The sequence below is a fragment of the Pleurodeles waltl genome, chromosome 7 (genome assembly GCF_031143425.1).
Source record: "Pleurodeles waltl isolate 20211129_DDA chromosome 7, aPleWal1.hap1.20221129, whole genome shotgun sequence".
Taxonomy (NCBI): domain Eukaryota; kingdom Metazoa; phylum Chordata; class Amphibia; order Caudata; family Salamandridae; genus Pleurodeles; species Pleurodeles waltl.
In genome coordinates, this window is record NC_090446.1 from 1,375,183,710 (window position 1) to 1,375,327,888 (window position 144,179).

General features: G+C 45.3%; 1 protein-coding gene across 1 annotated transcript; it reads right to left on the minus strand.

The window, feature by feature from the left end:
* Positions 1-1,252: 1,252 nt before the first annotated feature.
* Positions 1,253-109,326, minus strand: NTF4 (neurotrophin 4). Its single transcript, XM_069200860.1, has 2 exons — positions 108,460-109,326; positions 1,253-3,973 (listed from the first exon to the last, which is right to left on the minus strand). Exon 2 carries the CDS (start codon positions 3,950-3,952, stop codon positions 3,239-3,241), a length of 714 nt encoding a protein of 237 aa, XP_069056961.1. The 5' UTR covers positions 3,953-3,973; positions 108,460-109,326; the 3' UTR covers positions 1,253-3,238.
* Between the last annotated feature and the right edge of the window lie 34,853 nt (positions 109,327-144,179).

Below are 144,179 nucleotides of genomic sequence, written 5' to 3' on the forward strand. Positions count from 1 at the left end.
ACATATCAGAGACAGGTTTGCGGATCTCTAACATCCTACCTTTGCAAATTAAGAGGGGAGGAGAATCACTTTAGCAATAGTGTATTATGCGTTTAAAGAACGAGGAGCAGTGTTCCATTATTGGCCGCATGATCACAGACCGTCAAGCATCTATTGTCACATTAAACCAATTATAATTGAGAAATAAAAGAGTCGACGTTCCAGTCTTACAGTCCAATCGATGCAAGGCTCATAGTTCCACTTTATGTGTGTTTGGCTGTCTGTTCTTTAAATGGAGTGTTACAACCCTTTTTACGTTTTTTCCAAAGATAGTACTTTACAAATAAACATATTTTCCACGTTGATGTTGGGATTTTTTTCATCAGTGCTGAGGTATGTCTTCTTCTCAAGTTAGGGGAACTCTTCTTGTGAACAATTTGACTAGAAGGGAAGGTACATTTTGTGACTTTTAGCTATACTAGTTGATGGGGATTTAGCAGCATCAAGTGATCCGGTTCTCTTAAAGACTACTCAATACGAGGATCTTGTTTTTAGTTTGGGGTATAGGATATTTTTCTTATCCAAAGAGAATGTTTACTATTTTAAGAGAAGTATGGGCAATATCAAAGATGACTTTTATTCAGGGTGTGATATTTTTAGGTTAATGTATGCTGAAAACAGTGTTTACTTTTGCCAACTAAAAGCAACTAAAGGCATTAGATATCTAAGGCTTCAAGTGATGACCTACCTCACCTATATTATTTATTTTCAACACTCTGATTTTGCTTTCTTCCAACTTCTGACTGTTCCATGGACTAGGTGAGCTGTGCAGTTTAGCTCTTGGGTGGCTTACAATTGCTTGCAATTCAGAGATAAAGTGGGTATCGTGCAGGGATGGCACATTTTATCAAATATCCCAAAATTTACCAAGAGTTTGCAATGAGGTGGTCCTGGAATTCGGAGTCTCTCACAGAATACTAAAATCTTCACGGCGGATGCGTTTGTTTATTTGTAACTTAATTAAAGTTGCCGCAGGGAAAGAACTTGCAAATGGGCGAGAGGTGTCACGTGAGAGTGGTGGTGGTACTGATCATTCAGAGGACAGCTGGATACGTTTATCTTACCATTTTCTTTATTTCACTCTTTTCCTGCTCTATTCACATCTCTCTCTCTCTCTCTCTCTTTCTCTCTCTCACCAGACAACTAAACACCTTCAAAACTCTTCAAAAAAAGTGACCAACACACCGGGAAGACTACAAAATAGAAACCACTTTCTTTTTCTTCATTTATTTTTCTGCCATTTCGGAAGATGCTCCATAGAGTAAAAACACAGGTATGTACCGAGGGGAGCACGACTCTGCACTTTATAACACAAAATAAGTTAATAGCATGGCTGCATCTAGTCGGGGTGGAAACGAGGGGAAATAAATACAGGACAAAGGGCGAGAGAAAGGTGGCGCTAAGGAACGCAAGAGAGGGGTAAGGGCAATCCTAAGGAGCGGTTTGAGTGTGCATGAATTTCTGAGAGACCAATAATAATTTTCTCTTCATCATCTTCCATACTATTGCAATAAACGGGCTGACTGGTATTTTTGAAAGGGTCATAGTGGCTCTTTAGCAAACTACATACTAATTAAATATGATATGAGCCATTAGGGCCTGTGGACGCCCCTGGGAACTCTTACCTGATTAACTTGAACCTGCGCAGGAGAATTAATTTGCGAGAAAACTTGGTATACATGATTATTCATCTTTTCACATATAAGACAAAAATTCAAATGCAAAATACTGAACAGCTCTCCAATGTCCTGGGCAACTACCTACAGTTACCTTTTTCCCTGTATTTAGGAGCACGGGTGAAGCTTTAGTGCATGTAGGGGCACAGTGGTGCTTTCAACCATGGATTGGAACAAGCCAATGATGGCACCCCTTCCTTAGAACCTACTTGCCAAGGTCCCAGTGGTGTTGGGGTGTGCTGTCTAGCTTTCCAACACATCAAGGATGCTGCGTGTACTAGCAACATGCTTCTTGTTATGAAAACATCCCTAATAGAGAATTAACAAAACACCTAGCATGAATAAAGGAAATTGCACTGCAATGTGGTGGCTGAATATGGCAAGGACAGGATCCTTTGAACTAAGGGATCAGGAAAAGGTAATCTGGGGTTAAGGGCCAGACAGACAATAAACTACACACCCCATCCTGCTGCCTGTGGCGATATTAGAAGTCAGGCACAATCAGGCTTAGGGAAGCAGCCCCACCTTGGGGCATTAGGACAAGCCTGCAGCGATCATGTAGCAGATGACTTCTGGCTGAATAGAAGTAATTAAATGTCGAAAGCTTCTCTGAGATAACTCCACAGGGAATTAACAGTCAGTTATTGCTCAGTCTGGCCTAGAGAGGAAATTAAAACTCACACACGCCTTTGTTCTTTGAGGTACATTTATCCCACTTTTAAACAAGTTTCTAGCTCAATCTTGTCCGATGACTATATCGGAAAAAAGGGGGGCTGATAGTCAATACTGCATGGTCCGATGACCATATAGGAAAAAAGAGTGCTGATAGTCAATTCTGCATGGTGTTTCCTTCTACATTTGTGCAGTTTAAATAAGTGACAATCTCGAACACTCCTTAGGTTGCAAGTTATTCCGTCCACATTATTTTGCTTTTCTTTTCTTTTTTTAGACAGCCTACCTTGTCATTACTGTATGATGTAATCCCCATTAATGCCTGGTGACCGCTGATCTAGGATAGGTTTTGCAACTCTGTTGTGTGCACGGCTGTGGAAGCTAAGACATCATTTTGCGTAAAAGGCACTTAGATACATATATGAGTCTAGGTAAACACTGCCCGAAAAGAGTGGCAGAGAGGGTCTTGTGCATCGTTCACAGGGGAGTCGGCCTCAGCCACTGTAAAGGGAGTCATTCACTCCCCAGGAACCAAAACTGGCCTTTTCTGTGTATGGGAGCAGGAGAACGAGGTCAAAAAGGAAATCAAAGGGTGAAAGACGCAAACTTTGGGAAGAAACCTCTGGTTTCCATGCAATCCATAAAAAACAGTTAACAATAAGTTACATTTCTCAATATACATAATATTTACAAATAGAATAACGGTGAGATTGAGTAGCTTAATGTATGAGGTTGTTTTTTGTGTTGTGTTTGTACAGTTTTGATGAGTCTGAGGTTTTGCTTTGTTTGCACCTGCCTTCGAAGGAAGGTGTGTGTCAGATGCATCCTGGTCCTGTCTGACAGGCCCCGCCCTACGTCCGTCCATTGCGGCTCAGCAGGGTGCAGACGCAGGCTGTGTTGATGCGGATCCAGCGCCAGCCCACCAGCTTCTCGCTATCCATGGTGAGGGCGCGCACATAGGACTGCTTGGGCTTGCACTCTGAGGTCCAGTGGCGTTTGTCCACTCCACGGCAGCCACTGGTGGTACTGCCCGAAGGATTGCACTTGGTCTCCCAGAAGTACTGCTTGAGTGGACCCGTCAGAGTCTGAACCTCAGAAAGAACTGTCACTGTATTGCCTCGTATGTCTACAGCAGTGCGTTTGTCCGTCACCCAGATGTTCATGCTATCGCACACAGAAAGTTCCCCCCTTCTCGAGGGACTGATGTGGTCAGAAGGCTCAGCCCGCTTCACCCGGGAAGTCCTATTGGCCAGATCTGGATGGACGGAGGGTTCATCCATCAGGAACAGAAGTGGGGGGCCGGAAGGCTCCTGGCTTGAGAGGGTGACCCGGGGAGAATAGAAGTCCCACTCTGGGTGAGTCATGTCTGGGTATTTTGGGTCAAAGTCTTGAAGGATTCCATCCAGCTGAGGCATAGCAGTTGGGTTTGTGTCCTTTTTGGTAGTAGCAGTGCTGTTGAGAAATTGCCGGGGGCCATGCTCCCGGGGTACGTCCTGAGTCTGGTGAGGGGCAGCACTGATGGCACAGAGGTACGAGATCACCATGGCATAGAGGCGGACGATCATTACTTAATCCACCTCGGACAGCTGAAGAAAAGCAGAAAACAGGCACATGGTTAAACAAGATGCAAATACCCAACAGGCACAATTCCAAATAAGGAAGGCAGGGTTAGAGCAGTCATTCTCATTCACCAAGAGTAGGCCATACCAAAGAAGCATTACACAAGGGGGAGATAGCTACATTTGCATCATAGAATTAGTTTGATTGTAAGATACAAAGTCAAATCCTTTAAAACAGATAACCTAGGGCTTTCTTTAGTCTTTCATTTTAACCAGAAATTTACAGTTTTCTCTTTAACATTTGAGTACACTATACAAGGAAGCAGGAGCAGCATCTTCTTGGTACCTTCTTGAAGTGCTGCGTGATGTACTGTCAGTGATCAGTGATGTCACCTTCGCTCTTAAACCTGCTAGAGCAGTCGTCAAAAAGCAACCTGTGTGCAGCAGCAACCAAGACAGTGAAAGTCCACAACGCAATACAAGTGCTGCTGACACCTACAGGTTTATATAAAGGAAGCCCCTGTAGGTCTCTCGAATGTAAACCAAGAAGATGACAGATTACCTATAATGCACTGAGGAGTTCCACAAGATGGCATCGCCCACAAGATTCTCCTGCTTTCTAATCTGGAGAATTGTGAAGATGAAAGCAGCACAGGAAGACCCGCTCAGGACAAAGGCTTGAGCGCTCTATTTATGTACAGAAAGGAATCTTGTTCCTCTGCTAGACAAAGCTTGCTAAGCCCGGGCAGGGCTGCTTTGTCTCCTTGTGAATAATCTGCCCAGACATAGATAATTGGCGCAATTCTGCCAAATGTTGTACTACACAGGCCTTTTTGTGCTTTGGTGGACTACAAAGGGCTTGAGAGGCAGGTTATGCGGTTCAGTTTTACACAGATAGCGATCTACCAAAGGATGAAAAGCCCCAGCTCTCCTCCCAGGAAGGCATCACCAAAGCGAAGGGACAAAGTGTGCTAAGAGCTTTGCACAATGTACCGGGACTTTAGTAGCGTAGAAGGGCGAACTGTGGAAGAGAAGGGAGCTGGGGATTATTGTGGGACACCACAAACTCGCTGGGTCCAGGACAGGCTGCCCTCGCGTAAGCATGGCCTGACTACCTACAGGCACTTTCTGGCATGATCTGCCATTGTGTGCGTGTACAGTAACCTCATCAACTCCTTAAAATATTCCCCTCTACAATTACTCCCTCACTCAGTATTATCATAAGAATTTTTAGGGGTCAGAAGTAGTTTGGGCCCCCTTTTTGGAACAACTATGAATGTTATTGCCTATTGTCCGCTAATTTAAGCCTGCAAATTTTAGATAGATAGATAGATAGATAGATAGATAGATAGATAGATAGATAGATAGATAGATAGATAGATAGATAGATACTATTTCAGGCTCAGAGCGCTGAGAACTCTGGGTAATTCCTAAGTTTAGGTGGAGAGTTAAACTTGAGAACGACCCCCCAGCGTTCTCTACTTCTTTTTTTTTGCATATATCTATCAATATCTATATATTTCTATCTTTCTCCCGCTCTCTCTCTCTCTCTCTCTCTCTCTCTCTCTCTCTCTCTCTCTCTCTCTATATATATATATATATATATATATATATATATATATATATACATATATATATAATAATAATATATATTTCTACATTTATACATATCTATGTCTATATATCTATCTTTCTTTATATATATAAATATGTATATATAGAGAGAAAGAGATAGATATAGATAGATACCCTCCTTACCACCATACCCACTAACGTATTTAACAACACCCCAACCATCCCCTGGTTACTGCTCTTTCCCAACATGTTCTTTCTACTCTCTTGTCCCAGACTCCTTGTTAGCAGAGCAATGCTCAGCTCTTGCATAGCATTCACTGTACCTTTCAGCCCTGTCTAACCCTCTTTCTTCACCCCTAACACACAGCCACCATTACCATTTGGTGTAAAAGGCAGAGACAACTGTCAAACATCACTTCATCCCCCCATATTTTCTCTTTCTCATCTCCAATGACAACCCTTGAAGGCCTATGCCTCACACACCAGCTAACCCACCTCCTCCCTAATCATTACCTCATTACTATCCAACCCACCCTAATAGCGCCGCCCGCTCCACCAACCAATCAATATCGTTACCCAACCTCCTTGAGCTGGAAGAGACCAGACGGGGGCTGTGCCCCAACTCTATTTATAATGCCCCCCTTGAGCCCCACAACCACATCTTACCACCTACATGTATTTGTCCAGGTACCTTTCACTCCAAAGCAGTATTTGTTTGAGGCAATACATGAGTCTACATGCTTGTTTATTATTTTTAAATTTGACTTTCTATGTATGGCAGTGTAGAACAAGTTATTTACCTTCGGTAATGTCTTATCTGGTGGAGACTATATCTAGCCACAGATTCATAACCTTAGATTTCTATCAGGCATCAGACTGAATCCAGAAGATTTTTTGTGAGCAGTACCGCTGCACACCAGTAAGTGGCGTCGTCAGCTCCATTTGCATTCTCTGCGCCAGAAGTGACATCTGCAGCACCCTTATAGGCATCACCCAGGTGCACTGTTTCTTTTCACGACTTTCCATGCCAGAAGCAGAGCCATGAGGAACATTGACCACTGGTGTGGAAAACTAGGGTCCTGAAAGCAGCCCTGCCCCTAGAAATCTGTTTGCAGAGCAGGGAGGATGGGTTGTGGGTAAGGAATCTGCATCTATAAAGAGTCTCTGCCAGATCCCACTGAGGCATGATAAATGGTGAAGGGGAAAAAAGATGTATAAGACCCTTTAGAAACCAATTTCCAACAGGGGACTTGAAGAGGGATGTCTGGTCAGGCAACTGCAGAAAAAAAGAGATAGCAGAAAGGTAGCCCTTAAAAAAGAAAAGGGCAGAGCCCTGCTGGGCAAGAGAAAGAACAAAAAGAGAAACCTGAAGAAGGGGAGCAGAAAGTGGATCAACTTATTTTCTGCACACCATGCCACAAATTTCTTTTCAACAGCAAGCGTATACCGTTTAGGTGGAGGGACACCTGGCTGCCAGGATGGCTTTACAGACTTCAGAAGGAAGGTTGAAAGTTCTCAACTGTTGCTACTCTGTCTGCTGCTGCTCAATCTCCATGCAAGAACGAGGAGGCTGGACAGATCGGGACCCTCCTCTGCTGCTGCGACACAAGATCCTCCCGAATGGGCAGCCTGATCGGAGGATCGATGGCCATGCTCAGTGGCTTGGGATACAGGACTCTGTGCCCAATCTGGAGCCACAAGGATGACTCCGGCCCAGTCGTTCTTGATCTTCTTGAGAGCTCTGGGAAATTGTTGGAAAGGCATGCAAGAGGCCTGAGCTCCACTGAAGATGAAAAGTGTCTCTGAGCGAGAGTCGCTTTGCAAACTCCAGCATGCAAGACTGCTGACATAGGGTGTCTCCGGCAGAGGCAAACAGATCTAACCAAGGCTCATCCCACTGCTGAAAGAGACCTTGTGCCACCTCCGAGTAGAGACACCATTCGTGATCCGGTAGGCATCTGCGGCTGAGTTGGCCCACTCTGGCGTTCAGAGAACCCATCAGGTGTTGAACCACTAGGGATATGAGTTGGCGTTCTAACTATGTCAAAAGACACAGGGCCTTTGACAAAGGCTCCACAACCCCATCCCACCCTGTTTGTTGCAGTACCACGTGGCGGGGGTGTTGTCCGTGAACATCTGCACTAGCCTTCCCTTGATAGAGGGTAGAAAGGCTTTCAATGCCAGTCGGATTGCTCGGAGCTCCAATTGGTTGATGTGGAGTCTGGATTGCGCCGAAGATCAGAGTCCTATGATTTCTATCTCTTCCAGATGGCCACCACATCAAGCTCCCTGTGGTAGGGTGTTGCATGAGGAAGTTTGGGTCCCCTGGAGTGGGGCGGTGGTGGCAGGCAAACGTCCCATTCACAAGAGACCCTGTGCTGGGTTTGGAACAAGTCCCCAGAAGTACGTCAGTGAGGGCCTTGTTTAGCAGTTCTAAAGGGGAGACTAGCGGTTGGAGCACCTACATCAAGACAACAGTCTTTACTGCCACTGAGGGCAACTGAAGGTCAAGGACCTGAGCCGCTCTTCACACCACCATTGCAAATGATGCTCCCTCCTCCATAGCTACAGTAGAGAAGAAAGCATAAAAGTATCTGGAGAAGTATCCAGTCCACTGGCTTTATCCTGTTTGTAAGACCTGACAGCCTTTTGGTTTGGGGTAACCAAAAACCCCATTTCTAACATTGGTGATCAGCGGTGAGGATAGGACTTGTATTTGTGCAGTGATATCCAGTAGCTAAGTATTTCACTACCTACCCACAGTTGAAGGTCAACTTGATTTTTATCTCTTTTTGCAAATTTGTTTTTCCTGACAATTTTCAAAAACTAAATCCTCACTCAACATGTCTCTGACTGGGTCTCAGATAGGAGACTCTGACCTAGTCCTGTTGGATACATATATGGTCAAACAACGAAAAGGATTCTGCAGGGCAATGAGGGTACCCACCCAAGGGGCCTCCAAAAAGGAGGACTTTCAAGTGGCGCTGAGGGCCTGGGCAGAAGCCCATTTAGAAGAGGATGACGAGGAAGAGGAGCCAGAAAATGGCCCCTCAGAGGATTTGTTGCTATCTGTGGATGGTGTTACCACTGCAATTGTGCCCCCTTTCTGACCAGGGAGCAGTGTTTCTGTGCAAAGCCTGACCACAGAGGAAAGGAGAGAAGAAAGGGAGTTCCAATTGCAAATGGCAAAACTGAAAATTGAGGCTCAACAGGAGGAAAGAAGGGCAGAGAGAGAAGCCAAGCAAGCTGAGGCTGAAAGAGCAGCCAAACAGATTGAAGCTGAAAGAGCTGAAGCTGCAGCTGAGAGAGCCTTGGCTGAAAAGAAACTTTTATTGGCTCATGAACTGAGTCTCAAGGAGCTGGATCTCAAGGCAAAGCAGTCGGAATCCAGCAATAATGATTGCAGCATACTGACAGGACCTGCTGGAGAAAAGAAGGTTCGTATACCCAAAAATGTGGTGCCCAGATTTGTGGTGGGAGATGACATAGATAAATGGTTAGCTGCTTATGAAGTTGCACTAAGGGCTCATGAGGTTCCTGAAGGGCAATGGGGGGTAGCTATGTGGGGTTATGTGCCGCCATTGGGGAGGGACACACTTCTCACATTGGATCAACCTGATCAAAACACATACCCACTTCAGAAAGCCACTTTACTTGCCAAGTTTGGGCTGACCCCTGAGGGATACCGTCAGAGGTTCAGGGACAGCACCAAACAAACCACACAAACATGGGTAGATTTCTTAGATTTTTCCAGTAAGGCACTGAATGGATGGGTGCAGGGCAACAAAGTAGATAATTATAAAGGGTTATATGACTTGATTCTGAGAGAGCATATGCTTAATAGTACTTTTACAGAGTTGCGCCAGCACTTAGTGGATAGTAAGCTGACTGATCCCAGGAAGCTTGCTGAGGGGGAGAACCTCTGGGTTAGCACCAGAGTGTCCAAGAAGGTACCTGGGGGGGGACACCCACAAAGGTGGTCAGGGTTCCCAAATGAAGAAAGAGGGGGGAGATAAACTTACAGATAAGGAACTCTCCAAAGGCCCCCAAAAGAATTTCCAGGGAGGGGTGGCAACCATTCCTTTTCCAGATTTGGGAAAAAGCCAGGGACATATGATAGGTCAGGGAAATCCAACCCCAAATGCATGGAGTGTTACCAGTATGGTCACTATAAAGGCGACCCCCAGTGCTCCAAGCAAGCACCGTCCACTACCGGACAGACACCTGGGTTGACTAGTGTAGCGCTCGGGGGGAGATGGACCCAGATAGTTTGGGGGAACAGGTAGAGATTTCCCTAGTGTCCCTGGGAGAAGGAGAGATGGTGCCCAAAGCCCACATGCCCCAAAATACTTCCAAGTACAGGCAGTGGGTCACCACTGATGGGCAGAAGGTGGAGGCTCTGCGTGACACAGGAGCCAGTATGACTACTATCAAGAGTCAGCTGGTGTCAACAGAGCAGATAGTCCCTAATACATTCCACCAGGTCATAGTCACTGACAATCATGAGAGTCACCTACCGGTGGCTCTGGTTCCCTTTGAGTGGGGGGGGGGGGGTCTCTGGTACTCTGAAAGTAGCTATGAGTCCTGCCATGCCTGTAAATTGTCTGTTAGGCAGTGATCTTGAGCATACTGCTTGGAAAGAAGTAGAGCTCAGATCTCACCTGGAGATGTTAGGGTTACCTGAATGGGTCTGCATGACCACACGGTTCATGGCTGACCGAGAGGGGAGTCAAGGGCGTCTGGAGCCTGGAACAATGGCCCAGAGAACTGCCAAGAGGAGGGGCAAGGGGCGCGGGAAACCGGTCCCAGAAGTTCCCGCAGTGGTTGACGGGGCTCCTGAGGAGGAGGCTCCCGAGCCAACTGGGGAAGACATTGCCACCCTAGGTGACCTACCTGAGCTTGCTGGCTTGCAAGTTGAGGGTGGACCCACCAGGGAGGAATTCTGCAAGGCGCAGAAAGAATGTCCACCTCTAGAGGGTCTGAGGAAGCAAGCCTCAGACCAGGCGTCAGGTGAAGCCTCTGGCGAATACCACATATATTGGGAGAATGATCTCCTCTACAGTGAGCCTAAGGTTCCGGCCTTTGGGGCAGCGCGTGCGCTGGTGGTCCCCCAGTGTTACCGAACCTTCCTACTGGGTCTGGCTCACGACATTCCCCTGGCAGGACATTTGGGGCAAGGCAAGACCTTTGACAGGCTTGTCACCCACTTTTATTGGCCCAGAGTGAGGACAAACTCAGATAAGTTCTGTAGATCTTGTCCTACCTGCCAGGCCAGTGGTAAAGCAGGAAAAAGGGTTAAAACCCCCCTGATTCCACTTCCTGTCGTTGGCACCCCCTTTGAAAGGGTGGGCATCGACATTGTTGGTTCATTGGACCCCAAAACTGCCCTAGGCAACAGGTTCATCCTGGTTTTGGTGGACCATGCCACCCGTTACCCAGAGGCAATCCCTCTGAGGACCGTAACTGCACCGGTGGTGACCAGAACTCTGATGGGGATATTTACCCGTGTGGGATTCCCAAAGGAGATAGTGTCTGACAGAGGCACTAACTTTCATGTCTGCATACATGAAGTCTCTGTGGGATGCGTGTGGTGTAACCTACAAGTTCACCACACCTATCACCCCCAATCTAATGGTCTTGTGGAGAGATTCAACAAGACCTTGAAAGGCATGATTGGTGGCCTCCCTGAGGCCATGAGGCGTATGTGGGACGTCCTCTTACCATGCCTTCTCTTTGCTTACAAAGAGGTCCTCCAGAGGGGGGTAGGGTTCAGTCCCTTTGAACTTCTCTATGGGTACCCTGTCAGGGGACCCTTAAGCATTGTCAAGGAGGGGTTGGAGAAAGCTCCAAAGGCGCCCCCTCAGGATGTGGTCAGCTACATGTTGGCCCTCCGCAACCAGATGACCCGCTTCTGGAAAGAGGCCCAAAGTAACCTTGAGGCCAGTCAAGAGGTAATGAAACGCTGGTATGACCAGAAGGCCACCCTGGTAGAGTTTCAACCTGGAGACAAAGTGTGGGTAATGGAGCCAATAGAGCCTAGAGCTCTCCAGGACCGCTGGTCTGGCCCATTTGAAGTAAAGGAGCAGAAAAGGGAGGCCACTTACCTAGTGGACCTCCAAACCCCTAGGAACTCCCTAAGGGTGCTCCATGTTAACCGACTAAAGGCTCATTTTGAGAGGTCTGAGGTCAACATGCTTCTGGTCACAGATGAAGGAATGGAAGAGTAGAGTGAACCTCTCCCCGACCTCCTCTCTGCCCAAGAAGGTGATGGGTCAGTGAAAGGGGTCATTCTTTCTGACTCCCTGACTCTAAACCAGAAAGGAGACTTCTATGAGCTGTTGGAGCAGTTCTCCCCCCTGTTCTCCCTTACTCCTGGACTGACCCACCTCTGTGTTCATGACATTGACACCGGTGACAGTCTCCCTGTGAAGAACAAAATTTACAGGTTATCGGATAAGGTGAAGACCAGCATCAAGGAGGAGGTCTCCAAGATGTTAGCTCTAAGGGTTATCGAGAAATCCAGCAGTCCCTGGGTCAGCCCAGTGGTGTTGGTCCCTAAGGCTACTGCCCCAGGTGCGAAGCCAGAACTCCGGTTCTGTGTGGACTACTGGGGTCTCAACTCAGTCACACGGACTGATGCTCACCCCATCCCCTGAGCTGATGAGCTAGTTGACAGGCTGGGCGCTGCCAAGTTCCTGAGTACGTTTGATCTTACTTCAGGGTACTGGCAGATCGCCCTGACTGAGGGGGCTAAAGAAAGATCTGCATTTTCAACCCCTGATAGCCATTACCAGTTCCAGGTGATGCCATTTGGATTGAAAAATGCCCCCGCTATCTTCCAACGGTTGGTTAACGGGGTCTTAGCTGGCAAGGATGCCTTCTGTGCAGCCTACCTGGATGACATAGCTGTCTACAGTTCCAGCTGGGAGGAACACCTGCTCCACCTCAAGGAGGTGCTTCAGGCCCGGCAAAAGGCAGGCCTGACCATCAAGGCTAGTAAGTGCCAGATTGGGCAGGGTTCCGTGGTATACTTGGGACACCTAGTAGGTGGTGGCAAGGTGAAGCCACTCCAGGCCAAGATTGAAACTATCAAGGCCTGGCAACCACCTAGAACTCAGACTGAGGTGAGAGCCTTTTTAGGCCTCACAGGATACTACCGCAGATTTGTCAAGGGCTATGGTACCATTGTGTCTTCCTTGACAGAACTCACTTCCAAGAAACAACCTAGGTTGGTGAATTGGACAGAGGCTTGTCAGAAAGCCTTTGACTCCCTGAAGGAAGCCATGTGCACGGCCCCCGTGCTCAAGGCCCCTGACTACTCCCAGGAATTTATCGTGCAGACAGACGCTTCAGAGCATGGCATAGGGGCGGTCCTAGCACAGCTAAATGAGGAGGGCCTAGACCAACCAGTAGTCTTTATTAGCAGAAGGCTATTACCACGGGAACAGAGGTGGAGTGCTATTGAGAGAGAGGCTGTGGTCTGGGCACTGAAGAAGCTAAGACCCTACCTGTTTAGGACTCACTTCCGGGTTCAGACAGACCACAGGCCCCTCAGATGGCTCATGCAGATGAGGGGTGAGAATCCAAAACTCTTGAGGTGGTCCATTTCCCTACAGGGGATGGACTTTACGGTGGAGCATCGCCCAGGTGTTGACCACGCCAATGCTGATGGTCTCTCCAGATACTTCTGCCTTAGCGATGAGAGCTCCCAGGAGGTCGGGTAGCTCTCCCCACTTTCAGCTGGGGGGCACACATGTTAGACCTGACAGCCTTAGGGTGGTCACCCCTAACTTTTTGCCTGCCTCCCTCCACTTTTTGGACACTGTTTTTGCTGGCTTTTTAGACTCTGTACACTTTACCACTGCTAACCAGTGCTAAAGTGCATATGCTCTCTCCCTTAAAACATGGTAACCTTGAGTCATACCTGATTGGACTATTTAATTTACTTATAAGTCCCTAGTAATGTACACTCTATGTGCCTAGGGCCTGTAGATTAAATGCTACTAGTGGGCCTGCAGCACTGGTTGTGCCACCAACTTAAGTAGCCCCTTTTCCTTGTCTCAGGCCTGCCATTGCAAGGCCTGTGTGTGCAGTTTCACTGTCACCTCGACTTGGCATTTAAAAGTACTTGCCAAGCCTAAACCTCCCCTTTCTCCACATATAAGTCACCTCTAATGTGTGCCCTAGGTAACCCCTAGAGCAGGGTGCTGTGTGGGTGAAAGGCAGGACATGTATCTGTGTAGTTTACATGTCCTGGTAGTGTAAAACTCCTAAATTCGTTTTTGCACTACTGTGAGGCCTGCTCCCTTCATAGGCTAACATTGGGGCTGCCCTCATACAGTATTGAAGTGTTAGCTGCTAATCTGAAAGGAGTAGGAAGGTCATATTTAGTATGGCCAGAATGGTAATATAAAATCCTGCTGACTGGTGAAGTTGGATTTAATATTACTATTCTAGAAATACCACTTTTAGAAAGTGAGCATTTCTTTGCACTTAAATCTTTTTGTGCCTTACAATCCACGTCTGGCTGGGCTTAGTTGACAGCTCCTTGTGCATTCACTCAGACACACCCCAAACACAGGGTACTCAGCCTCACTTGCATACATCTGCATTTTGAATGGGTCTTCCTGGGCTGGGAGGGTGGAGGGCCTGCTCTCACACAAAGGACTGCCACCCCCCCCTACTGGGACCCTGGCAGACAGGATTGAACTGAAAGGGGACCTGGTGCACTTCTTAGCCACTCTTTGAAGTCTCCCCCACTTCAAAGGCACATTTGGGTATAAAACAGGACCTCTGCCCTACCTCATCAGACACTTGCTGGAGAAGGAACCTGAACCAGAAACGACATCCTGCCAAGAAGAACTGCCTGGCTGCTCAAAGGACTCACCTGTCTGCTTTCTACAAAGGACTGCTGCCTTGCTGTTGGCCTGCTGCCTTGCTGAATTCTTGTCTGGGTGTGAAAGTGCTCTCCAAGGGCTTGGATAGAGCTTGCCTCCTGTTCCCTGAAGTCTCAGGACCAAAAAGACTTCTCTTTTTCACTTGGACGCTCCGTGCGCCAAAATGTTCGACGCACAGCTTGTTCCGCAGCAAGAAAAACGCCGCACACCGACGCTGATCGACGCAACGCCTTCGGGACGACCGGAACTTCGACGCACGGTCTCGCAAGGACAACGACGCCCGACCTCCAAAGGAGAAATCGACGCGCCACCTGCCGTGAGAGCGAAACTTCGACGCGCAGCCGGAAAACAAGCAGGAAAATCCCCGCACAGACCCGGGACATCTGGTAATCCCCGCGATCCACAGAAAGAGACTGTCCGTGCACCGGAAAACGACACACGACTTCCCCGCATGGAAAATAACGATGCAAGTCCGTGTGTGCTGGGGAGAAATCGACGCACACACCATTTTTCCACGTATCTCTTCTTCTGTGGCCCTCTGAGGAGATTTTCCACTCCAAACCAGGTACTTTGTGCTTGAAAGAGACTTTGTTTGCTTTTTTTAAAGACTTAAGACACTTTATATCACTTTTCAGTGATATCTCTACAAATTCACATTGCAACTTTATTCGTTTTGACCTACAATATTATATATTTTTCTAAACACTGTGTGGTGTATTTTTGTGGTGCTATATGGTGGTATTGTATGATTTATTGCACAAATACTTTACACATTGCCTTCTAAGTTAAGCCTGACTGCTCGTGCCAAGCTACCAGAGGGTGGGCACAGGATAATCTTGGATTGTGTGTGACTTACCCTGACTAGAGTGAGGGTTTTTGATTGGACAGGGGGTAACCTGACTGCCAACCAAAAACCCCATTTCTAACACTGTTCCTCACACCAATCCATGTTGGGGTCTTCATGGGGCTGGTATTCTTCATGGTCCAGTGACCCCCTCCCACTCCTCCTGAGTCCCAACCCACAGGAATAGGGCTCATGCTCTGACCTGGAAGGCATATCCCCAGATGGCATCGGAAACAGCATTGATCAACGCCCCTCTGGCTCCATATCAGAATTGGGGATCAGAATGAGGGCAGTGCCACTGGCAGCGCTGGGAGCATTGGCATCTGGACAAGTGTCCCACCAGTCCAGGTCCAGAAGGGGCCCCTGCTGACTCCTTGGGGTCTGAAGGCCAGGGATGTGGAATTCCTATCGCCCGATGCCCGGGACATCTTGTTTGGGGTCAAGGGCAACAAGTTTTTATGTTTACTTTGTCCTTGGGACAAGTAGGCCCAACCCTCTGCAGCACAAACCCTTTGGCTGCCTGTTTACAGAGAGTGGAACTCTCTGCAGTTGAGGTAATGTGTTTCCAAAAGATAATGCTGTTCGAACTTGTATTTATGGTTCATTATTTGAAAACCTTCATTATTAGGGTGAGTGCTGTAAATACATGTTTTAAGGTCACACTTCACTACTGACGTTAGTTCCAGTACAAAAAAAACAAAAACGTGTAAACACATGTTTGAAAAGTTTAGGCTATGAGGCTAAGTATAATGCTCCCAGAATGCTCTCTGATTAGATGCAAATGAAGTGTCATTTAGTAAAATGTTTTGATGCATGCTAGTATTTCCCAAAAATATTTTAATGGAAAATCAGTGTAACCATTTTCAACACCATTATGGGAAGCATGAAAATAAACAAACACTGACAAAGCCAACTGATCTGACATATTTTTATAAGTCTTTTAGTTTCATCAATGCGTGTCTTGTTTTGACATGGCTTTTGTAACACTTTATTGTTGTGGGAGCTACCAGGCCCTCAACATTGTAACAAACACTGGCAAAAACCCCCCAAAACGTTTTTGAACTCTAAAAGCACACGTTGCCACCAGTGGCATAACAAAGGCCCCACAGCCGCACTCCAGGGGCCCCTTCAGCACAGCACCTGCCCTGAGTGAGTCTGGAGAGGGGGCTCCTCCATGTTCTTTGCAAAGGGGCACCCTCCAGTTTCGTTACGTCACTGATTGCCACTGTAGTTCCTGACACTAAACAAAACTACTTTGTGTGCCAATATGCTCCTTGTGGAAGAGAAGAATGCGATCACTCACAGTAAAGCCAGCCGAAAGAGAGAAATAGAAGTTTAATAAAAACAATATGTCTTTGTTAACACCAGAGCTAATTAGGGACCAAGACCCACATGTAGGTAGCTTTTTGCATGTCGCAAACAGCGACTTTCGCTGTTTGCGACGTGCAAAAAGCACATTGCGATGCACAAACCCAGTTTTGCGATTTGGTAACCTGGTTACCGAATCGCAAAACGGGTTTGCGACTCGCAATTAGGAAGGGGTGTTCCCTTCCTAATTGCGACTCGCAGTGCAATGTAGGATTGTTTTGCGAACGCGGGCGCAAACCAATCGCAGTTTGCACCCATTTCAAATGGGTGCTAACACTTTCGCAAAAGGGAAGGGATCCCCATGGGACCCCTGCCCCTTTGTGAATGTCACTGTAAACATTTTTTCAGAGCAGGCAGTGGTCCTGTGGTCCACTGCCTGCTCTGAAAAAATGAAACGAAAATGTTTCATTTTTCGTTTTTGTAATGCATCTCGTTTTCCTTTAAGGAAAACGGGCTGCATTACAAAAAAAAAATAAAAAAAAATGCTTTATTGAAAAGCAGTCACAGACATGGTGGTCTGCTGTCTCCAGCAGGCCACCATCCCTGTGAGGCCGTCATTCGCAAGGGGGTCGCAAATTGCGACCCACCTCATGATTATTCATGAGGTGTGCAATTGTGAAGCCCTTTGCGAATCACAGATGGTGTCAGGGACACCATCCTACATTCGGATTTGCGACTCGCAATTTGCGGGTCGCAAATCTGAACCTACCTACATTTGGCCCCAGATTCTTAAAGAAAGTCACAAAAGTGCACCCATGGTATATGTCGTACCCCTATAAAATATTTGTGAACTGTATTTTAGCATGGGTAAATACGCATGTGTAGATTTGCTCATGTGAAAATCTATTGAGCATTTGCAAGTTAATTTTCCCTCCAGCCACTTTCTTCCCAACCCTGGAAGAAGTTCTAATTCTGCCATTGTCAGGAGTAAATGTCCAACCTTTCTTATTATGGGAAAATATTAGAGAGAAGCTGGTGAAAATCTTTAAAACATGCAGGTTAGTAGGTTTGCAGACTCCAAGGCATTCCAGCCCTGGAACTATTGCTTACTGCTTCCTCCAGCCCCAGTATGCAGATCTGCAGAAAGGTGGAAAAATAAGGAAATTGCTACAGTAGGGATTGAAACTGCAAGTATTCAAGGCCTACTATGGTAGTAGCCCTGGCATAATCAGAGAGGCTATTATCAGAGCTCTTACATAATGAGATTGCTGCCATAATTTGGCGCCACACTACATGGCACCAAAGGGACAAGTAGATCTTTTTACAGGACAAGTAGATTTGAGAAGCAACCTGTCCTGTGGACAAGTAGATATTTTAATAAATTCCACACCCCTGGGTCTGAAGGCGCACCAGAGGTGTCAGCTGGCCCAAAAATGAGGCACATGTCTCATAGAACTCTTTCAGTTGGGCGGGGGTCGCTCCAGCTCCTGGAAAATCAGGGAGGTGTAGAGCCCACCCAGGTGCACTCTACCATGGAGCCAGGCCTTGATGCACGGCACTACATAGTCTCGTCATCTGACGGATGAGGTGAAGTCGAAGTGGTCTTCGACTTCTTTTTCTTCTTATGGTGGGACTTACCCGAGTGGCCTCACGACGTGGAGTGCAATGAGGATCTCGGACTACGCAACTGTTCCCGGGAGGTTCCTCTCACCCGGGACCTCAAACAACGTTGTATCGCAGGCCAAGCTGCCAGGAGGTTGAAGTATCACAAGGCCTTTTGGGTTCATGGTGCAGCAGCTGGAGCACGACTTAGGGTTGTGGTGGCACTCGAGGCACCAAAGGTACACAAGGTGTGGGTCTGTCACTGACATCGGTCGGTGACAGGCACCACAGGGTTTGAAGTCGACCTTCTTCGATGACATCCCTGTCATTCCAGGAGGAAAACCTCCAAAAAGACTTGACAAATGTTGAAAAAGTTAAATCAGAAAGCGACTGACTGGGTAGCTCTTCTCCAGATGTGCGCTCACTGGCATGGAAAGTAAAGAACTGATGTCAGCACTCCTGGGTGGCACCCATATAGGTGCTGCGGACATCAACAACGAGTATGGAGCTGAACAACGCTACCTACCAGCGTGCAGGGGTACTGCTCACAAAAAATCTTCTGGATCCAGTCTGATGCTCAGGGAAATTCGAAGGTAAGGAATCTGTGGCTAGAAGTCTCTATCAGATTATATGTGTATTAACATATACATATGTAAAGCTATAGATCTATATTCACATCCATAGACAGATTTAAACATTTTAGGAAATCATATATATATTTATATATATATTACAGACACACAAACATGCTTTAAGATTGCCCTTTGAACGTGGCCTGATCACTTGTCTTTGTGGCCCAGTGTATGCCTCCCTTAGAAATCACTTCTTGAGACACCAGTGCATAACTGATATATGGCTCTGAAATGATGCTTCACTGGTAGGCCATGAGCCAATCCTACCAGAAAATGGAGCCCATACAGGTAATCGCCAGAGGAAGTCCGCTGGTGATTTAATGATGATTTCAAAAATATTTACAAAATACTAACACTGAAGACATTGTCTTAACAGTTTGTGAATCTCAGATCATGTACTGTACACACCCTATCTCTAGCACATCTACTGTAGATGATCCAAACTGCACTTCCAAATGTAGTACTCTTTCCATCTGGGCAGCTCCCAAAGTGACTACAGGGTTATGTAGGGTTTGGCCAATGTCCCATCTGCTCTATTTAGAGGGTATATCCTTGTCCAACATCCACCAAACTCTCAGTAACCCCAAAAGTAATTTTGAATAACTGCATACCATAGACGTCTCCTCTTCACGGATGGGTAGATATTTGCTAGCAAGCACACATCTTATTTTACACCACCTACAGCCGGCAGCAAAACAATCTGAGCATTCTTAACCACACATGCCCAAGACCAAGCCACCAGACACAGCTTCATCAATTTACTTACACATTTCCTATCCATCCTTACACTAGTATATAACATTTTTGTGTTTTATCCCTTGCTCTTTTTGCCTCCATGACAAAACAAGATATAGACACAACTCTAGTTCTCATGCACAATATTCATATAGATCACATGGCAGATACAGACTGTTCCATCTGTAGCACTCCTGCGGCGTACCATACTACCCCCTACAAAATGTGCTTAGGCGCCTTGTCAGGGGTATGAAGCACTATATAGATGCAGGAGTATTACAATAAAATATACAGGATGTCGTGTCCCAGTGTGCAGCACTTGTCTGTCTTAGAACCAATCAAATACAGTTATCTTAAACGTACCATAACCTCATGGTTACAAATCCTCATCACACCTGTACACCTGGCAAGGGTGTGTGTCTAGAACCAGACCCCACGTTGCCTAGGTGGGGTAGTTGACAACTTTAACCAACGTGCAACCATGAGCAAATTAGACATTTAGCAAATCTCTCCCAACCACCCATAACCAAACATCCACTAAAAGCCTCTAGATAGAAATCCCAAAACCGTACTTAAAGGGCACCTTGAACAAGACAGTGCTACGGTGCCATGCTAATGGTAAAAGACACTATACAAATGCTACTAACATAGTAGGTTAGGCATTTGCCTCAGCAAATAGCTAAGCCATCCTTTCAAAAGTCTAACTGTAGAGGCTATCCCAAAGCCTTCCAAAAACAGCTCGAGTTGTTGCAACAAAATGAGTCTTGCTTCAGACCAGAATGAGGCAGACCAGAAAGGTGGTGAGGTGGGGGAGGGCGGGTTTATAAGGACCAGCTGTCTGCAAGAACCCCACTCTTCCCTCCATGTCCCAGAGTTTATGCAGAACAGCTGTCGGCAGGGACCTGTTTCCCTTACAAGCATTCCAGGTAAATTAATCTCGCATGTTACTAGCTGAACCCAGCTGTGGCACTTTTAGTATTTAAAGCAAGAAAGCATTCTCTGCGCAGGCTTTCATTACTGTAGTTTGGTGGGAGAAGTGGGCTTCGTCTCAGACACACATTCCTGCTGCACATGTTTCTCCCGCCCGCTCAGGCTGTAATTACTGTTGCTTTGGTTGCGTACGGCGGCGGAAGACTTTAAAACTTCAAACACAGCCTGTGCGACGCAGAAAGTGTATTCTACCTCGAGGGGATATTCCGAAAGCGAGGGAATACTTCCAAGGCGCAAGGCATGCTGGGGCCGCCGAGAGATGTTCTGAAAGCACAAATGGCGTGCACGCCACCCATCCTCTCAACTATCCCCGCATGCACCTACGCCCCTCCCACTCCTCCCGACGCACACCAACACAGGACTCCCACACCTGCCAAGTCCCGCTCGCGCAGAGGTGGCTCAGTGGGTTAATGACGGATCTTATGCAACCTCGAAGTCAGAGCCAATGCTGCTAGGGTTGGTGCAAGGAATTTTTCCGATATTAGCAAAGTAATTATGCTTCAAAAACAACTGCAAATGCTCAGATCTTGATGTGGATAGCCACCTGCTACTTACTGTAATTTCCACCTCTTCGGAAACCCATCTAATGCCTAACTTATGAGGACTGTTTATATAACTTTCTTTCTTCTTTTAGACCCAGTGGATCTACTTGGATACCTGAATATCAGGTGTATGCACTTCTCCTTGAAAAGACTTATGCAAGTGAAAAGTTCTAAGTGTAACATGTCCTGCCTACTCATTGTAGCACTCTGTCGCCCTCTTCGATCCTGTTAAAGATGTAGAACAAGCCTTCAGAAACCCAGTCCGACTACAGATGTCTTCTAGCCTTTTGGCTTCGTCAATGCTTGTTCTTTCCCCATGGATTTTATAAAGCTTTCCTTTGGAAGCTGGCGAACCAACGTCAATATTTAAAAAAATAGATTTTTTTTTTTAAATCTCAAAAAGCACTCTTTGCCTTAGTAGTCCCTGACACTGAAGGGAACTACTTTCTATGCGGAGGTGCTCCTTGTGAACAAAATAAATGCCATCAAGTCAAGCAATGGCTGAAGTGGGCTGACTCATTGCCTCAACAATGACACTACAAACTATTAACGTAATCCATGTTGCAGTATTTTACTTCATGCTATATTGCTCAAGAGGCTTTGCTTTTCTGGGTGCTGTGTTTCTGCAATTTTTCTCATGCAACACATGACTGGTATACAGTGTGTACTGGGAACTGAGTCACCTCTAGTTGTATAGGTGAGTTCAAGTTGCTGGTAGGTGTTCAAGACGCAGCACATTTGAGAGTTTTGCTTTTTTTACTAAATCTACTCCTAACTGTCCAAGCTTTCAGACTGGACCAGACCGGACAAAGAACCCAAAGCAGCCATGGCAAAATTTGTCGGACCAGCCCCCATAGGGTGCACAGCAAGCAAGTCTGACCACTACAAAGGGCGTGGGGAGTTTTCCCCCCCCAAGAAAATTTGGGAAAGAATGGCAAAAAATGTGCATTATTCAACACATTTACCATTATATATTCAATTGTACTAGTTTTTAAAGCATAGTAAATGATGATCTTATAGTGCACTAGGCTACGGCAATCTTTAATAGGACTCTTCAATGATTCCCTCACCATCACCCTCTAACTCTCATCTCTCCATTGCCCCTCTATCACACGTATTTTGTTTTGTTTTCTAGCGCCTCTCTTACCAGCATAGGGTGTTGCAGCACTTTACATCACACGCACATACGAAGAATGAATCGTAGTGTTTAGAAAATGTTACATATGCCAAAGGGGACAACAAGTGTAGGATTCACTTGTCATCCATACTGGTAGGCATTTTGTAAGAGTGATTGGTATGGGGAATAAACTCAGCATAAGCTCAGGATTCGGGACGTAACACAGAGGTTAGGATTGACTTTATTAATAATTTCCACCCAAACCCTTTTGGCAACATTGGGATAATCAAAGACTGGGAAAAAACATAGCTTTCAAACATGTAGCATGCAGCGCTTTGATAGCAGTTCATAGCTCTCTGTGCTAGATTATGATTGTAACTTATGAGCTGCACAGTAAAAACAGCATCTCTGTGACAAAAGCAGTATCCCACTGAGCACTGTACATAAAATACTGTTCTGTGATCTGCCAAGTACACATTTTTTGCAGCAGATATTTTAACCCCATGCGCTGCCTGAAAAGGGTCAAAACTGCCACTGGGCAAAACTCGCAGGTACATTAATCAACAAAGTTATCTTGGAACTATCATTGTTTCCTGAACTGTGTGATATATAAGGAACTCTGCAGTGCTTTTAAAACTGTTTCACAGCTACAAAACCGGCCCCCCAGTAACAAAAGCAGGCCCCACCATTCCAACCTCTCGGAGAATTGCCCAATACCTGGTATAGACAGTCCGGCCTTGCTTTCAGGCTCCAGATGCATGACTCCACCCTTTGTGACTCCATTCCCTTTCTGCCTACGCGCCTTGAACCCCAGTTTATGAGATCCCGGAGTATATTTTTTCCATATCCATCATTCATATCTGGAATAAGCTGAGTAAGAAGAGAACTGTTGGGGGAACAGGGGAAGATGTTCATGTGACAGACTCAGGTTGAAGTGGACAGGAGAACGGAAGACGACGTTCCCAAGCTTTCTCAATTTTATCCAAATAGTTCCCATACCTTTTATTTAAGAAACAACCATTTTGTAAAGTGAGGGAAATGAGAGGCAGCTCAATAAGAAGCAAGCTGTCTCTCTAGGGTGCCCGCTATCTGAAAGAAACGTAAATGTGTGCAATTGGTTAATTGGCAAAAATAAAGGTTGCTTGGGAGCTGGCATGGTTTTTATTTGACAGAATCTGAAACTGATCCTTTTAAAGGAAACCTATAAAACATTTTGCACTAGCTACAATCAGCACACTACTAAACCGAACTTATAAAAGCACTGTAAATGTTTACACATAAACATTTAAAAAAATCTTGTTGCCACATTTTGTGTCAGCCTCTGTGCAACTTTAGATGGTGTGTAAGGTATTTTAAACTAAAGAATTACTTAGTTCACTGTGCTGTCACCCGCTTGACCCTGTTTGCACTATAAATATGTCAATATTTCCCCAGGGCACAGTCCAGGATTCAAATCAGTGGCCCTCCGTGTACACCCAGAGAACCCTGAAGTGATCCCATTAACCAACTGAACTGTCCTACCAGTAAAATGTATTTCCCACCGATGAATTTAAGTTACAATTATTTTTCATTTGAGGTTTGTGCATTATATTTTGTATCCAGTTACCTGTAGGTCAGAGGCAGACACAATATTTACAGAATAGTTTGTATTTTAGCAACATCTCTGACCCCACCCCAACTCTCCCTGACTGCGTCCCCACTGTGCTCAGGCTCACAGTTGCCATACTTTTCTGTATGCACTCCGACCGCTGGACAGTCATAACCTTAATAAGGAGACACACGTTGGCGAATAGCCTCATTAGCCAGAGATGCGCCCAATAGGCAGGGCTGTGGTGAGATGTCCTTATACAATTAAGTAGTTTCCCCCTTATCACTTGGTTGTGAAGCTAACACGGCCCTGGCAGGAAAGGAGAAGGTGGCCTAGGGCGTGCAGAGATCTTGGCGCAGGCTTTAAGCTCACTCGAAGCTGATGAAAGGGACATGATATCTTCCGGATGAACTGGCACCTGTGCTTGGAGGCTGTGCTGAACAGGTTTTCTGAGGCCGAATCGCTGTACTGCAGAAGTTACAGCACTATTTATCTATCAAAACAAAGAAGTGCGTGCCAAGACTAACACGGAGGCCTAGCCGCAGGCTGCAAACCGCAGACCAGCATGCCTCTCCCGCCCGCACAACCAGGTCCTCCTCTCTGCGCCTCTCTCTTCAATGCTCCTGGGCCTGTTATAAATGGCACTTACTGGGAACCACTGGACGACAGCCAAGGCGGGAAACCTCTTGCGCCTGCCACACTGAAATAACTTCAGCAAACCGGAAGTGCGCCAGAGAGGCAGAACCATCTCAGAGTACAGGAATGTTGTGTACAAAATATGAAGACGGGTCCACAGGAAATGTGAGAGATCTAGGGGCGCCCTGGGATAACCTAAGATACAGTGAAATCACGAAGCTCCCTACAATACCGTGGTGTATCCTGGTATCCTGATAGACCCTGATACGCCCTAAGGCACTAAAGCCTAAGTACATCACAACACACTGATAGTCCTTAAATGCTGAGGATCTCTTACGCTCTGGGATTATACGAGATGCAGATAAAAAATAAAAAAAACACCTACAGGCACCCTAAAATACGGAGATGCACATGGACACCCTGAAGTATTGTGAGCTAAAACCACATTTGTCTCAGAAAAATCCTGAAGTACCTTAGTAAATCCTAAAATATAGACACACTCAATGGCACACTTGGGTATAAAGTAACCCATGGATACAGAGGATCAGGGGTACCCTGATACAGGTAGACCCATGACATGCTAAAGCTGAGATACTAACATACTCCGAGCTACTGTGACTCAGGATGCCATGAGATTCTGACAGACTTCTAACTTTGTTTATTGGTATTTCTCTTTCAGTAATTACAATCTTCATAATGTTGTGCCCTTCCATGCATAGCGTCAGTTCTGCCAGGTATATTACAGTTAGAGTACATGCAAAAACATATCTGTGATATGGCTATGCCGAATATAATACAAACAGCAGAGATATATAACACAATAGGGTACGTTTGTTCGGTCATACAACCTTCGGCCAACTTTAAGCTAACATTCTGCTCTATCGTCCTATGTGTTACCTTCTAAACTGTTAACTCAACGAGTTTGAACATTGAGAGAGCGCGCTGTAGGGGGTAGTTCTCTGCTCTAGTGTGAGTGAGGCGTACACCCGCGCCTAGTTTGTTCACCTAGGGGGTCTGTATAAGAACCTTAGTCACAGTCCTCCCCTCGGTCCAGTGTGTCAATGGGGCCCACTCCGGTGGAATGCCCACTTCCACCCTAGTTTGGCCACTCTGGTTTGACGTATGCGGTGCATGTGAGGTGGGTCCCGACCTCCTTCCTCGCATGTCCGTTCCTCCAGCCCTCTTCATGTTCCATCGGGACCATCCTTCATCGTCCCTCACATCCCCTCTCCTTTTTAAGCAGTGCCGTCGTCCTCCACTGGTACGGTTCCTTCCTCTCCAAGCTCCATAGCCCCGCCTCCCCATTCCTCTGAGTCTCCCAGGCCTCCAATACCTCTGACTACAGCGGGGCTATATGATGCGTCCACACCCCTCGAGCATCTTCCCTACGCAATGCCATCAGTTCAGCCTGAGCACAGGTCGACACACGCGGTTTCCAGTCCCCCAAGGTTGGGAGCACTGCCGACTTCCAGGCCATGGCAATCCGACGTCTAAGTGGGATCAGGGCGAGGTCTAAGAATCTGCTACCAACTCTTCTAGAGGCTGGGCTCGTATGTAGACCCAACAAGCATAAAGCAGGGTCCAGGTCTAGTTGAGTACCAAGGGTTCCCCCCAACTCTTCCAGAGCACCCCTCCAATACCTCTGCAAGTCGGGGCATTCCCAGACCATATGGTCAAAATCTGGGTCCAGAGAGCTGCACCTAGGGCACCACCTGGGTCCACCTCCATTTATTACTCTTAGCCTGTGAGGAGTGAGGTATGTTCTGTGTACATAATTATATTGGATGTATCGGAAGCGTGTGTTTCGGGACACTCTATGGGGATATGCCAGGACCTTCCTCCATTCCATGTCCATCAGGTCCTTGCCTAACGTCCCCTCCCATTTCGCACATAGGGTCTGTAAGGACTCCGAGGCAGCCTCGGTATGAGCTCTATAGAGCTGGGCAATCAAGTGAGTGCCTTCCCGTTTGGTCAGCAAAAGGTGTAGTATTGTATGTGCCTCTGGCTCTGCATTGATCATGGACCATAATGTCCTCACAGCATGTATCAACGGCAGATACAGCAGGAATTGTCCCCCCAGAACCCTGTCCTCTTCCATTAACTTCATGAATGGGCGCAAAACCACCTCCCGAAAGATGTCCACCAGAGACGCCACTCTTGCCTGTTTCCAAGCCCCCATTTGGCTTCGTAACAAGGTGCAGCTCGGTGTTCCCAATGGTATCCCTGTCAATCATATCTCAGGGGAGTTGGCCACAGTCACTCCCAAACGTCTCAGACAACGTTTCCAGCAGGCCAGTGCCACCCTAAGCATGACATTCTGCTTTGACAGGGTGATCTGGGCACCCAGCATGTCAGCCAATAAAAGGCAGTACCTACAGTGCCTTCGGATATGACGAGGTCCATTTGGTTCGCCCCCGCTAGCCACCTAGTGACCCACCGAAGCTGGCATGATAAATAATATAGCTCGAAGTCAAGAACCGCCAGTCCACCCTCTCCCGTCGGGCGACGAAGGTTGGACAAAGACGTCCGGTGTCGGCCCCCATCCCAATGAAGCTCCCTAAAGGAGCGCATTCAACTCTCTGAACCAGCTCATCAGCACAATCACTGGGAGGTTGGTAAAGTAGTACAGTAAGTGGGGTACCATAATCATTTGGATAATGGCACCCGAGCCATCATGGAGAGCTTAAGAGAGCGCCAGAACACCACGGACGACCTTAAGGACTGGAGTGCTATGCCTAGATTCCCGTCACATAGATCTAGTAAATCGTGAAATACCTGTATGCTTAGGTATCTGAAAGTACAGGGGGGCCATGGAATATCCGGTGGACAGGAGGAGAGACGTTCCGTGCCCGCAGTCAGTGGGAAGACGTAAGTCTTTTTCCTGTTTACTCGGAGGCCAGATGGACCCCCAAATTCCTCCAGTAGGGTGGGCACCCCAGGAATTCCCCATGCGCCGTCGCGTAGGTAAATTAGTAGATCGTCAGCGTATTGCAATATGACATGTTCCACCTGACCCCACTCTACCCCTCTACCATGTCCCTCCGCTTGGAATCGTGCCGTAAGTGGTTCGATGGCAAGTGCAAACAACATGGGTGAAAGGGAGCATCCCTGCCTGGTGCCCTGGAAAATGGGCTAAGCGGCTGACACCACACCGCCCGCCTTCACCCGTGCCACGGGCTGACAATATAGCAGTTCAACCCATCGCATCCATTTCCCCCCAGGCCCATTCTAGCCATTACCACCCGCAAATAATCCCACCTTAAGGAGTCGAACGCTTTCTCGAGATCTACTGAGAGAAGGACAGCCCCAGGGTGCCGCTCCTCGTGTGGCATATGTAGTAGTGTAAATAGCCATCTTATGTTCAGGGAGGTGTTACGTTCAGGTACAAAACCATTCTGGTCTTCATGTATAAGGTGGGGGATATGTTGTAACAGCCTATTAGCTAGGGTTTTGCTCAGAATCTTGAAGTCACCGTTTAACATGGGCAGAGGTCTGAAATCCGTCACAGAAGCTTCACGTTCCTTAGTCTTGGGCAGGTGGACCACTAGTGCCTCCCGCAGTGTCGGAGGAAGTATTCCCTGTCAAATGCCTCAGTTTAAAGGTCAACCAGTATGGGTGCCAGAATATCTACATATGTCTTGTAGAACTTCATAGGGAGTCCGTCTGAGCCTGGCGTTTTGCCCGCTGCTAACTGTGCAATAGGGATCCCCATCCTCTTGCTTTAAAGTGCTAAGCAGGAGGGACTGTAGGCTTCCCTCAAGCAACTGCGGCAAGTGCTCCTCAGGTTGTTTATAGAGTTTCGCATAATATGATTTAAAGACTTCATTTATGTCAAGGGGGGCATACACATGTCTTCCATCCACTCCCCACACACTTCTGATCGGGGTGCTCACACCACCAGGCCGCACCAACCACGCCAGTAGTTTACCGGATTTGCCTCTGCATGTAAAGACGTTAGGTGTCTCTGGTAGTCGTGACACCTTAGCCTTTCGTTTACTTGGTTATAGGACTCCCTTGCTGGGGAGGGCCTTGTTCATTATCCCTATCATGTATATTTTTTTTCCAGCTGGTTTAGTTCAGTTTCGAGGGTGCGTCTGATCCCCACCGATTGTCCCAAGCAGTAGCCTCGCATCACCACCTTAAGAGTTTCCCATCCTCCAGGGTTATTGGCTGGAGCCTCCATACCGGGATGGGGGCCCTCATGTCCACGTCGCGCCATGCAATAAGCAACAGGCTGTGGTCCGATAATGTTTGGCCAAGATACTCAGAGTGTGCTATCTCCGGGGGGATCGTGCCTGTGCATAACACCCGGTCAATTCTGGTGTGGAGCTGGTGGAGGCCTGAATTATATGAGTAGTCCCTATCTTGGGGGTGCTGCACCCTCCAGATATCTAGATTCTGACAGACTTTCAATACTGAGACACGGAAGCACCATGAAATAATTAAAGATCCTGATGTACTGAGACTCAGCAGCACACTCAGACCCTCAAAGATCCTGGAATAGAGAAACACAAGGGGCATTAGATATGGAAAGGCCCTGAGATACTGACCCACGGAAACCATCACATATTGATAAAACATGAAAGACCCTGAGCTGCTGTATAATCTCACCAAACACTGTGGAATATCCACGAAAGGCTCACCAGTGTTGACAAGATTACCAATAGTATGACAGATCCACCAACAATGTGACAAATCTATGAGCACCAGGACTAGTCTACTAACACAGACAATCAAACAGTCTCGAGACAAGTTCACCAACACTTTGACAAGTCCATGAGTGTCACTGAAGATCTAAGTACGCCATTACTGGTCCGCCAACATCATAACAAATCCACCAACGACTGTGACATGTCGACCAGAATGCTGAAAGTTGGAAAAAACAGTATACCAGTGGTCTTAATAAAAACATGGTAAGCCCAACTTAAGCCACGACAATGTAGCCTACACGGTAACAGGACAATCAATACTAGAAGATGTTACACCAACAGGAAACATGTTATGTCATATGAGCAGTACTAACTGATCTGATATTATCCTCGTCCAAAAAAAAAGTCCACTGCCACCCTATCCCTTAGATTGCACCTCAAACCAGAACAGCATTCCGTTCCGTAACTTTCTTCATGTATGCTGCAGTCCGGAAATAATTCATACAAAGTAACTTTACCGACTGTACTAGAGCATTCCAGTTTACAACAAACCTAATCACTCTAAGCAAGATCTTGAAGAATGTCTAGGGAGGCGACACACCCACAGTTAAGCAACAGGACAAGAGTAAAACATCTCTTATCCCCTTAAACAATTCACAGCTTGGAAACTCTGAAACACACACTCTAACATAAAGTGAAGTCCACTCTCTTCAACAGGACCGGGACCTTTGCCTGAACACAGCAGAAGAAATCAGGAATCGCTGCAAAGGAATATGCTATTTTGTAACCTACATGAGTGTATTTCCAGTTAAAATTGTAGTTATAAAACATGTAAAATTATTTTATTCTGCCGTTCATGTCAGAAACTCTGATGGGTTCACAATATGGTAATAATGAACTGAGACATAAGGAAAGTACATGCTGTGACTAATATCATATAGTGTTACTTTGGGCAAGACACATTAATGTGACACTCCTGGCTCCAAAATGGATTTCTGTTCATTTAAAAACTCTACGAGAAAACGGTGCTGGGAGCATCTCACGTGCAAGGCTTCCTTTCCATTAGTAACATGGCGAGCCAAGAAATCAACAGGCAGAGCCAAGTCAGTGTCGAGCCAACAGTCAGCTCTGGCTTTAAGAGCCCATGCACGAGCCGAAGCCTTTAAAATAATTGCCATCTAATCATGCAACAAAAAAAGATCATGTGAGTAGGATAAGGTATCTTCAAAATTAAAAAATATATATTTCTTTAACACGTTGAAGCATTTCACATTGGTACATCGGAATATATAACTACATTGAGAAGTGTTTAATAAAAATCAGAGTTCTTAAACAGGAACTGAGAAACATTCCTGCGCGCACTCTGGCAACTTGTGAACTGAGAAGCAAGTCAGTTTTCATGTGTATTTTATGTGTGCCCTAGATTCTTATCATATATTGATAAATACTATAGGCTATTCAATCAAACAAGAGACGCTTTACAGTGCATATCCTGAACACATTTATTTGACTGTGCCCTTATATGTGATAATCAGCAAAAAGGAGGTTAGGGGAAGTAATGTATTTGCCTATGATCACACAAACTGGTCAATTGGGGAAGCTGGAATTGACACCAGGTTTTCCAGTTTCACACTGTGCAATTCAGCCACTATATGGGTATCTCTTTCTCAAGCCAAAGCTTAATGATTTGTCCTTAACTCTTTTAGGATGAGATTAGAGCGTGAGTGACGTTTTATTTCGTTTAAATGTTTACATAGTACAAACCTTTAGCAAGGTCTTAAGAGCGCTTCAAATCAGACACAGACTATGTTACACATATGTATTTTTTTGCACATGGATATTTGAAGGGGATTCACAGGATGCTGAGGTTAGCATGGGATTGTAACCTTGTTTCCCACGCTGCATGGTTGGAAGCATTAGCTATAAGGTGACATCGCCTTGTGCAATGGCTCAGCTCCTGATGAGCTCGAGGTTCCAAAAGGACCTTCAGCTGAGCCAGAACAAGGCACTGGGCTCGAGTCTGACTCGAGCTTTCAGTGGTCCTGCCTCTAGCCTTTTCTGAAGTGATTTGTTGCTTTCTATCGCTCTCATTTGTAGTGACGTGGTAACTTAAATGCAGAACGAGCCCTGGCAGTGATGGTTTCAGAACTTGGTGCGTTGTCAAACTGCAAGTGCAATTTCACTCCTCCCTCCCTTCAGGTCAGCTTTTGAGTTGGTGCTGTTTGCTGCCAGTCTGGAGCCTCAGACCGTACCTTTGCTAACCAAACCAAAGCATTATTGTCACACGGTCAAATAGTTTAAAGAACACATCTATAGGGAAAGAACACCACCAATAACATAAAGTAAGGAGCCAAGAGAATGGCCAAGATCAAAGCATCAGGTTGCATGTTAATACCTACAAAGCCAATACATTCACATAACTGTACATAGAAACCATTATGCTAACCTATTACTAAATCAACCATATATGTATAAAATGCACTTAGCCACCAATTCACCACCCCATCTTTTGGATATCTATGCTAACCCTAAACCTATCATTCACCTACCCCTAAATCTAACCATAATATTTACTCACTCTTGCAATAAGCTTAATTCTAAACTAAACCCTAACTTTCTTCGTATTACTTTACTTATGTTGGGACCTTATCATAAAAATAAACACTAAACCAAGCCTAACTATTCCTAATTCCAACTCTAAAAATAACCATAGCCCTAAAACAGAGTCCAATCTTGCCCCAACAATAAACCAATACCTCACTATGATTTTTACTATGACTCTCACTCTAATCTTACATTGGTAGTAAACCTAACTCTAACCCTAAAGACAACTAAAACCCTATGTCTAGCCCTACCACTAAACCTTTTACCTGACTCTAATTCGAAATCTAATCTTAATCATTACCCTTATTCTAAACGCAAGCATAGCGATAAATCTATGTCTAGACCTACTGCTTTACAATGTACCTGACATTAATCTAATCCTAAACCTACCTATAAATATAACCCTATCCTTAACAATAAACCTAACCATAATCCTATGTCTAGCTCTGCCATTTAACCACTTCCCTGTCTCTCTAATTCTAAATCTAATCCTGAACCTCACCCTAACTCTAAAGATAAACTTAACCATAACCCCAGTCATTACCCTATGACTAGACCTACTAATTAAACCTGGCATTAATTCTAAATCTAATCCATCCCTAATTTTAAATTTAACCCTAAACATAGTCACATCCATAACAATATGTGTAGCTCTAGAGCTTAATCCCTTACCCTGACACTGATTCTAGATTTTGTGCAAAGATTAACTCTAGCCTTAACTCTACATGTTATTACTACACTAACAGTGTCAATGTAGTACTGTCTCTGTCTATATGTAGAAGTGGTTGATTTGAGTTAGTGTTGAGTGCCAATGTAGGTCAAAGTGTCATTATATTGAAGTCTGAGTATTGGTACGTAGAAGTAGCTAGGCTGCACCAAGCATTATAGGTAATTCAATATACAAGTACTTTAGAAAGTAGCAATCACGTCAGTAGGTGCAAGCTCCTAGGGGGCAACCCTGCTACTACAGAGAAGTAACGTCAGCTTACCAATATACCACATCTCATTAGCGTACTAATAACATACGTATCAATCAAATGAACCCTCTAATACTGTGCACGCCTTCAGTTCATTCAACCTACAGCAACAGCTAGACACCAGAGAAGACTAGGAGAGTGAAGTCAGCATGTGCCTGTGAATCATCAACGTATGTATGGCGCAGCAGCGTCGGCAGATGTTTAATATTGCTATAGTATGGAATGCACAATTCTTGTTGGAATGAAAACTCTTCATCTAAATCTGGGGTCAATACCTAACCCCACTTTCCAGGGCATACTGACTGTGTTACTAGTCCTCATTCGGGCCAGTGGACGCCTGGCTGTTATGATAAAGAACAAAACTCTGCCCTGGGGTTTTCAAACATCTACAAGTGCTCTGTTCTAAGAACTTATATTAAACCAGGGAGTCAGCAGGCTACCATATGTCGGCACCACATTAAGGAGATTCTAATCAGTGGGCAATATGTGTGTTGGCCATCCACAAACCTGTACTTGGCAGAAGCCTCCTTTTCCAGCATTAGCGCACTGCTTCCTGCCTACACAAAGTGGCTCCGGCATACGGCACAATCCCTGTTTGAGCAGTTCATGGCACGGGTAGGCCACATTTCACCCACTACTAATAAACAACAAATCATCAGCCAATAGCAACCCACATACAGTCAAGTCCGCAAGATGACTCACAAACCAGAAGCCACAAGAAACCCACCTATTATCTGCCACTGATAACCGTATTTACCGGAGCATCATTTACAACTCTTCCAGAATAGGGGTGATATGTCTCCCAATTGGTAATTATGTTGCCCCGGAGTGGGGTATTTACGGCACGTGGTACATATCACCTATTCCAAGTTCAGCATGGCAGAATTTGTGTTTACCAGACAGATTACTGCATGTTTCGCCTTCTCCTGCCTTTTTTCAGTTATATTATGCCATGTTTTTGTAGCGAAATGTGCTGGGGGAAGATTGTGGGTGTAAGCACATGCCCATAAGCAGCATTTGCGACAAAGTAGTATTTATCCCGTGCAGCATTAACATTTATCCGCCAGCCTTGAATTCCAATTTATGTGCACACCCCTGTTTGCATACATATCCGAATTTACTTTTTAACGGTAGTGTGGCCCCAAATGCAATAATGTATACCCCCATTCAGTAGAGAGGCCTGTGAACTCAGTATCAGCTCCTAATAATATGAGCTCATATTTAACGCCAAAGTTCACTGTGGTTACTTGAGAATATTGCGGGTTGATTAACCACAGATGTTCCTTACTCATACCTCCGAACTTGCCCTCAGTCTGTGGCCAGCTAAAGTTCATGCACTGTTTTTTGGCAGTAGTAGATAGCGCGAACACGACCGGGAGGTACTGGAGCGCTTTATATGAGCGCCAGTTACATGACACAAGAGCACATTTATAATTTTTTAGGCACTGAGAGATTAAGTGATTTGCGAAGAATCACATGAAGTTGAGCCGACGCCGAGGCTCGAACCTGGCTCCCCAGCTCCAAAGTTGGCAGCTCGCCCTTTCCCCCACTTGTCATCCACCTCGCTGGTTCTCAGTGTTTTGGTTCTGGATCACCGCAGAATGTGCTTGCATACAGTCAGGGCTTTAAGTGGGCCCGGTACTGCCGCTGCTGAAAACACAAGTGATATCGGGCATTCCGTTCTTGCCCTCACCCTAGGGGTGGGAAAAAACCTTAACTCAAGCAGCAGTGGCACACTTCACTGCCTTTGATGTAACGTTAAAGAGACTTTTTACAGTTCTCTCACAGTCTCATCATTTTAGAACTGAAGCATTGTAAATATTTTATACAAAGAAGCTGTTGCTTATTTATCTTAAGCAACTAACAACCATTGACAAAGCCAATAGTTCTGGCTTATGTAGGTGTCATGTTACTTGTATTAAATATCAGGATGCAGCGACAGAAACATGCAGCAAAATACCAGTCGGGCAGCACACTATGCTACACACTGGTTTTTATTTTACGTATTTTTAAGATACACCCTTAATTACATCGGCTACGCCTCTTTGAGAGACTTCCCTCATTTTTTCCACCCCACTTAAAGCCCTGCATGCACTTGCATGCATATTGTATAGCTGTTGCCAACCCCTCTTAGACAGTGCTTAATTTGTAAATGAGAAGGTGCCAGAGCTGAAAGCTCTCCTCTTAAACATGCGGCTGCTGCAATTAAATGTGGGAACACAGAATATTGAGGTAGCATAATCCTGAAGCCATCTCGGGCCACTTCATTTCATTTAGAGCCACTCCCTGTCCCTTCAGCTCACTCTTGCAGCTTTGTCCGATTGTGACGCTTTTTCAATTTTCTCTTCCTCCGTCTTTCCCATATATACCTTTTGCTCGCAGCAAATGCTTGAGGGCGAAGAATATGCGCCGGCCCTCAACAATAAGTGCCAGTGCTCAGCACCGGAAACAACAAGCACAAATTAAGCACTGCTCTTAGACCTTTCCCTCTTGTGAACGCAAACACAGTTCAGAGTATAACATATCTCAGTACAGCAGACTAAGCTCCCAATGAGTCCGCCATCTTTCTGTATTCAGTAGATCAGCAGCCCAGAATCAGCGAATCATACACTTCAGCAAATTTGTCAACTCAAATCAACTCTCTCAGTGCCACAAGTCAGCCTGTCCGCGAGCGTTTGCAAAAGCTTCTTGGTGCTAAAGATATATCAGCATAATCGCTGCGTCAAGGAAAACTAAATAACGAAAAGACAATTAAAGTGCAAAGAGAAAGTTATTTTAAGTGTTCTAATTCTTATTACACAAGTTTCTGTCCGGATTTGAATAGTTTATCAACTGCACTCCAAAAAATGCGCTCATCACCCTCTCCAAATAGTCTCACCCACAAACGCAAATTGTATAATTTATTATACATACAACTCCGTGAACAGTCCTAAGAATTTGATCTCTTCAACTCAAAGTCTGCTAATTTAATCAGCTTCCAAAATTCTGCTAGTTTACCGATTGACATGAACGTGTCATTAAGTCCCTTAATGAGTGTTGTAACCTGTCGGACAGCAGCACCTCAGAGGCCCCAAATCAACATGCAACTGCCCCAAATGAATCCCCTGACCGTTCCAAACTTGCCATGCAGCAGTGCTTTAAATGGAAATATAGAAGTGCAGTTACTCACTATTTGGAGTACCTGTTTGCATCTGAGAACTGACAGTACTTTCCCATTAAATGCATTGGAGCAGTGCAGAGATGTGCAGGTAGTCTCCCTTTCAAGCTAAAGAAGTGTAGGTACTCAGTACTGAACAGTACCTGCCCATTTAAAGCATTGCTCTGCAGGGCATCGTGTTGTAAGCACTCCCTGTTGCAAATCAGACCCACGGGCGCGAACGAAACATTGTACTGAGCAGCTGGGACTCAAATTTGAGTATTACGCATGTGTAGGTGAAATACACCAATGGTATGCAGACGAGCATCAGTCGCTTCACAGAAGGCCTTTCGGAACTAGGCCAATTCGAGCCTCAAACGCTCACATATGTCCAAACAATAACCGATAATTACATAAAAAGACAATAGATTGCTTCCTTGAATCACTGTGTTTACATTTAGGTCTGGATGAAAGTGGCAACTTCTTAGGCACTGTAATGCCAAGTCAGTGTGAAGAGGAGTAGACGTATCCTGTTTTCATGGCACGTATTATCTGCCCGTTCTAGGATAGCTCTTGATCCACCTAAAAGCCAGGGCTTATAACTTATGAGGAAGTCAGCAGAGCACGGCAAAGAATGGCTTTTGGAAAGGGAGTACAAAAACCATAGGTTTCACCCACAAGCATCACATGTTAAGGAACATGCTGCTTTGCCACATCCCACCACAGACATCCATCAGGCAGTGTCTGTGGAAGTGTCTATCCTCCTTCCCGCCTGCACTGGAACTCCCTACTTTTTAATTTGTATTCTATACCAGTTTTCCTAAAATGCATAAATAATCTGGAAGGATGGTAGCGCGCTTTGCAGATACTTGAACAGTTGCAGTAGTAACATTTACATATGTGATCCGCAACAACTTGCATATAGGAAGAAAGGGTACCAGTATAGTGTTCATAATGTGTATTGAGAGACAGGGTGTCATATCTATGAGTACATAGGTTAAAGAGAGGCTAAGAAAGGAGAATGCTGGAAAAACAAAGGAGATTGCATACGAGTTCAAAAAGAGGAAAGTCGTAGCTCAGGAGAAACAGAGGTGAATACATAGGCATCCATAACATTAGTGTCCATCATCACAGAGCCAGGAATACAGGAGCATGTATTCAATAAGTAGCAACTTTTTCAGACGTAGATGCTTCTTTCAGGGTTTTTTAAAGGATGTGAACAAGAGGTTTTGCCAGATATCACTCGTAACCTTGTTTCAAAACTTCAATGTGAAACCAGAAAAGGGGCAAGATAATGTGGAGGTCTTTTTACAGTGCAAGGTTTCAGGCTGGCGCTTATTATGTCCGAGACCCTAGTTTGTACTTCTTCAAAACTCCTTATCTGTACGAAAATACTAAAACAAGCATTTGAAATGCAATGGGTCTCGCATTTGTTGGAGTTAGAGCTATTAGCGTTTCTGACCGGACTTTCCTTGCCACATAAGTTGAAAATGAAAAGTGAAACAGTTTCACATAAGTGAGCCAATTCACAGCGCCACGGCCACCTAGAGCATCAGCGTAAAGAGATACACAAAAGGAAAAAGAAGTTCGCTCACAGTCAAACTTATCGGCAAAATTGCAATTAGCCATGTAACAGGGGCGATGACCAAAGTGGTAACAAAACCTCCCCAAGGAGGGACAAACGTAAACCATTTACCAATGTCAGCAAAGGATTTTTGAATGGTAAGCCCACCAACGAGTGAAAGTGATAGGCGTGAGGTGGGAGTGGTTAAAAGCCTATATACATACCAACACGTCAGAAAAGCAGCGCTTGCGCGCTGCTATGCTCAACCTAAAAATGGTGAAGGCGGCCTGCTCCCTAGGGGATTCCACAGTCTGCCCCATCTGGAGTGGAATAAGTAGTCACTAGACTGGTCATCTGTCCCTCCCAGAGAAAAAAAGAAGGCACATGATCCTTTTCTCCGCCCATTATACTGAAAATAGTCCAACATTTACATTCTGTATGGGCCTGCTCCAGGCACATAATACAAACAGTGAAGTGTTTGCAGTCTACATGTGTATTTGCCTATTCTAAGAACAGCAGTATTTACAGGTGGCCTGTTTGTCTGCCGACACTAAACATGACAAGCACATTCCATTTTTTGGGCTATATTTTGTATCTGACCTCACAAAGTTCAGGGAAAATGTGACAACTAGAAATATTAGAATTAATAAGAACCACTGATATTGCTTTAGGTGTATTATGCTGCTGTTTCAACAAGTAAATTACCATTATAAAGAGGATCAACCATATGTAAATCAGCCTTGGTCCTGCAAAAGAGTACAGTTCTGTCAGCACCAGTCGTCCACCTCGCCTCTGAACATGAAGCGAAGCAAGCCCAGTAAAGCACAGCTGGCATCTTTATGGCACAGTGAGCAAGAAACCCATGTCTGGGAGGACCACTTAGACAATTTAACTTAACAAATAAAATAATGGGTGTAAATGTTTACACTAATCCTAACCAGTTGTGATTACATAGGGTGCAGGTCATTTCACCATGCTTAGCTGCCTACCCTTTGCTGTTACAGAAGTGAGGTTGCTCAGATGTGGGTCTCCAAGTCTCTCTGTCACAGAAGTCGAGCTGCACTCCGGTACTAAGGCTCATGAAGGGTAATTCATGGCTCTGGTTGTTTATGTTGTGCATAGGAGGAACGTGACACAGTAATCCAAATTGTTCATTTTGGAGAATTCAATCCATAAAACATACACAATAGCATAAACAGAGTACATGATAAAATGTACATTCTTATTAAATCCAACATAAAAAGGACTAACCTTGGTAATCTACAAGGGGCATTTCATATTAAAAATGTATTGATTATAAAATAGCAGCAACCATGCTATTTCATCATCACATTAAATTGAAGCTAAAATAACATAAATAATAGAATCCCCAAAAAATAATGAAATATCAGAAATAATTTCACAAGCCTTGTGATCCACACCTAGGATATCACAGACTGTTGTTGAGCTATGTGTAATTCACATGACAATCTTCCTGTGCTTGGCGGATACTCCAAGCTGCATGCAAGAATTTGGCCAGACTAACAACAATCACCTCACTTGTATCTGCTTTCAATATCCTAAGGGCTGATCCAAGAGTCCTTATACCCAGAAGTGTATACAGTGGAGTGATCCACTTCTTCCTTGGAAGCCTATATGCCACACAAAAATGATGTACAATTGTTTCAGAAGCACAGCCACAAGATGGACAGATAGCACTGGCCATTCTATTTTTCCCCCATCCTGATAGAAACTCTAGAGTTGGAAATGTCCCATACCTGAACTTCAGGTATAACTTCCTCGGAAGAGAGCCCTAAATGACATTTAGTACAGGTTCAAAAGCTGGGACAATCTTATGATCTAAAAAAGAATCTTATAGGCTCCCTGGTTTACAGTTCTTAATTGTTATGCCCCAAAGATAGTCCCTGCACCGGTCCTTAATCAACTGTCTCAGTATCAGATGAGAATCATCTGGATTGTCCCACAGACTATCAAGGACAAGAAGTTTAAACATTTTCTTGACATAGAGCAACCATGGGATCTTTAGATGTCCAGTGGCGCTTAAAACTTCTCTAAGAGGAGATCTTAATGGCTACAGCTCTAGGGTTATCCATAATCTATGCCAGAATAACACGGGTCTCAGCGCGATGGTGAAAGAAATCGAGTACAGGCCCATATCTTGCATCAAAGGAAGAGTCGGGGTACTAAGTGGGATATTGCTTACGAATTTAATAAACTTGTTCTCAACCATAGATATCTAATTTACAGCAGAATGCCCCAATCCGCACCATAGATAGCTGTCTTTTTCGCCTTGACCTTGTATAGCTTTAATGCTGGAGTTATGCTTGTTGATTTTAATTTTTCATCATCCTTAAGATTATCCCTGTTTCCTGCTGTAATTGAAATGCACTTCTGATCGCAGCCTTCCCACTATAATTATGAGATAAAGTCACCTCCAAATAGATAAAATTAGACAGTAGCTCAAGTAAAGCATTATGGGAACTAATTCTTGTTTGAGCTGATTTATAAGGGTTAAACACCATGTATTTGGTCTTGCTTGTGTTCAGTTCGAAGCCACGCTCTGCACAGAACAGTAAAAAGCGATCCAGAATGGCTTGCAGGCCCTTTGGAGTTTTTGAGACAAGGAGGGTTTCATCCGTGAATAGTAACATGACATAGTAATTCAGCCTGGGCTGTAGGGTCAAGAGTGATTTGCATCTGGTTGATCCCTGTAATAGGTGAAATGTGGCCAAGAATAATCACCGGTGGCTGAGACTTGTACAGGCGTTGCAGCCATCACTTTCTTCTTTTCACAATAAGCACATGATAAAATTGCATAATTATAGTGCAGCTGCAGGAAGATAATGCCAGGCTGTGAGTCTCTCCTGTATGAAATGCAGTCAGTAAAGAAGGAAAGGTAATTAAGCAAGCATTGGCAATGTCAACAGATCTAGCTTTAAACTTAAGCATGTAAGCACAGACATTTGCAAATGCTGTTGACATGCACGAATGCTCTTACTTTCAGATTCCACTATTAGCTTTGCCAATGCTGTGACACAAGTAGCAAAAAAGGATGTCTCGATTCAGAGTGCATAAATGAGATAAAGAACTGAATGTGGCAAAAGCCTATTGATTATACTTTTCTGAAGGAAATAAGTCTCTTATACATTACAATGGAAACACTTCCTGGAAGGAAGAATCATACACTGGAAAGCCAATACCGTGCGGTTGCTAGCGTTGCCATTAATGCTTTTAAACCTTCTTAGGTCAATTTCAGTCGCAAACCTTCCTGATGGTTTTGTTTCTTTCAAAATGAATCCTTGCCATACCTCTTATGCTGTTGCTTCTCTCTAAATCAGCTGAGGAGACAACTCATTATACCTGGTGCTCGGACACTTGAGACTCCTTCATATTTGGATGCCTCAGCCATTTGTTTCTCCCTTCCGCCCCTTGGGCTCTGGCAAGATGTGCAAAATGTGTTAACATTTTTAGGCAATGGCTGTCCTTGTCAGTTGTGCCTGGCTGTACAGAAGATTGAAACCAATCATAACACCCAGTTCTATCTACTAATGCACCTCTCAATCGTACAGTCCGCCTGTCTTCATTCTCATGTATGCTTTGCTCACGTGATTTGTTTTACTTGACAATCCACTGTCTGCCCCAAGCTGTGATAGTTTACAGCGCCGGACCCTATATAGAGCTCAAAACAATTTTAATAGCCAGCACTGCCATTTAATCTTCTTGGTACTGGTTGCCTAATGATACGGTAATGTCTTATGTGGACTTGTTAGTCGTTTTACTTTGTAATGTACTGTTTGCCCCAAGCAGCTGTTTGCCCCAAGCAGCAGATGTTTACTCTACCGGTTCAAATCAATTATAATAGCCAGTATTGCCAGCTAATGTTCTTGTTATTGGTTGCACCTGTTAGTCAATTTACTTGACAATGCACAGTCAGCTTATTGATATGTAACCTGCACATGCTTTCTTTGCACAACAATCTCTTATTATTTTTATTACGACACTGTTTTTGGCATACCAGATCGTATTTATTGTAATGTTTTTTATTAACTAAACAATTAAGTTTTACAATACAATACAACACCATGAGGTGAGAGAGTGAGACTCATCTTGGAACAGCCAAATCCCACTCTATGTATATTTTAAAGTATTAGTAACAATATATCTAGCTGCGCTGTCAAGCCAGACCTAAAAACCAGAGAGGGAAAAATTAAACATGCAAACGGTGAAAAACAAGAATATTTTGCAAGTACACATTTCTTTGTTATTTGCACATTAGACCAGCTTTAAGCATGTGCGCCAAATAGTGGTGAGTTAATTGTTTCCATGTGAGCCTGCCGGTGCCAACTAAATTATAATAAAATGGTGCAGTACGTACAGTCCACATATGTCTGGCTACACAATGCACGTAATGGAAATTGTGCAGAGTTAATTATATGTCTGTTGTGCCTACCCCAAGCACACAATACAAATATTGCATTGTTTACAGACTTTTTGTGGTTCTGCTAGCACTGAACACATGTTAGAAATGGTGCTGTGCTTACAGCACGTCTTTCACTCTGAACTAATGACAAGATACAACTAGTGCAGTGCTTACATTCTTATCTGGTTGGCTGTCTCCACTAACAGCATGATACAGTCTGCCTCTGTGCTGTCTGCACTCAGCAGCTAATACTAGAACTGTAGTTTTCACAATCCATACACCCTTCTAGCTGCACAAAGCATTTGATGTGCGTCTGCTGTGTTTATAGGTCAAGTGTACTTGTACCTTCATTAAAAGGGTGCTACTGGAAGGGCCATATTTAATTTCTAATGAATGCGTCTGCATACGAAAAGATACAAATAGTGCAGTATTTTCAATCTCTGTGTCTGCCCACAGTAAGTATGGCACAAACTGGACAGTGTTTACCGTACATCTGTGGGTTCCGAGTGCTGTGTCTGCTAATAATACAAATACTAAAGTGCTTACTGTATATTGATGTGTTTGGCTGCACTAAGTATATAATAGAAAATGTGTTGTATTAGAGGGTGCGCCTGCCTGCACTGTATATACACATCATGTGATGTGTACAGTGTATTTATATGTTTTATTGCAGTATACTCTCATTACAAGCTGTGCGTTATTGACTTACTATTTGTCAGTCTGTCGAAGCACATAATGCAATTAGAGCAATGTTGCAATGTCGGTATGCCTGGCTGCACTAAGCAAGTGGCTCAAACAGGGCAGTGTTTACAGTCTCTTCTGCATCTGGATGCACTATGCAATTGACGGAAAAATCGTGTTAAGAAGCACTTAAAGCGTAACCAGTCGTACGGCATCAGTTTTGTCAGTACTTGATTTCAATGTACTCTCGTTGTGAGTGCCGCAGAGCGTCTAAAACTTTTAAAGCAAAGAGGGATGCTCTGCAACATCTTGTGAAGTTTTATAGTCACTGAATCCCTTGGTTGATGTCTGCTTACGAAACGTGAGACGAGGTCTCTAGTCCAACATCAGATACAAGATGGTGCAACCACGTGGTCAGCATGTATTTCTAAAAATGACCCACATATCAAAGATTACGTCCTCTACCCTCCATAGTTCATTTGCACAGGCACCCAACAATATCTAATCTACTCAGATCGTGTGTTAACCCCACCAACCATCAGCATGACCTCACATATCCCCACTAATGATCACATCTAACATGTCATATTACTCTCCCGATCATAAACACTGCGAAGTTCAAACTCCTGGACTGAAACGTCCAGGGAGCCCCTATATCGTCCACAGTGTTCTAAGGTGTGTTGATAAATGGTGCCACTCTCAAGCTCGCCGACGTCACGTTTGGAAAATGGTGAAGGTAAAATGAACCTCAGAGAACTGCTACCAGTGGAAACAAGCGTGCCAGCCCTTTACAGGTGAACAGTCAGCTGTACTTAACGTCTTTACGTGAATGACAGTCTCTCGTAACAGTCAATGTGCCTCAAAATATATACGGCTGGCAGGGGTGCTCGCGGTCCAGGCGTGATGGATGCGACCCTTTACACCTTTAAACGTGACCCAAATAAAACTTAAACGGTGGGAGGATGCTGTGGTGTAAAAAGCTTAAGCTCATGAAACAAATAAAAAGGTCTTTCTTCGCCTGCGGATCAGCGAGCGCCCTACCCTAATCCCGGGAATGCCCTTCAGAGGCTCAGTGATGGAGCGCTCTGGAATTCCCGCCGCCAGGTGAGGAGGGGCCGTGACACCTGCTCCGCCCCGCCAGGGTCAGGGCAGCCGAGCGGGCCCGGGGCACCCAGGCGCGTGGAAGCGCCGTCGCGCGCTCACAGCAGTGACTCAGAGGCGGATCAGCCCGGCCTCTTCCCACTCAGGGCCCACACCAATCCCACCGTCAACAGGATGCTAGGCCCGGCCGAGGGAGCGTGCCGGCCACCGGCGACACAAGACGCCGGGCCTGCATCCTTCCGGGGACTGCTTACCGACCTGAGTCACGCCATCTTCTCGAGGTGAGTCAGGGAGGGGAGCACGCAGTCAGCGTGACTCTCGCCCCGGCAGGAGGGAGGCTCTCCCCATTCCAGGGAATATGTTAGAGGCGAGGAAGGCAACAGGTCTAGAGGATATAGCGCCAATTGTCGCTGCAAGATGAAGCGAAAGGAAATCGAAAAGCCACAAAAGAAAGGCCCGCTATATTTACTAACTGTTTATGAGCGGATGAGAGAGATCTTCATTATTGTCTTTCAGTCACACGATAGAGGCACCTACACCTACTTAACTACAAACAAAACTCAACCACATCTCCCGCGTCCGGGGGGGGGGGGGTAGTTGAATATGACGCAGCGGGTGCAGTGGCACCAGAGGCCCGAAGACCCCACTAAACCCTGGCTATTGTTATATTTGACTGGTAAAAGAGGAGTCAGGGGGGTATTTCGCTTGCACGCGGGAGGGCCCATTACACCGCTGCTGCTTGCATCATATGAGGCAGAATCCCCAGCACGTACCATGTCCAGCACTTATGAGCGCTGCGCCAGATGAGACAGCCCACCCGCAAACACCAGCTTATAACCGCTGCATATTGACCTCTCTTGCGTCATAAGAAACAGCCATCAGCACATACTAGCTCATAACCAGCTCCTAACAACGTCTTACAGCATAAAGACAGAGCCATTTGGATATACTAGTCTGTAATCAGTGCACAATGACATCTCTTACATCGTAAGAGACTAAGCTGCCTGTACGTATTAGGTTACAGTCAGCACATACTGCATCTGTATCATCATAAGAGCCAGTTGCCAGGGCTACTAGCCTATAACTAGATCATAAAGACATCTCTTGCAGCATAAGGACGGTGCCCTAGGGATATACTAGCCTAAAACCAGCATATAATGACATCTCTTGTATCATGAAAGGCAGAGCCCTTGGGATATACTAGTCTGTAACCAGTGCACAATGACTTCTTATACATCATAAGAAAGAGTTTCCTCCACATACTAGCTTGCATAGCTTTGGGAGGATGAGAGAGGATTTGGGCGCAATCCACTGCTCAAAGTGTTCACTTCCTTTGGCCTAGCAGGAGTAGGTGAAATCTTGACCTTTAAAGGTTGTATAGTTTCTGTTCAGGTTGCCAACCTTGATTGCTCCTCCACTTTTTCTTTGTTCATGAGGTATATTTGTACAGTTGCGGGCAGTATCACTGCCTTCTAAGGACTGTCCTACTGGTACTTGTGCCACTATCGGCCATTCTTTTCCATTACGCATCATTTAGCTCATTTGATAGCATTTCTGCCACGCACATCTTGCCTTATGAAGTACTGGACCGCCTTCGATTTCTCTTTTTGCTTTGTATGCATAGACGCAGCACCCCAATGTCCCTCAGGCTAAGTTGATGCTATGTAGCTGCGTGTATGTTTTAGCCCCCCGATCATCTGCCACCAAACTGGACTACCTTTATCAGACCATCCAGGTAGATTTGGACCTCTTTCTCCTTTCATCCTCTATTCGATGTACTCCTCACAGATCCAAAACTCTTTACAGAGTGGGTCACCCAACTTTGTAATCAGCGTACGTTATGTACTGAAAGAATACCTGAAACCATAAAATAAAAGCCAGAAGCTTGCTGAGTAACTGCAATTACAATTTGTGTGCCTATCTCCCACATCACCTCCCCCATCACACTGCAAGACACAGTCCCACGACAAAAGAGCACCTATGCCATTGCTCGTGCATGACTTCAAAATGCTTCCCACATACAAATACAACTCTTCCAAGCCCTCACTTCTCCAAGCTGTATCGTACAATCTGTCTGAGAAAGACATCTGTTACATCATAGAAGACAGAGGCTCCGGACATACTAGACATAACTGGTGCACAATGACATCACTCACATCATAAGAGAGAGCGCATCCTGCACACATGAGATTGATGACATCTCGTACATGATAAAAGAGTGAACCCTCTAGACGTTCTAGCCTATAGCTTCTGCATAATGACCTCTCAGACATCATAAGAGCAGAGCTCTCTGTACATACTAGCCTATAAGCAGCACAATATGGCAGCCACCGCAGCTGATAACCAGTGTACCATGCTGTCTCCTGCGTCATAAGAGGCACCCTATTAGCACATACTGCCCTTTAACCAGTGCTAATGATGATACATACATCTTAGGAGACAGAGCCCTATGCCCATATTAGACTCCGTGTATTGCATGCTGACATCTCCTACACCACTGACAAACCCTATACACATATAAAAAATCTACTTTTCATTGTGATATAACTCACACCATAGGAGACAGACCTTGCACATAGTAGCCTATAATAATCACACAGTGACATATCTTACTCTAGAGGAGCCGGCCCATACAAATATTAGCTCCAAATGAACAAATGATAACATCTCTTGCAACATTAGAGACAGCACCTTTTAGCCTATAACACCCTTTCTTACATCGAAAGAACCAGACTTTCTGCGCCTTCTACCTTTTAACAAACTCGCAGTGAAATCTCTTCCATAATGGCAAGGATGCCATAAACGAGACGGTACCTGCACCTTAAATGTTAACCAGCTCGCAGTGATGCAGTGGCGGCCGGTGAGCCTTCGAACAGCTAGGGTTTACATACATTGTTGGAAATGCACAAGGTCAGCGAGCCGATCCCGCATAACCCACTCCCTCACCACAGTGGTTGAGGGAGAGAATGAAGTTGAATCTGGTTCGTTTCACAATTTAATAGTGCAAAGAAACTGGCTAAAAAGCAGCACGTTTTACAGGTGGTTCTGAAGAGCAACTCATGAAATATCACAGTGTTTTCTCGCTTACAAATATAAACCTCTTTAGTGGTGTTAGGCGGTCCTTTGCAAACACACTTTTGATTAAAATGGGGATTCCCCCTGGCCCCACAGAAAACGTACGTTTTTGATTTCGAAAGCAGCAAGTCACCTCCAACAAGACACGATTGCTACACAGAAGACAGAGAATGTTAAAGTACAGTTTCAGGAATAAATTAAAGCATAAATAGAATGCAATTCGACAAAGCCGCCTGTTATTTTTCTAGATGTGCAAACCATGTTCCTTCACTTACACTTTTCTCTTCCTTTTATTGTTAGTTGCTTCAAAGTTTCACATAATTGTCGTAAAGATATAAACAGCTAATTTCAGGTTCAGGTGTGAACCTGGCTCTATCTGATCAAATTGGGGTATAGGAAACCTCATCTGCGACAGTTAGAGGCAAAAAGGATATGCAGGTTAAGATCTGTAGGTAATGGGCTTAGCTCAGAAAACAACTTACATCACCTTTTGTGAGAAATTCCTGCTCGAGTTATGTCTATGGCTAAAAGTGTCAGTATTTCTTATTTTTGGTTGTTTATTATACCTGGCATATTCATTTCTTTGTGTTGGATATTATTTTTCCCTTTCAGTGGAATCCGTTTAAAAGTGGACTATATTAAGTGTTCATTGTTACCCGATGTCAATAAAAGGTGTTGGAATTCAGGTTAGGGTTATTCATCCGCTTTCTCCGTTTTATTAACTCCCTTGAACTTTGTGGAAGAGTATGTTGAATTTTGATGTTACAAACTATGAATGACGTAGCTGGGTGGTATGTACACATATTTTTTGATCGAAATCATCAAACGACTGCGTCAAACAATGACGGACTTGCAAGCGATTATGCACTTACTTTGATCGAGGTTTTAGTTTATTGTTTATAATTTTACTTGCCTCCAGTGGTGGAACGATGCTGTTTTCTATAATGTTTTGAGTGATAATTAGAATGGCTAGTTGATACACAGTCTTTCTAACGCTCTACGTTAATGGAATGTGTTTGGAGGAGGTAGACGAGCTAACTATTCGTAATGGAGCAAATGACAGAATCACAGTCTGTGACTCGTTTGTGAATATACAGTCTTCAATGTTAAGTTGCTAATATAGCAGCATGCTATTAAATGAATGATGAACATTTGTAAATTGTTTTGATGACTGCTGTTTTTGAGTTATTGCATACTACTGTAGGTTACTGGTTCATGTTCTGATGTATAACTGAGTCTAAAGGCCAATTCTGAACTTGTTTCAGTATTTGGAAATGGCGGCTGCTGACCAAAACGAATAGGATGTCTTCGATACTTGCTCTACAACTGTGCGCTTGAAGTACACAAGGCTACTATTGGACCAAACTATGACACGTCTGCACTGCAATATAAAATTGAGTGCTATATTGGCTAGAGTGGGCGTGGCGCTTCCTTGCACACCACTTTCAAATCTAACAGGTATAGTTGTCTTCTATATTGATTGTGCGCTTGACATATTCACGCACGTCGCCTTCAGATCTAACGGTTATATATTGTCTTCTATTTTGACTGTGTGCTTGACATATGCAGGACTCCTATTGGACTACACTACGATACACTCGTACTCAGGATTGTACGGTGTAGTTTGAGTGGGCGTGGCTTTGTGGCCTTTAAGCTGTAGCAAGGCTGTTACTCTGCTTGATTAAGCTACATTTGTTGACATTGGATACAGTCACTCTTGCCGAATACGGGTATGTTGCATATTGGTATAACTATGTATTAATGCATCTTGAGATCTGAGACCTGTTCCCTTGAATAAGCTATCTGAGTACCTAAAGTACAGTACGGGTACAGTGTTGTGCTATTTAGGTTGTATTTAAGATAAGGGTTGTTGGTCACACTGGGTGTGATGGTGCAGCTATTTCAAGGCACATTTTGCACTTTTCTTAGTTTGGTCATTGTGCATTTGGTAATGATTTATGGAGTTTTGGACTTTCATATTTCCTTTTTATATTTTTTGTTTCTAACTTTTTCATTTTCCGAATTAAATAAAACCGTTTTTGCTCTTTTTCTCATTTGACAACTAATTGTCATTCATATTCATATTCTAGCATATCTTGGATAATGGATGGTGTTGGAAATGGCCTTTCTTCAGGGTCACCCTCAACCTTTTTGCCTCCCTCCTCTTTTGTCTGACCTCATTTTTGCTGGCTTTAGGACTCTGCACTCTTTACCACTGCTAATCAGTGCTAAAGTGCATATGCTCTCTCCTTAAAACATGGTGACATTGGCTCATACCCAACTGGCTTATTTACTTTACTTGTTAGTCCCTAGTCAAGTACACTACATGTGCCCAGGGCCTGTAAATTAAATGCTACTAGTGGGCTGCAGCTCTGGTTGTGCCACCCACATAAGTAGCCCCCTAGCCATGTCTTAGGCCTGCCACTGCAGGGCCTGTTTGTGCAGTTTCACTGCCACTTCGACTTGGCATTTAAAAGTAATTGCCAGGCCTTAAACTCCCCCTTTTCTATATATGTCACACCTAAGGTAGGCCCTAGGTAGCCCACTGGGCAGGGTGCTATGTAGGTAAAAGGCAGGACATGACCATGTGTGTTCTATATGTCCTGGTAGTGTAAAATGCCTAAATTCGTTTTACAGTGCTGTGAGGCCTGCTCCTTTCATAAGATAACATTAGGGCTACCCTCATATACTGTTTGAATGGTAGATTCTGATCTGAAAGGAGTAACAAGGTCATATTTAGTATGGCCAGAATGGTAATACAAAATCCTGCTGACTGGAGAAGTTGGATTTAATATTACTCTTTTAGAAATGCCACCTTTAGAAAGTGAGCATTTCTCTGCACTTAACTACTACTCCTATGCCTTACAATCCACATCTGGCAGGGTTAGTTGATAGCTCCCTTGTGCATTCCACTCAGACCAACCCCAAACACAGGATGCTGAGTCACACTTGCACACATCTTCATATTGAATGGGTCTCCCTGGGCTGGGAGGGTCTGCCACTTACATGTAAAAGGACAGTAGCCTGCCCTCACACAAAGGACTGCCACACCCCCTACTGGGACCCTGGCAGACAGGATGGAACTGAAAGGAGACCTTATGCACTTCTAAGCCACTCTTTGAAGTCTCCCCCACTTCAAAGGCACATTTGGGTATTTAAGCAGAGTCTCTGACCCTACCAACTGAGACACTTTTGGACAAGATACCACTGGTGAAGAATCCCTGAACCAGAACCTGCAACCTGACAATAAGAACTGCCTGGCTGCCCAAAGGACTCACCTGACTGCTTTCCTGCAAAGGACTGTTGTCCTGCTGCCTTGCTGTCTTCTGGCTGTGCTGAGAAGTGCTCTCCAAGGGCTTGGATAGAGCTTGCCTCCTGTTCCCTGAAGTCTCAGGACCAAAAAATACTTCATTCCTGCAAAAGAACTTCTTGTGCGGTGAAAACCGACACACAGCCTGCATCGCGGTGAGAAAATCACTGCACGCTGAACAGGATTGACACAGATTGACTTCCTGAAGAGGAGAGCGATGCAGCGTCAACGTTGCAACTGGAAATTCGACATACGGCCCACTGGATCGATGCAAAGCCGAGCTGAAATGACACAGCCCAACTTCCTGAGAGGAATCGACGCAGCGCCTGCTGTGCCACAGAAATTTCCATGCATCGCCCACCAGATCGACACAGCACCTGTGACTTCGTCCTGATCGCACAGGATTTCAATGCATTGGCCCGGGGTGTCCGAAAACCCTGCAACCCAAAGAGGATCTAAGGGCTTGGATAGAGCTTGCCTCCTGTTCCCTGAAGTCTCAAGACCAAAAAATACTTAATTCCTGCAAAAGAACTCCTTGTGTGGCAAAAATCGATGCACAGCCTGCATCGCGGTGAGAAATCACTGCATGCCGAACCGAATTGACACAGCCCGACTTCCCGAAGAGGAGAGCAACGCAGCATCAGCGTTCCAACTGGAAATTCGCCGCACGGCCCACTGGATCGATGCAAAGCCAAGGTGGAACGACGCAGCCCGACTTCCTGAGAGGAATCGATGCAGCGCCTGGCGTGCAGCAGAAATTTCCACTTGTAACCCACCAGATCGACGCAGCACCTGTGACTTCGTCCTGTTCGCCCAGGATTTCAATGCATTGTCCACGGGGCGTCCGAAAACACTGCAACCCAAAGAGGATCCGTTTACGTGCCGGAAATCGACACAAAGCCTGACCTGCGTGAAAACTCAACAATGCATCGTCTGTGTGCACCGGATAAAGCAACGCACATCTCCCCGTTTTCCACACAACTCCTCCTCTGCGGTACCTTGCAGAGAATTTTAAAGCAAAACAGGTACTTTGTGCTTGCAAGAGACACTTATTGTTTTTTTTTTTTTTTAAAGATTAAAGACACTTTATATCATTTTTACAGTGATATTTCAATGTATACTTATTGAATCCTGATCGTTTTGACCTGCATCTTACCAGATAAATATTATATATTTTTCTAAACGCTGTGTGGTGTATTTTTGTGGTGTTCTACTGTGTTGTTGCATGATTTAATGCAGAAATACTTTACACATTGCCTTCTAAGTTAAACCTGACTACTCAGTGCCAAGCTACCAGAGGGTGGGCACAGGATAATTTGGATTGTGTGTGACTTACCCTGTCTAGAGTGAGGGTCCTTGCTTGGACAGGGTGTAACCTACTGCCAATCAAAGACCCCATTTCTAACAGATGGTCTTATGGGAATTTATGATTTTACTTGGGTCTTGCTGCCGTTGACATTGGAACACGGTAAGACTATGGACATATCTTCTTAGTGTGTCTCTTTCTGCACACATTATTCTTGATTCATCTACTGGATGAGGCCACAATACATGATATGGAGCAATTTACAGCGTGTCTTTCATTCTTTTTTCCTATCCTTTCTCCATGTCTTTGTCATATAAATTCCTTACAATGTTTGTGTTACCCTTGATCATGTTTTGACCTACATACCCATTTTGGATATTTTTCAATGTAATTAATGTTTGCATTTTAATACGTATATGTAAAGGTACATTTACATGCGGGTAGTATGCACATTTGTGTGTATGTATATGCATGTATTTTAAATTCCGCCAGCCACCATCACCCACATCTATAAAGTGGGCTGTTGTGGCTTGCGCTGCTGCTGCCCACCACATTCTTTATCTAACTTCAGGCCATTTTCACTTAACTTTCGTTTAACTTAAAATTGGAAGGGTCTCAAAAATGAAAAACCTACAGTTGATTTACCACAACCACGAATTTTCCCAAAGGATAGCTATCAAGGGAGACCTGGGCAACAAGAAAAGAAATTAGTTATTGATATCTCACAGCCAAAAGGGTGTGCTAGTGAGTTAAGTGCTTGTGGATGAGTTGTGCATTGATAAGCAGATCACAGTTTGGAACCCCAGCAAGAGTGACTCAGCATTCTAATCTTTCAAAGTCAGTAAACTAAAACCATTAAATTGGGTACTGCATTCTTCTGTCACATTTGTATAACGCCTAATATTGCCTGTAATTATTTCCTATGGGCACTATGACCCCCTTGCATTATTACAAACCATCTTTCAGACTGCTCCGGGCCTTCCTACTTTTTGACACAATCTAGGGTAACGGTATGACAACTGGTGTGAGATCAGCATGGAGATATTTTGTGGTTATGCAGTTTCTTTCCTAAGATTCAGGCAAAGGAGAAAATTGGCCTGAGGGTAGTATTGAGGATATGACAAGATTCGGTGAAGAGTAAGATCCTGCATATGACAGGATTCCTCATGCACCACCGTACGTTAAGATTGAGACATAGGCGCGATTTGGACATAAGAGTGTATTTGGGTCTAGGCCAAGCTTATTCAGCTGTCTTCAGAAATGAAAAGGCCAAGACTGCAATTTGATGATCAAAAAGTTCTGTGATAGATCCCAAAGAATAATTTTCTATTATGATCCCAGAGTAGTCACTTTCTTTCAGTAGACTTGGCAGGGAAAAAAAAATCTGTCCGTAAAACTTGGAAATTTGTGAATTTCATGTTATGTGAATCTTTGCCCATGGGAGACTGGTTTGCACAGAAGATGTGTTGTGGGAAGCATAATCTGCTCAAACCATTCTTCTAGCATTTTGTGTGACTTCTCAATCCATTTTCACCGACAATACAGGCAACAGAATTTGCTACCTTTCAATGAATTTTGCAAAACTTTGCAAATTAAAAATTGTTTGTTTTGTCCTAGTGGCGGTGAACTAAGGTGGGCATTGGAAGTAATCATTACATTCTGAGGAGAGAGCGTAGAAGAGTGAATGGTGCCCAGCATTTAAAGTTATGTGGTTCAGTACAACAATGATGTTTAGAGGGAGAGGTTGGACACGTTTTCGCATTCTGCGGAGTCAATGGGGCCAGAAAAGGGAGGTTCAAAGTTTCCTCCAAGTAGCAGGGAATGGAGGAAGATGTTCAAGACATTGTCATATCCAGATGAGTCAGTGGAAGGTTGTGTGGTTTGTACCAACTACGATGACCAGTGAGGTTGAAGGTCAGCACATTCTGAGGAGTCAGCGTTGCCCACACCACAACGTTCTGTGGTTAGTGACGTTCGTCCCATCCATAATGAATAGTGGGACTGGCTGCAGTGGTTTTTTTTACAATAAAGCATCCTTTTATCAGTGGCTGTATAAAGAACAATACAGAGGCTGGAGGCTCATTACGTCTGTTGGCCTTTTCATCCTGCCCGAGGTGCAGGCTCTGTGCCATGCCAGTGAGGGAAGCTTGCACAGTCCCGCAGCCCTCGCAGTCCATTGCAATAAGCTACACACCACAGCACACGAGGATCGCCTCATGCAATCGACAGAAGCCCAAAGCTACCTAGCTTGCACACTATGGGTGAGAACCGTCAATCACCATGAACGCCGTGCCCGCCAGGACGCCCGTGTGATGTATGTCAGGGTGGATCCTAGTCTTGAATCCTAAGCTCTATACCACCTCCGCTGAGAAGGTACCCCTTGTGGCGCTTGTGGGGAGATAGGGTGCAGTACGTGCGTAACTGCACTTCGAAAGCACACTCTGCAAACCAATGTGTTTCTCTACAACTGCCAGATTCTCTGCTAGTGCCAAGAAACGTCTGTGAAAATGCGCCCAAACAAATAAACACCAAGGTAACAAACAATTCCACATATGTGTTTGTAGAACTCCCTGTTACGCCGCGAAGCGATCTCTTGATCCTACTGAGAGATAAAACACGAGTATTTTTACCCAACGCAGTGGCGACCGTAAAAGGATGAACGGCAGAGTGGACACACCAGGATTCAAACCTGTGACTATGGGTTCCCATACAGATGCCTAGAGCGTATGCATTAGTTCACTGAGGCACCACACATGGCTGATCTCAAACTAGCTACTGTCCTAACAACCAAACGCCAAAAACACAGGATACATAGTTGAACAACACAGCTCCAGATCCTCCGTAGATAGAGAAGATACCTACATATTGATTAGATGCTGTTGAACCTCTGGGCATCACTCAGTACCATTTACCATGCTGTCCTTATTGGCAGGCTAAAATATATAGGCTGTCATGAGCAGGCAGTTCAGTCATTGTCTTTTCATATAGTCTGTTCCCAGTACATATTCTTGCTTCTTTCCAATCTAATGATGGCAAGTAATCGGTCTAGCGAGTGCCCTTTTCTTTACCCTTTTCTCTTTAACATCTCTGTGGCGTTCTTAGCTTTTCTACTTCACCAGCTATAAGTTCAATTTTTCATGTGCACCGATGACATGCAACTTCTGTTAAAGCTACAGATTACCAAACCGCCTTCTGTAAAACCCCACAACACTCAGTTTTAATCTGGCACATGTGCTCAAAACTGTCCCACACCGACTGTTGAGATCTAAATGTAATTAAAGCTAAATTATCATATCAAAAGCAGAAAACCAGAACACTTACCCTGTTGTCCCCATTCCCTGCATGCCTGAGCTGGTGTCTGGAATGCTCAAACTGAAGAGCTAACAGAATGTTGATTTGTGATGTGCAGTGAAAGCTAGTGGATAGGAACAGTTGGCGGGAGGATGGAGCCTAACATGAAGTAAAGGACTTACCTCCTACCTAAGTGGCAACCAATGGCAGCTGGTAAATCAAGCACAGGGCGAGTGGGCCAAACACACACACATTCACTCATACTCATCTACATGCACACTTACTCATACTTTCCATTCACAAGCGTGCACACACATACATCCACCATTTCCAAGCGGATACACATACATACATGCACACATGCACCAAACATTAGGAACAAACTAGCTGGCTCGCAGCAATGATCTCGGATGATGGGAGAGAAGCCTAGCTGGTTCCTTGAGGAACAGGCTGCCACTTCCTCTCATTGGCTGACCTTGTTATGGGTCAACCAATGAGACGAGGTGGTAGTCGCTTACTTGTTACAGAGTGGGATGGGGTGAGTGAGACTGCTGACCCCACCCTACTCTGTGACGAGGCATCACTGATGGACACTCAACTCTGGGCACTGCAGGGATTAAAACTTAAATGCCCAGGTCCAAGTCTATCTGTTACGGGCTCCCTCTTCATGAGGAGAAGGACCTCCTACCACTTTGCAACTAGTAAATGTTAGGCCCAGCAAAGTTCAGCTCAGACAGCCAGGCGCCTGGGCATTTAACGCATTTATAGCCCTGGCTGCCTGACTTGGACATGAAGAGTATCTGTCAGGCTGACCTTTGCTCAGCCTGACAGACACTCATTTTTGCAAAAAGGTGGAGGGGGCAAGCCCCTATGACATTAAGGACGGGCCATTACTGGTGACAATAGACACTTGCATGAATATCCTGCCCTCTCACTCCAACAGACTCTTCTGAACCCGTCTAGTGACTGGGGCAGACTCAGTAGCCACATTTTAAAGAATAAAATCACTGGCCGACAGACACTGAATGACAAAAATACAATGAATATGAATAAACCAAACAAAAAAGAATATGAATAAACCAAACTCGTCCGAAAAGCTCGATAGTTCAAGCATCACTCACAAATGCAGGTCAAACTCACCCAAACTGAAATTCAGAGCAAACCTTCTAACAGGCTAGCTCTGCCTCTGCCCAATTGCCTTTCAGAAGCAAAGCCTGCCTGACTGACACAACACTTTAGAAGTTTCAGAGTTACTGGCCTGATGTGACTGACCTTTCCCCAGTCTTGACATCCTTTCCTGGCCGATCCGCTGCTCCTATTTCCTGTTCCAGCACCTCCCTCTAGACAGGCTGGCTGCACACACTGCTCTATTTGGAAAGATTCTTACTGGCACCAGAGGCTGGATTCTTGAGGTCACCAACTTTCACCACTGGAGGTCAAGCCTGGAATCCGATGCATTACACAGAGCCCTGCACGAACCCACAGGGCAAACGAAGAGGAGCTCAGGTAGCTTTGGGGCGAAGGTGTTGGGCAGAGCACAAGGACTTCGTGTTGGAGCTCAAATAGCAAGGTCTACTGAAGGACAAGAATGAACTGCATTGTCAGAGCGGCGTGTCAGTCCAAATATTGTCAGAGGAAGGAGAGCTACACGTATGGATTGTGGTGCATTGACAGTGCTGTGTGTAGGTCTCAATAGTATAGGTGCTGCACTTGTGGATTGGCAGAGCTGGATGTGGATCCCGTAGTGGAACGTCAGAGGATGACGGGGGAGGTGCCTGTCCTGCATGGAGGGTGGCACGTCTGAATTGAGGTGCATTGGCAGAGCTGCGCGTGGCCCAGGAAGGAGAGTAGTAGGGAGTGGTGCAGGTAAGGTGTATTCACATAGCGGTGTGGGCCCCTACTGGTATAGCAGGGGTGATGCACTTCTACGCTCAGGTGCATTGGCAGAGCTGTACGGAAGTCCCTGTTGTAGAATACCAGTGTGTGGAGTATATACACACCGTAAAAGCTGTGTGTGGGTCCCAGCAGTTAAACAGTAGGGATCGGTGCAGGATGTGAGTGAGGTACATTGGCAGAGCGGTATGGGGGTCCCAGTGGTTGGATACCTGTTATTGGAGCCAGAAAGGGGCACTAGCAGACCTGCACGTGGGTCTCCGTGCTTGTCTAGCTAGGCTGCATGCCTGGATTGAGGTACATAGGCAGAGCTGTGAGTAGCTCCCAGTAGTGGAATAGTTGCAGGAAAGAAATGAGGTCCCGTGGCAGAGCGCTATGTACTAAGGGGTGCGGCAGCCGAGGTTGGGACTCCTCTGCCAGAACCCTGTGTGCATGTTGGAGGAGGGGAACTGGACTTCTAACGTGTAGGTCAGGAGTGAGGTCCTCCACTGGTTTAGTGCTGGTTCTGCAGTGAAAGAGTCATTCAGAGAGCCCTGCCACATTACAGGGACAGAGAAGTAGAGGACAGCCCTGAGAAGAGGAAAGTGACCAGAGGGTGAAGGCAGGGCTCGGCAGAGGGTGAAGCTATGATGAGGAAAAAAGTAAAACACTAAAATCATATATGCACAATGGAAATCTGGACTAGAGTATTTTGTCTATGTCTGACATTGTAATACAGCGATACAGGAAAGTAGTGCTGTATTGTAATTGCGTTTATATGGGGTTTCCACCAGAGTATCATGTACACATTTACGGTGAAGTATAAATAGGTATTTGTACATAAATGTACTTTCACAATATGTGTACATCATCAATGGCGTTAAGAATAATAAATCAGTACTTATATGCTCTTTTTCAATATTCTGGCACCATGGCATATTTTCCTTGCTATTTTGATAATTCGCTTATATAGTGTAATATTAGGCACATTAGCAGGCGTTTTATACCTATAGATGCACATCCTGTACTATCCTGGACTGCTCTGGAGGACTCGGTGGGATCATATTTGAAGTATTTTAAGATTACTCAATCAATCAAGACTTGTAAAGCACGGCTAATCACCCATAGGGTCTCAAGGTGCTGAATTACTCAAATTTGAGATCATTTACAAGGATCCCGCTATAATGGGGATACATTAACTAGGATAAAGGAAGTGTACTGGCAGTATAAAAATCAAAATGTATTTGACTCAAGTAAGAATGTGACTTTGGCACAAGGATTTTTAAAGCAGAAACCGCACGCCGGTTTTGAACCCTACCTAGATGATATCTGCCCTGAGGTACGGCGTTTACTATATGTTAGGTTCCATATGGGACTCTTTCCTTAAAAAAATATATTGTCAGATGAAACAACGCTGTGGGAACGAGGACGTTTGTGACTGGGCTAGTGGGGAAAAATAAAATATCACCCATTTTATGCTGTTCTGCCCAAATGCATTGGACGTTCGCAGGAAATGGCGTACTTCATTAGGCAGATATCCGAGCCATGTGCTACAGAAGGGACCACCCAGTGATTTATCATGGAGTTCCTATGCATTTCTGGAGTGTCTGGATTACGACTGAGAAATTGAAGAACAAGGGAAATCTAAACTGTTTTTAATTTGTAGTATTCTTACTGCTATTGTTTTAGCTGTTTTATGTTTTGTAAATTATGCTATTGTTATATTAGTTAAAAGTGGGTCAGGGTTGGATTTTAAATCTTACCTCTTGTTTTATAGATGACTTGTAAAAAATTCTATTGTGGCTAGGGCTGGGACGCATTTAGGTAAATTGTTACATTTATTATTGTGTTGGAATGTCGCATGATGTGTTGTTAAGGCAGTTACCGAGAACAATAAAAACAATTCGTAAATGCAAATTAAATTTCAGTTCAAATTGCTCTGTAAAGTGATGTGTATTGTCCACAAATGCTTCTAAGAAAAAAGGGTCTAAGTAACTTCTAACTTTTACAGCACGCCCCAATCCTAATCTGAATTTTAGCTACAGCAATGCAAGTATTTATTTAGGCATAGTACCCCCTTTTATAACTTTCTGGCGTGACTTGTGTTCAATAAAATTGTAAATAAACAAAATAAAAGTCCTATTTCCAACTCCAAGCACAAAAATAACGCAGTGGGAAAACCCATCAGAAGTCAGAGCTTAAGCCTTTAGCACGCCTTGTTTTATACCAGGAGCCTAGTGTTTCGTATCATAAGCCTAGAGTAGAAAGAGTTAAAAAAAAAAAAATTTGAAAACCACTGCAAGAGTTTCCTTCCACCACCCAGCAGGGACTAGACCCTTTGCCCCACTTGAGAACCAACACCACAGGTGGTTTTTATTAGGGTTGAGCCTGCAATAGCATGTGTATTGGTTGCGAGACACTGTTGTATTTAGAAAGTGGCTTAGAGCCTGCTTGTTGCCCATCATTTGTTACATTGTGTGGCACTCTTCTTTACAGCCTCATAATTGATCATGGCTGACATATCATCATTTCCGTTCCTGTCTGTGGAGTAGGGACCAAGCACTGATTTATTCAACTTATCAGTGCCGTCCGCTGTTCCCAATGTGATTGAGGTACTATTTTCTTCATTTTACCTTCTAGTGCCCTGCAAAGAGAAGGCGAGTGACTGGCAAAAACATGCCCAGCAGGACAAACAAAATTGCAAAGTTTTGTGTGTATAGTTAATTTTTTTTATTTTGCTAAATCTTTTGCTTGACTAATATCTTGTTCTAACTATTGCAAAGTGTTAGAAATGGGGTCTTTGGTTGGCAGTCAGGTTACCCCCGTCCAAGCAAGGACCCTCACTCCAGTCAGGGTAAAGGAGAATCACCCTCAGCTAACCCCTGCCCACCTCCTTGGTAGCATGGCACAAACAGGCAGGCTTAACTTCAGAGTCTTGGTGTAAAGTATTTGTACCAACACACATAGTATCTCAGTAAAAACACTACAAAATGATACAACACAGGTTTAGAAAAATAGGTAATATTTATCTAAACAAAACAAGACCAATACGACAAAAATCCTACATACACAATCCAAGTTATGAATTTTTAAAGAATAAGAGTCTTAGGGCCATATGTACGAACACATTTTCCCATTGACACAGAATGGGAAAAACCCTTTGCTACATCTGGCCCTTAAATCCTTAGAAAAAAGTGAAAACACTGTTAGCATGAAAAAGTACCTGGGTTGCGTCAAAATAACACCGCATGGGCGAGTGTGCATCGGAAAAGGCCAGCGACGTGTCAATTTTTCACTCGCAGGCAAGTTTTTCCTCTCTGCAGGAGAGCGATGGGTCGATCCGGACAGGCACCTCGGTTCCGGGCATGCTTTGCGTTGTTTTTCCATGCCCAGCGATGTTGCGTCAAAAATCCAGTTCATCGGTATCACAAAACCGCAGTGCATGAGGTTGCGACATTATCAGCCTCCGTTAGCGGGTGTTGCGTGTCGTTTCTCCAGCCCCGTGCGTTGATCTTCCAGCAGCGATGCAAGTGGAGCATTGATTTCAGCCACCAAGACGGCGGCGCGTCGTTTCTCAGTCGCATCTCGGAAGGTGCATCGAAAATTTCCCCGCACAGCGGTCTGTGCGTGGATTTTCAGTCTTTGTGTGCCAACTTCACCTTTCAAGGGCCCAGGAACTGAATAGGGCACCACGTGGCAGGGCAGGTTTTCAGCAGAGTCCAGGTGCTGGAAGGGAAAGTCTTTGATGGCCCTGAGACTTCAACAACAGGAGGCAAGATCAAGTCAAGCCCTTGGAGATTTCTTCACAAGCAGGAATGCACAAGAAAGTCCAGTATTTGTACCATTTCACAGGCAGAAGCAGCAACTGCAGGATAGCTCCACAAAGCAGTCACAGGCAGGGCAGCTCAGCTCTTCTCCTTGGCGGAGGTTCCTCTTGATTTCCAGAAGTGGTATAATTTTCAGAGCTTTGGGTGCTCTTCTTATGCCCATTTTGGCCTTTGAAGTAAGCCTACTTCAAAGGAAAGTCTCTCGTTTGTGAGATCCTGCCTTGCCCAGGCCAGGCCCTAGACACACACCAGAGGGTTGGAGACTCCATTGTGTGAGGGCAGGCACAGCCCTTTCAGGTGTAAGTGACCACTCCTCCCCCCCTCCTATCATAGATGGCTCATCAGGATATGCAGGCTACACCCCAGCTCCCTTTGTGTCACTGTCTAGAGAGGGGTGCAAAAAGCGCAACTATCAAACTAACCCAGACAGGGAATCTACAAACAGGCAGAGTCACAGAATAGCTTAAGAAAATGCATACTTTTCAAACACACAATCTCAAAACCAACTTTACTAAAAGATGTATTTCTAAATTGTGAGTTCAGAGACCCCAAATTCCACATGTCCATCTGCTCCCATAGGGGATCTTTAATCATATCTAAAGGTAGCCCCCATGTTAACCTATGAGACAGATAGGCCTTGCACAGTGAAAACCGAATTTGGCAGTATTTCAATGTCAGGACATTTAAAACACATTAGTATATGTCCTACCTTAAACATACACTGCACCCTGCCCATGGGGCTACCCTGGGCCTACCTTAGGGGTGTCTTACATGTAAGAAAAGGGAAGGTTTAGGCCTGGCAAGTGGGTACACTTGCCAAGTCGAATTGGCAGTTCAGTGCAGTGGCAGGTCTGAGCCCTGTATACAGGGCTACTAATGTGGGTGGCACAACCAGTGCTGCAGGCCCACTAGTAGCATTTGATTTACAGGCCCTGGGCACCTCTAGTGCACTGTACTAGAGACTCACCAGTAAATCAGATATGCCAATCATGGAAATACAATTACTCATACATTTTACATATGAGAACTTTCGCTTTAGCACTGGATGGCAGTGGTAAAGTGCCCAGAGTAACAAAAACAGCAAAAACGAGGTCCAGCACACACCAACAACCTGGGAAACAGAGACACAAAGTTAGGGGAGACCATACAAAGGATGCCAAGCCTAACACAAAGTAACATTGTTTGTTTCTCATGTGTAACTTTCTAAATCATGCTTTAACACATAATCGTGTGATAGGCCCCAATCCACCCCACTGCAGTCCACACCAGTCCAGTCACTCAAATCCTATCCACCCCACTCAATCCATCTCACCCTAATGCCATTCACCCTACTCACTCCAACTCACCCCATTCCAATCCACCCCACCTCAGTGCATTCCGCCTCACTCCAATTCACCTTAGCACATCCCAACCCAACCCATCCAAACCACCCATCCAGTCCACCACCCCCCCATTTCAATCCACTCCACTGCAATCCAATCCACTTTATCCACTCCAAACCACCTAACTCTACTTCAATTCACCCCACTCTAATCCAATACTACCCACTTTACCTAAGTCCACCTTACTCTACTCCAACTCACTCTATTCCAATCCACTCCACCTAGTCTATCCCAATCCAATCCACACTACCTCAGTTCATTCTACCACACTCCAATTCATACCACTCCAGTCCAATTCACCAACCCACCATACTCCAGTCCAATCCAGCCCACCTTAATCCACCCCACTCCAAACCACCTTAATCCACCCCATACCAATCTATCCCACACCAAAGTCACCTCAATCCAATATACCCCCACTCCATTCTAATCCCCTAATCCAATCCACTCCAGCCCAACCCATCACAATCCAATCCACCACAATCCTGTCCACCCCACTCAATCCAATTCACAGATTCCATTCCACTCACTGAATTCTACTCGCTCCAGTCCAATCCACACCACTCTGGACCAATCCAATCTACTCCACCCCAATCCAGTCCAATTCACCTCACTCCAGTTAAATTCACCCCAGTGCAAACCACCCCACCGCAATTCAATCCAGTCAACCCCATTCCAATCCACCCCACTCCAACCCACTACACTTCCCTCCAGTGCACTCCACTCCAATCCACCCACTCCACTCTAATCCAATCCACCCCACTCTACCCCAACCCAGTCCACCCCACCCCAATTCAAATCACCCCACTTCAATCCGCCCAGCCCAGCCCAGCCCATTTCACTGCACCCCACTCCATTCAATTACTACACTCTGTTCCAGTCCAATCCACTCTACTCTACTCCAATCCACCCCACTACCTCAATCCACTCCAACTCACTCCACCTCAGCCCACTCCACGACACTCACTGCCACTGAACCATTGAACTCTCCTCTCCTCCACTCAGCTCTATGACACTGCTCGCCCTACACCTTCGCTCACTCTACAACACTCTGTGCTACTCATTTTTAGCCATGCTGAACAGCAGCCACACTGTTGTACAACATGGTAAAAACACATTGCCAAAGCCAAAAGTTCTTGTACGGGCGAGACCTATTGGCTTTGCCATTGCTTGTTTTACCTGTTGTACTCAGGCCCAAATACCTGTTGTACTCAGGCCTATTACTCCACTGGGCATTTAATCAGTGGACTGAAGCCCTTGGAGACCGGTTATGAAAGTCCAGGGCTGCTTCTGGTGCCTCTATCACTTCCCCCAGATTCTGGAGACTAGCTCAACCAGGCACTGGAGTGGGGCAGGGAGAGAGAGAGGGCGAGTGTAGGAAGCTGGCTCTGTGAATAATATATAAAAATGAGATACAGTATGCACATAGTCCATGGGTACCCCAGAGGCTAAAGTAGATAATACTAATGCTGTCTTTTGTGGTAGTGTGGTGGAGCAGTTAGGCTTATCAGAGGGTAGTGCAAAGCATTTGTTGTGCACACAGTCAGGAAATGAGGCACACACTCAATGACTAACTCCAGGCCAATGTATTTATATCGGAAAAATATATTTGTTACTTTATTTCTAGAACCAAAAGATTCTCGTTGCAGATAAGTACAGTTGTAAGTAAGTATCAAGCACATGTATCGAAAGTACTTTGTTTAAGTTTGGCAAGTAAAACAGTTTACAGGCAAGAAACACTATTCACTTTCAAAAGTTGGCACTACAATTTTCAGAATAGTCCTGCAGGGGGAGGGAGTGTTAGTGCAGTTTTGAGGTAAGTACTCAACTTACAGTTCCAGTCTCCGGTCTAGTGGATGTCCACTGGTCAAGGTTTAAGATGACCCCAAACATACACCAACAGCAACACAAGGCCGGCTGGGTGCAGAGGTCAAAGTTGGTGTTAGATTTAGAATGGGATCCTATGGAGACTGGGGGCACTCAGAAACATATCTGCTGGCAGATACTTGTGACTTCGGTGGGACAGACCTGGGAGGGTTAGGTGAGCACCAGGTGGGCCACAGGTCAGCACCAAACACACACCCTCAGTGACACAGGGGCAGCTGGATGCAAGGAGCAAACACAGTGTTGGGCTTCCAATGCTTTTCAAAAAGGGCAAACGGGGTGGGAGGGGGTCACAAAGATGCAGCAGGCTTGGTCCAGGGGGTCGGTTCCAGAAGACCAAAGGCTGGACAAGGAGGAAGGCTGCCTGCTGAATGTTGCTGGATGGTCAGAAGGATTCCCCAAGGCCAGGGGGCTGTGGGTGCAAGGGTATCTTGGGCTTTGGGTATCTTCGACCAGATCTCTCGAGGTCAGGGGGGTCCTCCAGATTTAGGCTGCAGGTGTTGTTGTGTTTGCAAGAAGGGGTCAACCCAGGGTGCACACAAGGTCAAAATCGCCTGAGGACCTGCTCTTGAGCAGTGGGCCACCTGGACTGGGACCGTGGGGGTCGGGTGCAGAGTGGGCAGGGCTTGCAGATCTGAGGTGGTTTTGGAGTCCTTCTTGAAGTTTCTTGTGGACAGGGCTGCTGTCCTATGGAGTTCTTTGTCCTCTTGTGGGCAGGAAGTCCTCTGGGGGTTTGTAGAGGTCGCTGGTCCTACAAGATGCGTCACCTTTTTGAAGCAGGGCTTCTGAAGATGCAGACAGGCCGCTAGGGCTGGGGCCAAGTCAGTTGGTGTCTGGAGTCTTCTCTGCTGGGGTTGGCTTAGCAGTCCTTCTGCTTGCTTCTTTCTTCTTGAGGTCGCCAGGAATCTGGTGAGCTAGGTTCAGGGGTGCCTTAAATCCTAGATTTAGGGGTATTACAGGGTTCAGAGGGACCAACGGCTACTGTCCCTGAAGGTGGCTACACCCTTCCTGTGCCTACTCCCTCTAGGGAGGGGAGCACATTCCTAATCCTATTGGTCCCTTTCCTCCAAACCAAGATCGAGGATTCTGCAGGGAGGGAGTCACTTCAGCTCTGGAAAACTTAGGAGTGGTACTAGCTGGAGTGGACACTCCTCCCTATTTTACCTAATTTTCTTGCCGGACTTGCCCCCAAAAGTGGGGCTTCGTCTGGGGGACGGGCTTCTCCGATAGCTGGAGTGCTCTGGGGCACTGTAACAGGAGGCCTGATACTTTGAGGCTTATCGCCAAGTGTTACAGTTCCTGCAAGGGGGGGAGGTGTGAAGCACCTCCACCCAGAGCAGTCTTTTTTTTCTGTCTCCAGAGGGCACAAAGGCCCTCCCCTCATGTGGTCAGAGACTTGTCTTTTAGTGGCAGGCTGGTACACACTGGTCAGCTTTACACTAAACCTACGGCTGACCCGAGCGACCTGAAAAACTTCCGCCCCATCTCTCTTCTGCCTTTCCCAGCCAAAGTAATAGAGAAGACCGTCAACAAACAGCTGACCACCTTCCTGGAAGACAACAACCTGCTCGACCCCTCACAAACCGGATTCCAAACCAACCACAGCACTGAAACCGCCCTCATCTCAGTCACAGACGACATCAGAACCCTGATGGACAACGGTGAAACAGTCGCCCTCATTCTCCTCGACCTCTCGGCTGCCTTTGACACCGTCTGTCACCGCACCCTAATCACCCGCCTCCGCTCCACCGGGATCCAAGGCCAGGCCCTGGACTGGATCGCCTCCTTCCTTGCAAACCATTCACAAAGAGTTTACCTCCCTCCGTTTCGCTCAGAACCCACCGAGATCATCTGCGGCGTACCTCAAGGCTCATCACTCAGCCTGACACTCTTCAATGTCTACATGAGCCCCCTCGCCAACATCGTACGCAAGCACGACATCATCATCACCTCCTACGCCGACGACACCCAACTTATACTCTCCCTCACCAAGGACCCCGCCAGCGCCAAGACCAACCTACAAGAGGGTATGAAGGACGTCGCAGATTGGATGAGGCTCAGCCGCCTAAAGCTGAACTCTGAAAAAACGGAAGTCCTCATCCTCGGCAACACCCCGTCCGCCTGGGATGACTCCTGGTGGCACACGGCCCTCGGCACCGCACCGACCCCCACAGACCACGCTCGCAACCTCGGCTTCATCTTGGACCCTCTTCTCACCATGACTAAGCAAGTCAACGCCATGTCCTCCGCCTGCTTCCTCACCCTCCGCATGCTCCGTAAGATCTTCCGCTGGATCCCCGCCGACACCAGAAAAACCGTGACCCACGCCCTCGTCACGAGCCGCCTGGACTACGGCAACACCCTCTACGCCGGGACCACAGCCAAACTCCAAAATCGCCTGCAACGCATTCAAAACGCCTCGGCCCGCCTCATCCTAGACGTACCCCGCAGCAGCCACATCTCCGCACACCTGAGACACCTGCATTGGCTCCCAGTCAGCAAAAGGATCACCTTCCGACTTCTCACCCACGCACACAAAGCCCTCCACGACAAGGGACCGGAATACCTCAACAGACGCCTCAGCTTCTACGTCCCCACCCGCCACCTGCGCTCCTCTGGCCTCGCACTTGCTGCTGTCCCTCGCCTCCGCCGCTCCACGGCGGGTGGGAGATCTTTCTCCTTCCTGGCGGCCAAGACCTGGAACTCCCTCCCCACCAGCCTCAGGACCACCCAGGACCACTCCGCTTTCCGGAGACTCCTAAAGACCTGGCTGTTCGAGCAGCGTTAACCCCCCCCTTTTTTCCCCTAGCGCCTTGAGACCCGCACGGGTGAGTAGCGCGCTTTATAAATGTTAATGATTTGATTTGATTAAAATACAGGAGGCATCTTTAAAATGCCCTCTGGTGCATTGTACACTAAATCCAACACCGGCATCAGTGTGGGTTTATTGTGCTGAGACGTTTGATACCAAACTTCCCACCCTTCAGTGATGTCTAAGTATTGACAGAGACACTGTAGGGGTATATTACTCATGCAGCTATGCCCTCCCTTGTGGTACAGTGCACCCAGCCTTAGAGCGGTAAGGCCTGCTAGAGAGGTGACTTACCTATGCCATAGGCAGTGTTGGTGGGCATGGAACCCTGAGAGGGATACCAGGTCGACTTTACCTTTTCCTCCCCACAAGCACACACAATCTGCAATGGCAGTGTGCACGTGCTTGGTGAGGGGTCCCTCAGGGTCGCACAATACATGCTGCACCTCTTAGGGACCCTCCCTGGTCACAGGGCCCTTGGTACCACTGGTACCTTTTACAAGGGAAGAAGCTGTGTGCCAGGGGTGTGCTAATTGTGGGAACAATTGTACAGTTTAGTAAAGGAACATTGGTGCTGAGGCTTGGTTAGCCAGAACCCAGCACATTCTCAGTCAAGTCAGCATTAATATCAGGCAAAACATGAGAGGGGTGGGGGTTAATCATGCAAAAAGGGACACTTTGCTATAGCGAGAGAGGGAGAAATCATGGACTCATGGGGATGGGGAGAGAGAGAGAGTTGAGAAGAGTTTGAGAGAGTGGATGGCTGGAAATAGAGAGAGCGCAATGAGATGAAGGGAGTGAGCTGGTTTGAGCTCTTTTTACCTGGACTGCTTTTCGTTCCCCAGTCCGACCCTGGCTGTCCCCTTTATTAGTCTCCCTCTTGATATGTCAATACATTGACCCAGTGCGTGTATTTCTAGTTCCCTTCTTAGTTGCCAAAAGAAAGGGCATCTCCTCTCAGCAGCCATAGTGTCACCCTTCAGCTCAGTTACTCATGAAAAGAGTCAAGTATGTCCTTAAGAGAGGTCTCAATTAGTAGGGAAAATTCACAAAGGACAAAACCTCCATGGCAATATTGGTATTTCTTAAATGAATATAACATATTACAGAAAAGCTGAGTAGGAAGGCTCCAAAACAACGATGCAACCTGGGTTGTCAAAGAGCCTAGCATAAGGTGTTTCAAACGTAAGAACTCAACAAGAATCCTGCTGCTGATAAAGTAAGTAAAAATCAGGCAAAAAGTGCATCAAAGTTAGCAATGAACGAAACAAAAAACAGAGGGATTCATAAATGGTGATGTATCCTTCTCTAACCAAATTGTCTTTATATCTAGATTAACCAGGAAATGGCATCACGTGAAAACAGCGTGACACACTTGAATAACTGGGAACTTAAGGCAACAAACACGAGGAAGGCTTGATAAGGACAGATTTAAGACCACTAATAGTGCACCACAAGGATGAAACCAGAATAGGTTCGGCATGGGAAAAGGAACCCCCATGTTTGACATATAACAGTCCATGCTTTGCGAGCCATTCCTTTAGCAAGGTATTATACACAACTTGCAGATCAGCCCTGTGGTTAGCTGCAGAAATGCTGACACTGGCTGTGTGAAATGAAAGAAGACTCTTCACCCCAATGTCAAATAAAAGGCCATCTTTTGAAAACAAGAAAACCCAATGTAAAATAAAAGAACATCTTTTAAAATCATTTTTCAACACAAAAGCACATCTTTTGAAATCATTTTTCAACACAAAAGCACATCTTTTGAAAGCATTTGTCACCCTTGTATTTTCATTACAGAGCATAATTCAATGACCCGGAGTGGTACCTCAATATTCGGTAAAGATGGCACATAAGTTGAAAAAAACATAACTAAGAAACTGTATGCCTGTGTTAAAAGTAGGAAACCACATTGCAAGTCCAGGAATAATACTGAAATGCGTATATAAAAAAATGTTTTGCAAAAAGACAAGGAAGAACACATGTACTTGGTCTATGCTTTAAGGAGGAGCTAACACAAGAAAAGAAGGGGAGCCTGCGGGAGCTAAGCAACAACAAGGCTGCAAATGAGTGGCAGCGAAAACAAATGGTATGCTGTGGGCGGGTTGTAGACCCACGGAGTAGTAAACAATGTCTCGCAGCACATGCACTGTGTAGGCAAGACCTAAAAAGATCAAGCACTCTCTCTCTCTAGCATAAAGTGACCTACCATGAGTCGCTCCACCCCTAAAAGTGACAGGGACCTGGCTATCTGATGAAGAGATATGTGAGGATGATTTAGCCAATAGTCAAATGTATTTGGGACCTTCTTCCCTTTTATCACATCCAATTCCAGCCAAACGTATGAAGGTCATCAGTCCTTCCCTTATTCCGTCCTGGACAAATGTGCTTCTTTGAATCAAGGAACTGTCTAGCTGCCTGGAAATTTGGATGTATATCGTAACTCAAAAAATGCAGACCCTAATAGCACGAATAATCATGCCAGTTTCCACCATCCATTTCATAGCAAAAGCTCCTGTTAGTTGTGTAGCTGTGGAGATGACACGATTTATTGATGAAAATAGCCTGTTTGGTTATTTTCACAGTGCACAGTTTGAGCCGGTGGGGGCTACCAGCACTTATTACTGGGGACTGGAACTTTTTTTCGGCATCAGACATTTACGAGAGCATGAGGGGAAAAACACACAAAACGGAAAGACAGAGGAAGATGAAGATGGATAAGACGCCACAAAGGGAGAAAGCAGGAACGCACAAAAGTGAGATGAAGAGACAGAGTGTGTCTGGTAGTGGATTAAAGCAGACAGAGGTGGAATTAGGACTATGCAGCCTTGGTGTTCGGCGCACCAACATTCGCTTGGACGGACTGTGCACTTCTGAGCAGAGCTTTGGCACCGACAGTTATTCTTTTACAAGTTAAGCACTGGGTGATCAATTGTTCTTCAGATCTAATGCAACGCACAACCTGCCGTACTGAAAACTAGATGCTTGGATAAACTTTTTAGATGAATACAGATCATGCCTCCATTTTTTCTATGCCCTGTCAGATGCATTAGACACAGATAAATATGTATCACGTTTGGATGAATAGGTGAGGTTCCATACTACCTGCGATACATACAATATTCCTCCTACACTACATTTAAAAATAATTTACAGGTTTCCTGTGCCAGTTTCCATTCCCTCAGTGTTGATCTTCAGACTGTTTTCGTATATATGATATAGTGAGAGCTTATGCTTCTGTTACTTTAATAATATCCTTTGATGATGTGCAAGTTGTGAAACCAATGTAGTAAACAATTTGCCAAAACAACAAGTGATGGACGGAATGCTGAACATTGTCAAACACTCACCCCCAGTCATAGATCTGGGTTTAATCAATCGTTCTTCTGCTCACCATGCCACCCCAGTTTGGACCCAGCCATATGCAAATCAGTCTTGACCCTGTTCCTCGTGGGAACAGTCCAGACCGAACTGCCAAGCCAGGTCCTCACTGGACCGGAAACAAGCATCCTGGGACCGGTTTCGGGGTTTCACCCCTCATCAGCCAGGCTAGCTTGAATCCAGTGGCATGGGAAGCACGGGACCCACGTCTGGGCATACCCTTCCCACTTAGGGCGACAAAGCAAAAACAACAAGTGATGGACGGAATGCTGAACATTTGCCACCCTACTGGGAATACGACAATCAAATATAATTTATGGTGCGATTTGTAATCCATTTGTCCTTCTACTCCACTGTATTTACAGTTTTCTTCTATAAAGCACGCGGAATCCCGATTGCTACACGAAACTGCAAACCACAACTAAAATTGAAGTATGTGTGGTCTTGTGCTTTAGTTGGTACAAAACACTCTGTGGTACTCTTTTTATTTTATCTGTCTGTAGGATGAGATAATCAGTGGTTCTCACTTGGATTTACACTTAGGACTCGCAGGTTATAAACTGCGATCTTCAGTAGCTGCACATACCCACTGAGCTGTCTCTCCAGCGTAGCAGCAGTGTGTAGGCCTAAAACGTCTTGGTTTCCGGTCCCTGTGTAACTCGCTCGCTTGCTACCTAACTTTCCCACGGGACCGTGGGAACGGTTCCAGTGTTTACTGTATTATAAAACATACCGAGCATTCATTGCTTCTAAATAAGTAGAGGTTTGCCAGCTGGACGTTCAGCACACACAGGAGGAGCAGGATCACCGAGTGTCATTGTCAGTAGCAGCCGAGAAGTGGGCGGGGCCACTGGCAGGTCGGAAGCTGACGTCTGAGGTGGAAAGGGACCTAGTGCATCTTGCCCTGTCCACCTGCTGCAGGTCATTATTTAAGCCAGGTGTGAAATCCCTGCCTCTCAAATGACGCAGAAATTGGGGTGAAGTTATCCAGCAGCAGAGTCTGAGCATTGCAGCTTTAAAAATACAGAAGCAACATCAATGCTGCGACTCCTGCAATGAAAAGCATCCCCAGTATATACAACGCTTCCCAGAATATACAACGCTTACTATACACCTCACAACACAAACAGGAACTCTGAGCAACCCTTTATGTGAGCCCTCAAATACAGGCAACAGAACTAGTGTACACCTCGCGGAATACACAAAAGCCCTCATTTGGCACAACCCACGACACATTTTCCTCTCCCACATAGAACAGAAACACCCCCCTACGGTGGACAACCTCCATATTCCATATTCCAGAATAAAGAGAAACCCTTTGCAGAACCTCTGCCACATATATGATTCCCAAAATTCTACCCCTCAGAAGCTATCGGTAATTCCGCATAACTGCTATAATACACAAGCCTCAACAAGAATGCACAGGACACCTCAGCGCTATACCTCCTAGGTTCACAGGAAACAGCAGCACTGCAACGCGTATCTTTAAATTCTACTACCAGAGTGCACAGGAAACTTCAGCTCCGCACTTAATAAAGTGCAGGCCAATTAAATCCACTCACAGAATGCACAACAAACCCCATTACCACACCTCGTAAAATACACGACAAGGACCATCTTTGCACTTCCCAGAAAGTCAGCAGAAGCATACCGTTCACAGCGAGCCCCACCTTTCCATCTCACAGAGGACACAGGAAAGTACAGGCAGCATGAAACCCAGGCAAGCCCGCAAAACGGAGAACTACACCACCCAGGATGCATAAGCTCACACACATCACCGGAAAGCCTGGAGACTGGGCTTGACAAACAGAACTGCCCCAACCTGTTCTGGTGACCCGGGGACATGTCGTCTCCCTTGTGCACTTCACGGAACGTGGTAGTGATTACAGGCGGGGTGCTCGTGGATAGCAGGGCCTCCCCTCGCTTGTTAAGCAGGCATGTGTCGCCTCGGCTTTGGGTGTGGGCCTGTAAGGCAACCCATCGCCTACTTTCAGCTGCCCTCTGCCTGCCTTAGCTCGTCTGTCCACCATTCTTTCCGAACTGGTTCATCTATTTCACAGCGAAGAAAACAAATGTTCATTCATGAATACCAGAGGTGTTAGGTATATCAACAGAGAGTTTAACAGAAGGTGACCCTTTCATTTTAAATTCCTTGAGTGACCGGTTTTCAGACGCACTTTGGGTTGGTATAAAGAACACACCAAGGCTCCAGAAACAGAAGCATACACTGTACTACAAGGCAGTTTCTCTCTTTCAGCAATAGATCCATATCTGTTGAGGCTACTTTGTGAGGGCCAGAGAAGATGAGTGTTGGCTGCAAATTGGCTGGTTCTCAATGGAAGCACCACAGGTGGGGGACCGCATCGATACCCACAAACAAACAGTTCACACTGGTTTCCCCTCTATGATCCACTGCTTGGAGTAACATACTTTATGTTCACAGTAAACAAAGCAGACTGAAACCTTCCTGCGATAGAGAATATAACAATTCTCAGGCCGTATTTATTCAGAACCATATAAACGCGACATAAAAAACATCATCATATGTACAGAATTTCTTTTCATCCTTAAATTTCCATCATTATTTACAATATGCATCTCAAATAGTTTATGTTCTTTAAAAAGGAGTCATGGTTGTCCACCCACCAGGCACCTGTGGCATCGTCTGTAAACTGGGGGCCGTGTTCCCCCCAAAACCAATTATGCTTCACAAGGCGAGACTCACCTGCCCCCTCAAGATAGAGGGGGCGTGGGCCAGCATGAAAACTGTCCCCCAATCCAACCATGCCAGAGCCAACCCTAAGCAAGGGATCCCCCCTGGCACCCAATGGGAATGATACTGGGCAACCGGGCCATACCTTGGTCCCCTGGCGCAGTCTCATCCCCCCAAATTAAAAAATTCCAGGGCCATGTAATGGAGTACCGTGGGGGGAGCTATGGACATTCGTGGTAGCGGTCGTCCCGAGCCCCTTTCCTAAACCCACAGCACCGCCACCCTGGTTTGAGCCAAAAAGCTCCTGATACCGTCTTGAGTTCGCCTGCACTAGTATTCTTGATGCCAAGGTTATCCACCTGTTTTGTGCCAAAACATGACTCCTTCCCTCCTAAGGTCTTCCTAATCCTGCTATTCTTTGGGGATGGGTGGGCGGGAAAGAATTCCTCCAGTCCTCTGGAGGAGTGCGTCGATCGTCAGGGGCAGCCCAGAGTCAAGAAAACAACCTGACCCTGAAGGGACTTGCGTCCCCCTTTTAAACTAACTCGGGCTGCCCCTGCTGATTACCTGGGAGCCTCCACCACACCCCCTTCAGCCAATCGGCTCACCCCTTGGGGTGAGCGCGATATTTAAAATTTCCGCGGCAGCCACAGTTGGGCTGCCGGCCGAAACCGGTCCGATCCGGCCCGCACCTGTATTGGGGGCGCGCGCTATGCAGTGGTGTGCGCCCCCTGCCCAGGAGTAGGTGAGTAGGCCGACCGGGCTCCTAGGCAAATAGGCAGGTCTTTAGTTTCTTAAGGAATTCAGGAAGGGAGGGGAGGGGGGGTTCCTGATGTGGCGTGGACGGCAGCGATTTAGGGAAAGACGCAGCCTCCAGACTTCCTCTTTCTGACGTGAAGCATTTGTACAAGGAGGAGAGGGGTTGAGTGCAGCTTGGGTTGGTGAATGTTGAGGCCGTGACAGAGGTAGGCATGTCTGACATTGTGGAGACCTTTGTATGCATGCGTGAGCAGTTTGAATTGGTCCTTAGATCCCTCAAGCCTGAAAAGTAGTTTTACTTATATCCTATTCCCCTCAGCATTTTATCTGACTTCCATGTACCTTTTTATTTACTTCTGGTTTAAAAAAACATGAACTTGCATCATATTATTTTGATTCTCAAGAATGAAGTACAGTGTCAGAATAATTAATCAGTCATTCAAGTAAAATCCCTCCAATAGATTTCAATAAATAGGGAAGATTCAATTCATCAAGCATATTTTCTCCAGAATCTTTTACTTCAATAAGTGAGGAAGAAATTCATTATCATTGCTACACAAGGAGCACAGTCAATGAACTACAAAGTGGACATCTCCATGTTCATGTCACCTCTAAACAATATGGGTAAATCTGATCTGCAGTAGCTTGTGATTTTGTTTCTGGGTATTTCAATGTTTCATACTGGGAAACATAAGTGATACTTCAACTATCAATTGGACACAGATCAGCAGTTAATTATATTTTCTGTAACTTCAACTCCAAGGCAGCTTCAGTGATTTTGAATCATTCACATAGAGAAGCTTTGTCAGGCTTGGCAGACCCTGCAGCTCCCTCTTCCAGCGTGTAAGTACTCGGCCTCATCCATGCAGAGTCCGCCAAGCAGCAGGCTCAGATCGTGAGAGCTGGAAATCACACAGGAGGCTTGTGAAAAATGTCACTCTGACTTCCGATATTTGGCATGCAGTTGTGAAAATGCTTCCCATATTGTCTTAAAGTCTGCAGCATCATCTGCAGTGTGTGCGGCTGTATCTTATGCAGTTGGTTGTCTGGCTGCTATTGTACCTACAGAGTAATCTATGCACTTTCAGTTGGACCAAGTCCAAGGTACTGTACGGCATGTGCACAGAGGCTACAAGCGCTTGAATGAACAGGCTTCTTTCTGTAAGTGACCTCTGCAATTCTAATATCAGTTTTGCATGTTGTGCTTATGTTGCTTCTGCTTTGTTGTTTCATTAATGATGCGTGTTTTACTATATTTTTTCAAGTTATTGATCTGCAGAACGTACTTAGCACATCGTTACAGCGGGTTCTTTGAATCACTAGTCATCAAAGGCTAGCTACAGTAACCGACGAAATATATAAAAAAAAAAAGAGGAAATAGCCAGCTGTGTGGGAATCACTCTCATGTCAGCATTAACAAACTTACTTTACTAAAAAGTGAAGCCTCCCTTACCAGTGTTCTGTCTAGTAGGGGTCCAATGTCTGCACCTTTTGCTAACAGCAACAAGGATGGGAAAAAGTGTGTATGTGTGTGTGTGTGGGGGGTGGAATAAGCACCATCCACAAGGGGGAGGAGGAAAGAAGAACAAGCATTTGCAATGCAACGTGTCTTGCGTTTGCTCATGTTAGAGCTGATAGCGTTGTAAACTCCTAACCCGACTTTTCACCTATCGGCAAAAGTGCATTTATGTACGTAACCCGAAAAAGTGCAATTAACTATGTAAAGCGCTCGACTTCTGCCAAGCGAAATCGCGCTAGTAAATTAGAGACAAAGTAGTCCACGAGCCGGACAGAAAACAGCGAGCCTTGCATGTTTTCTGTACTTGGTCGATGCGCTCGAGGAGGGCTAGCCACCGGAAAAGGCATGACGTATGCATGCCTTCGAGTAATGAAAGCAAGCAGATTTTATTAGGCAAGCCCACAAACCAATGAAAAACACTGACGTGACATCGACAGGGCTCCGAGACCTTTTCTAAACACTAAAGCGTCTCGCTGCGATACGCATGCGCGAGCGCATGCAACGCAGGCTCGACGCTAAAACGTACCTCTATCACATTGCAAGCGGTGGATAGGCACTAATTAAGCTGAATCAATCTGTGCTTGGTCCATGCTCCACAGAAAGGAACAGAAGTGACGACTGGACTGCGCTGTTCAATTAGGAAGCAGCAAAGAAGAGTGACACTCAAGTCAACAAATGGCAGGCAATGGCTGGGATCCTAGACCTTTTTTGTAAACAATAATGCCTTATAAGCGAGAACGCATGCAGCACATGCGCTGTCGCAAGCTTTACCTAAAATTGGCTTGTGTCATTGTTGCGAGCCAAACTGAGGCTTAGTATATAAGAACTATGGCTATTTTAGTTTGGTAGGCATCAATTAAAGTTTGCAAAGAATAGGTTCCAAATTAGTAGTTATACTGACTTGAGTTCATTCCTAGAGCTACTTGTGCTGTGCTTTTCTTAGTCTTTGTAAGCTCCCTCAATTTCAGTTCTTCTTCAGAAGCATTACTTACTCCTGGGTCCTCCCTTCAATTAGCCAACAGCTTGAAATGTACCATTTCTGAAACTCATTTTCTGACACAACTAGATTATTTTTCTTGCATATGTTAAAGTCCTGCAGCCGTCTGGTCATAAAGCAATAAACCATCAGCACAATACAAAGCATTTCTCCTTGTGTCACCTAACACAGGTACAAAAGAGTGCCTAATAGTTCATACTTTTCATGAAACATACGTTTTAAAAGTAGAGGACAGACATGCACTTGGATGCTGAAATGCAGTATTTTGAATCCTGTGAGTAACAAAGAAACAGAACCACTGGACATATAACATGTTTCAGTACACATCCTTAGGCATGGATGTAGACGTGCCCCCAACAGTGCAATATGCTTAAAGTGCATTAGAAATAATCTCAGTGTTTGTTCTACGAGTGGCATGTGAGAATATACACAAATCAACATCTATTTCAAGTTGCTTGTTACTCTATACTCAATATCTCAATAAATGTTGCAAATGAATATCCACATCAGACACTTCCTTACCAACAGCTCAACCCATCACATTTACAGAACATAGGTGCCAACTGGTAAAGGGTCAAATACAGTGGTCACCATAGGTCCCACATGTGCCTGATAGCTGACAATATCATCATAGCTCTCCTCTCCCATATAAAGTCAGCAGTTATAGTTATACTTATGTTAATAAACTACAGTTCATGGCCTAAAGTTACTTAACAGCACAAGTTGTAGTTTCTTCAGATAAGTATAACTATAAATGCTGAATTTCTGTGGTTTTGTGTGGGTAAAACATGAACCTAACTATAACATCCCCGTAACCTTAGATTTTTTTTTTCCAGTGAATTTCTATGTTATTTTTGACAAAGTAATATATAATCACTGTATGTTTATACAACTACCGCCGTACATGGTGTTCAAAATCCCTGTTGGAAATTGCATCAGGAAAACGTGTTTTGGGCCCCCTCTGTTTCTCAGCCCCTGCTTGACGAATCAGCTGGAACCTTTCCAAACGGCAGCAGAAGTGAGTGGCAAACTAGTTTTGACAAGTTTGTGACGATTTGTCAAATGGCGTCAAAGTTTTAGGCAAAGCAAAAAATACTTTCCTATGGAAACTATTGTCAGTAGGTAATATCCAGAAAAGCGTCAGGTACCAGAAGGGGAATAAAGTGAATTAAAACTTCAGCCGGAGCCTTCAACTGGCTGGAGCCCTTAACTGGCAAATATATATTTAACCTAGTGGTGGTTGTTATTAGGACCTACTTTCTATAAAAAGCTTTCTTTTACTTGCCTACATCTTTGGTGTCGGCTGACGAATCTTCACAGCATTTAAAAAAAGAAATACAATGCTCACATCACTAAACGTCTGGAAAGTTTCTGGGTGATCCGTCAAGCACGGCCGAGGAAAAGGAGGAAGGTCCATGTTTTCTCCATGTTAATTTCCATAGGGATTTTGAACAGGAATAACGGACCACTGGATGGATTTACACCAAATTTGGCGGAAAGCTAGCTCTTGGTCCAGAAAGTGCCCCTTTTTTATTTGCTGTACCTCTGGTCAGTAGTTATTAAAACATTAAAGAAAAAACAAATTTGTTTAGATAGGGACAAGGAGGCTCCGCAAACCCTCCCAGTCTCATGCTGAGATCTGATCAGCTTCAGCCAAGTCCCAGAAAGAAAGATAAAAAATGAGAAAAGGAGCCAGGGTAGGGACACTCTGAACCCTTAGCTCTGCTGCTGAGGTTCCAGAGGGACCCCCCATGAATTTGCAAAGGGGTCCTGAATCTGCAGATTATTTTTTTTTTTTTTTAAGCACAGTCTCCTGCTCTTGTTTTTTTAAAGCCCCTGGGTGGACCAGGTCCTGGGGGCATATTAAAAATAAAGGAGGAGGCGCACAGGGCCCCTCACCTGGGGACTGACACCTCCCAGAGGCTTTATGTAACATGTAGTGTGGGGGGAGCCCCACAGCCCCCCCACCCCGGGGCCCACTACCTCCCTGGGGAAAAATGCTTTAAGTGAAATATGGGGGAGATCCTGGGGACAGTCCTTTGCCCCGGGGATCAGCACTTCCCCGGAGCAAAAAAACAACTGAATGACATGCTGGGGTCTTTCCAGACCCCCACCGCGACCTCCCGGGACTACTATTGAATTATATGTGGGGTTCCATGCGCCCCCCACCCCAATCCGGCAGCCTTAGGGACTACACCTCCACAGGGCGAACTTTCAATAATATGCTGGGGGGCCCCATGGCCACCGGGGCTATTAATGGAAATTAAGTGGGGGCCACTCGGCCCCACCGCAGTCCCGGGGACTGTCACCTCACCGGGGCTGAATTTACAGAATGAAGGGAGTCTGTTGCGGACTCATGGCCCCGGGGTCCACCACCTCCCCGCGGCAAAGTAAAATGTTGGAGGGGGCCATGCAGCGCCCCTCGAGGAGACAGTAATGGCCCTGGGGACCTCCATCCCCCAGGGCCCGCTCCTGCTATGTCCCGGGGTGCCCACCCCCGGGACATAGCTGTTTGCTCTGACTTAACTTTGTGGGAGCTATGACAGGGGTGATTATAGGGGGTTGGCCGCAGGGCCTGGCCGGTACCCTGCCATACACGGCCTTTGGCGGTGGTTGGATTAATGTATAGTAATGAAATTTACTTTACGTTTAAAAAACACATAGAAATTCATAGAAAAAGCAAAAGGTTACAGGGACTTTGTAGTTAGGAAATAGGGGCACGAGTTATAAGTACCGTAGGCCGTGAGTTATAGTTACTTGAAATAACTAATTATACGCTGCATTTCTCTGGTTTTGTACGAGTAAATTCAGAACCTAACTATAATGTCACTGTAACCTTTGGGTATTTAAGTGAATTTCTAAGGGTTTTTTAATTCTATTTCTTAACTATAACTTCCCTCTAACCTTTGTTTTTTCAGTGAATATTTGTAATTGTAAGGTGCCGATGAAATAAATGAGCATCATTACTTCACTGCAAATGTGGCTGGTGAAATTGGTATTCCTTTGGGGTAAACTGTTGTGCAACAAGTTGGGCACAATTAAAGTTTTCCATAAAAATAAATAAACAAGTATAGAAAAAGTGATTGCACAATGGAAAATATAATGAATTGTACGGAGTAGTGATGTGTGATCTACAAAGTAACTATTCGATAGCCTGTGTGCATTAGCAATGAGCAGAATGTTTCATTATATTTGGCTATGTGTACATGTACGTAGTGTTTTTAATATAATGTTTTGTTTCGAATTTTTACTTATTCGAACTGATTGTGTGGCCCTGACGCAACAAGCTTTCACCATGAAACGTGTTGTTCAGGAGTTGTGTTAAATGAATAATGAGATTATAGAAAGGGAGGTTTTTGACAATATTTCTACATGCTTCGTGCCTCTCATTTGGAAAGTGACTGCAGTATTGAAGTACACAAGGTGGGCTATCTAGTATAAACAGAGGGATCATTTTGGCAATCTAGGTTTTAATTGGCACCATTGGTGAGTAAGCAGACCAGACAAAATGTAATTTAGATCGCAGAAATCAATATTAAATAATTTCAGAGCGAGGACACATACTTGCTTAAGGCCAGAGTGATTTATTCTTAATTATATTTGAAACATGTGCTTTTGCTGGATTAATCCGTGTGTTTGAATGTAAGTTTGATAAAATCTGAATATGTCCCGGAGGAAAACTCAGCGGCGATACTTTTTTTCCAATATGTTTTGATCAATATAGTCGAAGGCAAATTAACCACAGAATTCAAGAGTGATTTTAATTTATTTGTTCTCAGTTTGTTGTCCACCAACCCGGCAGTCCCGAGCATAAAAAATAGAGAAAGACCCTCACACCCTGAGACAAATATCTCAAGGCGTCAGGGTCATTATTTTTTTTTGTTTCTCATAAATAAACTCCTAGTTTGGTAGAGTGCCCATCTGAAACAAGGCAGAGCTCACCAAACATTCAGTGCCTTCCGAGGAGCCACTGCCATGACAGCTCCTCTGAAGGCACAGAGATCGCTGCAGGGCAAGTGGAGATTTCATAATATGCGAACAGTAGTCTAGCAAGGAAGGCAGAGGAAATGACCTCTGCCACCCTGACAGTGGGCAGATGGCCACCAAACTCTAACTCATACTCTTAGGGCCTCAGTCACAAATGTAGGGTACACTGTCAAATACGTTTACACTTTGTAGTGAGTTTACTACTTTCTCTATTCATAAATTCCTTGTGTAAACGTCCTACAAAAGTGTAAGCTACATGTCTCTACTCCCACAGAAATGCAGTTGAGTTGCTCTTGTGTTGGTGGGTGGCACCCCTCGCTAAACCTCTCCCTCACCCTCCCTAAACTGCGTCTACTCCTCCCTAATCCCATCTCTTTTAGTAGTAAATCTGCCCCTTTTCCTACTTGCGCCCCTGTGTCCCTCCCACATTTACTACTAAAATCTTTATATACATATGTGGAGAAACTGCAGTCAGGGAGAAGAATTCTGCACATATAAGTATAGGCAAAACTTACACTCTGTAGTGCATTTTGTAGCAGTACAAAATGTACTACAAAGAGCAGTTTGAAACCAGGCCCTAGAATCCATGTGTCTGACATTGCAAATATGTGTTGTGGAAATTAGTTTGTGAGGAGTCCCAGAGCAGTCAGGTATTAATGGGCTTTAGTTTTATGAAGTGGAGCATTTTACCTCTATGTATGGGCTGTCTTACTATTGTACCAAACACCAAGTACACCCCTTTAGCACACGATCCCGAAAATAGCAAAGAATAATGGTCTAGGGCTTACTCAGTGAAAGTGGTATGCAACAGAGAATCATGACTCAGAAAAAGTTCTATACAGGGAGTGCAGAATTATTAGGCAAATGAGTATTTTGACCACATCATCCTCTTTATGCATGTTGTCTTACTCCAAGCTGTATAGGCTCGAAAGCCTACTACCAATTAAGCATATTAGGTGATGTGCATCTCTGTAATGAGAAGGGGTGTGGTCTAATGACATCAACACCCTATATCAGGTGTGCATAATTATTAGGCAACTTCCTTTCCTTTGGCAAAATGGGTCAAAAGAAGGACTTGACAGGCTCAGAAAAGTCAAAAATAGTGAGATATCTTGCAGAGGGATGCAGCACTCTTAAAATTGCAAAGCTTCTGAAGCGTGATCATCGAACAATCAAGCGTTTCATTCAAAATAGTCAACAGGGTTGCAAGAAGCGTGTGGAAAAACCAAGGCGTAAAATAACTGCCCATGAACTGAGAAAAGTCAAGCGTGCAGCTGCCACGATGCCACTTGCCACCAGTTTGGCCATATTTCAGAGCTGCAACATCACTGGAGTGCCCAAAAGCACAAGGTGTGCAATACTCAGAGACATGGCCAAGGTAAGAAAGGCTGAAAGACGACCACCACTGAACAAGACACACAAGCTGAAACGTCAAGACTGGGCCAAGAAATATCTCAAGACTGATTTTTATAAGGTTTTATGGACTGATGAAATGAGAGTGAGTCTTGATGGGCCAGATGGATGGGCCCGTGGCTGGATTGGTTAAGGGCAGAGAGCTCCAGTCCGACTCAGACGCCAGCAAGGTGGAGGTGGAGTACTGGTTTGGGCTGGTATCATCAAAGATGAGCTTGTGGGGCCTTTTCGGGTTGAGGATGGAGTCAAGCTCAACTCCCAGTCCTACTGCCAGTTCCTGGAAGACACCTTCTTCAAGCAGTGGTACAGGAAGAAGTCTGCATCCTTCAAGAAAAACATGATTTTCATGCAGGACAATGCTCCATCACACGCGTCCAAGTACTCCACAGCGTGGCTGGCAAGAAAGGGTATAAAAGAAGGAAATCTAATGACATGGCCTCCTTGTTTACCTGATCTGAACCCCATTGAGAACCTGTGGTCCATCATCAAATGTGAGATTTACAAGGAGGGAAAACAGTACACCTCTCTGAACAGTGTATGGGAGGCTGTGGTTGCTGCTGCACGCATTGTTGATGGTGAACAGATCAAAACACTGACAGAATCCATGGATGGCAGGCTTTTGAGTGTCCTTGCAAAGAAAGGTGGCTATATTGGTCACTGATTTGTTTTTGTTTTGTTTTTGAATGTCAGAAATGTATATTTGTGAATGTTGAGATGTTATATTGGTTTCACTGGTAATGATAAATAATTGAAATGGGTATATATATTTTTTTTGTTAAGTTGCCTAATAATTATGCACAGTAATAGTCACCTGCACACACAGATATCCCCATAACATAGCTAAAACTAAAAACAAACTAAAAACTACTTCCAAAAATATTCAGCTTTGATATTAATGAGTTTTTTGGGTTCATTGAGAACATGGTTGTTGTTCAATAATAAAATTAATCCTCAAAAATACAACTTGCCTAATAATTCTGCACTCCCTGTATAATAATAAATATATAAATGCCCAGCCAGTGCTGTTCACTTTAAAAAGATAATGTATTTTACTTCTGAATACTATACATGAAAATACAAATGTACACAAGGAGAATATAGGCAACGAAAATCAGGGCTTTTACAATCAACAGACTCTACCTATCTCTTTAGCACTGTGTTTTCCCAAAATGCAGACCCTGCCTATTGTATTTACTAAAGGGATGTCACAATATACAAACCCCAACTATTGTATTTTACAGGGATCTGACAATGTAACAGTAGACCTTTGTAATTCAAGAGTTAGCCAGACTCACTTCTATACTGCTTTTCCTAAACAGTACAGTGTTTTGTTTTGTTTCTCAACTGCAATGAAGCAGTGCAACCTGCACAAAGTTGTCTGTGAACATCTGTGGTCCTCCTCTGCACATGCACACACTGTTTTTGAGCAGAGTGAGGCATACAAGCACACTCAGCAGTCACGGCCAAGGGCAATGAGGTTTATGGGGTGCTGAACTGAAATTGCCTGAAAAGGCACAGCATCAAAGCCTCTCCTCTGTGATTGAGCCCCTACTTATGTTAGGTACGATCTACTTACTTTCCTCAGGTAGGCTCAATTTCCGTTCCATGCCCAAAGAAACCTACGTGCCTAACTGGCACATACAAATGATCCTTGGGAAGAGGAGAGGCCAAAAGGGAAGGGCAGCTTTGAGGATGTGGGGTTGCCCAAGTTGGGCATTAAAGTTGTCCTCTGGGATATGACAGTAAAAGGAAAATACATTGACCCCGTGATACTTGGAAATCATTGTATGCAGCTAAGGTACTTAACCATGGATACACTTCTGGAGCCCTTATCTTGTCAATCTTCAAATGTGGTTAACTTCTCCCACGCCAAGGGCACATGCTGAACCACCGCGAGCATGGATCAACACATGAAGACTCCCATGGTTGTGCTTTAATGTGGAATATCTCTGCAACTACTGAACGGATTAAGAAGTCGTCTGTGGTGACTTGCTCAGCTTAGCCTTACCAGGCAACCTCACTGCTCACTTCAAAGATAGGAAAAAAAGACTGAGCCAGTTTAGGGTCATATTGAGGCCTACCATAGGCACATAATGCATTCTGCAGTGGGATGCCTCAGATATCTTCTGTGAGTTGCATGCTTTTTAACATCTATGTAGCCACATTGGCAAAGGTTGTTAGAGATTCTGTCTTATGCAGACGACTCTCAATTGGTACTGCCATTAGGTCAAAACATTGACTTAACAAAGGCTAGGTTTGGGGCCGGCATGACAGTGTGGCTGCCTGCATGAAGCAGAGTTGCCTCTAACTTAATGGGGGCAAAACGAAATTCTCCTTTTTGGGAAAATACATCACAGCTGGTCAGATGACTGGTGGTCAGTAGTTGGGCTATGGAAACGCTCTGCTGGTCGACATAAATCGTGATTACAGTAGGTTCAGAACACTGCAGCACGCTTGGTTTGCCACCCACTAGCAGGCTCTCCATCAGGTCCGGTGATGAGATATTGGCATTGGCTTCCTGTTAGAAAACACTTTATATGTAAGGCAAGGGAGCCTAAAAATAAAGCCCTGTATGGGATAGGGCTGCTTTATCTTCATTCCAGAACTAGTTATTACCACCCTGCTAGGATTCTCAGATCATTCAATGCAGGACTTGCTACTCATCGTATTCAGAAAACTCAGTGGTTGTTCCTTTTCTTACCTTGCCTGACTATTGGAACAAGTTGGCCTTTCGGATTCGTACATGCCACAACTTCATTACTTTTAAAAAGCTGCTTAAAACCTGGCTATTCTAAACACATTCCCTCTGTGAGGCTTCTATTTCCAGCTCTCTGATCACCAAGCTCCAAAGCTAGATACTCTATTTGGAGCGAGCTGACTGTGCTATATGAAATGTCTATAACGGGGGGCAGAGGCAAGCACCGTGGAAGATGGCGGCTCTTCTTTAGAGCTGGAACGAATGGAGACGGGGGATCGAGCCAAAAGCCATTTCTCCGATATCAATATCTTAAGAAAAAGTGAGAGTACTTGTCGGAAACCTGCAGGATGGCGTAGGATTTAAGACTTGTGAACAACTCGCTTTGCAATTAACTTAAATGCTGTAAGTTACATCAATTGGCAAGGCCAAATGGCGGCGTGTACTTTGTTTCAAACTCTGACTGGTACGGAACGTTTTCTTATGCATCTCAAAACTTAGAAATGTGTGCGCTTCTTACCTTGTTATACGGCGTAACCTGGAAATGCCACATGCTGCTTCTGAACGATCTCCAACGTGTCTGATCATTAAGTAGTGCAGCGCGACGTGGAATTCGACAAGAGACCAGGCCTGCGGCCTAGCGGTAACTGATAAACATGTGCGCTTCTCGCCTTAATACACCAAGCATTGCGTCATGCAGAGGCCAAATTGGCAGCGTGCATGTTGTTTCAAACTCTGACTGATACGGAACGTTTCCTTTTGCATCTCAAAACTTAGGAATGCGTGTGCTTTTTACCTTCATACCGCGCAACCTGGAAATGAACGATCTCCAACATGTCTGATCAATAAGTAGTGCAGCGCGATGTGGAATTTGACAAGAGACCAGGCCTGCGGCCTAGCAGTAACTGATAAACGTGTGCGCTTCTCGCCTTAATACACCAACATTGAAATCGTCATGCGCCACCTCTGGATGCTTTATTTACCTGAATGATTATATCGTGATGTATTGGGCTGCGCAAGACGGTGAGATAACATACGCTTAGCTCAGAGAAAACAGGGAAACGCGTTCGCTCCTTACCTTATTGCGCTGAGCAACACTGAATCTGTTGTATGATACATTGAGCATTGTCCGATCTGAATGATTCTACCATAACATGGCACAATCTGGAAGATGCAAGGTTACATAAATATGGCTTAACAGAATCAATATCACTTTGGTAAAAACTGACTACAAACTATACAGCGGATGTCACGATCGCATAGGGAGACGGAATTTGAAGCACTTTATTTCTTTCTCCATATTTTAGTGTTATTCTGCATGCATATAAGTCATTATGATGGAAAGTGTATTGAAATAGACATGGAATGCATGCTGCAATGTAGGTATTATAATGGTGAATAAAATCAAGCAATCATTATAAACAGAACTCTGAAAGATAACTGATACTCCCTATGTCAGATCCTAAAGTAGTATGGCAGCTGTCATATAGTGCAGCCTTATTATCAAATCCTGACGCCACTGACTCCAAACGTAAAATGGCTGATTCTACTGAAGTACCCTCAGCAGCTATGGATACCATTGTGAAAGAACTACTAGACATTAAATCCTCCATTGCGTCCCTGGATAATACACTCTCTACTACTACTACGGAAGATCAAGGTTTGAGCAATGATGTTATCAAGTTCCAATCCCGCATGGAGTCAATGGACAATCGAATTACGAATATTGAATCCCGCCTCGATAAGACACCTGATACCAGTCAAGATATTTGGTTTCTACAGCAAAAGATGATTGATTTAGAGGACCGGAGTAGAAGGAATAATCTCAGAATTATAGGTCTTCCAGAACAAATAGAGAAAGATAATATTCTAGACTTTTTGACAACTTTAATCCCAACCTTCACGAACATCACTTTCACAATGCCTTTAAAATTTCAGAGAGCTCATAGTGTTCGAACACATGGAACGGACCACTCTACAAGACCTCGACATATTCTAGCCTGCTGTCTACGACCTCAACAAATCCATCAAATTATCATGCCAGCTAAAAAACATGGTCCATATGAGTATGAAAAACCTCAGGTAATCATCACAGCAGACTTTTCAGTACCTACTAATCTCAAAAGGAAACCATTTTAAAATCCACGCGCTAGACTAAAGAAAAGAGATATAAAATATGGTCTTCTGGAGCCGGCCACTATGATTCTAACTTTTCAAGGGAAAACCAAGGAATACTTAGGTCCTCATGACTTGGAATATTTTTTGAATGACTTAGATGAAAAAGACTCAGAGATGGATCATAAGTCTTCTTCTTCTTCTTCACCAACAAAATAATCTTCTCCGTCTAACACTCCAGAAGATGCGGATCAAGGTGAATGGGAGACTGTTCAACGTCATTGGACACATGGTGGTAAACTTAAAGCCTGGAAAAAATATCAACCAAGAGATAAATCTAGATCACCCATGAAACCTTGATCAAAGTTGAAATATTAATCATAGATGATGATGCTTTACCTATTTCCTCCTTAACATATATTTCATTACATGACCATATTTGTTTATGATATCGGATATTTTATTTTACACTTGAAATGGCATTAACATCCTCTTTTCTGCTCACCTTTCCATGACACATCGGTTTATCTCCCCAGATTAAAGTTTTAGTTGTTAACTATACATAATTGTCTTATCACTTGTGTTGGACAATTCCCTTTGTATTGATAGTTCCGGTAAATGATCATTTCTTATTTTGATTTCTTATAAAAGTTTAACTGATTTGAGAATTCACTCCTAACATTCATACATACTGACACATTTGGAACTTTATAATCTTCTACTTTGTTTTCTTATCTTTATTTTTTACTCTTTCTTACCATTAGAACTTGGATTGATATTGTTCTTCTACTCTAAATATGTCAGTTTATAAGTTGAAACCCTTGAATGTTATACCCCTGAATGTTAATGGTTTGGCGCATTTTATTAAGAGAAAGAAGATAGTTTATTTTCTTGGACAACAAAAAACAGATATTGCCTTATTGCAAGAAACTCGTCTTAGTGAATCAGAAAGCGAAGAATTGAAAAGAGATTGGATCGGTCAAGTTATACATGCTAGCATAGCCCAGAATAACTCTAATAATGATGATACACCTATTCGGAAGTGTGGAGTAGCTATTCTTTTTCATAAAAACTTACCATATAAAATTATCCAAACTTGGTTAGATGATGATGGCAGATATGCATTTGTTAAAATCTGTGTTAGAAATTCTTTTATGATTATAGGCACGATATATGCACCCAATGATTTTAAAACGATATTTATTTCTAAGATTAGTAGGTTATTGTCTTCTTTTGGATCTACACGAGTAACCGGGGGAGATTGTAATGTTACTATAGACCCATTCATTGATAGATCGGGCAAACCAGACATTTATCATATAAGTGACAGACATATCGTAAAAGATCTTATAGAAGATTTTGCATTGCAGGAACCATGGCGTTTGTTACATCCAGATGATAGAGACTATACGTTCATATCTTCATCACATTTAGTCCGTTCTAGAATAGAATATTTTTTAACTTCATCCGCAATGTTACAATCAATAACACATGCAGGAATTATTCCTTGTAGCCTTTAAGATCATGATTTAATAGATGTACATATTAATATTGGATTAACACAGATTCCTAAACCTAATTGGAGATTCAATATCTCTTTATATAAAAAACACCACAAGCCAAATTAAACTTATGTCAGCATGTTGAACGATTCCTTGATGAGAATAAGGACTCAGTCACAGATGCTGATGTACTCTGGGGAGCTGGCAAAGCAGTCATTAAAGGAATGATTATGAGAGACTCATATATTCTTAAAAAACAACTGAATAGTGAAAGGATATTACTGGAAAAGGAGGTTATATCACTCTTGAAAGATTACAGTAAAACCGAATCTCCTGAGATTTTAAAAAATCTACTTTCAGCCAAATTCAGACTTAATAATTCATATACTTCTCATGCCGAAAAATGTCTATTTTTAATTTGCCAACGTAATTACGAAAGGGGGGAGAAAGCTGGAAGACTTCTAGCATATCAACTACGTCAACAGGAATCCTCCAGTACGATACCTGCTATTACAAATTCTTCAAATGATTTACTTACATTACCAACAGATATAATGGCACCATTTCAGACCTATTATGAAACACTATATACATCACTGAACTGTGAAGATACTGAGGAGGAAGAAGACTTTTTCACAAATTTAAAGATCCCAAAATTAACCCAAGAACAGAAATTAACATTAGAGGGGCACATAACAACGGAAGAAATTGTAAAAGCTATTGACTGTCTAGCCACAAATAAAGCTCTCGGGAAGGATGGTTTTCCCATCAAATTTTATAAGATCACAAGAGCTCAAATAATCCCATCATTAAAAACTTTTTTTTAACAAAGCTTTAGAAAAGGGTAATTTTTCCCCAGAATGTTTAGGAGCACGTATTACTGTAATTCTTAAACGTAAGACCCACTAGAATGCTCTAGCTACAGACCTATCTCCCTAATAAATTCTGATATTACAATTCTGACTAAAATTCTTGCGAATCGGTTAAATTCAGTCATCATATCACTTATCCATTCATCTCAAGTCGGTTTTGTTCCATCACGATCCTCTTCAAATCATCTTCAAACTATTCTACATTTATTATGGCAACAACGTATAAATCAGAGGAAAATGTTATACTGTCCCTGGATGCAGAAAAAGCTTTTGATAGAGTAGAATGGGGATACCTATTTCAAACCATGATTCAATGGGTATTGGTACTGACTTTATTACTCTAACTAAGGGAATGTATCAATCCCCAACTGCCGCGATCACTTGTAACGGTTTCACATCTTCTTATTTTAAATTCTTCATGTTACCAGACATGGATGCCCATTTTCTCCATTGCTGTTTCTTATTGCTCTGGAACCTCTAGCTATTGCGATTACACAAAATGTTAATATACAAGGTATTGCTACCCCATCGGGAGAGGTAAAAGCTTTTTACTATGCAGATGATATTTTACTTACAATATCTAACCCGGACTCTTCGGTTAAAACCTTGATTACCCTTTTAAATCAATTCTCGATATTTTCCGGAAATAAGATTAATTGGTCTAAATGTGAAGCCCTACCAATGAACAATAATACTACACCAGCCTCACTAGGTAACTTCCCATTTAAATGGAAATCTTCACATTTTAAATATCTTGGGATTCTACTTAATACTGGGTTGAAGAATATTATGATGGACTATTTGAATCCTGTCATAGATAAACTTAAAAGAGATTTCATAGGATGTTCTCAATTAAATCTATCATTGTGGAGTAGAGTACAGATTATTAAAATGAATACAAGTCCAAAATTCAATTACGTGTTCAGTATGCTATCACTCCCACTTACTTCTAACTTTTTCAAAAGTACTTCATCTTTGATAACCCGCTTTATTTGGGGAGGAAAAATCCCTTGTATAACTAGTTCAAAATTACATTCATTTTCTTTAAAAAGCTCTCACATTTAGAGAGTTATTGGATAGCACATCAGTTATCGCATTCAACATATATGATATCCATAAATGATAATACTCCCTTAGGGGTGAAATTGGAACCATTTTTATTGAAAACTGCTACTCCCATGGCTATTTATTATACCAAATGTCCAAAATATTCACAATTCTCAAATCCAATTATTTATTCTTCTCAATTAGCATGGCAAAATCCCATAAAATTATAAAATGTAATAACTATATTCACGTAGATGCTCCACTTTGGAATAATTCTGCAATTATTTATAACGGTAAAGAACTTGATTGGTTTGTCTGGAGAAATCATAAAATTAATACTCTATCGGACTTATACACACAGAATAACTCCTTGAAATAATTCTCACAATTGCAAGAGACGTATAAACTTCCAAAATCACAGTTTAATAATTATATTTTTATATTTGATATTGTCCATTCTAAACTCCAAAACAAACTTGAATATAGATCCTATAATACAATCATCTATTGCTCGTTATATTTATATATGGAAAATGTTCATAGGCACGATATCTGGTATATATTCTTTACTAATCGATAGATCTTTTTCAGATGATACATCTGAAACTTTAAAAACACGGTGGTCTACACGACTTAATACTACTTATTCAGATAAAGATTGGGCTAAAGTTCTGGAGAATTCTAATCAGGACCTTTGTGATGTAAGGTTAAAATGTAATTACTTTAAAATACTACATCGGTGGATTGGTCATCTTCTAAACTTTACTCTGCTAAACTTAGTCCAAACTCTCATTGTTGGAGATGTCATCAACCTAATTGCGATATCGTACATATTTTATGGGAATGTCCCGAGATTCAACAATTTTGGATAAAAATAACAAACCATTTAGGAAAAATAGTACCTAATATCTCATCTCAATCACAAGATACTTGTGGAATGGGTAGAACTTCTCCACAAATGTTCAGATGGTTATCTACGGCAATTAGTCTGGCAAAAGTTAATATATTAAGTTTTTAGAAATCTAATGTTTTACCAATGGTCCAATACTGGTTGAAGGATATGTTTGAAATTGCACAGTTTGAAAGAGTGATATATGAACTGAACGACAATTTAAAACAATTTGATAGTATCTGGGGCTCTTTCCTAAAATAATTGTGTTATTTTTATTTTTATGATGACTCAATGACAAATACTTCATTTTTAGAACTTATTCATCAAACTATTATATAAGTTTCTTGTAATCTTAACGGTTGTCAAGTTCTTTTTTCTTTTCTTTTTAGTATGTTCTGGGAAAGTATATTGAAACAGAAAATTGTTTAAATGTTTCTTAATAGTATGTTGTGTATTTTCTTTCTCTTCCTCTTATTTAATACAGAATGATTATGGAAAGTCTTTATTGGTGTACTTGGTCTTCTTTTACTATATATTGTACATTTTATACAGTCAATGAACAATTTATGTTTATATTTGTTTATAAAATTAATAAAGAATTGAAACACCAAAAAAAGTCTATAACGTAACATAATATAACCACAGTTTCTTTGTAGAACGGATCCTTTCAATAGACCACGCAGTGCTGATGTTAGTTATTTGACTTTTCTGCACTGTTCTGGCCGCCTCTTCTAAACAGCATGCTTCTGCAGTGGCACATTTTCAACACCCTCTTTCATGGGAGGGTGGCTTTATTGCAGGTACTGGCAAAACATCCAACAGAGTCGGGATCACTTCCCCTTGCACAAATCCTGGTGCCTTGGCAGCTGGGATAAATATGTGCACATGCACTGCCCGTCAGTGTCCTACAGCGATGTGGGGAAGAGCCTGTGTGAATGACGTTAACAGACCATTCAAAAAAGAGGTTAGCAGATCTTCCAACAAAGAGGCTAATAGACGTCTCTCCCCAGAAAGTGACGGGAAGAAACCCCGTCTCTTCTACTGGAATTCAACACTGTCGCCACTGCTAATCTTGCTTATGCTGGTGAAAGAGCACTTATAACTGTCCAAAGGAGGGATGCACTTTTGGCACCTCTCATTACCTCAGTCGTGCTCACGGTTCTCAGACCATTGAGATGGAAAGCCATTAGTAAACACACAAGCCTGTCGTGTTCACAGAGGCAAAAATCAAAAACCTACAGAGACCTATTATTAATTAAATATAAGGCAAAGATACACGCCGTCCAGAGCCATGCAGGGGACATTCCAGCAGGTTTAATGTAATAAAACTATGTGCAATCGTGTGATGTAAGCCTGTGCACGGACTAAAGTTGAGAGCACCATGCCACCACTGAATCAACCTGTGACTTTTACTGTTTCCGCTACATATTGCCATGTTTTAATGTATCTACACCTGGTGGCCCGTGAACCAGAAACTATAAAGTGCCACCTCTGATGTGCCGTCAAGCACAGCTAGGTCGAGGAGCTGTTAAAGTATTCTCCACGGCTGGCTCTGGGAAACTCCCTGGTTAGTAGCAGTGTGGGTCACATGTTCTGGTACGCCATTTTTTTTGTATTGGGGGAGAAATCTATCGATAAGTGGTACAGTAACAACTCTTTGTACCAAACTTCGAATGAAGGCGAATTAGCATAAAAGCAAATCCAACTTCAGACTGACTGCACTGCAAAGCCAAAGAGATTACCTGAAATTCACAAAGATACTCAAAAGGTAAGTGACTTCTAGGTTGGGGGAATATACTTCAGTTTACAGCCACCAAATTCTACAAATCTATTTTAGCAAAGATAAAAGTCATCAGAAGCCACCTACAGTTTAGGAAGGCTGAAAAGGTCTGGCTGTTCCCCATGATGATGCAATGATGAAAATAACTCACTTAATTTGGGAGCACCTACCAGACCAACCTAAAGGAATGCTATTTTAGTACCACCCTAGCCTGTAGGACATTAGATGCACAGTCTGATCTGCTATTAGAGAATTGCTAAAGTACTCTAAGCAGTCCTTAATGGCTCATTCTGCCACCCGCCCAGGATTCATATATCCAGAATTCGTATATGGCCTACTCCACATAGATACATCAGAGCACATGACGAGGCACTTATCTTCAGCTCTAGAATGAAACATGTTCCACAAGCAATCACTATAATGCTCACTTGCATGGGTGGTGTCTCTACCACTCCTGCATTACCTAAGTCATCTGCACTTCCTTATCGCATCAAAGAAAATATGCTAAGAACAGCAGTATGAGGCAGCTAACACTCAAGGTGGTTGCAACTGCATATGCATCGTGGATTTCTGCATGCCTTCATGATCACTTCTATTCTCACATACTCCCTAAGACCTGCATTTGTGCAGCCCCTTGTTTGTGGCAACATTGATCTAAACACTTTCCCACCTAGGCCACAATCTGGTGACACACACATTCCTAGTTGCTTCAGCCTCATGCCAAGGCCCATTGACAAATCACAATAAGAGCACAACTCAGGTCCTAACCCACGACACCGAAATACATACGCCCGTATTTATACTTTTTTTGCGCCGCATTTGCGTCGTTTTTTGACGCAAAAACGGTGCAAACTTGCAAAATGCCATTGTATTTTGTAGGTTTGCGCCGTTTTGCGTCAAAAAGACAAATGACAAATGAGGCGCTAAAAAAAGTATAAATACGGGCCATACATTCTTCAGTTCCCACCATAGCACTGCCGCAGCGGAGCATGCTACCCACCCAGTAATAAGCATTGGTGCGCAATGTTCAATTGCACTAAAACAATACATGTAATCTCTTCTAAAGGAAAAAGCAAATGAACTTTCAAGACCAACAACGCCAACATCAACTGCCTACAACCCTGCAACTGCTCTAAAAGCGTGGGTTCTCACACCTGCCGACGGAATTTTCATCAATTGAAGATCAAATAAGCATGACAGCCGGTTTTTGTCCCTCGCTGTGCTTCAGGGTTGACCTTGTACCCAGGCACCTCTCTTCTACACCCTCTCCCATCCCATGAAAGCACACTGATATGCAGAAGGAAGGGCTCACCAGGGCTTCATTTGGGTAGGGATTAGAGGGGGGTGGTGCTACAGAGCAAGAAGAAGAAATGCAAGAAAAGTAAGAAACAAGGCGAACGAGAAACATAAGGAAACAAAAGGAGTGAAAAGAACCCACGAAATTAAAGCTAGAAGGTTAGTGTTGTGAAAACAGGAGCATGAGGTAGACTCCGAATTTGCCAACCATGGCCTTGGACAGAGCTGGAAAAATCTAGGGCCCCTAGCTGTACTTCACTTAATACAACAAAGGTGTCATATGAGCATCTTGCTCAATCCAGTACCTGTGTTTGGATGTGGTAAAACGTATTTTAACCTCATAGTGCAAGCATTGACAAACCCCTTACATAAATAATGAAACAAAGATAACACAATTATTTTCTTCCATTTATTTTTTATGTTTTATGGGGTTTTCTTTTATCGGAATCATTAATAAGGATGTCTGTAAATAAGCCACTAGTTTTATCATCCGATCACACGTTGATAACGGTGTATATTAGTCTGATGTTTAAAACACCTCCAACCACAGTATTGGCTAGTTTGCAAATTCTGTAATGTTTTTCTGCTTCAGCAGATTCCGTCTTTTAAGCTAACATCTTATAGTAAGATTGTAGGTCTAACCCCATACCAATAAGTCTATACACAAAACTTTACCCTAAAAACAAACTTGATGGCTAAATTGCCAGGATTAACTGACAGCAAGACAGTTGACACGATTTGGGATCACTTGGCTTCTATGGCTGTGTGATCAGCGATTGCACCTTAATCGTAATTTCTGCACTGTCAAAGGTTAAAAAAAAAAAGAACCGAAACCTCTATATGGTTTCTGATCTGTGATACTGAATAAAGTGCAAGCTCTCCCCAAAGATACTGCTTCCCACACAGACTACCTGTCTTCAGATCGTTAGAAACAGTTTCCAGTCCTGGAACTTTTGTGCGCTAGATTAATATACGTTAGATACTGTCGTCTTGTATTACTTCAATTCAACTAATAAGACCAACACGCCTGAAATCATCGACGTGCAGGTGAAATGTTCAGGACTGGTGGCTGTGTGCATAATAACCTGGAGTTTGGTGGTCACCCTAAATCCTACCCAGCGATACTACACGTGACTAAATTCTATGTTATTACTTATGTTGTTATATAGCACGCGTCCAACAATTACTTGCCCACTTAGCGCGTTTACTTGCGGATGCACATGCCTGTGGCTGGGAGTTCACCCACGAAGGCTCATTCATAGGGCTGCCCATGGACACTCCATGCTCCCTATAGTGAGGATGGTTTTATGTTGGATGCTAAGATCTCCCTGCGATTGCACTCTGAAAAGGGTTGTCTCTGCTTGGTGTGTCGCTGGAAATCATTTGACCCTTCTAAACCATTCCAGGTGTTTCAGTGCATCTCCTTGGCATCTTGGTAGCAATTTTGCAGTACAGGGTACAACTGTACTTTTTTGTTGTTGCTGTTAGTGGAATGTTTTGTGGCTGTGTGTCTGTGGCTGACTGGATTACACAGAGCGCCTAAATTGATTCTATGCTTCGACTTTCCTTCTTGAAACATCACAGAGACAGGTATCTTCTAACTCAAAGTGACCTGGCCAAACGCCCAACCAGTCCTAGGTTTCAACCAACAGCACTACGCCTCGTGGCACTGGGGCAGCTGGCAGCTAAGCAACTAATCCACACTAAATTATCCGCACAGAAACTATCATGACTACAAATTACGAAGGCTGGACATTTTATCCCCTCCCTGAACCAACCATGAAATGTGGTGTGAGCTGCTTTCACGCCAGCCATTAACCATGCATATTGTTTACTTGTCTAGGTGTTAAGGTTCTCCTGCTCCTCTTACATCACATTTGGCAACGCGCTGGATGAAGTAACCAAGATCTATTTTTGATCCCAGCAGTTCCCCTCCAGAACCTTGGCAACGATGGCAGTGCCATCACCCTCGAAGGGATGGCACCACTGCCAGCATCTGTTCATTTTTAGTGCTCACGTGAGAAAGCGCATGCTCTGTTGTCTACAATACATTTTGTTAGCTTTCAAGGGGTTTCAAGCCCACCCATATCTCTGCTATTGGGTTATTCAAATGTTTTTTAAGCCGTGTTGTAAATCAGTGCGACTGCTGTGCAGCATGGTTCAAAGTAAAAATTTAAATAAAAATCGTCATCATGAGACATGCGTTGACCCTGTCGTAGCACTTTTTGGGTTACTTTTAGCCATGCTGCGGTACAGCATGACTAAAAAAACATTGACAAGACCAACAGATATTGGCTTTGCCAATGCTTGTTTATGTCGCGATTGATTTACTACTACGCGCTATCCGACAGCCTCTGGACTGGTGACAATGCATCCAGCTACTGGAGTGTTGCTTCATCGCCTGAGCTGTGTTCGGAGTCGGTACATCTCATGACGCGGGCACGGCGCACAGGGACACGGACTTCGAGAAGGACAGGGCCACTAGAGACACTGGCATGTCGCCACCTGTTCATGACACTCCTCGGAAGCTCTCCGAGCCAAGGCGCCACGCAAATACCACCTAACAATAATGCTAAAACCTTGAGTAGTGACCATTTCTAGGGGCCACATCTGCAGCAATGTCTCCAGCTCTGGAGGCTGTACGTGGGCCATGGTGTCCAGAACTGGAGGTCACGTCCCGAAGCATCTTGTCTAGTCTGGAGACTTTATCTGCGGAACGAAAAGACAGACTCGACACAGTCCAGACAGGCGACAAAATGATCCTATAATAAGAGGTCCGTGTAAGTAATATGAACACATCGGAGGAAAGAGGGAGAGAAAGACACGATAAAGACTCAAATTCCCTAATCAACACAGAAGAAGATTGGGCATCAGGAGGCTCGACCTTGATACAATAAACATATTTATTAGCGCGATAGTAACTTAGTGGCATTCACAGCACTCCCTGCAGAAGTGCTGGACACAGGTCAGGTAAATGACACCAGTGCTCGCAACTGGACCTGTGAAGGGCAACTTTGCACTAACGTTTCCAGCTGTCGACAAATATGAAAACAACACGCGTGAATGTCAAAAATAAACTGGTGAAAGGTGTTTACCAGCAGTGCAAAGCTGCCCACCACTGAGGCAACGCACGGGATCACGAAGGTAAAGAGCGCAGGTGTACTGAAAATGGAAGAGTAGAGCTGGAGACCCGTTGGACTAGTGGGCAAAGAGCAGGCAGGACATTAGCAGCCTGAGTTGACAGAGCAGGGAGTAGGCCGCCTCAGTGGGCCCAGCAACACATATCAGCTGACGCATTGGATGCCTCTGTGCCCGGGGGCGTGAGGGCACACAGGGTACCCCCAGGTGTGCCTCAGTGAGCGGGTCTGCCCGGATCCCCCACACTCTGCTACGGCAGGCCGGCTCTGCACAGTGGTATGTGTAGGTGCGTAGGCAGGTTGCGACCTGCACAGGGAGCGAGCCGGTGCTGACGAGGAAGACAGAGGCACACCGATCTACACACCAGGGAGAGTTTTTAAAAGATCGGTAGGGCTGGAGCACAGTCAGTCACATTTCGGGCTCACCTCAAAGAAACGTTCGGTTGTGGCACGCGTAGGTGGCATCGGTTTCCTATTTGCAGTGGGGCTGGGGTAGACTCTCGTACATTAACTTTTATTTATAAAACTGGTTAGACTGAAGTAAATTCAGCACGCCAGACTCGCAACTGAAAAGACAGTAGAGCTGGGCCAAAGTCAGGGGGCGAAAGGCAAGAAGACAGGGTTGTTCCCGGTACTGAAACGGGGAGTTTCTTAGAATAACTATGAAATATAATAGTGAAATAATGAAATGAAGAAGGGTGGCGACTGGGCAGTATGAATAAAATAATTATAAGAGTGATACTGGGGTAGGGAGGAAGGAGGAGATGGATGAGTGTGACAAATAAGAAACGAAAGCAAGGAAGTTAGTGAAGCTTGGGAAGAAGGAAGGGAAGCAAGTCAAGAAGGGTGAAAAGTATGGTGGGCGAGGATGTATGTTGAGCAAAGAACGAAAATGTGAAAGAAAGGAAATAATGCGAAGGAAGGAAAATGCAAGAGAAGAGAGGTGCAAAGGAGGGGGAAGGAAACCAGGCAGAGGAAAACAAGGGAAGAGACAAAAGAAGCAAAGAAGAAAGAAGGAATGACGGCTGAAGAAAAATGGAAAGAAAATAGAAATAGGAAATAGAAAAAGAGAGGCGGATATTGGAGGAGTGAGACGACACAGGACAGGGAGAGACACGGACGGTGGCCGCGGAGCGGAAGAACAGGTGGGAGGGGCGCGGCCGGATATCAGGTAACGAGGATTCGCATTCCAGGGGGATTTAACAGGCACTGAGGTGTACACCCGCTGGGGTGCTCTGTCCCGCACCGGACCCGCGCGCCCCTCCGCGAGCCTTCGCTGAGGGGTAGCCCCAGCCCATCTGATTACGGGAGCCCTCCACGTTTTAGGGTCAAAACACGCGCTTGCAGCACACAACATATTTGTGGTATCCTCGTAAACTCAGGCGTTCATTTAATGGCGCTGAACGAAGTCACAACCGAAACAGTACGAGTCCCTTAAACACATAATACACACATGGGGTTGCCGCCATTAAAGTTAGAGGATCCTAGCCGTAGAGATGTTACTGTTTACGACAAACAGCACCCATGTATGTTTTTAAGCCTAGAGGGTGCAGAGTATCTGAACTGTGTGCCAAAACGTTAGCTCTGTCCTCATGGAGAGGTTTACTCAATTACAGCTCAACCATAATATCAAACATTTCTAGGGCGCTCAGAGCCCCACTCAGCTTAGGACTCGTCTTGATCGCTGCCCTCGTTCTTGTTGGAGCTCAGCAGATCGGTGGCCTATATTGACCCATCTCACTCATGGTAGCGCTTGTACTCAACTGGAGTTTTAATCCCCAAACTCTTAAATTGTGAATTGGTAATCATATACAGGAAAAGGCACACATATCCACGACGTACAACCTAGTCTCTAACAGGTAAAATGTCCTACCTGTAGAGTAAGGGTCTGATTTAGAGTTTGGCAAATGTCCCGTGCAAATCTATATTTAGAGTTGGGAGAACCACCATGTTTCTTACTCGGACTTTGGGCTGCTGGACAACTGTTCAGGACTGCCAGGGAAGGAAGGCCCGTCGCTACTAATCACAGGCAAGAAATTACCCCCACATGATGGGATAAAACGCCTAGCATCTCATGGACACTTGTTTTTCAGTACAAAAATCCCACTTTAGGATTTTTTTTTTTTATTTTGTTAAACAACGCTTTGCTGAGCAGGTGCATTAAACAGGGTGCACTCTCAGAAGAGTACCAGTACCTCCAAGTGACGGACTATCTGCCATACTGTAATGAAGGTCTAAGTACCAAACTGGAATACCATGTCCAGGGAAACCCTTTAAACCCATCCTACAGGTGTATGCCGATCAGCAAGAGTCAATATTGTGCTTAGTCCTGCTTCCTTAAATTCAGTCTAACTCTAACTTCTGCCTCTAATTTTAGTTTCTAAGGTCTCAGGTAAGATTTACATTTACCAAAAAAAAGGTGGGATGCTTCTTAAGGACACAGCAGAGCTACTTGAGAAATTTCAGGCCCAAACGTGGGAATTAACATTACAGCCTGCCTCAGAGGGTTGTACCGGTTGCTGTATGAACATTCCCCAAGATGCATACAAAATCAGTGTATATGAATGACTGCTATATGTTTTATCAATTCATTTGTTTCATAGCTGCCACGCAGCACCATGGAGGTAAGCAGCTGGGCGTACAAGAGCCATAGGAGTAATCAGGAGTCCAACTGGATGTAAGGTGAAAACAACTATCTGGCACTCCTGTAATCTGTAAGAATTGCAAGTGTATGCTGTGTAATGTTATGTGCACTGTTGATGTCTGCTATGTGATAGCCAATGTTATTTTTATTTGATATGTGGACTCTAAAGGGCTCATTACAAATCACAGGGGAAACACTCGGGTCATGTACACGCTCTATAGAACTCTTAAACCCTGCACATTTCAATTTTGCACACATCGGAACAGGAGAAAACATAAGTTATTAGAGTCTTTTCACCCATTTATCGATCTACAACTTAGACTCGTGTGGTAATTGAACACTCAGTAAATTTCGCACTCTGCACACAAACTGCAGGTGTTGTATTGAAGCTCTAAATTTGAGCGGAACTAAGAAGAATCCCCTATGTAGCCAGACGAATGTTAAAGTGCTGTCAATGTACATTATGTTACATATCTTATAGGTGTTGACGTGGTCTGCTAGTAATGTTGCCAAATACAATAATAATATATGCCATACTTTAGATATTGTCAGTGATAACTGTCTAAGCACAGCATTGTATTAACATTATGGGGATTGACAACGTATGCTATGTTATTGTAATACCTAGGTATGTCAAGTCATAGGCATTGCTGATGCACGTTTTTAATGGTAGAAACATATTTAACTTATGTTATAGAAGGTGTAGGCATTGTCAACGCATATTACCTTTGTAAGGTTGGCATGTATGCTATGTTATACATATTTTTAATTTGGCATCTTCAATTTATGTTTGCCTGGCATTGCTGGTATTGTTGAAATCTGCTGTAAGGACTGCCACTGCAACTTATTAATGTTAACATGTATCTTTGAAGTGAATTACATTAGAAGAATTGCTGTTCTACGGTATTTCACATTCAAGCTTATCTTTATAAAAATTGTCAGTGTGTGCTATATTATAATCACCATGCGTGTATCTCATAGCCATTGATAATGTATAGTATCAGTGTTATAGCTACTGTCTGTATAGGTGATATTTTGGAATTTTCCATGGATGACTTCTAATATTAGAGGGATGATCTGTGTATTCTATAGGCATCATCAATGTATGTAACTTAATGTTATAGTCTAATGCCTCATGTTGCGTGGTCACAGTATCACTGATATATATTGTAAATGGTGAAAACTGAATATGCTGTGTTATTAGCCTCTTTAGATGCTATCTAATGTTAGTTATGCTCCATGTGTACTATTTCATATTTGTTGTACATGTACAACGTTAAATCTTTTATGCTTTAAAGACCTGTGCAATGCTAAATGCATTGGTGTTGAGTTATATTGTTTGCATCTTTAATGAATACTTGTGATAATCTTTAATGCAATCAATACAACACAATTATGCATGATATGAATTTCCCATATATAAATTCATAAAAACATTACTGGTGTATGTTATCTAATATTAAAAGCATTGATGGTGTATGTTCTCAGAAACATTGTTGTCATACATCATGGAACAGGTATCTCTGATATCTGCCATTTATTTTCATGGTTGTTGTCAATGTAGTTTTGTTATAGCCATTGGCAATGCATGCTGTTAGTCTTTACTCACAATGTCAATTCTAATGTACATTATGTCATAATTTACACATTGCCGATGTACATTATGTAATTGGGACATAATTGATTCGTCATCCATGCTATTCTGTTCTAAGAATTATCAGTGTTTATGTTTTAATCTGTTTATTGATTTTATCATTTTGATGCAAAATTTCAACATCAGATACTTGTGTTTGTCAGTGAAACAGAATGTACAGATGCATAGTAAGTTAGTAGTAACTTCCAATGTATTGCAGGGGCTTAAAATAGATAATCGTCCAAAGTGAGAGTGGGTGGCACATCCACACAGAATTAACAATCATGTGCAACAATTAGTAACAATTGAAAAACAAACCTATAACTTTGTGATTCTGAAGTACTACCTAATTATGTTGGGTGCTTAAGGCTGTCTCAGCTGTTAGTGAGATAGCAGATAGACATGGGTGGAGACAAGTGCCTATGTTCCTCTACGCCTAGTTATAATTGGTTCTTCATGTCAGAAGGCTTGAAGTTCAGTAGGAGTTCGTTCCATAGGCGCACAAGGGGTTTACCACCGAGCCCTCTTCGATCCCCCGCATGCAATGCTAGGCTTTCGGATTTGTCTCCCCTGCAGAGATCATGTCTCTAGTTGTCTAGGGGAGGGGGCGTTCTGGGCTTCCAGTGCACGCACTATGCACTGGCTTTTTGTACACTTCTTTTCTAAGCAAGCAACATAAACTAACAAAATGGAATGTGGAAAAATACCTTGTAGTCAGGTGGGAATACATCATCCAGATTATTTTTGTTTCATGTCAAATGCTTGTTTATTGTATGCTAATCTGATCTTCGATATATGTTAATAACAATGTTTGATGCATGTTATACTACAGGTATCAAGTAATTTTATTTATGTCAGAGAAATTGTCAGTGTATGTCCAGCTGTATCTATGAATGCCATGTTATTAGCATTGTGTTGATGTGTTATTAATGTTACTAGTACTGCTAATGTAGGTATGCTACACTTGGTCCTATATGGTATATTGCAATACCTGCAGCGCGGATGTTGTTTTAGGTTCTGTCAGTATGCCATCTCATGTTATTGGCATGTTTTATTGAATATTACCTCACCACAGAGACATATTTATTGTCATAGCTGCAGAAACAGACATAAATAATGGGCACAAGGTATACAGGGAGCTCCTTCTCTCTAGTCCCGGGTCCACCTGTAGGCCTCTCTGTCCTAGAGGTGGCATATCCCCGGTTTGCATCATTATTATCTGCCCCTTGTCTGTCGGTCTGTATCTCTCCCTGGTCCAGTTTTACCTGTAGCCTTCCCTGCAACAGGGGCGGTCTATTCTCTAGGTCTACCAATACTTTATATCTGCCCTTGAAGATGTAGATCCTCTCTCTCACACTTTGAGCCCTGTTCCAACTGTAGCTTCCCCTGCCCCAAAGGTGGTTTATGCCCTATGTCTTCCATTATTATCTCCCCTGAAGAGGTATATACTCTGTCTCTCTCTCGCTCTCCCTGGTTCACCTGCAGCCTTCTCTGTCCCAGAGGCGGTCTGTCCTCCAGGTCTACCAATACTTTATTATCTGCTCTTGAAGATGTATATCCTCCATATTACTCTCTCTGGTCACAGGTCCACTTGTAATAACCTCTGACCCTGAGTAAGTTTTCCTTCTGTCTCTCTCTGATGGTTACGTTCATATCTTTTTCAGAAGTTCAGCCAATCTTCTCACTATTCTTTGGACCCAGTCTCATAGACAGCCCCTGAACCTTAAAGGGGCCCCACTTAGCCTGGGCACCAGTTGTTCTGCACTTTCTAAATGCATTGTTTTCCGGCTGCCTTTCATCTTCAACCCTATCTGAGGTGATTGACCACAGGGGCGGGCGAGGGTGGGTCCCAGCTCCAAGAACCCCAGCGGGCCCTGCTACATAAAACTGACGACTGAATAGAAAAGTTTCTATTCTGCTAGCACCAAAGATGAGAAAAATAGAGGACGTTTCATCTTTCACATGAAAACTTAATAACTCTTGAACTAGGGGGACGGGGGACAGATCATTTTCCCTGGCCCCATTCAACCCGAGGGGAGCTGTACAAAAAGAGATGAGTAAAAAACACTTTTATATGTTGCGAGGAGGGGAAAATGCACGCTTCGCCCTTTTGATGTTAACTTTTTGTGAACTCTTGTTTTTGCAAGAAAGAAAGGGGCAATATTGCTTGTAAAGTGTATCAGATAACATGGCATCTCTCCTCATAAGCGAACCTTTAAGTAATGTAATCTGTGCATAACAGACCTCTAGGGTTACCTGTACATTCGAGTGTAAGGCTTTTTTTTCTTTTCGCTTTCACGGAGGGAGGGGTAAAGTGAGGGGATGTAGTGTACCTGGGCAAGGGGGATAAACGTTATGTTTTTTCACATAAGGGCGGGTAGAGAAAGGATATTAATCACAGGCAGATCAGAGGAAGACATTCCGGCCCTGAAAGACAACTCTTCGAGAACTGGGAAATGTCTTCTAATGGCGTACGAAAAATGCATGTTTGTTTTCCAGTAACCAAGTACTGTATTTGCACAGGGCCAGGCATGCTGTGTATCACCTGTGGCGATGTTTGAGCTGGTCAGGTGCAACTGGTATGCTCCCCTCCCCTTTCTTATTTATCTCTGTCATTCTTTCGTTGTTTATTTTTAATCACCTCTGTCAAACGTTATCTTCACTTCCTTATACATTTCAACTTCGCTTCGCATTTCCAGACCCACTGTCTTCCCGTTATATACTTTTCACAATTCTCTTGTTTATGTTCTTCTAGTTTATTCTGTCATTTTCCTCTCTGTTTTTGTTTTTCGACATACATGTTTGTTTTTAATCATGCACTCCTATGTGATATCCCGCCAGTGTTGGGTGTTATCGCCTTTCTTGCTGCCTCTTGTGTTAATCGTACTTTCCTTATCTTCTTTTTCATTTTTTTTTGTTGCTTCTCTCTCTTTTTTGCTCCTGTTTCATTTATATTTGTTTCTCGTCCCTTCTTCACTGTCTTTTATAACTGTTACTTTTCATTTTTCTTGCTTACTAGTTTTCTCATTCATATTTTCTTTTATGTCTTGCCTTTATTTATCTCTAATTTTCTTCTGCTTTATATACTTATTTTTTTTCCTACTTTCATTGTTATCCCAAATCCCTCACTTTTTCTATTCCCCTTCTATCTTCTCAGTTGATGCTTTTTTGGCTTTGTGAAGCTTCCTTCTCTGTTCGTTTGTGATTTTCTTTTTCTTTCCTACCCTATTTGTTTACTTCCCTTCTCTTTGTCAACGTTTCTTCCTTTTCTTCCTTTATTATGTCTACGGCTTTCTTTTCCCATTCCTCTCATCTTTAATTAATCCCTTTCTCAATACTTTTTTTTTATGTTGATACATCTCTTCTGTTCACGCTCTTTTATGATTCCTTTCATTGTTCCTCGTTCCTTTATGTGGTTTGTGGTCATGCTGTTGTTTGTGGAAGAGAAAAAAACCGAGTCCAGATCCCAGCAACACTTTGAAAATACTTTAGAGCCTGCGCCCAGGCTAAGTTCCTTGGGGCCATATGTACGAACACATTTTCCCATTGACACAGAATGGGACAAACCCTTTGCTACATCTGGCCCTTGATCTCTCCATTTCCTGATTCCCTTACCTGCCCCAAACTGTGAGTGCTTAGAATATGTTCACCTCACCATAAAGCACTTCGTGTTAAAATGAAATCGATGTTCAGTCTTTCTTTTCTGTCTTCACTCTTGTGGATCCGTATTTTTCTGTTGCTGACTTGGTGTTCTCAAACTTAATTCTTCATAGTTGTTTTTCTGGATCTTTATTTCATTTTCCAAGGCTCGTTACCCCCATCCATTATTCTCTCTATTTGGAGCACGTGATTTTGTATAATTGTTCTTTTTTATGTTTCATAATTTACCCTCTTTGCGTCATTCATTTTAGTGCTAGTCCTTCTTCTGTCGTTCCTAATTTAGTTTTGCTCTTTTTCTGTGACATCTTTTTTTCACCCTTTTTCCTTTATTTTCTCTCTGAATAACCCCTTTCTTTTCCTTCTTTCCTGTTTTCACTTCTTCTTTGTTTCAAAAATTATCTCCAAGTTTCTTCTTTTTCTTTACATATAGACCTTCCTTGTTGTGTTTTCTTTTATCTTTTTACTCTCCTCTCTTGTTTTGTTCTTTACTTGTTTTTCCTTCTTACCTTTTCACTTTCTAGCTCCTATTCCTTTCTTACTTTTATTTTTGCCTTTATTTCTAACTTCCCTGCCATGTTTCTTTGTCTTAAGCTGTCTTTCTATTTCTCTTGTTGTGTTTCCTTTCTTTTCCATTTTCTTTATTTTTCCTGGTCTTCCTTTTTCTTCCAAACACTTTTTTCTTGATTAATCTTGTTTGCAACTTCTTCGTTCGGTTCTTCACTTTACTACGTCTTTTTATACCTCATTTCATCCTTTTCCTGCCTGGGCCTTTCTCTTTCCGTTTTATATTCACTGCCGTTCTCTTTCTTTCTTCTTTTCCATTCATCCTTTCGCCCATCTCATTCCTTCGTTCTTTTTCTTGATCTCTCTCTTTCGTTCATCTTCTCCTGTCTACTTGGTTTTTCCCCTCATATCGCTTCCCTCAAAGCCAGCCCCCCCTCCTCGAAGTCAGTTTTCCTGCTGCTGGTTACTGAATCCGTTCACCTCCTGTAACCTCTCCGTGTACCCCAATTTTGTTATTACAGAACCCAGCTCGGCTTCCCGCAGAAAAGGGGCCGTGGCTTCTTCTTGTCATACTCGAGACCTGGCCTTTGTGAGCGCATAAAAGGTCGTTGGTGCTCCGATTACACAGTAAAATGTCTAATTACGTTAATGTTCGTCCCCACGCGATGAACTCTCGTCAAATGGCCGATGCGTTATTGATGAAGGAGCTTCAGTTTCAAGGGCCGGCGACGGCAGGTGTGTGATACAGTACATGCAGCGCCAAGAAGCAGCTTAGCTAACAATGCATGCCAAGCAAACATGCATATTGACCGACAATCTGAGTCGATTGGGCAAATAAATAGTAGGAGCTTGGCGCACGGAAAAAGGCTGTGTAAGAAGCCCAAGGAGCACACAGACATTGCGACGTTTATGAATTTAGACATAAAGTTGGGTACCTCGGTATGCATGGAAAGGCTGAGGAGCTTGACCGGACTGACAGACAATGTGAGGGGCTGCGGCACATGAGCACAATACGTGAAGAATGAGTTAACCATGGAGAGACTGTGAGCAGCTTGGGAACAAGAACTGGCTGTGCGAGCAGCTTGGGGTACACAGAAAACACCCATGTAACGCACTTCCACCTAAGCATCTCTAGTCTGCTTGGGAATCGTGGGGAGCGTGGGATACAGGCGGCATGTGGAGCTTGAGGTACATGGGCTGACTGTGACGGTCTTGGTTAACAGAAAAGAGTGTTTAAGGAGCTTTGATGCATAATGTGAAGCGGTTGGGGCACAGACAAGCCTTTAAAAATCTTTGGACAGATGGACCCACTGTGTGCGAAGCTTGAGGCACACAGACAGTCTGATATGCTTGGTCCACACGGACGGTTTACTTGAGGAGCTTAGGTGTAAATGGTAAGATCTGAGACAAGTTTTGAGGCACACGGTTTGAGAAGATTGGTGCACATAGCCACGACTCGTTATATGGACAGACTGTGCCAGAAGCGTGGGCAATAGACAGAATGACCGAGAAGCTTGGGCACGTGGACAATCACAGCTGAGGCACCTGGAGAGACTGCTGGTGTAACATGGCCGCATGGACAGACTGCTTGAGAAGAACGGGGCACATAGATGGTTGGATTAGCATGGTTATATGGGGTGACTGTGCGAGGATTAATGGCAAATAGACGGCCGAGAAGCGTGGTATACACTGGCAGCTAAAATACAATATGGAACTGTTTAAGGAGCTTGAGCAAGATATAGTGTGTGAGTGAGTATTCTAGGGCGCATAAACCGTGGAGCTACATGGCAGTGTCTGCAGTTCGGGTGTGCACCCTGTATATTGACCCCTGAATATTGATGGGAGCAATTTGCTATCGATGACAAAATAACGAAAATGATAGAACATTTACAGGTAAGCTTAGAATGCGTATACCTAACTTCACATATATATACACCTATCATTGCGTATATCTGTAAGGTAAGTAGATGGTGAGTTAGGAATAGTAAACCATAAATTTATACTTCCCTATAAGCACTTACCTTTCGATATTTCGTCCCTGGTTATTTTTCTATCACAATATTTTGGTGTCCACATTCAATAATATAATCACAGATCTAGCCTTATTGATAGTGAGGAGCTTGGAGCTCTGGAACTGGCAAGCTGTATTAAGAGCCTGGCTAGCTTAAGGAGCTTGCAGTGTCCAAGTGATTCTTTAGATTCCAGCACTTTCAATCCACCACTTTCATATAAAGAAAACCAAACATATTTAAGCCAAGAGTAGGCTACATACCATATTCGTGTTATTTTACATAGTGCTGACATGACTTCAGGAAGAAGACTTCAGAGCACTCACCAGGAGGTGAGAGGGAGTGCATGCCACATATAAAGACTGGAACGCCACTGAGAGAGGCTGAGAATGTCACATAGAAATCATTGTGGTATCTCGATGTGGCAAGGATTGTCTGAGGAGGAGAATTATTTCATGGTGAGAGGAATGGAATGTCAGAGAGACCACTGTCATACCAATACAAGGCTAGGGCGATGATTATGATGTCATACATAGAGTACTGCAATGTCACTGTAAGGTTAGGATTGTGATGTCATGAGAATGATCTCCCCACCACAAAGAAAAACATTGTCTCATGAGAGGATTAGAAAATCAAGGAAAGAACTGTGATTTCACTATAAAGTTAGGATTATGACATTATAGAGCAGTGATTGTGTCACAAAAAGATGGTGATATCAAATGTACGATTGTGATGTCACTATAGAGCCAGAATTATGGGACAGGGTGAGCATACAACCTGACAAGAGGATCACAAGGCTCCCGATACAGATTGGATCGTCAAAAAAAGATCATGAATCTCTTATAAAGAAGATGGAAGATTGTGATGTCACCCTAAGGCAAGACTGATGGGACAGGCAGGGCATAAACTCACAGGCAAAGGGTTATATTTCTGTGACAAAAGGTTTAGACTTATCAAAGAAGGAACTGTGATGACACTATAAAATTAGAATTATGATATCATAGAGTCGCCGCTCTGATGATATAACATGGACGACTGTGATGTCACTATAAAGCCAGAACGATGGGAAGGGGGGTTATACTGCCCACATACATAAAATACATGCATAAAGTCATGTGTGAAGTCAGGATTATGATATAATAGGACGGTGATTGTTATATCACCAATAGATGATATCAAATTGAAGATTTCGATTTCACTATAAGGCCTGAATAAAGAGATAGGCGAAGATACAATGTCTCAAGAAGAGAACTATAAGGCTAGGTTGAGCAATACAGGTCACACATACATACTTACATATATAAGGTATGAATTAGAACATCAATGAAAGAACTATTATGCCACCAAAAACAGGATCATGATACCCTAGCGCCACTGTAGAGAGCGGATTATGATGTCTATTATAACGGAGCACCTTTCATGCTGCCCAGAGCGATGAAGCCAACAGTATGCAATATAATTACAAAAAAGAAAGCTCTCTCTTTCTCTTTCTCTCTCTCTCTCGGGGGAGGAAGACATTGATCTCATGCGGGAAAAATGCAAAACAGAGAGGAGCTGGGGAAAGCAGAAAGTGATAAACAGACTAGTCTGACACTTACCATCTGCCTGCGCAGAAAGGCTGCTCCGGGCTCCAGGGGGGCATGTGAACCTGGTGGAGGGGTGCACGGCAGGTCCGACTGGAAAATGGAGAGCACCCGGCTAACTCTCCCTGAAGTGTCCCAGGGCACGAGCCTCCCGCCAGGAGCCAAGGGTGCCACTGAAGCTGGGGGAGTGTCCCAGGGCACGAGCCTCCTGCCAGAACCCTTCGTTGCTGCTTGTAGGTCGGGCAGAGTTGCTGGCGTTGCTGGCACTGGGGTGGATGATGCTTGTCCTGGTACAGGTGGTACTGGAGCCAATGTGGGTGTTACTGATCCCAGTGCTGCTGCGGTTGATTATGGTACTGGAAGAACTCGTCGTGGCGGTGCTTCTGCTAGTACTGCAGATGCATGTGGTACTGAACCTTCTCTTGACAGTGGTTCTGGTATTGGTGATACTGGAGCAGTGGCAGTACTGGCCCTACGGACGTTATGTCTTCTTCTCGTGGGCTAATTTCAGTTGCACTCTCCGGGCTTCCCCCCTCTCCCTCAGGAAACCTTGGTGCCGAAGTTGGGGGACAAGAGCTGCGCTTTGAGGCTGCTCATTCTAGACGCACTGCTCCGGGGGGATCTCGGAGGAACAAGCGTTCCGGGGTGCTGCCAGGTTGAGGGCTCTGCTGGTGTAGAATTGGATCTCCCAACGAAGCTCGTAGCGCCGCGCCTGAATTCCCGTTTTCCTGGAGATGTTCCTGACCTCTTGCCTCTTGGATCTGATCCCTCTCGCCCCGCCGCTGGGGATGATTCTGTTCCCCTCCTGTCCCTTGGAGCTGCTCGCTTGCCCCAGAAGTTCGCTTTCCTCCGCTGCAGAAGCTCTCGCTGTGGGCAGAGCTCAGCACGTCCTGGTGACGTGTCCAGGAACCACCCCCTTCCGTGTTTAATTCTACAATTCCACCCAGTGCAGAACACCTAGGGGGCCCAGGGAGGGAGTCAGAGAGCGTGTACTATCCCATAAATACTAAGCGCCTGCCCAGAAGTGCTGGCACGGTTCCAAAAAGTATAGCAGCCCTTCTGGGAACTGCAGATACGGCCCATTTAAAGTACATAAACTCTCCCAAAAAAAGTGCCGCCACAGCTCCTATAATGGTGCATGAGTAATGCTGAAACTTGCCGGTGCTGTCTCTTTAGTAGCACAGCACTGATTCAGAGGGTGCCTTTGCTGTCACTCTAACATTTAGGTACAGTCCTGCAAAGTGCCGGTACATCCCTTTCACAATACGGAACTAACACCAAGAAGCGGTGCGCTGTGCATGTTGCTGCACGTACTGCTTTTATGCGCTGGAGCTGGTAGTTCTACTCTCCACAACGTCTACCATCCCTACCTTACTTGCTGAGATGCATTGACTCTGCCCCTTTAAGTGTGCATCTAATCTGAAATGTTCGAGGCCCCCGGTTTACAGCTGTTCACCTTTGTGGAACCAAATAAACACATAGACACACAACTCGACGCCATGCAGGATCAGGCACCTCATAGTCAGGTAAGGAATACAGACCACGAGTAAAACCCGCGCCGAACACACTCATCTTCACTGACCGAACAGAACACCAGACCACCGTGACTCCAGTGAACTAACAGTGTGTGAACTCTGAAACAGCTACAAGGCCAATAAAATGTTCAAATGCACTTTACAACTACAGGAAAGATAGATCACAAGATGATCGAGCCAGTTGTCTGTAGTGGGGAGCAAACAGGAGTTTGTGTGTTGTGTGAAATCACTGCACAGACCTAGCTATTTTGCCAGCATAAACATAAGACACAGCAAAATTTGTCCAGGAAAAAACACACAGGGACTGATTCCCGAACTGCATTTTGTACTACCTTAGCGTTACTACAATCAGTGCTGGAAAACAGGGAGAACTCACCGATACCAGTTCCGGCAGCTATTTCCCAGGGAAGCATGCTGAATTCGTTCTGGTGTCATTTTTCGACACCAGGAACATAATTCAGCAGCATCCTCGCGCTCTGTTTAGAGCAACACCCTGCACGCAGGGAGGGGTCTTTCTTAATTTAACATCCAGCAGGGCATAAGCAAATGCCTAATTTAAAGGGTCACCATCTCTCCTTTTGTGCATTATCCTGGCTGGAAGCCACCTGGAGTCTTAACACCTAAGCTAATGCATTGTAAGGAAACAAACGCGGAAACAAACGCAAACAGCTTATCACTTCATAAAGGCCCAATGCCCAGTCCAAAGTCACGAGGGCACACAAGAACACAGGGCATATTTCAAGGCCCAACATGTTTCCTGACACAGCTGGAGGGAACACTGCAGGGGCATCATTTTGCAAGTGGGAAGGCACTGGGAGGGGAGGGGGGGGGGCGGGAGTTCTGGATGTGGCAACATTCCCATTGCTTTGTCCTGGGGAGTGCAAGGTCGCAGTCTCTGAAGTGGGTGACTTGCCCACTGGTTCTGGAGGGGCAACATGTCCATTGCTTTGTCCTGGGGAGTGCAAGGCCACAGTCTCTGAAGTGGGTGACTTGCCCACTGGTTCTGGAGGGGCAACTTGTCCCTTGCTTTGTCCTGGGGAGTGCAAGGTCGCAGTCTCTGAAGTGGGTGACTTGCCCACTGGTTCTGGAGGGGCAACATGTCCATTGCTTTGTCCTGGGGAGTGCAAGGCCACAGTCTCTGAAGTGGGTGACTTGACCACTGGTTCTGGATGGGGTAACATGCCCATTGCTTTGTGCTAGGGAGTGCAAAGACACAGTCCCTCAAGAGGGTGACTTGCCCACTGGTTCTGGAGGGGACAGCGCGCAGAGTAGCCCCTGGAGGGTGGACTACATGGCGTCTGCCAGCGGTGACGGCTGTACTGTGGTGGTGGTTGGAGGAGGCTCCTGGGCAGCCCCTGCACAGCTGCTGGTGGTGGCTGTGTTAGCCTGACAGCTTCCGCTGACGTAGAGTGCCTCGTCTCCTCCGGTCCATGGGTCGGGGATCCCTTACCCTTCCTGGCAGGGGTGGATGGGCTCTTCCCCTCTCTGCCTGGTGGTGAAGGCTCCTTCCCCTTCTTCACAGCTGTGTCCTTGGTACCCTGTTCATACGTGCGGGACGGGGGGGAGCAGGGGGTTTAGGGAAGTAGTCAATTTGGGAAAGGAAATGCTTTTTAGGGACGTTTGGGCAGGAGGAGGGAGGACTAATGGGAATATAGGATGAGGGAGTGGTTGTTGGAGGTGTATGTGTGCTGGATTTGGGTGCAGGTGCCTGGGCTGTATGCTGATGTGAGGTGGATGCTGTTGGGTGTCTGAGTGCCTGCGTTTGTGTCCCTTAGGAGGGGGGACAGACACGGTGGGAGAGGACACAGGGGACGCGTGCATGGCTGTTGTGGAGGTGTCTGCCAGTGAGGTGTATGTTCTGCTTGGTGTGGTGATGCTGATAGTGGATGTAGTTGTAGTACATGCAGGTGTGAGTGTGGGCGTGACTGGGAGGGAGGTGGAGGAGGAGGGAGAGACAGTGAAGGCTGTGGATTTTGCTGTGTCTGCAACGGTATGGTGTTTGTGTGAGTGCCTGTGGCACTCTTGGGTGTTGCGTGCTCATCTGTATGTGTGCTTGGGATGCGTTGGAGTTGAGGAGAATGGGACTGGGAAGTGGAAGTTGAAGTTGGAGGGGGGTTGGTAGAAGCAGGGACAATGGCTGCCATGAGAGAGGAGGCCTTAGCCTGAATCGATCTCTGTTGGGCCGCCAGTCCACCATGAATGCCCTCCAGGAATGCATTGCATTGCTGCATCTGCGATGGCAACCCCTCGATGGCATTCACAGTGGTTGACTGCCCTACAGAGATGGATCTCAGGCGGTCAATAGCCTCCTCACTCAGGGCAGCAGGGCTCACTGGGGCAGGGCCTGGGGTGAAGGACAAGCCCACCCTCCTGGATGAGCGGGCAACTCGCTGAGGGGCTACTGGGAGGGCAGTGCTGGTACTGGAGGTGGCAGCTGTACCTGAAGCTGGGGGGGTCACAGAGGCGTCCGCCACCACCAGGGAGCTCCCATTGGAGGAGGTATAGGAGTCTGTGTTGTCCCCTCCAGTCTCTGCCGTGGTGCTCCCCTCGCCCTCCGTCCCACTTGTTCCCTTGCCGTTGGTGGACTCTGCCTCCAGGGTCCTGTGGGATGCAGCTCCCTCTGTCACCGGTGCCCCTGCTCCTCTGCCAGATGATGCTAATGCACACAAGGACAGGATGACAAAACAAGGGGGGGAAAGAGAGACAAAGGATACACTGGGTCAATGACTGCACCATCACCACCGTTGGTGTACACAGCACCCTCATGCACAGGGAACAGGCCTACGCACTATGCATTGCACTACCAGTGAAATGGCTAGTCACCAAGGCATGAGGAGGAGCATACATTGCCAACTGCATCACACCTGGGACCCACGCAGCCCTCCCTAGAAGTGAATACTAACAAGCTAGGTTACCTGTATTTGCTATGCAACCATTACCCTTCAGAGGACCCACGCTGCAATGTGTGGCCTGGCCTTAGGGGCACCCACTAACACACAACCACCACCCAGATACCACCCCACCAGCTATAAGTTGTAATGATACCCACTGTACTCACCCCCGTCTGGCTGCTGTGATTCCCTCAAGGGCCCATCCAGGGTCCAACGGGCTCCCCTTCCTCGTTGCGAGGCCATCCCCAGCTGGGCACCCGCAGTCTTCCGTGCCCAGCATCTCTGGTTCTCCCACCGTTTCCGACAGTGGGTGCTCTGCCTGCCCTAGACTCCCAGGGTCCGCACCTCCTTGGCGATAGCATGCCATATTCCCTTCTTTTGATGTGCGCTGACCTGTAGAAGCAATAAAGACAGGAAAACACCATTAAATGAACAGTCCAGACTGTCACACACATGGCCCACCATGCCTGTTTCCATCACCATTGGCACACACATTGCCCAGCGCACAACAGGTACACCACCAACAGATAACCCCCCTTACACAATGCCTTCACACACATCCCCATTGTTAGACCTGACAGCCTTAGGGTGGTCACCCCTAACTTTTTGCCTGCCTCCCTCCACTTTTTGGACACTGTTTTTGCTGGCTTTTAGACTCTGCGCACTTTACCACTGCTAACCAGTGCTAAAGTGCATATGCTCTCTCCCTTTAAACATGGTTATCTTGGATCATACCTAATTGGACTATTTAATTTACTTATAAGTCCCTAGTAATGTGCACTATATGTGCCTAGGGCCGGTAGACTACTAGTGGGCCTGCAGCACTGGTTATGCCACCCACTTAAGTAGCCCCTTTTCCTTGTCTCAGGCCTGCCATTGCGTGGCCTGTGTGTGCAGTTTCACTGACACCTCGACTTGGCATTTAAAAGTACTTGCCAAGCCTAAACCTCCCCCTTCTCCACATATAAGTCACCTCTAATGTGTGCCCTAGGTAACCCCTAGAGCAGGGTGCTGTGTGGGGGAAAAGTAGGACATGTACCTGTGTAGTTTACATGTCCTGGTAGTGTAAAACTCCTAAATTCGTTTTGCACTACTGTGAGGCCTGCTCCCTTCATAGGCTAACATTGGGGCTGCCCTCATACAGTATTGAAGTGGTAGCTGCTGATCTGAAAGGAGTAGGAAGGTCATATTTAGTATGGCCAGAATAGTAATACCAAATCCTGCTGACTGGTGAAGTTGGATTTAATATTACTATTCTAGAAATGCCACTTTTAGAAAGTAAGCTTTTCTTTGCACTTAAATCTTTCTGTGCCTTACAATCCACGTCTGGCTGGGCTTGGTTGACAGCTCCTTGTGCATTCACTCAGACACACCCCAAACACAGGGTACTCAGCCTCACTTGCATACATCTGCATTTTGAATGGGTCTTCCTGGGCTGGGAGGGTGGAGGGCCTGCTCTCACACAAAGGACTGCCACACCCCTACTGGGACCCTGGCAGACAGGATTGGACTGAAAGGGGACCTGGTGCACTTCTTAGCCACTCTTTGAAGTCTCCCCCACTATAAAGGCACATTTGGGTATAAAACAGGGCCTCTGAACTACCTCATCAGACACTTGCTGGAGAAGAAACCTGAACCAGAACCTGCATCCTGCCAAGAAGAACTGCCTGGCTGCCTGAAGGACTCACCTGACTGCTTTCTACAAAGGACTGCTGCCTTGCTGTTGCCCTGCTGCCATGCTGAACTCTTGTCTGGCTGTGAAAGTGCTCTCCAAGGGCTTGGATAGAGCTTGCCTCCTGTTCCCTGAAGTCTCAGGACCAAAAATACTTCTCTTTTTCACTTGGACGCTTCGTGCGCCGAAATTTTCAACACACAGCTTGTTCCGCGGCGAGAAAAACGCTGCACACCGACGCTGATCGACGCAACGCCTTCGGGACGACCGGAACTTCGACGCACGCCTCGCAAGGACAACGCCGCCCGACTTCCAGAGGAGAAATCGACGCGACGCCTGCCGTGACAGCGAAACTTCGACGCGCAGCCCCGCAGAACGACGCGCAGCCGGAAAACAAGCAGGAGAATCCACGCACAGACCCGGGACATCTGGTAATCCCCGCGATCCACAGAAAGAGACTGTCCGCGCGCCGGAAAACGACGCACGACTTCCCCGCGTGAAAAATACCAACGCAAGTCCGTGTCTGCTGGGGAGAAATCGACGCACACGCCATTTTTCCACGTATCTCTTCTTCTGTGGCCCTCTGAGGAGATTTTCCACTCCAAACCAGGTACTTTGTGCTTGAAAGAGACTTTGTTTACTTTTTAAAGACTTAAGACACTTTACATCACTTTTCAGTGATATCTCTACAAATTCACATTGCAACTTTATTCGTTTTGACCTACAATTATCCTGATAAATATTATATATCTTTCTAAACACTGTGTGGTGTATTTTTGTGGTGCTATATGGTGGTATTGTATGATTTATTGCACAAATACTTTACACATTACCTTCTAAGTTAAGCCTGATTGCTCGTGCCAAGCTACCAGAGGGTGGGCACAGGATAATCTTGGATTGTGTGTGACTTACCCTGACTAGAGTGAGGGTTTTTGCTTGGACAGAGGGTAACCTGAGTGCCAACCAAAAACCCCATTTCTAACACCCATGCATCCATGCCACATGCATCATGCCCACAGTGTACTCACCTGTTGGTCTGGAGGCCCATACAGCAGTCCTTACTGGGGTAGGACCCCATCCACCAGTCGCTCCAACTCCTCCGAAGTGAAGGCTGGGGCCCTTTCCTTGGTCACACGTGCCATGGTAGGTTCCAGACACAGGTCACAGCAGCACATGCAGTGTAGGTCTTCTCATGTGGAAGGTCAGGAAACAAATGAGATATGATTGAGAAAATGGCGGTCACGTCCGCAGCGGTGTACACGGTCACCGCCGGCGTGCATCCCCATTGGCCACTGTACCCCATAGGGCCCAATATTATCCAATGAGGAATTGCAAGGCGGTTCACGACCACCTACCGCCACGACGCACATTGGCGGAATTGCCTCACTTCCACCTGTCCCTCCACACAGGACAGGCGGTCGCCATTTCAGGGGGGAGTGAACAGGCCTACCGATAATTGCTGCGTCACTGGATAAATAGGCACATACTTTGAAAATTACACTGTCCCAATACATAATTGCACGATGTGGACTACTGTTGTGGTATAGTTGTTCAAATTGTGACAGCCTACTCACTCTTGTGCCCCTTAGATACACACCGCTGTGGATGAATAGGAGCTCAAGGCATACCCCAGTGTACAGGCCCCTGGTGGACTTAGCTACACTGGAGGACATGCACATATTACTCACCTATAGACTGGACAGGGCCAAAATCACAGAGCTGTGTGCCCAGTTGGAGCCTGACCTGATCTCAGCTATCAGTCATCCGACTAGAATCCCCCCTCTTGTGCAGGTTCTATCAGTGCTCTATTTCCTGGAAACAGGTTCTTTCCAAGTGACATAGTGCTTGGCAGCAGGAATGTCACAGCCAATGTTCTCAATCGTGCTGGCAAGAGTCTTGTCTGCCCTGGTAAAACACATGTGCAGCTACACTGCTTTACCCCTGGTGGAAGATTTGGCCACAGTGAAGGCCAGATTCTATGCAGTGGGACATAACCCCAATATTATTGGTGCCATTGATGGAAAACGTTTGTTCCCCCTAGCAGAATGAGCAGGTGTATAGGAATCGTAAGAGTTTCCACTCCATGAATGTGCAGATGGTGTGCCTGGCAGACCAGTACATCTCCCATGTCAATGCTAAATATCCTGGGTCGGTGCATGATGCTTTTGTGTTGTGGAATAGCAGCATCCCAAATGTCACGGGCCATCTACAGAGGCACAAGGGTGTGGCTTATAAGTGAGCCTTGGTCCCCACCAAGTGTATGTTAGTGTATGCCTCTGCTATTAGCCAAATAGGATAGTGTGTGTCTAAATGTTATCCCTCAATACTTGCAGGTGACTCTGGCTACCCAGACCTATCATGGCTGCTGACCCCTGTGAGGCATGCAAGGACAAGGGCTGAAGAACCTTATAATGAGGCACATGGGCGAACCAGAAGGATCATTGAGAGGACCTTCAGCCTCCTGAAAGCCAGGTTCAGGTGCCTCCATCTGACAGGTGGATCCCTTTGCTGCTCACCGAGAAGGTCTGCCAGATAGTAGTGGCATGCTGCATGTTGCACAACCTGGCCCTCAGACGCCATGTACCTTTTCTGCAGGAGGAGGAGACTGGGGATGCCCCTGTGGCAGCAGTGGACCCTGAGGACAGTGAGGTAGAGGATGAGGATGTGGAAAAAAAGAACATTAGTGATCCGTCAGTACTTCCAATGACACACAGGTGAGACTGTGCAACTTCACATTTCTATGACTATTGTATTCTATGTGGCAGTGGCATGCTGGCATTACCCACTTGTTACCTCTACTTACTGTCACCTATGGATTATCATTTTACAGATGTTGGTGGTATGACAACAATGTCCTGATGTGATCACTACAGCCAGCAACAAGTCATTCATTCTATGATCTCACTATGTACAGTTCATTTGCAATGGATGTAGCTGTTTCAAACAATACAAATTTGCTATACATGAAATATTAGTAGTCAAGTTTTATCCAAGGGTGTTTATTGTGGTGCTAAGAAATTGAGAGCAAAGTGTGGAGTGATGATGGAGGAAAGCCCAGGGTATTGTTCCAGTCTGTTTGTGGCACAGGTGCATTGTCCAAGGGGACAGAGGAAGGGGAGCAATGGCAGTTCAAGGTGGACAAGGTGACTGAGTGGGACACAAGGGGGACAATCAGGAGAGTCTTGTTTCCTGGTGTTGGTCTTGGCAAGTATCTCTGGCTTCTGTCTGGTTCGCAGGGAACGTTTGAGGGGTGGTTCACGTTCTGCAAGGGGAGGCGTTCTGGTCGCCTGTGGGTCTTGTGCCGGGCCCTCCTGGGCACTAGTGGCAGCAGAAGTGGAGGTCTGTTAAGTTGACTGGTTAGTGGTAGGGGAACGCTGGTGTGCTGTTGCCTCCCTCATGATGTTGGCCATGTCTGTCAGTACCCCTGCTATGGAGATCAGGGTGTTGTTAATGGCCTGCAAGTCCTCCCTGATCCCCTGATACTGTCCCTCCTGCAGCCGCCTGTTCTCCTGCACGTTGTCTAGGATCTGGCCCATCGATTCCTGGGAATGTTGGTAGGCTCCCAGGATCTTGGAGAGTGCCTCCTGTAGAGTCGGTTTCCTGCTCCTATCCTCCCCCTGGCACACAGCAGTCTTCCCAGTGTCCCTGTTGGCCTGTGCCCACTGTCCCCAGGTCCCTGAATGTCTTGGGGGCGAGGTGTGGTCTGGGGTCCCTGTACAGGTGGACACACTGCTGATTGCCATGTCCTGGGGACAGAGGTGTGGGTACACTGAGTGGGTGCTGTGGCATTGGTTATTGATGGGGGAGGCTCTGTGGTGTTCTGTGAGTGGGCTTAGGTGACCGGCTGTCTGGTGGTCCCTGATGGGCCAGGTAGGTCCCCCAGATCCTAAAGTCCAGAGTTACTGTCATCACTGGGGGCCTCTTCTGTTGGGGGACTGGATAGTCGTGCACCTCCTCTCCACTGACATTGGCTGGGGTACCTGTGGGGATGTAAATGATGTATTATGTTTCATGTGTATGACATTTGTACTTCCCTAGCTTACCCTCTATGGTTGCTGTTGCCCTGCCAGCTTTTGCTTGTGTATGGTGATGTATTGTGGTTATGTTAGTTTCCCTATGCTGTGCATGCTTTGGTGATGGGTGTCCATGCAGGGCTGTCCATGCATTGGTATGGCATGCAGGGCTTGGCATTGGGATTAGTGAGATGTGTAGGTGCAGTGTGTGGGATGGAGTGGAGTGATGGGAGTGAGGGTGTGAGATGGCATGCAGGTATTAGGGGTGGGGGGGGTGATAGGTAGTAAATATTGACTCACCAGTGTCCAGTCCTCCGGCAACTCCAGCGAGTCCCTCAGGATGCAGTATTGCCAGTACCTGCTACTCCCATGCTGTGAGCTGTGGGGGAGGAGGTAGGGGGCCACCGCCAGTCCTCTGTATGGCAAGCTGGTGTCTTGCTGCTATGGAACATACCTTCCCCCCAGGTCGTTCCACCTCTTCCTGATGTCGTCCCTTGTTCTTGGGTGCTGTTCCACGGCGTTGATCCTGTCCACAATTCTCCGCCATAGCTCCATCTTCCTTACTATAGATGTACCCGTGCTCCAAAGAGCTGTGGCTCTACCCTGACAATTTCCTCCACCATGACCCTTAACTCCTCCTCAGTGAAACGGGGGTGCCTTCGTGGTGCCATGGCTATTGTGTGATGTGTGTTGGTGAGGGTGTGTTGGGTGATGTGGTGGGGTGTATGATGTGGAGTGCGTGAGTGGTGTATGGGTGTAAGTGGTGTGTGTGTCCAGTTGTCTCTGTGCTCCTCTTCTCAGTTTCCTGGTGGCAATTATTGTTCGTAAGAGGTTGTGGGTTGGTGAGAGTGTGGTGTATGTATGTATGTCAGGTGTGTATGTAGTGTTGTTTTGTACGTGGGTGTCCATTCTGAGTGCGGCAGTATGTAAAGCTAATGGTTTACCGCCATTGAATGTCCGCCGTGGTGATTCATGGGTCATAATGTGATGGGCGTTGTTTTGTTGGCGTAACGGTATGGGTTTTAGGACTGCCACTTTAACACTGACCTTTGGTCTGGCAGATTTGTGTATGTGGCTGTATTCTGTCGGATTGGTGTGTGTGTGTCATAATATGGTGAACGGAAATGGTGGCCATCAGCGTGGCGGTAAGTGGGATTTACCACCAGTGTCATAATGAGGGCCTATATGTTAAGATTGAATGGTCAGCAGTAACCCAAATTCAGGATATAAAATGTAACATAGTGATTGTGGTTCTCTGTACTAACAGGACTCCTAACTTCCCAAAGGAACCCTTCTTTGCAATCTTAGAATAATAACAGATTGAGAAAAAAAACAATAAGGATCTAAACCCATGACTTACAGCTTGCATGCAGCTTGTTACACCAGTAAATAGATGACTGCTATATTAGAAGGTTTGCAAATTATAAACCGTAAGTGACAAAATTAGCTCAGTGTCAAAAGCAGAAGCCCACTTACCTATCTAAACAAAATATGAATCTGCGATCTCCATGCTACACAATGTGCTTTGTAGTAGGCACATTAACCACCTTTGCTACTTTATGAGTCAAAACGATGACTGGAAATAACACAGAACTCTCTCCGAACTCTGTGACCCACTAAAAATATCTTACCGCTATTATTATCTCCTCAAAATTGCTGGGATTAAAATGACCTGTGCAGCAGGTGTTTTTACCCAATAATATATTTTAAAATGCAGCCTCTATGTGGCCAATTACATAAGCTGCAAAAGATTTACTGTCACATATATCCATGTGCTAATATCTTTGTAGAATACTTTTTTTTAAATAAAAGTGAAAGTTGTCTGGCATACTCTGGTTTTCAAGCTCTGCCACACTTTCATCTGCCACCCATTTGACCCTCAATTTATGGGTTCCCAGAGTAATTTTTTCCCAATTCCAGCACTGACTACAATAGCACTACAAAAGTACTAGAAAGTGCAAATCACACATCTACCTCCTGAGACTGCGCCTCCTCAATCTTTTCTGTGCAGAGATTTCCATGATGTGCCTGGACATTTCTCAACACATAGGCCTACAATTTAGTAGTAAACATGATAGATAAAGGGGAGTGAATTGAAAATGGGGAATACATACTCCTAAATGGCAGGGGTTTAGGGAGGAATAAAGAAAGGTTTGGGAAGGGCTAGAGGGGATTTAGAGAAGGATAGGCTGCTACAAACATCAACCTGCAAAAGAGTATGGCCCTTGCTATTCACAAATTATACTTGTAAAGATACTACAGTCAAACAGGTCTCAAAACAGTAGTAGATGTACTCCAGCCCAGACAAGTAATACGTCAAGCATCACATGGCCACTCACAGGCACTGCAGCACACTGCCATATCAAATAATGGAGGTAGAGACCCTAATATAACACCCTATAGGAAATAATATTACATAAATTACATTATTTGGACTTTTAATTTGATAATTTGATAAAAACAACTTAATCACGTTGACCATAAATAAATTCTCTTTATTCAGCTAATCTTCTCCATCAAAGATCATATATATACAATCATATAAAATCAAGAATAAAAGTTATAAAAATAAAATGACATATCAATGATTGCTAAAAACACATAAGAACCAATTGAAAACAAACTGACTAGCGAACAATGTGCATCCACCTTTTTTTAGGCTAGTCTTAGCCTGATCCTCCACATCACCATTAAGAACCACAAATTGTCTACTGTTACACGTAATGATTCTAAAAGTTTCCCTAAAGCCTCTGACACCAAAGTTTCAGCAAAGTGGTTCAATCCACTTATTTCTTATGCCGTGATAGCCAGGACAAAAAAAAACAAAATGTGTTCAATTGTTTCAGGCTAAGATACACAAAGTGGACAATGACCATTTCTTGAATTAGCCATTTGCCCCAACTAGCTGTAAACAGGGCAAGCAGTAGAGTCCCATATCTAAATTGCAGATAGAGCCTCCTGGCAATAGAGAGCTCTATTTCATCCAAAAACTGCTTTTTCTGAAGGCTGATATCAAATGACCCATATTAGATTGAGGTTGAAATGAGCAATGAGCCTATTTGGCACTGCCAAAAGGCCTTCTTTAGCTGCCCTTTAGAGCTCACACTCCCCTCTTCCGGAGCAGTCTGCAAATGGTCAGGACCACTAATGTTCTTCTCACATGTCTGATCCATGGAAGATCATTTTCACCTGAAAGGGACAAGATTTAAGCCATCTCTTGCTGGTAGAGGCTGAGTTCTGGGGTTGGCCACAACCTCCTCTAAAACAAGAGGGGTCGAAGCCTGGCTACCTGTGTAATGTTTTTTAATCCCATTTCTAGGCACAGGGGAAGCAATGGCGTACCAAACAGGACATCAATCAGTTGCCTAATGAAGCGATTTTCAACAACGTCTAAGACCATGGCCTGCTTGTGACCCCAAAGTTCCACACCGTACAGTGCAGATCCAAGTGACTGACAATGGTAAACCTGCAGTACTGGCGAGATGGGGCACAATTGGGAGACCTTAAATATCTTCAATAGTTCTCCAGTAGTTTTCTCTAATCCAGGTTTACACTTGGTAACGTGGGTCTGCCAGGGGAAGTCCTCGTTCAAAATCATGGCCAGGTATTCAAATGTCGGGATTCACTCCAAGGGGGTCTACCTCAACATGGGATTAAGTCTGGAAGAGTGGCAGGGGTTAAACACCATGTACTATGTTTTTGATAGGTTAATATTTAAGCCCCTCGCTTTGCAAAAGCTGTCAAACCTATCTAAGATTTTTTGCAATCCCATTGGAGACTTAGATAGGAGCAATGTGTATTCGGCAAACATCAGGGCAGGGACCCTGAGGTTTGTCAGGCAGGGTGCATCCAACTCATCATACTCCACATGCGCTACCCAATCGTTTATAAAAAGCAAAAACAAGATGGGGGCCAGGATGTACCCCTGCCTAACTCCTCTACTGATCAGTCAGTTGCTCCAACTGACCACACCTTACTTGAGCATAATTATGGTCATGAAGCCCCATTGGCATGTCAACTAAAATTTGCCACAGCTTGGATCAGGGGACAAGGTTGACTGCTGCCCTTAAATCGACGAATACCGCATACAATCACCCACAACCTAACTGTACAAACTTCCAGCACAGTAACTGGAGCCAAAAGACCTGATCTAGTGTACTAGTGCGATCTCTAAATCCTGCCTGCAGGGGAGTCAGGATGTTCAATGCAGATATCCAGTCTTGCAATCAACCCAAGACGACAGGTGCAAAACATTTCTGGGAACTATCAATCAGGCTTATAGCCTTTTAGATCCCTTTTTAAAGATGGGCACAATGTCTACACCAGCCCAAGTAGCAGGAATTGGAGCCCCTTTCAGTATAACATTAAACAATTACATTTACTAAATATTAATTAAATATAAAAATGCTATAGTTTTTTTTTTTAATTTTGAGTAAAAATTATATTTTTAAACTCCATTAACTTAACATAGCTTAGTCAATTAAAATATTTAGTAAATATTTAAGTTGATGAGTTAATGTGAAGTAATATTTGATAAGTCTTACATTATTAGTAATTATTGTAAGTTAATTGACTTTTTATATTAAAATCTTGCTTTCTAAATATTTAATACACTTTTTTCCCTATACTTTACCATAGGTAACTGTGAGAAAGTGGATTATTAGTTGGGTTGGATGGTAGTCCACCACAAGTAATAATGTCACTATTCTTGTTGGGTCCGGTAAAGGCTTAAGTAATTCAAACCTAATCTCGACCCCTGGTAGCTATTGCACAGACCAAGCAGGCTTAACCTAAGAAAAACATGTAAAACATTTAAAAGTAACTTAACAGTTAAAAAGCTGAAAAAACATAAAAATCCCACTGCAATATATAAAAAGAGAATATTTGTTTGAACAAAATGATACTAAAAAGACAAAAATCCACTAAGGGGACCTGGATATATGAATTTAAAAAGTTGAAATTTAAAAATATCACCAAAAAGTGTTAGGCACCAACCCCCGTCGTCTGCTTGTGCTTGACCAGGACCTATGCATTATTTAAGGCAGACTGCTATGAAGAACGGGTCGGTACAGAAACCAGGTTCTCTTCAGTCATAAGTTTTACATTCTGACTTAGTCTCTGAAATGGAAGTCAAGTATCCTCAGCAGGACAAGGAGGCAGACTGTGGCCAAGAAGGGCTCCGAAAGGCCAGTTAGCAGTCGGATGAGGTCCCAGTGAATTAGTTGACTTTTGGAGGAGAAGCTCAGAGGGGGAGAAGTTCAAAATTTGAACCCAAGCGTCCCCTTAACAGCCAGATACTTATGGCGCCTTCGCCTTGTGACAATTTCTACCTTTAGACCTAATTATGATATTGGAGCTAGAATTCCTCCAGCAGGGCAAGGTTGGAAGCTATAGCCGAAGAGGGCTCCACATAGCTAGATATCCTCTCAGTGACATCCTGCTGGAACAGAAATTTTGCTGCAGAAAAGCTCTGAGCAGAAGCAACCTGAATCTTTCGCCCAGCTGCAATGCACGTTCATCAGAAAAGGGCCTTTTAGTAGTTTGTTGGTACTGTAGCTTCAAGGGAGGTCAGCCAACTGACCCATGGAGCCCACTGTTTTGTCCTAGGTACAAGTAGGAGCAAGCACTGCCTTTCAGGTCTCCTCACAGGTCTTAACAGCAGGTGCTGTCCTTCTGTCGTCCACAGGTCTAGTAGTGTTCTGAAGAGGGTGCCCACGGTTGCCACATGTATGCCTGGCACTAGCCTGTGGGTAGTGGTGACTCCTGGACCCTCCCTAACCAATAGGGAAAAAGCTATTGTCTTCAGGTTAAATGCTGAATGTATAACTTGTCGTAACAACATGACAGTCATTTTTATTCTCAGGTTTGAGAACCCTTAAGGATGTACAAGGCCTAAATTTGTGATTTTGTATTGACTGCAGGCCTTTTTATGTAATGGTTTAAATTTATCGTATACAATAAAGTTATTATTACTATTAATAGGGAAAAGTTTCCCAGGATAAACTCTATTCACTTTTGCAGCAGTTCCTATGAGCCCTACGGCAAACAATCCCCACAGTGCCCTTCTGTACATAAAACCAAGAAAGCATAACTTTTCTTCACCAGTGCAGAGTTCCTGTGTCCAGAGAAACGAGCAACCCCTCCTCTGTAGGGTTGTATGGCTGAACCATTTATGGTAAAACCACACATGGCTGAACAACTCAGTCGGAACCATGACCGTGCCTTTACCACGCATGCCTTTACAAAGTATTTAGTTATAAAAGCATGGCTAGTAAAGGTATGTGTGGTAAACACATGAGTGGTTAAACCATACAACTATCCCCCTAAAACCTTCTCCAACACTTACAACAAAATAACCCCACCACCCCCATACTCCCTAAGCCCTAAAAGATTCACCTACCCAAAAAACTTCACTCCCCAAAACCTGGTTCTAGACCCTCCCCACCCTGAGACCTAAAACCTTCACATACCCTAAAAACGAAAGTACCCTGACCCCCCCCCCACCCACCTTGAGGCCTAAAACTGCTCCTACCTCACACCCTCAGCCCTCCAACCCCACCCTGCCCTACAAACTACCCCGGCTTCCCCCCCCACCCTGAGCCCTAACATCGACCCCTTAAACAAATAAACAACCACGGCCCGCCCACCCCCGCAAACTGAACCGACCCCACCCTGTCATTAAAATGTCCACCGCATCACCCCAGCCCCACTTGCCTGACCACCGTGTTCCTTTCCCTGATGTGTGCCTGAACTAGATATTCGCATGGTGCATTAACCACGCATTTGTGTTTCAGGGCAAGCGTAGTAACGCTTGTGTGGTTATGGACTGCGTGGCTGCATTGTCAAGGCCATTTCCCCTCTTTAGTCACTCAAAAACAGTTAGGGAGGCAGCTAATTTCCCACTGCAGTTGATGCCTGGCTGACTAGAAGGATCAGATCCAGGTGTTAGCTGCATCTGCCTGTGACAGGGTACACCTTTTTGAAGTTATTTAGGTTCCCAGATAGTCATCCTGCCAGAGGGAAAGAAACCCTTACCACACCCAAGGCCTTTGTCTCAGCTCTGGGAGCAAGTTCACACCTCATCAAGGGGGTTATTCAGCTTGTGGTTGACAGCTAGAAGCTCATGCAAAAGGGCTGTTAGAAATTGGGTCTCTAGTTGGCAGAGGTATGCACCCTGTCCAAGTAGGGACCACAGTCCTAATCAGGGCAAGTCAGATACACTCCCTAAATTAACCTGTGCTCACCCTCTGGTAGCTTGGCACAGAGCAGTCAGGCTTAATTTAAGAGACAATGTGAAAATTATTTGTGCAACCCTTACATTACAGTAACACAGTGAAAACATCTAAAAAAAAACACACCAGATTAGAAAAATAGAGAGTATTTATTTGAATAAAACAAGACCAAAACAACACAAATCCAATAAGTAGATCCTGAGATATACAATTATAACGATTTAAGTGAAAATAATGCATAAAAGCACAAAGCACCGACTATGGCTATCTGGTCTCACTGGAAAGAGACAAAGTCAAGAGTTCAGGCTGCCAGTGATACAGCGCAGGCTGGATACAGGGACCCACTTAGGACCTCTGAACACAGTACTTAAATCCTGGTGCTCAGTCTGCATGGCTTTGCTTTGCAGTGGTTCTGATGAGGACCACAGAGGGCAGAGAGCAGGCCCACTTCCAAGTTTCTAGGACTGGGGTGGTACTACATGGCAGGGGCAAACTCACATATCGCAGAGTCCAGGTGCAGGAGCAGGTTAGTTGGAAGTCCTTTGTGTCCTTGAGACTTCAGAAAACAGGAGACTAGTCAGCTGGCCCTTGGCGTCTCTCTGGGTTCTGGGTTGTAGAGATGCAGGTCCAGCCCTTCTCACACCCAGGCAAGAGGGCAGCAGGCACAGGCAGCACAGCAAAGCAGGAGTCCAGCAAAATAGCAGTCCAGCAGAGTGGCAGTCATTTTAACAGCACAGCAGTCATTGTCACGACTCACGTGATGCTTACGCCTGGAATCTGCAGATCGAGTGGCGTGGGTCTTGAGTGTTCGGCTTTGGCCCAGAAAGGGGTGACTCTTTCTGGTAGCCACGGTGCTGTAGGCAATGGAAACGCCAAGAACAGACCGTGCCCTTCAGAAATAGCGCCAGAGGGAAAAAAACCCTAAAAAAGGGGAAAAAACCTCCAAACAGAAAGATTCCTGAAACAAGAACAAAAGAACAGGAATCAACAGAAACAAAATTCAGGAAACACAGAATTGACGAAATCCAGAACCGAAAGGCAAAGAATCAGGAGCGAAGACACTATCAGAACAGAAAGTGTTGCAGCGCAAGGAAAGGAAGAAAACACATCCCTTAAATACCAAAAAACAGGAAATGACCAACAGGAAGTAAAAGGACACCATCTTAGATAGGGAAAAGTACATAGAACAGAATAGAGTAGGAACCATAGAGAATAGGGAACAAGGAATGCTGGGAAGAAAAAGGTAACATGGGAAGGGGGAAAAGACATAAAGGAAGGTACAACCAAAAGACCCAAGAAAAGAAGAAAAGAAAACGAAGGAAAAAGAACAGGTAAGAGGGGTCAGGAGGCACAAGAAACGCGGAGTGCAAAAGCAGAGCGAGGCCCCATGCCAAATCTGGGGCCTCGTAAGGTGCATGAAAGGCTAGGGGCGCGCCGCGTCCTGTAGACGCGCTGTGCGGCCCGAGCCGAATGTTTGGCTCGCGCCGCACCACGCGGTGCGACAGTCCTTCTTCCTGGCAGAGTATCAACAGGTCTAGAATTGTACTAAAGTGGTGGTGTCTGAGGTCCAGTATTTATACTTTGGGCTGGGGTTTTGGAAAGTGGGAGAGGCTTCTACAGGCACGTCTTTGGCATGCACAGATGCCCTGCCTCTCCTGTTCTGGTTCCAAGCTGGCCGAAGTGACAATGCAGGGTCATTAAGCCCTATTGTGGGTGGACAGGACAAGCCTATCCAGGTGAGAGACAGTGCTAAGCTCTGCCCCTATCAAGACAATTAATGGACTAATAAGGCCTAATAAGGCCCATCAAGTCACCCATACTCCCCCATTGTGTGTGGCTGTCTAGAGGGAATACATGAGGCCCAGCTGTCACTCACCCCAGATGTGTATTGGTGATAGGCAGCAGGAACACAGGACTAAAAGCAGAAAAAAAATCAAACTTTCTAAAAGTGGCATTTTTACAAATTGTAATAATGAATTCAACTTTACCATTAAAGAGGATGAATCATTAAAATTCCATAGGTACTAAACATGACAGCTCTACCTCCTTCCAATCAGGAAATACATGTAATAAATGTATTAAGTAATCCCCATTGTCATCCAATGAGAGGGGTAGGCCTCACAGTAGTGAAAAACGAATGTCAAAGATTTTCACCATCAGGACATGTAAAACTAAAAAGTATGTGTTCTGCCTTTTACTTACACAGCACTCTGCCTTATGGGCTACCTAGGGCCTACCTTAGGAGGGTCTTGTCTGTTATTAAAGAGGAGCTTAAGGCTTGCCAAGTGGTTTAAAAATGGCAGAGTAACTGCACATACAGGCTCTGCAGTGGCAGGGCAGAGACATTTTTAAGGGGCTACTTAAGTGTGTGTCACAATCAGTGCTGCAGGCCCATTCGTAGCATTTAATTTACAGGCCCTGGGTACATGTAGTGCACTTTACTAGGGACTTAAAAGTAAATTAAATATGCCAATTGTGTATAAGCTAATGTTAGCATGTTTTAGGGAAAGGGTACATGCACTTTAGCACTGGGTAGCAGTGGTAAAGTGCAGAGAGTTCTAAAGCAAACAAAAACAAATTCTGCAAAACATGGAGGGTAAAGGCATTAGGTTTGGGGGTGACAATGTAGAGAGGGCCATTTCCAACACGACCCCCTCCAGCCTAAAGCCAGGGTAGACTAATCAATACCTTGATGGACTTACCCGCTTAGGCGATAGAACGTGGACAATGGCCCACTACAGCCAGAGCACTTGTCAATTCTGTGCCTCTCTGAACTCAGTTGGATCCCTCTGTCTGTGCTCCCCTGAGCCACTGGATTTACCCATGGAGAACCCTTGTCATCACCTGTGGACCCCATCTGTACTGCACCTAACCTTAATTTGCTCACAGATGCATACCAGTAGGCAGACAGTACCATGGCCAACACAGTGATGTGGCCCATTCCACCCTTGGCCTCTGACTTCTGTCCCCATAACAACCAACAGAGGCCTCTGACAGCTGTCACTGTCAAAAGTCAGGCCCCAGGCTATGCAGGAGTACCTGACCTCTGTGGTTTCTCAGAGTGAGGGGCAGTAACCACAGGTATCTTTTAACCTTTCTCCACTCCACCTACCACCAGTTGAGGGGTTGTAGTCTGAAACTGGTCCTTCAACCCAGGGTCTGCACCCTTATGCTGAACAGGGGACAGGGGTGAGTTCTCCCTGCCCCTATATATGAGCTCCAGTACCCTCCGTTTGGAAGTGTTACCCCAAGAAAACCGAACTGCCAGGGCTTCCTGAGGGGCTGCCAATCTCAGTTCTACTGCCACCGGGGGCAACTCATTCCCTGAAATGCAGTCTATAGGCATCTTGGGGCTAACTATGACCATCCTCAGGGCCACCTCCCCACCCCAATCCAGGGATACCAGGGCCAAAGGGCAGAAAAAGTCCTGCCCACGGTTGGGGTTACCCTACACATCGGGCTGGTGTTCTGCTCTGGGGAAACTAGCCTTTCCACCATCATGGTGTGGCTAGCTTTGGTGTCCCTCAGAGCATTATCTGGGACCCCTTTAACTACCACCTGGTGGAAGTAACGACTATCACCTTCAAGGATTGCCAGCTCACCCTCAGAGTCTATTTCGCAACTAAGGGAGATTAAGGCATGCTCGACTACCTCCCCCTAAGGCCACATGGGTCACTCCTGTAAAGTTCCCACCAGTGGGTGTTTTTACTGTACAGACAGTCCCCCTGCTTATGGCCTAGTTGGGGACAATCAAAGCAGTGGGTTTGAAAATCAGGCGCCTTGGGCACCACCCACCACAACCTCCCTCAACCTTTCCAGAAGGGACATGGGAACCCTTTCCTTCCCACTTAACCTGTGCATTGTCTGGGTCTCCCTTGACCTCCCTCTCACTCTGCTGGGGTGAACCTGAAACACCCTTCTTGGGGTCACCCCCAGGTACCTTTTTGGACACTCTGGTGCTGACCCAGATGTCCGCCTCCTCAGTGAGCTTCCTGGGGTCAGTCAGCTTGCTGTGAACCAAGTGTTGAGGTAGCTCTGTAAAACAAACTTCAAGCATGTGCTTCCTCATAATCAGGTGTAAAGACCATCAAAGGCATCTACCTTGCTGCCCCTCACCCAGCCCCTTCAGTGCCTTGCTGGAAAAATCAAGGAAATCCGCCCAGGTTTGCTGTGGCTCTCCTTAAATCTCTGGCGGTACGTCTCTGGAGTTAACCCAAAGTCGCTGACGACTATAGCCTTCATGGAAGTGTATTGTGTCTGGTCCTCTGCTTCTAGTGTTAGGAGAATGCCCCTCCCCGCTGTGGGCATGTACCTCCACAAGGTACCCTCCACAGTACTCTTCAGGAACCTTGTGCACTCTGAGAGCTATCTCAGATGCTGCAAACCACTTGTCAATGTCATCCCCCACCACATAGCTGGACACAAAATCCTTTGTGATGCGGACCCTCTCCTCACCAGCAGACACTGTAGGTATGCTGCCACCATCACTGCTGGACTCCGCCTCTCTGGCCTTAATGTTCATCTCCTTTAGGCTCAGCTCATGAACCAACCTGCGTTTCCTTTCCTCCATGGCTAATCTCTTTTTCTTCTCCTCCTCCTCCATGGCTATCATTTTCTCCTCCAGACCCCTTGTTTTCTCCAGTTGGAGCTTAGCCAATTTCAATTTTAATTTTCTCTCCTCCTTTCTGTCTCCAGTTCGTCTGGGGACAGGCCTCTTGATGAGATGCTGCTCCCTGGCCTGGGAGGAATCACTGCTCCTTGCAAGGTATTACCCCCTAGCTCACAGGCAGACTCAGATCGTCTACTGAATCCTGGTCCTGCTCCTCATCATCCTCAATTTCCACATCATCCTCCGTGTTGCCCTCAGAGCCTTTTGAAGCTCTACCTGCTTGGTGAAGCCTTTGGTAGAAACCCCAACTGTCTTGCAAAAAGCCTGGAGCTGGGTCACTATATACTTCTCCAGCTTGGCCAACTCAAAATCCACGTTTGCAGGGTCAGTTATGGGACCTCCAATAATAGACATGATTAATAGAAAAATAAAAATATCAATCAGGGAGAAGTGATAAAATAAAAAATGGGTATTGTAGGAAAGTGCTCCTTTTGGCATTGTTCCCCCCCCCCCCCACACACACACATACCTTTTGCCTGGTATTGATGCTAGCTTGACTGAGTGTGTGTTGGAATCCTTCTAACCAGGCCCCAGCATCAGTGTTCTTTACTTAAACTGTACCATTGTTTCCATAATTAGCACACCCCTGGCATACACAAAAAGTCCCTTGTAAAGGGTACCAGTGGTACCAAGGGCTCTGTGGCCAGGGAGGGTCCTTAAGGGCTGCTGCATGAATTGTGCCACCCTGAGGGACCCCTCACCAAACACATGCCCTCTGCCATTGCAGATTATATGTGCTGGTGGGGAAAAAAAGGTAAAGTCGACCTGGCATTCCTTCCAGGGTGCCATGCCCACAAACCACTGCCTGTGGCTTAGGTAAGTCACCCACCTAGTAGGTCTCACAGCCCTAAGGCAGGGTGCACTATACCACAGCTGAGGGCATAGCTGCATGACAAATATGCCCCTACAGTGTCTGAGTCCATTCTTAGACATTGTAAGTGCAGAGTGGCCATATTAAGTACATGGGCTGGGAGTTTGTCACTACGGACTCCACAGCTCCATGATGGCTTCACTGAAGACTGGAACGTTTGTTATCAAACCTCTCAGCACAATAAACTCACACTGATGCCAGTGTTGGCATTATTGTAAAATGCACAGAGGGTATCTTGGAGATGCCCCCTGTATTTTAACCATCCCTTTAGTGTAAGGCTGACCAGTCTGTGCCAACCTCCCACTAACAGACACACTTCTGACCCCATGGGGTGAGAGCCTTTGTGCTCTCTGGGGTGAGGAACAAAGCCTGCTCTGGGTGGAGGTGCTTCACACCCTCCCTGCAGGAACTACAACACTTGGTGGTGAGCCTCTAAGGCTCAGCCCTTCTGTTACAATGCTGCAGGGCACTCCAGCTGGTGGAGATGCCCGCCCTCAGACCAAGCCCCACTTTTGGCAGCAGGTCTGGCAGGAAAATTAGGTAAAACAAGGAGGAGTGACCACTGCAGCTAGGACCAACCCTAAGGTGTCCAGAACTGAAGTGACCCTCTCCTTGCAAAATACTCCATCTTGGTTTGGAGGACAGGGACCAATAGGGAGAGGAATGTGCCCCCCTCCCCAATTGGAGTGGGCACAGGAAGGGTGTAGCCACCCTCAGGGACAGTAGCCTTTGGCTACTGCCTTCTGGCCCCTGTAACGTCCCTAAATCTAGTATTTAGGGCCAACCCTGAACCTTACTCACCAGATTCCTGGCGACCTCAAGAAAGAAGAAAGAAAAAGGACTGCAAAGCCAACCCCAGCAGTGAAGACTCCAGACGACAACTTACTTGGCCCCAGCCCTACCGGCCTGTCTGCAACTTCAAGACTCCTGCTACAAAAAGGTGACGCATCCTGCAGGACCAGTGACCTCTACAAACCCCCAGAGGACTGCCTGTCCAGCAGAGGACCAAGAACTCCTGAGGAGAGCTGCCCTGTCTAGATGAAACCGTCCAAAAGGATTCCAGAACCGCCCTGGCTCTGCGAGCCCTACACACTCTGCACCCAACTCTCACGGCCAGAGTCCAGGTGGCCCACCGGTCCAGAAAAGGTCCCCAGGCAATTCCGACTTCGAGTTCACCATGGGTTGACCCCTCCTGGCCAGCACAACTATGCCTACAGTCTGAATCCAGAGGACCTCTCTGATCGCGACCAGATCCAACAAAGATTCCAGATGCCCAAAGGTATCCTTCACCCACAGCCCCCTGGACTTGGGGAATCCGACTGATGGTCCAGTGACGTCCAGCGGGCGCCTCTCTTACTTGTCCAGCCTTTGGTTTTCCGGAACTGACCCCCTGGACCCAGCCTGCAGCATCTTTTGTGACCCCCAGGGTCCCTCCATTGAAAATCATTGGGAGCCTAGCACTGTGTTTGCACCTTTCACCTGGCCGCCCCTGTGCCGCTGAGGGTGTGTGTTGGGTGCTGACCTGTTGCCCAGGCCTGTGTCCTGAACCCACAGGTACTTACTTGCTATCTGTTTTCTACCGAGCACCCCCAGTCCTCATAGGATTCCACTGAAAACCCGATGCCAACTCTGACCTCTGCACCCAGCTGGCCCTGTGTTGCTGGTGGTGCACTTTTGGGGTCAGCGTGAATTTTGACCTGTGGACATCCCAACCCCCGAAGACTAGGATCGTAAGTCGAGTACTTACTTTTCCTCCCCGAGGACTCTACTGATTCCTATGAAAAATTGCACTGTCAACTTTTAAAATTACTTACTTGTAAACTGCTTTATCTGCAAAACCCCATAAAAGTACATTTGATACATATGTCAGATACTTACTTACAACAGTACTTACCTGCAACAAAAACCCTTTGATTCTAGTAATAAAGTAACAAAATATTTTTTGCTATATAAAAACATTGGTCTGGAGATAGTCATTGAGTGTGTGCCTCATTTCTTGACTGTGTGTGTACAACAAATGCTTTGCACTACCCTCTGATAAACCTAACTGCTCAACCACACTACCACAAAAGAGTACATTAGTATTATCTACTTTAGCCTCTGTTAAGCCTCTTGGGAACCCCTGGATTCTATACCACATTTTGGTATAGTACATACAGAGTCAGCTTCCTACAGCAATCACATAGAGTAGGGAAACAAAACAGATGCCAATGAGGATCAGAGACAATTGATTTAAATTGGTATTAGATGTGGGCAGTAGTGTTTGCCAAATTACTGTAAGGCACTGCATAAACACAGGTCCTATCCTCACTGCTGATCACCAATGTTAGAAATTTGGTCTCTAGTTGTCAGAGGTATGTACCCCGTCTAAGTAGGGACCAAAATCCTAATCAGGGTAAGTCAGATACACACCGTAAATTAACCTGTGCTCACACTCTGGTAGCTTGGCACAGAGCAGTCAGGCTTATCTTAAGAGGCAATGTGTAAAGTATTTCTGCAACACTTGAATTACAATAACACAGTGAAAACACCACAAAAAGACTCCACATCAGTTTAGAAAAATCGAGAATATTTATCTGAGTAAAATGAGAGCAAAACAACAAAAGTGTAATACTAAGAAATGCAATTTTAAAGATTTAGGTGAAAATAGTGCATAAAAGCGCAAAGCGCCAACTGTGGTTATCTGGTCGCGCCGGACAGGAACAAAGTCAAGACTTCAAGCCAACGACGAAAGAGCGTGAGCCGGATACAGGGACCCACTTAATCCTGCTGTACATAGTACTTAAATCCTGGTGCGCGGTCTGCAAGGCGTTGCTTTGTGAGGCTTTGCGGCGGTTCTGGTGAGGACCACAGAGGGCCGAGCACTTTAGGCCTATTTCAAAGGGTCCAGGCTTGGGGTGGTACCACTTGGCAGGGCAGACTCACAGATGGCAGAGTCTAGGTGCAGGAGCAGGTTGACTGGAAGTCTTCTGTGTCCATGAGATTTCAGAAAACAGGAGACCAGTCAGCTGGCCCTTGGTATCACTCTAGGTTCTGGGTTGTAGAGGTGCAGGTTCAGTCCTTCTCACTCCCAGGCAAGAGGGCAGCACACACAGGTCAGCAAAGCAGGAGTCCAGCAAAGTAGTAGTTGAGCAGTATAGCAGTCCTTTCAGCAACACAGCAGTCCTCCTTCATGGCAGAGTATCCACAGGTCCAGAAGTGTACTGAAGTGGTGGCATCTGAGGTCCAGTATTTATACTTCTATGCCGTCATTCTATACAGTGGGAGAAGCTGCTAGAGGCATGCATTTGAAGTGCACAGATGCCCTACCTCCCAGCTGGCATGAGCGACAATGCAGAGTCGTTAAGCCCTATTGTGGGTAGACAGGCAAAGCCTATTTAGGTGTGAGGCAGTGATAAGCTCTGCCCCCATCAAGCCAGTTAATGGCCCACTAAGGCCAATCAAGTCACACCTAATCTGCCATTGTGTGGCTGTCTAGAGGGAATGCACAAGGCCCAACTGTTATTCATCCCAGATGTGTATTGGAGACAGGCAGCAGGCACACAGGGCTAAGAGCAGAAAAATGCCAACTCTCTAAAAGTGACATTTATATATTGTAATGATAAATTTTACCTTACTATTAAAGACAATGTAGTGCTACAATTCATTGGGAAATAAAGATGGCAGCTCTAACTCCTTCCAATCAGGAATTACACTTAATGTTTTAAGGAATCCCCAATGTTATCCTATCCAACACAGGTTAAACATAGTCTCCTATGCCGATGACACCCAACTGATCCTCTCCCTGTCTGAGGACTCTGCAAAGGCCAAGAGAAATTTCCACAACGGGATGAGAGCAGTGGCCACCTGAATGGAGGCCAGCTCCCTCAAACTCAACATGGACAAGACAGAGATCCTCGTAATCGGTTCCACCCCTTCTGTCTGGAACGATTCCTGGTGGCCCACTGCTCTGGGAAACGCCTCCACCCCCACAGACCACGAACGCAACCTGGGCATCATCCTGGACTCCTCTCTATCCATGATCTAGCAAGTCAATGCCATCTCTTCGTCATGCTTTCACACCCTCCGACTCCTGTGAAAGATTTTCAAGTGGATTCCCGTTGACACAAGGAAGACAGTCACTCACACACTTGTCACCAGCAAACTGGACTACGGCAAGGCACTCTGTGTTGGCATCACCAAGAAACTTCAATCAAGACTACAAACAATCCGGAATGCAGCAGCCAGACTAATCCTGGACATCCCTCGACACAGCTGCATCTCCTCCCACCTAAGAGACCTACACTGGCTCCCAGTCTACAAGCGCATCACATACAAACTCCTGATCCACACCTACAAGGTACTGCACAACATAGGACCAGCATACCTCAACCACTGCCTTGACTTCTACGTACCCAACAGACATCTCTGCTCCTCTCAACTCGCCCTTACAGCCGTCCCCAAGATCCTTCTCCTTTCTGGCAGGCTGGACGTGGAACGCGCTACCTCTGAAGCTCAGACAGATCGCATCACTGAAGCAGTTCAGGAAGGACCTCAAGACCTGGCTGTTCGACTGAGTAGCATGCCCTCAAACAGCACCTTGAGACCCTATGGGTGATCAGCCGCGCTGTACAAATCTATGATTGATTGATTGATTGATTGATGAGAGGGGTAGGCCTCACAGTAGCGAACAACGAATTTGGGAGTTTTTCACTACCAGGACATGTAGAACTAAAAAGTATATGTCCTGCCTTTTACTTACACAGCACCCTGGCCTTTGGGCCACCTAGGGCCTACCTTAGGGGTTTCCTATGTGTAACAAAAGGGGAGTGTAGGAAGCTGACTTGGTGTGTGGTGGGTACCTAAGGTACTTACACCTTATACCAGGTACGGGTATCCCCTCTTAGTGAAGTGTAGGCAGTGTCTAGCAGCCAGGCTCTCTAGCGATAGCTGTGGATGAGCAGCCAAGGCTTATCTAGGAGACATGCAAAGCTCATGCAATACCACTGTAGTCTCACAGCACTTACACACATGAAAGAAAACACAAAGTTATACAAAGATAAAGGTACTTTATTTTTGGAACACAATACCACAAAATACTAGAAAGGCAACCCTCCAATAGGAGGTAAGTAATACACAAAATACATACACTAGTAGTCAGAAACAGGCATAGAAAAGGTTAGAAAACAGTGCAAATAGCAATAACCAATAGTGACCCTAGGGGGAGCCCAAACCATATACTCAAAAAAATGGAATGTGAACACAGGACCCCCCATCGAGGTAAGTGGAATGTGTAGAGGGGAGCTGGGGGTACTAGAAAACTACAGAGGTAAGTACCACAACACCCAGCCAGTGACCAGGAAAGAGGGAGTAACTCACTGGTTTTCCCCCCAAACCACCCAAAAGGAGGAAAAAAAGAAAAAGAAGACACCCAGAAAAGACTGCAAGAAACCAGTGATGGATTCCTGAAGAAGAAGACCTGTGGAGAGAGGACACCAAGTCCAAAAGTCACAGGGGAGTCCAGGAGAAGGAGGAGCTACTAACCACCCAGCTGTACTTCCAGGACTTGGTCGACGGTGAGGAAGAACAGGTCAGCACTGCAGCCCCGGAGCCAGAGAAGAGTTCCTGACAGATGCAGAAGGTGTCTCACGCTGGAGTGAATATTGCAGATGGGTGTTGGTGCAGGAATTCCACCAACAAGCCTTGGCAAAGGCAAACTTGCAGTCAGTGGAAAAGTGGTGCTGCTGGGACCATCAAGGCCCAGGAGGACTCAACTCAAGAGGGGGAGTCACAGGGTACCCTCAGTGTCGCAGAGAGTCAACAGGAGCAGAGGCAGCACCCACAGGAGTCCCACAGGACAGGGACACAGAAGTTGCATTAGGAGTCCACGCAGCAATACAGAAAAAGTTCCCACGTCGCAGGAGAATCACGCAGAGGGCTGAGCGACGCAGGAAGAAGTGATTGGGACTGGAGCTACATGTCACCTGAAGATCCCTTGGAGGAGGTGCAAACAAGCCTTGGCAGCTGCAAGAGACACAGGGGTACTTCCTGCGTGGGAAGGCAAGGGCTTACTTTCACCAAAGTTGGACAGCTGGCATAGAGGAGCAAGAAAGGAGGATTGGTCACCTAGCCAGGTAAGCACCTATCAGGAGGGGGCTCTGACGTCACCTGCCTGACCAGGCCACTCAGATGCTCCCAGAGTTCCCTGCCAACCTTGGAAACAAGAAGGCAGAACACAGGGACCCTCTGGAGGAGCTCTGAGCACCTCCCAGTGGGTGGTAATGGACAGGGGAGTGGTCACTCCCCTTTCCATTGTCCAGTTTCGCACCAGAGCAAGGACTGGGGATCCTGAACTGGTATGGACTGGTTTATGCACAGAGGGCACCAAATGTGCCCCTCAAAGCATACCAGTAGCTTGGGGAGGCTACTCTCCCACACCAATCACATCTATTTCCAAAGGGAGAGGGTGTTACCTCCCTCTCCCAAAGGAAATCCCTTGTTCTGCCTTCCTGAGCTTGATCAGATCAAGCAGCAGGAGGACAGAAACCTGTCTGAGGGGTGGCAGCAGCTTGGGCAGCCCAGAAAACCCTGTAAGACTGGTGGTAGCAATGCTGGGGGTCCTCTATGGAGCCCCCAGAGTGCATGGAATCATACTTTCAAGACTTGTAACAGTATTGGGGTATGATTCCAGCATGTTAGATACCAAACATGCCCAGGTTCGGAGTTACCATTATGTAGCTGGACATATGTAGTGACCTATGTCCAGTACACGAGTAAAATGGCATCCCTTCACTCACAAAGTCCAGGAAAGTGGATTTGGAGTTTGTGGGGGCACCTCTGCTAGTGCAGGGGTGCCCTCACACACAAGTACCTGCATCCTGCCCTCTGGACTGAGAGGGCCTACCATAGGGGTGACTTACAGTGACCTGGTGCAGCGACCTGTAGTGAAAACGGGTGCATGCACCCGTTTCACGCAGTCTTCAATGGCAGGCCTGCAGAACACTTTGCATGGGCTCCCTATGGGTGGCAGAATAACTGCTGCAGCCCATAGGGATCCGATGGAACCCCAATGACCTGGGTACATTGGTACCATATATTAGGGACCGACATGGGTGGATCAGTATGCTAACTGTGGGAAGAAAAAGGTACAGTTACCAATTTAGAAGCGAGAGAGCACAACCACTGGGGTCCTGGTTAGCAGGATCCCAGTGGACACAGTCAAACACACTGACAACAGGCAGAACATTGGGGTAACCATGTCAAGAAGGAGGGTACTTTCCTACAGGGAGTTTAAGGTTTGTCTAGGAGTGTTAAATGCCAAGTAGACATAGCAGTGAAACGGCACATACTGGCTCTGTGGCAGGCCTGAGACACTTTTGAAGACTAATTAAGTGGGTAGCACAATCAGTGATGCAGGCCCACTAGTAGCATTTAATTTACAGTCCCTGTGCAAATGTAGTCCACTCTACTAGGGACCTCTAAGTACATTAAATATTCCAATTCTGGATAAACCAATGATATCATGTTTTAGGGACAGAGCACATGCGCTTTAGCACTGGTTGGCAGTGGTTAAGTGCCAAGAGTTCTAAAGCCAGCATAACTAATTCAGCAAAAAAGAAGAGGGAAAAGTCAAACCGTTTGGGGTGACCCTGTAGGGAGGGCCAGTTCCAACAGGCTTCTAAAGGCTTTGGGCAGGGAATAGGTAAATATTTTAATAGGTCTAGACTTTGAGCTCTTTCCTAGGTGGAGATAACATTATTAAATCTACTACTACATCTCACTGCTTTCCTACAGTACACCTTTTGGGGCCTTTTCTCTGTAAGGACAGGTTTCACGTTAAACCGTTAAATGTCCTATTTTTAAATACCATGCATCCTGTCTTATGGGCATTAAAGCCTACTTAGAGGTGACTTAGTAAAAGGAGGGGTTGGGCCTGTCAGAAGAGGTTATTTTGGCAGGTCGAATTAACAGTTTTAAAACTGCAAAAACAGGCTTCATTGGTAGGCCTGCTTGTCATGTTTGTACTGTCACTTTAGCATGTGGTTGAATGAGTGCTGCAGTTAGCTAGTGACATTTAACATACAGGCCACTGATATACTTTATTACATATACCAGGGACTTATAGGTAAGTTAAATGCCCCAATTATGATTATAGCCATTGTCAACATATATTAGGGGTCAGGGCACATGCACTTGGGTTTGGCTAGTGGAGATCCACTGCACAGAGTCAAAAAAGCAGCAGCATCAATCCAAACAAAAATGGGGACGATCATGCAAAAAGAGGCATTTTCCTAAAGGAGCTCTTTGCCCCAAAGTTGTAGATCTTCGCCTACGTGTGAAAACCTACTACAAGTAACTTTACACTCGTAAATTCAATCTTAGATATCTCCACCGCTTGACTTTGGATGAAGTCATGTAAGTCTACAGTTATCTGTAAATCTACGCTTGTAAATGATAAATATCAAGAAGGGTAGACCCAAACCTCGATGCAGTAGTAGATTTACACGTGAGTAAAGCCACATATGTAAATGCACATATGTGAATCAGGCCCACAATATCCAGAGTTTTGAAGCTTAGAACTGGGAAAAGATGTTGTGATACCATGTTAGGCCCCACTCTCAATTGTGGAACTCATAACGATGCAGTAAGACCAAACTAGGCACAAAACCTGCTGTAATTTCCCATGCAGTACTACACATCATTTTACAGAGGCACTTATAACTTGGCCTTAAGTGTCAGTAATTTCTTCAAAATGTATATATATTCATTGTTCAGATTTGATACTTTCCCATTAAAAAAGTATAGCCGTCATGCAGAGAAATGCTAGTGGTGCATCTTCAAAAGTGTAGCACCCTGGAAAATTGCTTACACTGTCTCCTAAACAGTGTAGCGGCGTCTGTAAAATTACTAGAATTGTCTTTAAGATTATAGCAGCCCAGCTGATACTTTTGCTTTAAAACTACATCAGCCAATATGAGAAATACTTGCAATGTCCCTTCAACGTACAGCTGTCCTGAAGACATAGGCCATTATAATGAATGACCACAAAATTACGATGGGACCAGTAACAAGAGTTACAGCCCTCCTCAGAATTATAAAATGCTTACTTTTACCTAGAGATTTTGGGGGTCATTCTGACCCTGGCGGTAAATACTGCCAGGGCGGAGGTTGGCGGTAGCACCGCCAACAGGCTGGCGGTGCACCACCGGGCATTCTGACCGCGGCGGTACAGCCGCGGCCAGAAGCGGAAAGCCGGCGGTGTACCGCCGACTTTCCGCTGCCCATGGGAATCCGCCATGGCGGCGCAGCTTGCTGCGCCGCCATGGGGATTCTGACACCGCATACCGCCATCCTGTTCCTGGCGGTTCGCCCGCCGGGAACAGGATGGCGGTATGGGGTGCCGTGGGGCCCCCGTAAGAGGGCCCCACAAAGAATTTCAGTGTCTGCTTTGCAGACACTGAAATTCGCGACGGGTGCAACTGCACCCGTCGCACCTTCCCACTCCGCCGGCTCCATTCTGAGCCGGCGTCCTCGTGGGAAGGGTGTTTCCCGCTGGGCTGGCGGGCGGACTTTCGGCGGTCGCCCGCCAGCCCAGTGGGAAACCCAGAATGACCGCCGCGGTACGGTCTTCTGGCGGTTCCCGCTGCCCGCCAAGCTTAGAATCACCCCCTTTGTCTGTTGAAAGTAGTTAAAAACTCCAGATGAAAGCCCAGGTCAAAATGAGAAACTTGTAGGGGAATCAGATTCGGAATTATCAATTTTCCTATATTTTCCTTATTTCATAGTAGACCATCATGATCCCACCTGTAATGGGCTGGATTATTCTCGCCCGCAAGTTATTGGTTCTGCCATATTGGTAACTCAAGGGATAGGGGAAAACCACAATTTCCCTGGCCACGTATAATGAGGGACATTCTAGTACTGTCCCTTTCAATGTAAAGCAGTCCATCCAAGAAATGCGTTTGGGCCAGATATGTCATTAGTGATTCACTAAAGCTCTCATCACAACACACATTGTAGCTAGTTAATATGTGCAGGGGTAAAAATTGGGAGTGTGATGTTCCTGCACAATTTATAATCCAGTATAGGTCAATAAATCCTGTTATTGGTCAATGTGGGCTCACCTCCCAAATCACAAATGAAGAGCATCATACCAAAATGTTTTCATAGGTTAGAATGAATAGAAAGACCCAGCTGGATCGATTGTTTTCATTCCCCATCCACAAATAGTCTAAAAAAAGATACCCAAAATATAGACCTTTTAGTATGTTTTACCCACGTTCTTACATCTATGGGAGAGAATTAGGTGAACATGGGATTATCTTTTCCAATAAACCGGACTGGACTCAGAACTGTAAATAAATGATGCACACCTTGGCACTGCTGCCTTCATGGCCTCTGCTTTGTCCATTAATTGACTACTATTCAGTTTTCGAGAAGATTAATAGAGACTGTAAGAAAGTGCCTCTTTTGACATGGCGACACCCCACTTTTTGCCTGGTCTCTGGTGCAATTTGACTGAAAGTGCACTGGGTACCTGCTAAACAGGTCCCCAGTGTCAGATCTCTTTCTCCCAAAACTGCAGTATTTTTTCCAATTGGCAATCCCTTTAGTTGCCACTGTAAGTCCCCTGTAAATGGCACCCTTGGTACCTATGATATGGGGCACTAAAGAAGGCCCTGAGGGCTGCAGCACAGACTGGGCCACTCTCAAGGACCTTCTCACCAACTGCACAGTGCTGTCATTGCAGACTGTATGTCTTGGTGCAGAGATAAAATGAAAACATCACATAGCCCACAGACACTGCTTTATTCGCACGTCTGTGTATAGGGCACATGGCACTACGGGCTTTGATCCTGTAATACGAACAACGGTGCAAAGACACTGATTTAGTCAGGTGTGGATGGAGTAAATTGCTTCATTCAACCTTGGAGTTTGCCCTTGTACCTTCTTCCTAAGGTGCACTTGTGTCAGATTTATATGCTCACTGAATTAATTGTGTGACGTTCTTTTGTGCAGTATTTGCAGGTTCCATTCCATTATGACACTGAGGGGGTCATTCCAACCCTGGCGGTCGATGATAAAGCGGCGGCCAACCCGCCAACAGGCAGGCGGTCAAAAAAATGGAATTCTGACCCTGGCGGGAACCGCCAACACAGGCCGCCACTTTAACACTCCGACCGCCACGGCGGGACAGACAAACAGCGCGGCGGTCACCGCCAACAGGCAGGCGGTACCGCCCACCCTATCACAACTCACCAATCCGCCACCTTTTCCGGGGCGGGAGCCCCGCCAATAAAAACACGGCGGAAAAAGACTACGAACGGGAAAACGCTCACCTCTATACACTCCACGAGGACGGAGGACAGCATGGAACCCGAATTAAACATCCTACCAGCTCTTGTCTACCTGCTCATCTACCACGAGTACGAACTCCGGCGCAGAAGACAACGGTGAGTACTGCACCTACGACACAGGGGAGGGGGGAGGACGAAAGGTTACGGGCACACACATACGCCCCCCCCCCCAACTATCAACATACCAATGCAGAGCAACAACTGAGTGACAGCCCCCAAACCCCCCTGAAAAATGCAAAGACACAATAAAATGTTAATTTAAATTTATGTATAAATTAGGTTCATTGAAGTCATGGAAAATTATCGTCATGAAATATTAAAGCAAAAATCATGAACAGTGCGAAAGCTATGTACATAGTCAATAAGTCCTGCTCAGTGTGTCAAATATCCACAGTCCGTGGGCCAATGTCTACCAAACACATGGGCAAAGCCCACACAGGAGACCTGAGTCCGTTGGAGAGAACACTGCTGGGGCATCAGATGACAAAACTACAGGCACCTCAGGGGGAAGGGAAGGGGGGGCACCTCAGCCACAGGAGTCCACGACGCCAGAACCACGAAGGGGCCACCATGCCCACTGTGCCATCCTGGGGAGGGCAAAGCCACAGTCCATCAGGTGGATTACAGACTCCACTGGTCATGGAGGAGGCAGGGTGCCCAGAGTGCAGCGTGAACACTAGCTCGACACAGAACCGGCACTGTCAATGGGCCAGCGGAGCGGTGCTTGAGACGGCGGGGCCCAGCGGAGCGGTGCTTGACAGGAAGGGCCCAGCGGAGCAGTGCTTGAGAAGGCGGGGCCCAGCGGAGCGGTGCTTGACAGGAAGGGCCCAGCGGAGCGGTGCTTGACAGGAAGGGCCCAGCGGAGCGGTGCTTGAGACGGCGGGGCCCAGTGGAGCGGTGCTTGACAGGAAGGGCCCAGCGGAGCGGTGCTTGAGACGGCGGGGCCCAGCGGAGCGGTGCTTGACAGGAAGGGCCCAGCGGAGCGGTGCTTGAGACGGCGGGGCCCAGCGGAGCGGTGCTTGACAGGAAGGGCCCAGCGGAGCGGTGCTTGACAGGAAGGGCCCAGCGGAGCGGTGCTTGAGACGGCGGGGCCCAGCGGAGCGGTGCTTGACAGGAAGGGCCCAGCGGAGCGGTGCTTGAGACGGCGGGGCCCAGCGGAGCGGTGCTTGACAGGAAGAGCCCAGCGGAGCGGTGCTTGACAGGAAGGGCCCTGTTCAGCGGTGCTTGAGACGGCGGGGCCCTGTTCAGCGGTGCCTGACAGGAAGGGCCCTGTTCAGCGGTGCCTGTCTTCACGGCGGGGCCCTGTTCAGCGGTGCCTGTCTTCACGGCGGGGCCCTGTTCAGCGGTGCCTTTCTTCTCGGTGGGGCCCTGTTCAGCGGTGCCTGTCTTCACGGCGGGGCCCTGTTCAGCGGTGCCTGTCTTCACGGCGGGGCCCTGTTCAGCGGTGCCTGTCTTCACGGCGGGGCCCTGTTCAGCGGTGCCTGTCTGCACGGCGGGGCCCTGTTCAGCGGTGCCT

Bases quoted from the DNA above. Each gene is read 5' to 3' on its own strand.
- NTF4 (XM_069200860.1), bottom strand. From the start codon at position 3,952: ATGATCGTCCGCCTCTATGCCATGGTGATCTCGTACCTCTGTGCCATC.